At 36.1% G+C, this 144,179-nt stretch overlaps 2 protein-coding genes across 8 annotated transcripts; one reads left to right on the top strand and one right to left on the bottom strand.

The window, feature by feature from the left end:
* The first annotated feature begins 73,752 nt into the window (after positions 1-73,752).
* Positions 73,753-115,649, top strand: LOC149801825 (uncharacterized). 7 transcript variants are annotated; one of them, XM_089956191.1, is made up of 10 exons: positions 73,753-73,807; positions 82,861-82,925; positions 83,923-84,599; positions 85,882-85,917; positions 91,586-92,677; positions 93,478-93,562; positions 100,767-100,818; positions 103,109-103,237; positions 109,656-109,825; positions 111,822-115,649. In XM_089956191.1, exons 3-10 carry the CDS (start codon positions 84,089-84,091, stop codon positions 111,976-111,978), a joined length of 2,232 nt encoding a protein of 743 aa, XP_089812317.1. In that variant the 5' UTR covers positions 73,753-73,807; positions 82,861-82,925; positions 83,923-84,088; the 3' UTR covers positions 111,979-115,649. The 7 variants fall into 7 exon arrangements, with proteins under 7 accessions (XP_089812317.1, XP_089812320.1, XP_089812319.1 ...); XM_089956194.1 differs by lacking the exon at positions 73,753-73,807 and adding an exon at positions 74,044-74,530; XM_089956193.1 differs by lacking the exon at positions 73,753-73,807 and adding an exon at positions 81,162-81,238.
* Positions 115,650-132,378: 16,729 nt separating this feature from the next.
* Positions 132,379-133,359, bottom strand: LOC149801824 (uncharacterized). Its single transcript, XM_089956850.1, has one exon. The coding sequence runs from the start codon at positions 133,357-133,359 to the stop codon at positions 132,379-132,381; it is 981 nt and encodes a 326-aa protein (XP_089812976.1).
* Positions 133,360-144,179: the final 10,820 nt, after the last annotated feature.

The following is a 144,179-nucleotide window of genomic DNA, read 5'->3' as shown; positions in this document are numbered from 1 at the left end:
CGGACAGTTGCATTTACATCCATCACCCGATTCAACAGCACCCTGACATCGAAGGAGACCGTTTAGGAGCCTGGACAGACGAGCATCCCGACGACAAGATTCTAAGTTTCGTCAGTGGTGGTCCCAAAAATTACGGCTACGAATACCGGGACAAACAAGGAGAAGTGCACACGACGTGCAAAGTGAAAGGACTGACTCTGAATCATCGTACCAGTCGAGTGGTCAACTTTGGGATATTGAAAGAAGCCTTGCAATCGGGAGAGGATGGAAACTTTAAAGTGACCACCTATCAACCGAACAAGATTGTACGTTTACCCACTCACCACATCGTCAGTCGACCCTTGGAAAAAGTCTATCAAATTGTATACCAGAAGCGATTGCGACTTCCCAATCACTTTACGTTGCCGTACGGTCACGTCGGTATTGGTCTGTATATGAAAAGGAACCCTAGGCAAGATCGACAGTTCATTGTTCATTGAAGTAACTTACCATGTCGTTGACGAAGAAGAAACCAGATTGGTTAGGAGTCAAATGTTGGACATCACCGAGACCAGGGTTTTGAGGCTTGGACACAAGAGGTGGCCCAGTATGCACGAGAGTTATTCAAGGAAAAAAGTTACTTTTCAACCTGTGTTAGTGACGGTGCCAGAAGAACCCGTCACCCAGGACAGGACTGTCGTGGACAGGCCTGAAAGACCCTTTCGGGAGGACACTTGTGTGACCTTACCCCTACTATAGAACTGGTTAGAACTTTACCCAAAACATGTTGTACAGACACTTGTGTTTATTCCACGTTCATGGTTATCATGTGCCTTTTATTCTTGTACTTAAGCCTTTGGCTTTTATGCATTTTTGTCTTTCGTATTCATGTTTGAAACATTCAATAAACGTGTTCTGAAAAAGTATATAAACTCTTGTCTTGTTTGTTTTTCGTGTCACAAGTGACATTTCTCACACCATGGCTACCTCTGATGTCTCTGCTCCCTCTTCCTCTACTGTCAAAGTCATCGACGAACACTTAGATCGTGCCAGTTGGGAGGCTTTGTATCTTCTCCATCCCTTTAACATGCTCATTGCTGGACCTAGCGGTTCAGGCAAAACCGAATTCGTCAAACGTTTGATCGAACATAAACATCATTTGATCGATCGACCCCCTCAACGAATCGTGTGGTGTTACAAAGAGTGGCAATCGGCGTACAACCTCTTGCGAGAAAGTCAAGGCAATTCCATCGTGTTTGTGGAAGGCATTCCTAAAGAAGACGACGGCATCGTCTCTGACTCCCGTCTAACCCATTTGGTCATTTTCGACGACATGTTAGGAGAAGACGAAGAAGAAATTAAACTGTGGTTCACGCGCAAAGGGCATCATCGTAATGCCAGTGTCGTTTACATCACCCAAAATTTGTTTCAACAAAGTAAAGCCCATCGCACCATCAGTCTCAATGCGCATTACGTGGTCTTGTTTAAAAGCCCTCGAGATAAATCGCAAGTGCAAGTCTTAGCCAAACAGTTAGGAACGCCTTGGCTGACTCAGGCGTACGACGATGCCACTCAAACTCCACACGCCTATTTACTCGTCGATTTGAAACCTACGACTCCCGAGGATTTGCGATTTCGTACCCACTTGTTTCACCACTGGTGCCAAGACGGAGGGCCTGTCCTGTACACGTCTCCGTCCTCGACTTCATTTCACTCCCCATAAAAAAATCTATAAAAACCTCAGACCCTTTTTCGTCTGTCTCACACAGTGTGAACATGACGTCCCTTCAGTCGCATCTTCCCGTCAAATTGATTCGTGCCTTGTATGGCATCAGTCGAGAAAAAGATCCACAAACACGAGCTCGTGTCTTAGAAGCTAGTCTCAAAGAAGTCTTACGATGGTTCACGGTGACGGCACGTCAATTACTCCAAGGAATCATTCAGATTCCTCATCAAACCAAACGCTTTTTCGATCGAAACAAAGTCGCTTTGGTCCAACTGGCCGATCCCCGCATCGACACTCAAACCAAAAAAACAAATCATTTTGAAACCTGGAGGGAGCGGTACTCTAGGAGGGGTCATCATTCGCTCACTCTTAAGATGGGATCCTAATGCCCCCAAAGTTATACCCAAGACAAAAGTCCAACGAAGCCCCAAGAAGGAAAAGACCAGGTCCCCAAGGAGAACTTCTCCAGTGGCAGGACCCTCCTCTGACCAGACACCACCACCCCGGAAAAAGAAAAGAAGCCCCCAGAAAAAGAAACAGAGAAAAAGTCCCCAGAAAAAGAAAAGCCCACAGAAGAAAACTAGTCGCAAGAGAGGCACTTCGGCCAGGACGCAACCTTACACTCGCAAACCACGATCTGCCACGGCAGTGACTGCGTCTCCGGCATCCTCACGTTTATCCACTTCTCCGTTGATGACACCAGGAACTGAAGAGTACTTGGAGACGTTGATCACACCAAGAACTTCTCCGTTAATGACCCCCAAAAGAACTTCCCCAGTGGCAGGACCCTCCAATTTAGTGGCAGTGGCTGCTGCTCACAAAGTACCTTCTCCCAAAATCAAAGTTCAAGAAAGATCGGGCATGTTACAAAGTTTACTGGATTTGTCCAAGCAAGAACTGGCTCGATTTAGTCCGTTTCGTACCCCTGCACGACGTGTCATGCCTGTCCTCAAACTGATACGACGTAAAGACAATCAGTGGCGACGCGTTCCAGTATAAAAAAGGCCTGTGACCAAGTCGGGTATCAGTGTTTTTTCGGTGCTCCTGAAGACTCAAAGATGTCACCCTCCAGAAAACCCCAAGGAAAGAAAAGGAAAGGACTGCCACCACGTTTAGCCAAACATGGGGACATGTTATCTGTCCTGTCCAAAGCTTCTCCACCCCTACGAGAAAAACTCATTCAAACGGCCTCCAAAGAGGTCATCGATACCGTGTGCGAATGTTGTTTGAACGTTTTCAAAGGCACGATCCCTTTGTCCAAACACCAGAAACAATGCTTAAGCAAACATCGTCACGTTCTTCGCCAAATGGTTCGAAAGAAAATTCCCATTCGTCAAAAAAAGAAGATGTTAGTGCAACGTGGAGGTATTTTACCTCTCTTGTTAGGCCCCTTACTGAAAGGAGTCTTGGGAACCATGTTGGGAGGACTGGTGGGAGCAAGATAAAAAGGCCTTCGGAAGTCCCAAGATCTCAGAATCGACCCCTGACAACCCCATGGAAGGACGAAAACTAGCTTTAGTGCCTTACAAACGATGGATGGAATACCATCGGTGGCAAGAACAACGCACCCCGCATTTACCTCCCAATCCCCATTTGAGCGAGATGTCCCAGTTACAACACGAATTGCAGTCCTTGATGGATCGCCAAGATTTGTCCGAAACAGAAAAATCGCAAAAGTACGGTCAACTCTTGCAACGACTGCAACTCTTTCACCAGAAAGCTTTAGACGAAACAGATGTACCCACTCTGAAAGATTTTAAGATCTTGATGAAAAGTCCAGCACCATCACCAGTACCAGTACCAGTACCAGTACCACCAGTACCCGTGACCAAGACAGAAAAAGGAGAAGAAGAGGAAGGGTTTCAAACTCCACCAGAAAAAGTACGCAAGTTAACAACACCACCTACCTCCAGAATTGGATGGATTAAAAAGATGATGGCCACCCCTTCTTCCTCACAAGAGAAAAAGAAAGTGAAGACAGAAGTGAAGACAGAAATGAAACAAGAAGCGATATCCCCCGCTCAGACATCCTTCTCCTCTTCGACGCCTATTGCTGGCCGCACACGCAAAGCATTGCAATCCAAGAAAATACCCCAAGAGAAAAAGAGTAGCATCCTCCAAGAGTGGGTGTCTTATTAACACACCAACCAACACAAAAAAATGGAAAAAGTCTTAGCCAGCATTTACTACGATCCCTCGCATCCTGCAGGTTACGCAGGAGTTCAAAAATTGTATCGTGCTGCCAAAACTCGACTGAAAAGTCTCCGTTTACCTCAAGTGCAACGATGGTTACAAGAACAAGCTACCTACACTTTACACAAACCCATTCGACGCAAGTTTGCCAGAAGTCGCACCCGAGTGGAAGGTATCGATCATCAATGGCAAGCCGATTTAGCCGATATCTCTCATTTGGCCAGCTACAATCGTGGCTACAAATATTTGTTTTGTGTCATCGACGTCTTTTCCAAATTTGCCTGGGTCGTGCCCTTGACTTCCAAATCGAGCAGCGAGTTAGTGCGAGCCCTGCAACGGGTGTTAAAACAAAGCGGTCGTCACCCTCTTCGATGGCATAGGGACAAAGGTACCGAATTTCTGAACCAAGCTTTCCAAAAAGAATTAAAGAAACGTGACATTCATTTTTTTACCACCGAGAATCCCGAAACCAAAGCCAGCATCGTGGAACGTTTTCAACGCACTTTGAAAGAACGCATGTGGAAATATTTTACGCATCACCACACTCTGAAGTACATCGACATCTTACCGCACCTGGTGCAAGCGTACAACCAATCTTACCATCGAAGCATTGGACGTGCCCCGCAAGACGTGACTCCCGACAACGAAGTGTTGGTGTTGCAGCGCCTGTTTGGTACGTCCCCGACGAGGGCTGTCCCCAAGAAAAGTGGAGACTTGGCCGTAGGAGATTGGGTGCGCATTGGCAAAACCAAACGCACTTTCGACAAAGGTTACTTACCTAACTGGACGACCGAATTGTTTCGCTTCACTGGACGAGTGCATGGCCGTCATCCTGCCGTCTATAAATTGGAAGACATGAACGGAGAAGTGCTCAAAGGAACGTTTTATTTGCCCGAGTTACAACGTGTCACCAAAAAAGAAGACGACGTGTACGACATCGAAAGCATTCTCGAACGCAGAACCCGTAAAGTGGGCAAACGACGTGTCAAAGAAGTCAAAGTACATTGGAAAGGATATCCGCCCAGTTTTGATTCTTGGATCGACGCTTCGCAAGTCATCGACTATAAAAAGAAGTGACCATCATGCCTTTTCACACAGCAGACGCAGCTACGTCGACCACTCCTCCTTCCCCTAGTTCTTCTGTGCAAGATTTACAAAAACAACCCTTGTGGGTGTGGTGTGGAGAACGTGTGCCTAAAACGCAAATCGTCTTTTTCTGCCAAATCTTCGTGGTGTATTGTGTCATCGGGGCAGCCATCGCCAATTTGAGTTTGCAACAAGGAGACAAACAATTGTGGACCATTTTATTGAGCAGTTGCATCGGTTACCTGCTTCCTAATCCCTCCCTGAAATTCACCTCGAACGGGAACCCCGGGAACCTTGTGTCCAGTGCCAGTGCCAGTCACCACTTCAATCACAACCAGAACCCCATTTTAGACGGAGACACGCCTCTGACGTCCAGTAACCCCTCGGACAGCCACAGAACTCTGGAATTATGAGTCACCAAAACCAATTTTACTTAACTTTACCCAGTGACAGTTCCATGGAGGTGTTTCCCAAGAACACGTTGTGCTGTTACACGGCCAAATTACCTCAGGCCATCTAGTTAGATCACGAAGCCCATTGGGAAGTGACTTTAGTAGAAATGATTCACCCGACCCAAGTCCTCAATGTCCTTCCCAATCAAAATTTTTTTGATGTGGAAGTTCATGACGAGCAAATGCAACAGTGGATGGATAGCAATGTCAAATATGACAAGAAAACCCGTACACAAAAGTACACCACCTATCACTTGTTCATTCCCCCAGGCTATTATTTTAGTGGTCAACATTTGGTCAGCACCATAACCTCCAGGTTTAATGTCGTGTTTCTGAAAGCTTTGGAGCATGTCAACAAAAATGTCACCATGGAGTACCACAAAGCAGCTCGTCGCTTCTTGATGAAATTTGAACGAAGTAAAATCGTGTCCATTTTATTTTGTCCTGAATTGTTTGACATGTTGGGCGGAGACATGGACATGAGAAAGGCCATGCTCAAGAAAAACGAATTACCCATCGTTTACGACAACGAGTCTTTTAGCAAGTTATTTCGTGCCCCGGTAGAACTGAACCAAGGACTGAATTTGATGTTCGTGTATTCCGATGTGGTGGAGTACAACGTGGTGGGACACACCTCCGTACCGTTACTGCGTGTCATTCCTTTCAAAGTGGATTCTGCCACGAACGCTGACGAGGAAGGTGGAAACACTTACCACGTCCACCGCGAATTTGTCCATCCTCACTATTTGCCTGTCAGTAAGTCGTATTTGGACACGGTCAACATTGCTATAAAAGGAGATCTGGGACAAAATATTCCATTCACCAAAGGAAAAGTCACGGTGAAACTCCATTTTCGAAAACGGTTCTCTCACGACTCGTAAGTAAGTCATGTATCCAGTGTACCGAGGGGTTGCTCGACAGCGAGGACACGGTTTAGGAGACATGTTAAAATCGGCCTTTCGTTCGGTGGCCCCTTTGTTGAAACCGATGGTGACACGCGGATTGCACGCCTTGAAAGATGCGGCACTGACGCAAGGCAAAGAATTTCTCCAAAATGTCATCATCGACAAACAAAACCCTAAAGAAGCCTTCATGAGGGCAGGCAAAAATGTCTTGCTGCAAACGGGCAAAGACATTTTAGGCCAACGAGAAACACCTATAAATGCCCTGCACGCTACCGAGTCAGGCATTCAGCAAGGACAAGGCAGAAAGAGACGACGAAGAAAACACCCTTTCACCAGACTTCAAGCGAGAAAGGCCAAGAAAAGAAGAACCGTTCGAGACTTAGACGTTTTCGATTATTGAGAAAAGAGACAAAAAAATGATGCACCGAGAATCTTGCGCTTGTTCCAAGACGGAACTGGATCTGTTTGCCATGCCCCCTACCATGATGACCATGCAAGAATCCCAGTGGGTGGAATTTCACCCCGTCTCCTCACTGACCGATTCCGCTCCCATCGAGTTTGAAATCAAAGGACAGCCCGAAGATTACATCGATCTGAATAGCAGTTACTTGTACCTGAAAGTCAAAATTCTAGATAAGACTGGAGGTGCTATAGACGATGAAGCAGTAGCTCCCGTCAACAATTTCATGCATTCCTTGTTCAGTGGAGTGGACTTGTACTTGAATAACAAACTGGTCAGTAGCAGCATGGATACTTACCCTTATCGTGCCTACCTGGAAAATCTCTTGACGTACGGAATAGATGCCAAGAACACTCATCTCAATGCCTGTGTGGTATGGGAAGCTGACGAACCTACCAAGTTTGAAATATTGGAAACTGATGAAAAGAAAGACAACAATGATGGATTTGTAGAACGAAGAAAGAGAATCACGGGAGCCGACACAAGTTTAGAACTGATGGATCGTTTGCATTTGGACATGTGGTTGCAAGAAAAGTATTTGCTGAACGGGGTGGATGTCCGCCTGAGACTGAATCGTAGCAGTGCCGCTTTCCATTTGATGGCTGATAGTGACGGTTACAAAACCAAAATCCTAGAAGCCAGACTCTACGTACGCTGTGTGGAAGTGTTACCTAAAGTGGGAAACGACATCAGTCAGACGTTGAGTAGAACGACCGCCAAGTATCCCATACGACGCGTGGAAGTGAAAACCTTCACCATTCCCAAGGGACAGCGATCCATGATCGAAGATCATCTGTTCCAAGGACAGTTACCCAAACGTTTGATCGTTGGTATCGTCGAGAATACAGCCTTCAACGGAGCTGCCGAAAAAAATCCTTTCTACTTTCAACACTTTGGCGTGTCCAAAATCGAAGTCAGTCGCGATGGCAAGACCTTGTGTACCCGACCTTTCGAACCTGACTTTACCAAGAAGAATTACTTGAGATCGTACTTGTCCCTGTACGAAGCCACCGGACAGTTAGGAACCAATACCAGTCACGGTATTACGTACGAGGATTATGCAGGAGGCTACGCTTTGTGGGCTTTCGATTTCACTCCAGACCAAGGCAGCGACGAGGGACATTTCCACCCTATAAAATCCGGCCAGATTCGTGTGGAAATTCAGTTTAAAGACCGAGACCCTGATGAAACGGTGAACGTCATCCTGTATGCAGAATTCGATAATACCATAGAAATCAACAGTTTGAGAGAAGTCATCCTAGATTACTAGAAACCATGGAAGACTGTTATCCCTCTTTACCTAGTGGAGAAACTTTTAGTGTTGGATTATTGTTAAAAAATGTTAGAGTTGTTGTTGTTTAGTGTTAAGTGATTTTTGAATAAAAAATGTTGTGTTTTGAAAAAAATTGTTTGATGTTATATTGTTGGATTATTGTTAAAAATGTTAGAGTTGTTGTTTAGTGTTAAGTGATTTTTGAATAAAAAATGTTGTGTTTTGAAAAAAATGCCTTTGTCTTTTGTTTAGCTATAAGAATGTTGGATTGATGCTCTTTCATTTCTTACTATCCCTCTCATGACACTCACTAAACGTTGCGACTCAAAAACCGTGTGGGGGATGTTTTCCTTCACGTCTGCGCTTTAACTTTAAGAACCGGGTTGTTTCCAGTCTAACCATCCATTGTCGACTCATCCTCCTAAGAAGATGTGCTCCAAACTAGCTAAACTCAACGAAGCCTACGTGAATTTGCATAGGGTCAGACACAGTCTGATACCGAAGCCAGAAGAAATAGAGAATGTGAGAATGTTAAAAATCACTGAAGACCTGATAGAAGAGCTCTTCAGAGAAGAAATGAACAGGGAAAAAGAAGAATGGACAGAGAAGTACAGACTTCAGAGACAGCAGCAACAACAACAACAAGAGCAGCAGCAGCAGCAACCTGAACCTGACAGAGGCTTTGTCGATTGCCGTATCGACACCAAAGAGTTCTTCTTTTCTTTCCGAAGAAGCAGACCTATCGCCAGAAAGTCTATCCTCAGAGGACATCGCATTCTTAGAAACTAAAAAAAGAATGCCATAGCAAACAAAAAAAAACAGCCCTTTTCAGGGCTACCCCAATACTCTAGAAAAGAAATAACGATCGATTTGCCAATGTGTGTAGGTAGAGTAGTGTGAAAATAAACACTAACTCTTTTTTCAAAAATGTGAGGGTATGTGTTTGTGTGTTAGTAAGTGCTTAAGTAAGTTGGTATGAATAGTAGATTAAAATCATGGTTTTTTTTGGTGTTTGAGGTGTATATTTGGAGTTAGATTGGATTGCTTTGCGTATGTGGATAGTCTAATGAAGTGATTTATAAAAAATTTTAAAATAGTGATGGGTAGCATAAAAAAGTGAGTGAGTGTTTCTTTTAGGTCCGCGCGTTGTTGTTTTTGGTCATGATGTAGGTAACATCAATTTTATGTTTTTTAGGGGGATGTTTTCCTTCACGTCCGCGCTTTCACTATAAATTGAAACTCGCTGGGCAGTCTAGCTACCCTTGTTGATTGATCAACACCAAAAATGAACACGAGACTGTCTAAACTGTTGGAACTTCATGTGCATCTGGAATATGCCAGGTGCCTGTTGAATGAACTGGCCGCGGAAGCCATTGTGGAGGAGGGAAGGATAAGAGAGGAGGAGGAAAGAAGAAAAAAAGAAGAGGAGGAGAGAAGATATAAAGAAGAAGAAGAAGAGGAAAGAAGATACAAAGAGGAGGAGACAAGAAACAAAGAAGAGGAGGAGGAGAAGGAAAAGAAGAGAAGAAGAATAAATTTCAGAATCCCAGAGAGCGAAAATTGGGATTCTGAAGCGACATATCCTGCCTCTGCTCTCTCCCCCAAAAAAGTAAAAAGTAACTGGGGGATAAGATGTGTATGTGGCGCCAGGCCTGGAAGGTGCCACCATTAACCAGGTGTCCATGAAGTTCCAAAAAAACAGCCCTTTTCAGGGCTACCCAATACTCTAGAAAAGAAATAACCATCAATTTGCCAATGTGTAGGTAGAGTAGTGTGAATATAAACACTAACTCTTTTCTAAGATAGTGTGAGGGTATGTGTTTGTGTGTTGGTGCTTGTAAGAGCTAAGGTATGTTTGTGTGAATAGTAGATTATGGGTTTCTTTATTGTTTCTTAGCGTATGTGGAGAGTATAGTTTGGGTTTTGTAACCGCTCACGTACGATTGTGTGGATAGCAGATTATGGATTTTGTTTATTGTTTCTTAGCGTATGTGGAGAGTATAGTTTGGGTTTTGTAACCGCTCACGTACGATTGTGTGGATAGTAGATTATGGATTTGTTTATTGTTTCTTAGCGTATGTGTTTGTGTGTTTGTGTTTGTGTGTTTGTGTTTGTACCCGCTCACGTACGATTGTGTGGATAGTAGATTATGGATTTGTTTATTGTTGTGAGGATAGTAGATTATGGATTTTGTTTATTGTTTCTTAGCGTATGTGTTTGTGTGTTTGTGTTTATGTGTTTGTGTTTGTACCCGCTCACGTACGATTGTGTGGATAGTAGATTATGGATTTGTTTATTGTTTTTTAGCGTATGTGGAGAGTATAGTTTGGGTTTTGTAAGCGCTCACGTACGATTGTGAGGATAGTAGATTATGGATTTTGTTTATTGTTTCTTAGCGTATGTGTTTGTGTGTTTGTGTTTGTGTGTTTGTGTTTGTACCCGCTCACGTACGATTGTGTGGATAGTAGATTATGGATTTGTTTATTGTTTCTTAGCGTATGTGGAGAGTATAGTTTGGGTTTTATTATATGAAATGAAAAAGTAGGGGATGTTTTCCTTCACGTCCGCGCGTTGTTTGGTCATGATCTAGGTAAGATCAATTTTACGTTTTAGGGGGATGTTTTCCTTCACGTACGCGCTTTAAGTATAAGAACCCACAGTATTCGTCGTTCAAACCATTCTGCAAAGAATAAAAAAGAAGATGGCTTCTAACCAAATGGACAAAATACAAATATTACAAGACGTTTTAGACAACTTAGGAATGATGGAGCAGATGTTGATAAGACTGGTTGAAGACCATTATTCCTATAGTCCCCATCGTGTAAAGATGGAAATTAATAACTTAAAAAAGGTAAAGGACAATATTAGTGGTGTCATGAAAGAGATAAAGGAGGAGAAGGAGGATGAAGAGGAAAGAATAAGAATAAGCAAATGGAACGAAAAGATTGAAAAAGAAGAAGAAAATGAGAAGAGGAAGAAAGAAGAGGAGGAAGAGAAGAAGAAAGAAGAGCAGGAGAAAAAAAAGAAAGAAAAGAAGAGAAAGAGTGTTGGAGATAAAATAAGAACTTGGTGGAGAAAAAGAAGAAACTAGAAGCAGAAGAAAACTCAAAGGCCCTTTTCAGGGCCAGCCATATTTCTCGAAAAGAGATAGCCTTTCCATTGCCTACCCCTTTTTTTAAATTTAAATTTAAATTTAAATTTAAATTTAAAAAAACTTTTTTAAAAAAAAAAAAAAAAATCCCAAAAGCCCAAACTCTATTCCCCATGTTAATTTCCCTTGTCCCTAGACAGACCCAAACTCTATGTTAAATTCCCATTGTCCCTAAAGTGGCCCAGCGTTTTTCTCCATGTTAAATTTCCATTGTACGTATATTGTCCCACGATTTTTCTCCATGTTAAATCCCCTTGTACGTATATTGACCCACGATTTTTCGCCATGTTAAATTTCCATTGTACGTATATTGTCCCAGGGGTCTCCGTAATGCTAATTCCCATTGTATGTATAGTATCCCACTTAACTACTGACGCGTACGTTTTTTAATATCCATTGCTTTGGATGAGGGATGGCATCGTGTATACTTCGAGCATAGGCACAGACTAGTTCCCCTATTCTCGCGAGCTCTCACGCGTATTCCATCGAGCTCAGCAAGATGTCATTCAGATGTTTAACATCATTGCTTGTTGCATTAGAAAGTGATCACCAGATTAAAACGGCGTGCACTAAGAATGATTAGCGAAGAAAATGAAAGAAGCAGAACACAAAAGTGTAACTGTAGATCTAACTTTAATGAAAAATGGAGAAAATAATTCCCTTGACTAGAATACGGCACATCCATTAGCCTAGGAGTACCGGTGTGACTTCTGATCACGTGATTGCGAAGACTGCACAAGTGAATAATCCTTTCGTGACAGGGTTTAAGAAATTTAAAAATCTGCCCTCGTTCGCCACAAGATATTTGGATGTGATGTGATGTGATTTTGATTTTTAACGTAGCTTTAACAATTTTTAAGTCATATCGCTACGATGTCTGCAATGTGGCAGTTTATAGTGATGTCTAGCAGTGGGGCATCATGCCGCAGACATGTAGCATGATGTCCCACCCAATCACATTATCCTGACACCAGGCTGACCAGTCCTAACATTAACCTCTTAATACTGAACGCCAAGCGAGGCAGCTGTTAGTACCATTTTTGTAAGTCTCTGGTATGACTCGGCCGTGGATCTAACCCACGACCTCCCGCATCCGAGGCGGACGCTCTAACCACTAGGCCACCGGAGCGGTTCAAGATGTCTGAAGAACACATTATCACCCATGACACTCTTTCACAACAAACAAATCAGTACACTTGCTGAGACAAATGCGTTATTTGGATTACAAAGTGGGGGACCAATGCAGAGTTTGCTGCAATAAAAGAAAGATCTTAAAGTTCAAGTGTAACTTTTTAGAAAGAAGATGAATCATTAGCCTCTTTGATTTTTGGATCAATGTGTTCTCGGAAGAAGTGCAATGAAACCGATGATAGTACATATGTTATGGTTAAAAAGATTTATTTGGCTTTTTGTATTGGCTTTTATGTAATGTGTTGGTCTATAATATTGCGACAAAAAGTTGTACGACTTTAAACAAAAAGAAAAATTAACTAACAAATTTATTCTTTGAATGGTCAATGCATTTGTTTGTTAATTGTTCATGCTGGTCTTTTATCGTATGTTTCGAGAGAAACATTGTATGTTGTACAAGTTGCAATATCCAATTTCAAGCTGAAAAAGTACGGGTCAGATGAAAATGTGTCAGTAAATTTTTGACCCCCACATTTTATATTTTTATATTCTGACACCTAGTGGGTTTTTTACCCTCAATTATACTACCCTGGGGGATGCACTGACTTTCATATTACTTTAATCTGCAGTATTTGTGGAAACAAAAATCCCACTTTTGGATGTACTTATTCTCTAGGCATATGATGGCGATTAATATACATACTGCGAGCTAATGTGTTTTGTATCGATAACCAGTTCACTGCGTGAATTCTTTTATATTTGACTTTCTCTGTCTGTAAATCCGCGTTGTTTCTTCATTATAATCTGAAATTTCTGTCATTCTCCATTTCCGCCAGCACAGTTCAAACTCGGCCTCACTAATTATTTTATCCCGATTTTTACCGAGTACAGTGTACTGATCGTATTAAAACTGCTTTGTGCAGCCCAAATAACTCGGAATAGACCCGTTTTCGTGAATGCAGTCGCATCGAATAAATTTTCTAGCACCACCAGAGAAACCGTTTGCTATTGATATGGCTCATACAATAATACCGATTTTTGCACCTACTATGTTTGTTTTTGCTGTGATTTCAATCACATTAAGACCAACAATAGTTGCCGCAGGAAGATCACAAATAGCATCTAACACGAAGCACAGTTCCCTTGGGAATTTCATTTCGCAGCTGTTGTTCCACTTTGATAACGTATTTACGCCGATAAAACTGATTGTACATCATAGACCTTCAACCAATAATACAATCGCGTAGTTTAATGTCACGACAGGCAGACCTTGTCCGGTCTCATCAATACGAGCAGGCGCAATACGCACAATTTCTTCTTGAAAACTATCCTTTTTTACTGGTTTAACTTTCGTACAATTATAGAAAAATACTAGCTCTGAAATATCTACATTTCCTGCGATACATTCAAACACACCCATTACGACAGCACATTTCACATCTAACGGTAGCCTTTGCCCAACAACTGTTACCCGAACATGTACGTCTTTGTTGAATTTCAGTCAACCAGATCAATGTTGGCTTAACATAATTAACAGGAAATGTAAATGGGATGGATACATCAGTGAATGCTACGTCATAGTTGAAGAAACAATCCCGGAGAGGCTTAGCATTTTTGCTGCTCAAATTAATATCTGAGCGTTTTCATGTGCACGTGCGATAATTCCTAGCTAACCTTGAGTTGGTAGTGGTACATTAGGGTATTTCCAGTGAGCAATTATTAGTTGGCCCTAGTTAATTTTACAGTGTTTTTACCAGAATCGGGTATGATCATGCGCTTTGGTATTTCATTAATACCACTACAGTAAAACTCAAGACTGGTTAGGAGTTCTTGAATGTTAAATACATGCATGTAACGTCTTCATGGATATTTATTTCCCTTGTTTTTGCCGTGTTTCTTAAGTAACCGAGCACGATTATTTATTCATATTGGCCATTTTAATAAGAGAACGGTGGAAAATGCGACTTACAATCTCTTGGTTTGTTGGGTGTATGCCATGTAAAGGACAGTGATGAATCTGTCCTGATTGCAATACCATTTTCATTTGTGAAGTAACGTTTTAAACAATATGAGTCTCCTCAGTCAGCTATTAAGGAACTTCATGCGGCGAGATATCTTTTCGTTCACCCTTATTTTCATTTTCCTTCTGAATTGTAACGAGGGAACATTTTTTTAAATTCATTAAGATTTACACTTTCGGTAATGACTGAAAACATTTAGCTACCCAAGTAGGGCGTGATTGAAATTCCCAAGGACTCAAATATCGTCTCGAAATAATATTTCTTAATTTTAATGAACAATACTGAACCATGTAAACTTTCATTATAAATAATACCCTCTTAACATACAAATCAGTTTTATATATCGGTCAAGTCAAAATTTCATTGATTAATGTATCATGTACGGCAAAAACGTAGCAAACCTTAATGATGTATAATTTTAGTCTCTGACTAATGCTTATGTCTTACTTACATCCATATGCATAATACATTAAAAACACATTCGGCCACGCAAACTGACACCATATATCCTTAATCTGAATGAGCAGCTAACATATTTGACCAAAAAAGGGGCAGATAATATTTTGTAATCCTTACTTACTTGGGCCAGAAACTCTTTTGTGGTTATAGTCCAATTGTTTACACAAATTGAATGAAAAATTCTCCATGAAACACATTAACCCGTTACCGTGGCCACTTTATTTCCGTTGTGGAGAAACATGCACCATCGTTACCAAAATTCGGCTATTTCAGATGATATTTCTTATTATCCACTCAATGAAACTTTCTTTTTCTCCTGCCGGTACTAAGGAATTTGTTCACTTGTGCTGAGTAATCATCTGTCAGAGAACAAAAACAATCCACGTTCAGCATAGTACCTGATAAAAATAAAAATGAAATGTATATCGTTCATAATGTATGTGTTACTTGAACTTTCACCTTTACGTTTTACCTATTAAAATACATTGGAAAACTGAATATTGAAAAAGAGTTGTCTTGTTTAAATATTTTCTTTCTTTTAAATTAAAGTTCTATTTTTCGTTGTACATACAACTGATTAATTAATATTAAATATGGGATATATTGACAAAATATTTACTCTAAAGTAATACCAACAAACCCTCTGCAGGCTCAGTAGTTGTCAATAACTTATGTAGCTTCGCTTAAAGCAAACGAAACTTACGCAGGCCTCAAAGAAAGTTATTGCCAAATTCATTGTATTGTACACGTCTTGTAGAAATTCTACACGTGTAATTTGCTTTCAGGCGATACTAACATACTATATTTTGCCGTAATATATTTCAATTACAGGTGGTTAAAAAATATTCACAAACAATAAACTCAATAAGATATGAAAATCAAGTTACAAATATAAGATTGAGAGCAATAGAAATGGTTTTTTCTTTAATATGGTATAAATAAAAAAGAAGTATAATTTACAGACTTTGATTTTTTCGACAGTTCCTTATTAAATTTGACGTGAAAATACAAATTTTGGCGGAAGAACTGTTACTTCTGACGAAATCTACCAACATACGACAATACTTTAATTTGTTAATTTTCGTCTGTCCGAATATCAGGAAGTCTTGCCACTGTTCATAGATAAATTCTTCACATGGATGCAGCTTTCACATCCATTATCTTTACGTGTCAGAACCTATTTCCTTCCTTCAGTGTTTGATTATGGTATGTCAGTGAACTGTCATGACCTATTTCTAAAACCTTCGAAATGGTTTGAGCATGTGTTATATACAAATCTGGCAGAAATTTAAATAACAGAAAAGGGTAATCAACATGTTATTATCATGTTCCAGATATACTCTGAAACCATTTGTATTTGACTTTATAAAGTGACATTAAGATTTTGAAGTAATGTTGCGAATCTATATGAACTATCAAGAAATGGTGTGAAGAATTGCACAGACGAACGTCTTACTGCTGATTAACATTTTTGTTCCATGCACTAATTTTCAGAACTTTTTATATACCCCTCGTTTTTATAGTACAAATTAAAGATCTTGCAAACTTATTCAGTCTGCAACAAGACCACAAACAGATTTGAGATTCAAATCAGCACATGAAAATTTGTGCTTTTTCAAGGATTGAAATTAAACGAACATAAAAGTGTACGTCATAGATGAAAGCCATGTTTGCTTGGGGATCAGGCATCAAGTATTTTAGAGAGATGTCCCGAAGAGAGATTAGCAAGCGTTGTTAAAGACACGGTAGACTTCAAATGAAAAAGAACAAAAAAGTCAGACCAGGAAAAAGACTGGCCCTTGTGGTGATGTGTAATATATTACTACAAACTGGTTCATTATGCGTAACGTCGTTAACATAGGAAATACATTTAGAAAGATTGAAAAGTTCTTCCATAGGTAAGACAATTTTGATAACTATTCACTAACATTGGACACTTGTGACCTTTTTGAAAACATACGGACCAACATTGTACATATGAATTTGACAGGTCCAACCAGGATGTGCAGTGTCGATGGCAACATTTGGTTGCGGCATTTGCCAAGGCATTTATTACAGAAACTAACTATCAGTAGCCAAATCATTGTATCAATTTCAAGTTTATTTCCGGATATGAGGAATGCTGTCTGAAGGTAAAATGACATCACCTCATGATAATATACGCCAATCAAATGCTAAGTTTACTTTACATTTCAATAGTTTTTTTTTTAAAATTACACCATGCCACGACTGGAGACCATTTGAGGGAAACAAATTACTAGATCGATAATGGGTTATTAGGAAATAAGACTGTATATAATCTATAAGCTACATCTTCTGTTGTTAGTTGCCTACAAACGTAAATAAAAATGCGAAGCTACAACGGCTGAATACTGAAAAACAGTAGGATGGTGAAAGAAATTATCATGCAGATAGATGGTAGAGATGAACATATTGGCTGTACTTCCCTCTTTCTCCAAGATAAAACGTACATCATCTTATATAATCTATATACAGGTACATATGTATCAGGATATTACACAACGATACAAGTCACAATTTAATGATAATCGAGCTTACAATTTTAGGACATAAAATGTATAATTCAGATGATGGGGTAAAATTTCCCCAATTCTACCAGACTCACAAATGAGATTAAGCTATTAGTGGTGAAGATATCATTCAGTTACTATTAGTCTCATCGATTACATCAATACTATTCCGATATCCTTTGTATCGTATGAGCTTGGATTAAATATACCACGATTTCGAAGCTGTAGTGCATGACATGCCAACAGTTCAGAAACAATATGTTACTAGATGACAAGAAATTGTTATGGAGATAGGAAAGCTGAAATATTACTCACATTATGTCGATAAAATTGATGCTGGTGACAATACACCTCTGGCACTTCTAGCTGTCATTTAGTGTCATGTTTTTCAGATTATCTCATTCACAACTACTATCATTTCTTTGTCATGTGCTTCAGAACATCTCTGGCATTCTATTCGTTCTGATTATAAATGCACTGCTAAGGCCGAGGATATTTCCTCAAATAGCACGTTAATAAAATGTGGTAAAGGAGGAGCTGCAATCTTCTGCAAAATTTCTCTCATGATATATGCTAACTTTATAGATGAAGTTAATAGTGACAGAGTTGTTGGCATAGAATTCAAATTTCCAGATATGCAAAATGTATATATTTTTTATGTATATATGCCGACCCTATTGTATGGCATAGATTGTTACAAAGCGCAAATTGAGTTGATTCATAATCTGTATGATCAGTACTCACATCTGGGGAACGTGTATTTTACTGGTGATTTCATTGCAGTAGATGAACCAGACACTTTCAGAGATTACAAAGATAGGGTATTTCATGAGTTCTTGCTATATAATAATTTAGTGAGTGCTGGACATTTAATAATATGCAATGGTTCCCGTTATACATTCACCCCAGCAAGAACGATGATTGATCATTTTGTACTGTCGGATCAATGCATAGGTAGATTACGGAGTGTGCACATTGTTTCAGATCACGAAGAGCACGTGATATCTGACCACCTCCCTATCCTTACTTCCCTTCGTACAGTGACGTGTGGGAGAGACTTCAGACAGTCTAAGAAGAGAAATAACATAGCTTGGAATAAATTATACGCTGATACCTTGAAAAACTATCAATCTAAGCTGGAACATCTCCTGAAAACTTTAGATATAGATACTATTTCGGACAATTTTGATAGATTTTACAGGCACATTGTTAATGCAATACAGCAGTCAAGCGACATCGCGATTCCAAAGTCTAAATTCAATTATTATGCCAAACCATACTGGTCAAATGAACTCAAACAAGCACATAAACTTCAAAGACAAGCTAGGTATACTTGGATAAATGAGGGAAGACCGAGGGGTAGTCAATATAATTCTTACAGAGAATATAAAGATAAGAAGATAGACTTTAGAAACGTTCAAAAACTGGCTGTGGAAAAAGAAGAAATTGAAAAAGAACATGAATGCGATGTAAGACACTTTTGGAAAATGATCAACGTTAAGAGAGGGAACAATATAAATTTTTGTCAGTAACTATCAACTGATGGAGTTTGTGTCCGTGATGATGATTCCATCGCAAATGGCTTTGCCAGATACTATGAGGACATTCACACGCCAAATTTTAGCCATAGTTTTGACGAAAACTTGTATGAATTTATAGAGAGAGAATTAAATCGGGGTCTACATGACGGAGTAAGCCATATCGAGGCCATACATACCAGTATCAGTTTAAGAGAAATCATTAAAAGTCTAAAGAAATCAAAAGCATCGGGCCATAAATTAAATTTGCAATGAACATTTGATTTATGGCAGCGACTACCTCATCGAGTGTATGACATTTGTATTTACTCGGATGATTGATCAATTTTACATACCTGTAGATTGCAAAAAAGGGTTAGTAATACCACTGTACACAGGTAACAGAAAATCAAAGAACTCCCTCGAAAGTTACAGGTCTGTTACTTTCCTGCCTGTTATCTACAAAACCTTTGAGAAAATTATTCATGAACGTTAGGTAACTTGGCTCACAGATACCAATTCTAGTATACCCAGTTCACAACAACATGGTTACCAAAAAGGTTTAGGCTGCATAACAGCAAGTTGTGTGCTGTTGCAATCAGTACACTATAATGTAAACATGGGTTCACGGATTTTTGCTGCTTTTCTTGATACAAAAAAGGCATTTGATACCGTGTGGCACAAAGGACTACTTTTTAAATTATTCATGTTGGGAATTACGGGTAAATCCCTTTTGATATTTTTTAAAATGTATACAAATTTACAGAGTAAAGTTTTTGTCAATGGGAAATTTTCAGATTGGTACTTAATTGGCCAAGAAGTGAGACAAGGGGGTGTTTTGTCAACCTTGATGTACACAATATTTATAAATGACTTGCTGCTACAGTTAGAAAATAGTGGATTTAGAGCAAAGGTTTGATCCTTAGCTGTGGGAAATCCAACCCTAGCTGATGATATTTCACTTTTGGCTATATATCCTAGCAATCTACAAAAGCTGTTAGATATAGCATACGACTACAGTAATAAGTGGCGATTCGAGCTTAGTGTCACAAATTCATGCATTATCATTTTCGGTCCCCAATACAAGAATTATATCAAATTGAAATGGTATCTTGGCCCGTCATGTTTGCTGGTAACTGATTCGGCAACACACCTGGGTCACCGGATTAACTCAAAGCTGACGTCGCATGACGCAATACTCGATGCATGCAAGAAAGGAAAAGAAATCTTTTCACGGTCTGCTTGATATTGACATCAAACCGAATGGTTTAAATCCTTTGCTTGCTGCAAATGTAATTAAAAAGGTAATTTTCCCTTCAATGTTTTATGGAAGTGAATTATGGTGTAACATTTCAAAAAGTGACTTCTCTTTATTGGATAAAACTCTGAGGTATTTTGCCAAACATTCACAAGGTTTTCCAACACATACAAGATCAGACATCGTCCTGGGAATGCTAGGATGGACATCAGCGCAGTCCGAAATTGATAGAAGAAAATTGATGTTTTTACACAGATTGTGTTTGATGCCTAACAACGTACATACTAAACGTGTGTTTAACGTTGCGTTATTTCACTTTATTTTGAGCGGATGCATGTCAAGCTACGGGTTAATTTCAAATTTATATTATACGTCAAAGAAGTTTGACTTGCTCGGGTATCTAAGTGATTATTTGCATCATTCTGAAATTCCAGATAAACAAAACTGGAAAGAAATTGTAAGGTCAAAAATTGTTGGCGTTGAAAATAGCCTCTGGAGAGTTCGAATGTCTGTCTGATCAAGCAGATTTTGATAGATTCTCTTCGATACACGAATACTTATTACCTGCCTCAGTGTGGCAGTCGGCTAAAACCAGACAACACACTAAGGTATTTACATATGTAGCTAAACTATGGGCTGCTGTTCCTCAAACACAACTCGATATGTGTATTAGATGTGGGAATGTTTATACAGACTTGATACTTCATTGTTGTGTTAGTTGTCCTTATATGTCGAATTTTAGAAACTCTTTCTGGGATTTCCTTACTGATAAATTTCCGCTGAGCCTGCACATTACATTATTTAATGCAGAAGATGAGCTGCAACTACAATATCTTCTAGGTAAAAGGTTACCATCAGGTGTAATCGACAAAGAAAACTCCAAGCTATTCGTCCTGTATGCAGCATACTTTGTCATGCAATGTGCAGCTATCTTCTGCAAATAAAGTACTGAAACTTGCAACTTATGTAGTTGAGGAACACTTTGTTGACTGATATAGTGTAAGAATTTGTATTATAATATTAATTTTTTTAAAAATACTTATCTATGGATTGTATTCAGATGATTTATTCTTATATCATGTAATCTTCCATGGAAGGAAATAAAGACGACGATGATGAAGTAGATTACGCCAAAAATATGAATTGAACATAATATATGAAAGTAGATTGCACCAAAAATATGAATTGAACATAGTATATGCAAGTAGATTACACCAAAAATATGAATGGAACATAGCATATGCAAGTAGATTACACCAAAAATATGAATTGAATATAGCATATGCAAGTAGATTACACCAGAAATATGAATTGAACATAGTATATGCAAGTAGATACATAATAAAATGGGAAAGAGTAATCTTCATCAATGCTGGGAATGATGAATATTCAATTATAAATCATTGTAACATGTCGTACGTTACACTGTGACATTACCGATTAGCAGTGCCAATCCACAACTTCAACCGTTTACAGAATGAAATGAAAAATAATTTATTTTGTCAGTATGTTTTGTTGCTGTTCTTCTCCTATAAAGAGTTTCCATCTGTTTACCAGACACGGTATAGTTCGTCGTTTTGAAAAGGTCTTTCTCGATATTATTTTGTTGTTTTTTTGTGTCTAAAATTTGTATTCAGTTTAATACAAGATTTAAATAACTGTGTTTGTTTAACAAGACCACCCTGTGCATTGTTTTTAATTTTAGACATATGTGTATGAAAACCTGTAAGTTTAAAAAGTGAATTACGTATCTATCTTGAACCATGTTATGAGCGATAGATTAGATATAACATTATTCTAATAGATTAATCTTATATTTTGAAACTTCCTATGTTGAAAACCTGCAAAGTGTTCCTCTCGCGTATCTAATGATTACTACCATACAAATATATCCACTCTCAAGGAATGATTATTTGTAAGTCTTTAAACAACCTTTATCAAACTTGTTTATCTAGTCCAGATCTACTAAGATCATTAAATACCGAAAGCAGTTTTAGAGCTAACACTGAAAATGAACTACAGATTCCGATTTCAAGTACTATCCACTTAAAAAACACATCACTGTAAAAGCACATACCTCTTCCAATTTCCTGATTTACTTTACAAAATGCTACATTAAACAAATGCACATTAAAGTTTCGCAGTTGTACGTGTTAACATTACATCCAGTGATAATGTGAGAGTGTGTTAGCCTTTTGCAAGTGAACGGAAGACATGAGTGTTTCTATACATTGTGTGTATGCATGTTTGTGTATTACATATCATAAATATATGTAAGCTATTTTGTATATGTCTGTATGACTGTCGGCATGGTGAAATAGGTATACATGTGTGTTGCATATGTGTATAAGCTGCTCTATTAAGGAAGCTAATGAGTGTGTGAGATCCCGTGAGTGTATACCTGAATGTATATGAGTGGTTTTATTGCGATCTAACCTGTAAATGTGTTAACAGTAATGTTGTAAATGTGTTGACTCTAATGTTGTAAATATGTTGACACTAATGTGGTAAATGTGTTGACACTAATGTAGTAAATGTGTTGACAGTAATATTGTAAATTGGTTAACACTAATGTGATTAATAGGTTTTGAATTACCAAATGTGCTATAAACTTATCATTATTAGTATTAGTAGTAGTAGTAGTAGTAGTAATTTCCTGTAACAAATGTGTTCAGTATCTTCCAATGTAAATTTCTTTATATGTAATTAATTAAAGACTTTACAACAATTTTCACTGAATTGTTCAACTTGTAACTCTGCATTCCATATCACTGAATCGATTTATCACTCAGAGCAATCATTATCTTGAAACGTCATACAGTTTATATTTACTCATAAGCCGAGATAATTGCACACAAAAAATGTACTGATAGCCAGCAATATCTACATAAAATTGGTCTTAGTCAAAACAGTGTTCTTTCAAACTAAGTGTATAATAGGCAAATACTTTACCTCTGCCAAACCCTGCCAACCTAATTATAATGATAGTTATTGAATATCAGTGGAATAGGTTAGCGATCAAAAATTTCAAGGATGGTTGCATAAAGTATTACGGACAAGTTAAAAACTTTCCATTTTACATTGATTGGAAATATTTGCTAATCTTCATCAGATACTAAATTCTTCAACTTAGTTAACATTTTCATATTTTTGCTTTGAATTCAGCAACATATTCTTCGGTGCCTCATTTATTAGTTAACGCTGTTTGGGAATAAGGGCGTATAAAACTGTGATACTGCCCATAAATATAGTGACATGTAATGACCTTTACATGGCATCAAACTTACGATTGTCTGAAAAATGAAGATCTCAAACTACATTATTACGAATTATTGTTGAGTGTAAGAAAATAGGTACGAAACTACTATTAAATCAAGTCGTCTGTTTGGAACCGATGTTTCTTGACGGTTCTGAATCAGTATTCCATTAGTATGCTCACTTCGATGTATGACTAACGTAAAGGTAATATATGATCTTGATCAAACCAGCAAATCATTGAACTCTGTAGACGCATGGAAACAATATAAATGTCAGACACGTAAATGAGATGTTGTTCTGAGGCCCTCAAAAAAGAGTTTTATATTGAAACACACCGCTACAGTCATATTTGCACACCTTTGTGTATATAGTATTATAGTATCTTACAACGTGTCGATTTAGAATAATCAATTAAATATGATATGAATGAAAATATTTTTTAATATATCACTTACTAGAAAAGTCTTATTTCCACTTCTTCAAGTTTATTGCAGAAATATTGGTATCACGTTGCATAGTCTGTCAGAATAGAAACTTTTCAAATATTAGTCGAGGGGAAAACGGACCCCTTTACGGATGTTTTAGATCTCCCATCAGATACTATTGATCCCATACCTGAAAGAACATGTGATGCAATCGTATTTATGACGTCATAATAATATACACAATGCAGAAAAGAGGTTATGCCAATATACAGCTAAGTCATTCTAGCAAGAAATTTTCTCCATTAATTCATGTTTTGTTTATGTTTACCTTTAAGGTGCGAGCTGGATTGATTTGTGTTGCTTATGTAACTTGATTTAATTTATGCAACGATGACATCGCCGTCTCGCTCCCCAAAACTGAGAGCAAATCTGAAACAAAGCGTTTAATATTCATTGATTTAATTTGTTCTACCTTCAAGATGTATAAGACAAATGTATTATTTAATTAGTTTATAGTTATTCAGTTCAACGCCTTATTTCATCATTTGTGACAATCCACAAAAAAGGTTCAAGTTTCCTTCGTAGGCAGTTATGTAGCTGGGCTTAGTACTGTAAGCAGCGCTAGTTTCGGTTTTTGTGAAGCTTTTAGCTTTTTTCACATATCATTGTAGGACCCTTACTTGGTGATTGTGTGTCCTTTAAACCAGAATGAACATATATTACTACTTCATTAACAAATTCATTGTTTCATTACATACTTTGGCACATTATTGTTGACCCAACGTGACCCCCTCAAAAGTATGTATTCTATATATATTATTTCAGATATGGATATTTTAATAGGTGTGATGTCCATAGAAAAAGAGTTATGGAATATCATATCAATTACATATTAGTTACGAGTCACATACCGTCATAATTTATCAACTGACTTTGTGTCTTGCATCTAACATTTCTTGAAAGAAGTAAATATATATTCTAACATATAACATTCATGCTATTACTTTGAGTAACATATGCAATGTCGTTTAGCCTGTTTTATCTAATTTTATTGAAACACATCATTTACATTACCTGTTGATTGAGAATCTTCATATTTTACCCTCACCACCTCATCGTTTTGCTTTTAATTGTTGGATTTTATTACTGCTTGTCATTAATGAATCTTTGATCATAACCTCATATATCACCACCATACTGTTGTTGTGTTTAGTTTTTATCATACCTTCAAAATCAGACTTTTCGAGTAATAGTTTACGTAACTTTTTATGGTGCTATACAGCCTTATAGTGCTGGTGAGCGGTAAATCCAGCCAATCACAGTCAATCAACTGACTTTGGGATCTCTTTTACGAATACCGGTTATTGACGTGCTTATTTTCCATTTCTGATGAACAGATCTGTCGGATCGATATACTGCTTATACACTTTAGTAAATATCTTTGAAAAAAGCCATGTCATAATTCAGTTAGGCACAACCCTCAATATATCATAAATCAGGTACACGGTATACGTTAAGGTAAGAACCTCACTGGAGTTGATGTAAGAGGATAACACCTCATACAATTTGCTACACGTTAAATGTTCCATATCCAATTTCTTTGTATCATCTTTTTAACCTACAGACCTACATAATTAAGTCCTTATTTGTTTTAATATTTGAAGGATATTTTTTTTATCAGATGGCTACAATATAGGTTCCAGGATACAAATTGTGTCTATGTCTTGCACACATGCAAATCTGAATTCACCAGGTAATATCGCAGTTGTCAAATACACATCCGATAAGCAGAAAAGCAATATGCTGTAAAACATTGCGACGCGATTGATCATTTAGAAAAAGGGTCAATTTTGTATCGGGTGTTGTGATTTGTAATAGGATGTGTCCTCTATGATTAATGTAAATTAAGAACTTGGTGTAATCCATTAAAGGAACGCAAAAACGAAGAAAGAAGAAAAGATGTACTTATACTGGGCTTCACCCACAACCTTAACTCCTCCATGATGTGGTATCATAGTCTGTTAGCGAGAATCATCGTCTTTGGTAAGTAAATATTTCTCAGCATATAATACGTATCCTTTATAAAGTTGATATTGCATAAGACATGGTTATTTATTGATATTGTTATTATAAGCAGCCCAGGAAAATTTACACACATGGAGTCTCATACAAAATGTCACGTAGCTTAATTGATGATAATTATAGACCGACCTTTTATATTGTCTTTAAGATTGGTCTCACGTTTTGCCGTATATATACAAACCGATAAAATTATGTTGATGAATGCTATGTTAAATCTATTTACATATCCGTTGTTGATAAACAAGAACTAAGTTTAAATAAGTGTCTGAATAATTTTAATAATAAGATTGACCATTAAAATATATGCAATGTGTCTTTATTTATGCAACATTATAATATATATGAATGATACTGAATGTTGATACTGGTACAGATTTGATTGGCCATACTAAAACATTGATTTTCAAATGAGTCTGCATTTCATGAAATCAGTAATACATTAATCATGTTTGTAATCTGCCATTGTCATGTTGTCTCTCTAGATAACACCACATTTCCAACACTCCCAACGAATGCACATAAGTTCCAACTTAAGCGACATTATCACCGAAGACTTAAAGGTGGTGAATAAAATAGAAGATAATAAACAGCTCAGACGAAACAAGACACACAAACTAGTACATCAAGATCAAGCAGGACACAAATAAGACAAATGTACTCATGTTCTGAACGTTGGCTACGAAACAAGTGTTTTAGACATTTACAACGAAACCAGTTTAACTGTAGTTCTTATAAGATGTTCTGCGACCTGTAATGTCTGCACTAACACTGTATCGCTGTATTCTTTATTGAAACTGACTATCGATTAGAATTATTATCTGCTGTTCGTCCTTGCTTGCATTCTAAGAGACTTCAGACGGAAGCGACAACATTTGTAAGGTTACGTAACGGTGATATATTGGTCAGCTATGGTCCCTGTTGGTACAATCGAAGTAGTATGATGAAAATATTTAGAAAATGTATGATTGATAGAAATCCTTTATCTGAAAGAGACTAATATATTCTGTGAAACATTTTCAACGTATTTTCAGTTATTTTTGTGAATTAATTTACCAAACAAAAACAACAAAATAAAATGACATAAATGCCAATATAGAAAATATATTGCACAGCATGTCTTTCTCGCTTTCTTGTGTAACTTTGTATTACAACATATGTTGTCGTCTTCTATTGTCTAGACTGATCAAATAAATAAGCAGCTTTAAAGAATGCAAAACTTCTTTTGGCTTATTCGAAATAAATTGAATATGATTGTTGAAAAGGTTTCATTATGTATTTGATCACCTCGTTTGCTGTCTTTAGAGTCTTTGGTGATACCAAATTAATGTCAAGGGCATCATGTGTGTTTCTGCTTTTCTATACATGGAAACTCACTTGGCTTGATTTCCGGCACTTGGAATGATACCGACAATAAAATGCAACCATCGAAAGAAAAAATGACTTCGATTTGATTTTGGGACTCTGGATGAATCATATAAGATATATTCAAATATATATTCAACAATAAACATATTTTTAATCGAAATCGTTTTTGTTTATTCCTTCAGTATAATGATAATGTTCCAAAAAACGAAATACGATGAATTGCATCATTTTTGCGCTATTTAAATCAAGAAAAGTGGTCAACATTTGATTATTTTTAATGAAATGAATAACACCAGATATATATTTAATACAGATATATCCGATAACAAGTCTGCATACAAAGATATCGTATTGATTTACATATGGATATAGGTTTAATGTGTACAGTTGCATCGCGCCTTACGTCTAGTTCATCTTGGAACACTCAATCTTCATGGACTTTTTGTATTTTTGCCGAGTTGAACATGTTGCAAACTTTACAATAGTACTGTACAAACTTCATATGGTTTTGTTTTGTTTCACCCGTGTCATAGGATATATGGGCAAGCGACCACATAGCTGGTATGCAGTAACGTTTCATGTGAGAAGAGTCCTGAAAATATTTTGTTTCTCATGTGTACAAAAGGTGTGTGGATGTTTCGAGGAAACTTGCTCCAAGGGAAACTTCCATTGTAACACGTTGCATCATTGCTCATGAAGACTTACTAGTACATGTCATGCCGGGCAATAATTATTTGTTTAAAACCAATACCATTCTGGCTAAAAAGAAAAGGAAAAATAATGAAGCTATTCGTATCAATTGATGGAAAATTGCACATAATTTATACATGGTCAGTAGCTTTCGGATCGCAAAAAACCTCCAGATCATAATCTGTTATTGTGTGAAAATACCTACACTCGCAATGATCGTTTCCCGCATTACAAAAGAGGCCATTTGTTAGATAATTGTCGATTCCCTGGAACGCATATTAAATATCACGTTAATTATATTTGCAGGAATGATTTTTCAAGCTTATTTTGATAAAACAGTTTACAGATATTTGAGAGATATTTAAACGGTAGTTAGAAAATGATAGCGTTCACCTTCGCTGGTACCACCTTTTTCAATCGAATGTCAGTTCTGTGTGATCATGATAGTATTTAGTAATTACACATCTGTTGGCCAGGTATAGTTCACGTCACTTTAATTTTTATAATCATCGTATAAGTGAGCGAACTATTCCATCTTTTTCTCCCCCAGCATCATATCTTTTTAACCATTTTGAGTAATTATCAAACTGTGGATATACGCTGTTTAGAAAGCGCATTATTATGTACAATGTCTGCGCTGGACTTAAATATTTTCCAGAAAATTATATGCGAAAACTGAAGATAACATAGACAAAACATACAAGTACAACAATTACAGCATTAGTACGTACAATTTCTGCGCTGGACGCAAACTATTTTTAGAAAATTCTATGCGAAAATAGAAGATAACATAAACAAAACATACACATACAACAATTACGACCTTTCTTTAAGGTTCAGCCGAAATCGATATTAGTATATTTGTCAAAAATGTATTGGTAAAGATTTCTGTCATAACAAAATACTTCTTTGTGTGCATTTAATTGGTATCCTATGCATGGTTCTTTGCTTTCTATGGTTTAAAGGAAGACAAATATAACCAGAGAATGGTATAAAAAGATCCTTAAAAGCACAACTTTACTTTATAATATGGACAGAAATATACGATTCGACCAAGAGTGGAATAATGACATACTGTTAAAGTGTGTTCGCCTTGTAATGAGGGAAATAAAAGATGTTTTCTTATTATAAACCGATTTATCATCAAACTTGGCATCCAACCTTTACCTTTACACCCTAATCGAATCCCAGACCTGTCAGTGACTTGTATATCCCATGCAATTAACGTCCGCATAGAAAATCTTTTCAACGCTTTGGGAAAGAAATATAGTCCGAATAAAAATAATCCAATTGAATCGAGTTCCGATGCTTGTTATATGGCTATATAAGATAAATTTGCTAAATTTGACATGTGCCTGCGTGTGAAAATGTCAGGTCCAGTAAGTGTCGATCAATCTTAATTTAATTTGTACGGAAATGTTGACACTCTCCAACATTGATTTTCGGGCTGCCATGTGTAACTCGCGTTTTGTCCTTAATTCACAAAGCAACTAAATCAATTGCTTCAACAAACCTGAGGTCAGAATTATACCTTTCTTCTCTGGAAAACATTCTGTTAGTTGGATAAATTATGCAAGATACTGACATAGCCAATGCTACTTTTGATGAAAAATATGGCTTAAAATAATGATTAATTTGATCGAGATGAGGAAAAATACTTTTTAATTAAAATTTCGAAGGGCACATGCCTCCTTCAATCAAGATCTTTTTTAACTGAGGAAAGGGTAGAATCTGAGATAGATTATAACACAGAGACTCTATATACTTTTCCACAATTGAATATAAGTAATTTTCGATGCGCATTATAAACTGTTTCCGAACCTATAGCTCTGTGAGGCTACTTCACAATGAACAGCCAAACAATAGTGCAAGTACTTCGCAAGCTGTGCTTGTCTCATTGACTGAGAGCATATATGTACATTAATCCAGTTTCTAATCCTTTGTTGTTAGGATATCTCAATGCTAGGAGTGTATTCAACAAACTAGATAATGTCTCCGCTCTTATTTTCTATTAGATGCATTCAGTACGTGTCACGGAAACAATGTTACAGGAGGCGTATTCATCCATGAACTTGCAGGGAGATCAAATAAATCTGAAAGGCAGGTGTTGTTTATAAGCTGTGAAAACATTTGAAAGACTCAACTGGTTTCCAATATAACATAAATGATTTTAATCGCATGAAATGGCATTTTCATTGCATAAATTGGTCTTTAAATTCGTTTATCGATGTAAATGACGCTTTTTGATATTTTGCAAGGAAACTTAAATTAAGTCATAATTGAATGTTTACCAACTCTATAACTTAAATGTAGACATTTTTCAGTTTGGTATTTTAAATACCTAATTGCAGCAGTGAGAAAAAAGAGTAAGCGAGTATGTGAGATGTGAAATCTTAAGACTCAGAACAGTGCCATGTTTTGTTCTGTGCAAGATAATATCTTTAAGTGGCTTCAAAGGAGTAAACACAATGATTATATCATAAGTACGTTTCTTTGTAATAAAGGCAAACGTTTTTTGAGTTTTGTAGAATGCAAGACTCAGGAAAATTCAATGAATTAAGCAATTATAGATGGCGTTTCCTCTACTATAGGCGTTTCAGAAGTTACAAATGTAACACACTGCGTTTAAACTCCAATATGTTGTTTTCCGCATCAAACGGTTGAATTCCACCAATTAACACATTCAGCAACATCGACATTATATACAAGGTCATAAGTGGAGAAGCCACGGGGTTTCATCTTAATTTTGGTATTGTGCTATAACATTAGCTGATGAATTATGTGTACCTGTAGGCAAAAGGTTTAGGTTTTCGTTAAAGTGCGTAACTGATTTCGATGTATTAAAAAAGCAAATATTATTCCAATTTCGAAATTAGGTGAACGATTTTCTTTCCAATTGTGGACTTCTGTCAATATCACCAACCCGATCAAATGTGTCTGAACAAATTTTAAGAACATCATTGGTTTATGTCAAATTGTTCATCAGTAACCAATGTAGGAGGTTTTACTGATTTCATTTCAAACGGAATTGATAACAAGTTCATGCTGTTCATACTTAACTGGTATTCCTTTTATTTGTGTGACGTATATCAAGGAGTAGCTGTACATAGTCATGGTGAAGATTATATGAGGTCATTTTTAAGGCTCCTTAGTGGTCTAATTGGGGCCTAAAGTATTTGTGTTGTATATATTTACATTTCACCTCCCACCTGTTTTAGCGCACTCAAAGTGTTTTCTATTCGTTGATGACGGAAATGGTTTTAAATCTATAACACCGGTTAGATAAAGAGAGATAAACACAGATTATTTGAGTGGTGTGGGACCTGGCAGTTCTAAATGAATGTGAAAAAAGTACTGTTATATCAGTGTTACAAACGATGTTAAAACCTATTTGCTTTAGCTCTTCGGGGAGATATAAAGCGAAAGTATAAAACATACGTGTGTAAGGCTGAACGTACCTTCAGTTTAAATGTCATTGATAAGTCAAATACATGCCAATACATTCAAAGCAATTCAAATTTTTTCTGTCTCTTGTTTCTTTTTTTTCTTCAGACATTAATTGCAAACAGTTATTAAATATACCCGATATATTTATCTATATTTTGTACCGTTTATTCTTGAATAATGTCTTGAATACTGTCGTACATTGTGGTTCCTCAGATCCGTTCTTGAACGTACAAATTGAAAGGGTTCAAAAACCATTTGTGCAATTACGTGTTTTAAATCGGTCATTGATTCTACCATTAGGTCTTTAAGCAAACAGCATCTGAGTAGGATTAAGAAAACTAAATTTTTTTTTTAAATGCATACTTATTCTGCCTGGCCCTAATTGGTACGTTAAAAAGCCTACAATGATAGAAGATAAGTGTCCGATATCAGTTCTTCTTCGTTACACAAAACAATTGTTTGAACATCAGAAAACAGTCGTTTAAACAAAGCAGAAAGCATGTATTGCTACTTTTGAATCTATAGACATAATATATTTTATCAATGATAGAGTAGCAGCGTTTCGACATGTCAATGAAATAAAAATAATTTGTTCCTGCACTCATATACAGGTCTTTTTTGTTGATATCGATGTAGATCTATATTATGCTGCGCTTTTTGTCTTATCATTTGGTCTGTAAAATGCATTAAATAAATAAATAACACATACATACATACATACATACATACATACATACATACATACATGCATGCATAGAAAAAGCATCAGGAAAAGTGTAATGGTAGGCGTTACACAGAAAGAGAAACATTTATTACTCCCAAGAAACATGCGCGAGGCATGGCAAATAACTAACATTTCTTTAACTTTGTGAATTAAAATCATTTGCGAACGTAAGCGGATGTGATGTATCTATTCATTACCTATAAAAATAAATCTTCTATTTAACAAAAGATGTCGGTAAAAAATTCAATCAGAGGCATACGGGAAGTCGATTATGGATTCTAGTGGTCATATCTGTCAGAAGAAGTCACTTTGCATCCTAAAATATTGTGGCATTCACTGTATCCGTAAGTTAGACCGATAGCTATGTTGCTGTCATGGTAAGACTAATGAACGAAGTTAGACTTTATAATCACGGAAGAGTTAAAACAAAAGTGGTATTGTGACGGTAAACTAATGGGAAAGTAAAATCACACAAATTAATTTCATTAAAATGAAAAATAAATATAATAAATAATACAAAGTGGAAATCGTGCCATATGTCCAATTATGTCAGGAACAGTGAAATCTTGCAAGCATTACTTTCTCTACCTTTTCTGCAAAGTATTGAATACCATTCAAATCCATTTTGGGCGAAACGAGGATTAGGCTCGTTAAGTCTGTATCTTGTGATCTGCCGTCGATTCCGTCTCTGCCCCCCCCCCCCCCCGCCTTACTCTCTCTCTCTCTCTCTCTCTCTCTCTCTCTCTCTAACACACGCACGTTATCTAATCATAAAAGAAAGCAGCTTTATTTATGCACCTAATATCAACCGACTGAGGAAATTATTTGGAGGTATCGTACCTCAGAGAAATATTTCCAGCTTGTAATCAATACTGTTACCGCCTATCATTTCACCTGGTTTTTGCAAGCAGTCTTAAATCTGAAATCCCGAGGCGGTGCACAAGGACATAGTGGACAATGATTTACAAGTATCTGGAAGCTGAATGGTATTCTATTATTTTATTTCATGTACGACACTACTATTCAGGCTATGTATCAGTGTTTTGCTCACTCTGCTCATGGACGTCTTATTTTCAATTTATAATTAATTATATCTTGTTCTTTGATATTTGTTCTAACTGATAGAGGAAGCGACATATCTTTGAAGGTCACAAAACTGCTGTAGTCATGTACTCTCTGCATAATATGGAAATGCCTTTTCAATCATGTTATTATCATCTTATGTCACATTCAAATCAATCGACGCAAAGAAACTAAATCTTTGTATCATAATAGTGCAGTATTTCTCCATACCGCATTACTTTTTAATGCACGACACGTGTGTCTAAAATATTTGATTTATTAGATAAAACTGTAGATAAAATAACTGTCCCATTTAGAAGTAGAAATGATAAAGTCGACGATGTGGATGAATTCACAGTCACAATCGAAACTTTCAAACAAGCAAATGAATGAACATGCTATCCGCTATGTCCACAAAAAACATGAGATACGAAGTTTTGAAAATATCACTGATAATTTGAACAGTTATTTAGGAGACATGTTCATAACTATTCGCAGATCGAATAGTTCAAAGAACGACAATTTTTTTCTCTAAGGTTATCTACAATTAGCACAGAAAGACATATGAAGTCCAGGGGCTATCGAGTAACCATCTTAGACGTGACATTTGACACGCTAGTCCAAATACTAAATTCGAAAACAAATGCAACTGAAGAAGGCCGGTTTTGGTACAAAACCAAGAGACTCATGGCCAATAAGACAAGATAACGGAAAAGTCTTATTTACACGGAAGAAATGTGCTGTCAAGCTGCTGCTGCTTTGCCATTTTCCCTTCTCTAATTTTTTAAGACAATGTTTGAATTCATAGAATCAAAAGAAGACATGCAGGTCATGTAAATAGTTAGGGTCTCTAAAGCAAATAGCATACAAATGACAGAGCATAAACATATATTGTCATTAGCTGGTTATAACAATAACCATAAATATACTTAAATTTTGCACTTTGAATTTCCTCATAATAATCTTTGTTAGTAATGGCAGCTAATCAGTATTACATGAGTTCCATTAATTGATCCATACTGCGAAATTGTTCTGCAATTTCGACTACATTTCCAACACAAATCACATTTTCCTTATTGCACTCAAAAAATATGAATGTGATATTCGGCAACAAACCACATTGAATCTTGCTTTTCATTTGAGAATTGCAATTAAAAGAATTCACATTTGTTCCATATTATGATTCAAAACAATTAATGACAGAACAGTGTAGTTGTATCAAGACCAGTCACGTGTACATCGTACGGAATTTTGTCCCAGCTACTAATGAAGTCCATCAACATTTAGTTCCAACCATGACAAGTGGAAACGTTGCTTCAATGAGCATTCATTCACAATATGACTTCAAATTTCAATTTTAAGTAGAACAAAAATAGATTTATTTTTAAACGAATGACTGAGCGCGAGACCAGGTTTAAAAGGTCGTTGGGAGTGATGCGTACGCGTTAATATTGTTACAGTGTATTATTGAACATTTTGAATTTACTTTAGAATCCAGCATAAATTCAGTAAATTTGTTTCTTGCAGTGTGTTAATTTTATTATTCAGTCTTAGGCATAAAAACTTCTGAGTGTATAATAAAACGGTTACTACATTTGAATCAGAAAATATTACCTCTTTTTGTCTGACTAACGTGTACAGTATTGCTCAAAAAAAAACTTCGTTTGTATGTTCCCATACAAATGCAGTAAACCATAAATTTGTACTTACACTTTGTACACAAACATTTACACATTGCATTTGCTTTTATGCTACTAGGGATATTTGTAATACAACGCGGTTCTGGGTTGATTATCTTAACCCTTTGTGCTACCTTTTCCTGTTTGTCAGGAGTTATGTATTTTTTGTCGTATAATGACATACTTGTCCAACAAAAACTAACCGCGAATGCAGTATTTTACAAACATCACCTTTAAAAACGCGTCTTTGTCTGGACTGGACAAAACTTTTTGTATTTTACCTTTTGTGCACCTTGTTGGCTATGCCAAAGACGAAGCAACAATATTACAGAATGATAACAGTGTAGCCTTTCAAAGCATTTACAAATAGCATACACGTTATCACCCATCACATTTTTGTGTGATCGTTACCAGGTTGACATAAATCATCTAGATTATTTTGCGTTTATTTTAGCAAATTTTATGTCGTCAACATCATTAGTGGATGCTAAAACACAACAAAGTGCATGGTCCAGGTTGTTTAGAAAGGTGTCACCAAATCTTGTTCTCTGAAACCTTTATTGAAGAAGTCAATTATTTTGTATCTGTTTTTATTGAAATCAAATGTGTTCCTCTTATACTCTTCAACTATATGTTGTATATAATTCTTACTTTATTAGATCTAGCTGGGTAAAATAAACTGAATATAACTAGCTTTTATAAATACTTGGTTGTTAACTATTGCTTTTCCTATCATGTATGAATGCTGCAATACTTTGAATGATAATTTGGAAGACGTTTAAATGTCCGCACGATCGTATCATTATCTATATGGTCTTTACTAACCGAGTTTATTGTTTTAAAATTCTCCTTGACCAGTTTATCGTCTTGTACAGCGTGGGGTATGTCATCTCCGTTTGTCATTGCTACTCGTTCTTGGCACACGAGTATTATAATATTGCATCAGTTTCAAAGTGTGTTATTATCCGCAGTTGTATTTGTCGTCTTCATGTATGTCAACATTGTATGCTGCCACTATTCATCCTTGAGACTAGCAAAGATCTTTCCATATGGAACTATTAGTCTGAGCATGCAATTTGCAGACAGATGTTTCAGTTAACCATTATTTCAGATCAGCATATTTGTGTTTCTTTCCTTGCTATTTGCTTCCACAAGTAATTGATGTTCTTGTAAGCATCCAAAAGTTTAGAACTTAGTTGAGATATCTTATACGCAGTTCTTATTGAACTATTAACGATATAGAAACAACCAGAGAATACATGACCTATTGTCTTCAGCCACTATCAGCAATCCAACCGAACATACGTTGACGATGGTAACTATTTGCCTCTAGAAATTTGCAACGTTATTCTAAATTGTTATAAACACTTTATTAACCCTTTTCATCGACTTATATCTGTGCATCAAACGAAGACATTATAGGACTCATTTTGAATACTTACAGACTCATGAGCACCATTTTTTACTTTAGCCTCAGAAACCATAATGTCAGAAAGCTGTACGTAAGCGTTAGATCATAATGTGACCATCATTACCATTATATAAATTGCCCATCTGAATGTTAAACAGAGTCTAGAACTACACAGTGGGTCTTTTTGCTGTAGATTTTCTGTGTGGTACATCAATTAGACTATTTTCTTTTTCTGTTACACATTCAAGCACAACGGAACTCCGTTACTGATGTATCAAAATGCAGAAGCATTTTGTCTACCATTGCCATTATCGCGATGGTACATTTAAAGTGCGTCTTACATGTAATAGATTTAATCGAAATGTAGGGTCATTTTTCAATAGATTTGTATCTCCTTCATTTATTCTCTACCAGAAGTCATCCCTAACCCAAAGTAATGCAATACATGCATTTCTTTATTTTTCAGGAAATGGAGCAATACTGATAATAAGCTAAGCTACTTAAATGGTCTACAATATTTTGATATGATTAGAGATGATGGACAAAAAAAAATGATAAAAACGGTTTTGGTGAGACCTTGAAAATGGTGGAGGTTGACATACTGACGACAAAGGTATCTGGGGAATTTTTTAAAAAAGTATTAAACATAGAAATACAACACTGCCTTTTAACATATTTTGAACAATCTGCCTGCCACATGGTGCGATATTGTTTCTGTAACTTTTAAAAGCCGGTTTAGAAAGATTGATTCAGCTAGAATCACCCGAATCCAACTACTGCTGCTTTTCCCCACAGGTTTAATTTCTTGCATTTTTATTTCATTTTTGAATTATGCAGTCTTTTCTATTTGGTACTTTTGCTTTTGAATGAAACATGTAGCTATGATCGTGAAGTGGAACTTATAATGTATGCAACTAGTTTCCAATCCGATTGTGGCATCAAAATATGTTTAAAGTACTGATTAAGTGATTTTCTAGATACACTGACAAAAGTAATTTAATGGATGCTCATGACATTATTAACTAAACAAATCATGTAGAAATACCTTGAAGTTGTGTTTCCTGCGTTTTGTTGTCACAATTGACGTTTCTATTTTCAGTACACATCCAGAAAGAATTACCTGGTTTCTGTACAATAATACGTTGTGAATTCCAAATACTTTTACCTGGTTCTATGCAATCAATCTCCATTACATAATGGATTTCTTTTTTCAAACAATCCTGCTAGGGAGGGTTCATCCTTTAAGGATGGTGATTCACAGGTATTTAAGTTACAATGTGGTTGTAATTATAGATTTTATTTGGTCGTTTTAGAACATCAGGGTACAAATGTTCTTATTCATTTAATTGCTGTTTTAGTTCACTCTTTTCTTGTGGATGTAGGTGTGAAAGTTTCTGGTAGAGATTGTTTAATATCTCTAAACTGCGAAGATTGGTCATACCAAGCTCACATGGGTCACATTGCGTTCTATCGTTTATATCCTAATTGTGTGCGACAGGTACAACTAAATTGATTGTTACTGTGTTATGTTTAATATACAATATTATTATATGCTCATTTTTTCCCCGTTAACTTTACATTGTCAGAATCGTTCAGTATTACCCGATACTGAACTAGCGCGACAATACACATATAGCATTCACGTGCATAAAGGAACTACTTTCTATTGTAGACAAACAATGGACGCAGACGCCAGCACTTTTGATTTGTACACAAATCATGTACACTCGCGTAAGAGGCTCTTTACGTTTCTGAATGAACTAAAACAGATGTTTCGTAGACTGTCACATACCAGCTGCTTTGGCACAATCCGGGTTGATACAGTGTTACGGATTTAGGCTAGCTACATTATATAAGATACGCAAGATAAGGTCCTTACAAATAACATACAAGTGACAAGTCATATACTCTCTTCTTTAGCTGGTGATAAGAATGGCAAAATAAAATATACTTACAGTTTTACATCCTGAATTTCCTCAAAATGTATTTTCTTAATTCTACAAATCCGAATTACATGAGCCATCTCATAGGTTTTCAATCTGGATTACACATTTCGAAATTGTGCTGTAATTTCGATGATAAGTGCAATTGCATCCTCCTTACTGCACTCAAAATGAAATAACCATTAAATTCCATAGAGTCTTTTTGATAATTGCAATTGAAAGATTTCATATTTTTCCCAAATTATGATTTCAAACATTCAATGAAAGAAACAGAAACACATTTGCAGATGTAAACACGCTTCTCCCGCGCCGCTTCAATCTAATGTATTTCATGTATAATTTGCACAGATGAATCCAGTCCAAAATCACAAACTTTCGTCGAATCGAAACAAAATACCAAAATATATTCATTCCAGATCGAATGGAAAAGTTGTTGCAATGCGCATTCATTCACAATATGAATCCAAATTTCAGTTTTAACTAGACACGCCATTTTGTTTCGAAAGTTATGTCGACCACGCGACTAAGTTCACATTTATCTGGGCGGAGTTATGTGCGCATTAATAATGATGTTATTGTGTAATGACAAATCTGCGCTAGTGTATTTAGTTTGGAATACCGCATTCATTCATTTATGTTGTTTCTTGTAGTGTATTTTGTTTATATAATTAAACCTTAGGTAGAATTTTAAAAAGTGAGCATATAATAAAAAGGTTACTGCATTTGTATGGGAAAATATGAATTCGTTTTGTCGGAAGAATATACTGCACTCCCAAGGTCGTGCAGTATTCCATCCCAAAACTCGTTCATATTTTCCCATACAAATGCAGTAACCTATAACTCGTTTAACGTATTTATATGATAATGTTGTTTCTGTTTCCGTTCCCAGGAGTATCAATGATATATTATAAATCATTTACTAATTTTTCCATTGAATAATTACCATACCCTTTATCCCGAAGAGCATTTTGAGGAATGAGCATGGGAGCCAGAAGTATAAAAAAACGGACTGAAAACTCCTTTCGTGTGTATTTCTATCATAAATTAATTTCATTTTGATGGAGTATATTGAGGAGTAGTTATTGCTACTTCAAATGACGTTGACAACTTTATATTTGAAATCCGAGACAGGAGAAGCCTGATCTTGAAATCTTTACTTCCAAGAAGTTTCTCTTTTAATAACTTTAATGGCCCACACACAGTATATGCACAAAAAAAACTCCTTTGATTCTTAAACTGAAACGTTTGCAGCAAACAACAGCAAATGAACACCCTCATTCCAATCATTTCCTTTATCGAAATAATATGACCGAATCATATTTGTAAAACTTGTAATAAATTTTCCAAAGCCTCTTGACTTTCAGTACGTTAGGCAGACGATTTAAAATATTGGTTATTTAATTCAGGCATAACTTGCTGGAAACTTCCAACCATAAAATTCGAACATTATGGTCAACGACTGTTATGTGTTTGCCTCAGTATTAGGTTAGGGACCAACACAGTTTACCGCTTTTCTGCTAAATATCTCGTCAAATATAGGAATAGGATGCAGATGAGACTTGAGTATCTTTTGATTGGATTTTCCTACCATTTGACACGTGTGAAACAGTCTACACTATTTAGAAGCATCACTGTATGTATGTTTCGGCCACTAAATAGGATTCAATACCTTGTAAAAAGTCTTACTGACTTCTAAATGACCAGTAAAGGGAGTTTCATAGACAGGGCAAAGAATTTCCTTTTGATATGATCTCGGAAAAAATCTTGATAGTTCACTGAGCACTCATCACAGATACCTGAGGTGATCTCCGTTTTCTCATCAGGACCCCATTGTTAACAAAGTAACAAAGTGGAACTTGTGTGGCTTCGGTTTCACTAATAGTTCTCTAAAAAGACTTAGATCTCTGTAATCTCTCTATCTTCTTCTTGTTCGACAATGAGTGTTGGTATTTTTCTAACATGATTAAAAATAGAGAGACTGTGTAGTAAAACGAGGTTCACTGTGATCCATACATATTTATTAATGAATACTAGGAGCAAATGCGACCTCATCAAAAGACTTACAAATAATTGTATCAGCTAAAGGAATAATTTCCTTATCAGCATGACTCTCAAGATCTTTCTTTGCTATAGTCCTGGTAACTGCATAAGCTGGATACAAATCAGGGATTTCAATCTCAATAGAATCAACATTTTGATACAAGTATGGGTTGTCGGTTATATTTAGATTAATAACGAACTTTTTCCGGCTAGGTTATTGCCTAGTAATAAATGAATACTTTCGATAGGTAAGGAATGTTCCAACTGCCACGGGTCCTGCGACTAAGTTTGATGACAAATCTATACAGTGGAGAGGAACATTAAGAAAGCAGAAACTCCCTGAGTAAGAACATTTTCACTAGATGAAAACTTATCGGATAAAGACACATTACCTGATAATATAAGACTCTGAGAAGTTCCTGTATCCCTTAATATTTTAATAGGGATAGGATTGGCAGAATGAACATTAAATTACAAGGAATCTTGAGAAATGAATGGATGATAAGTCTTTAAAACAGATTCGGCCTGACCTCTTAAATACTCGATTTCATTTGCCATAGCTCTGTATTTATTATGTTGCTTATTTTTCATCCTGTAGCAATTCTAAATGATGCACCTTTAATTTAAAATAAGTGCACGTAGGAAGAGATAAGGATTACTGAATATTTGATTTATGAAAGTCGTACTAGTTTGTGATTTGAATGTACTAGTATGAGATTTATATGAATTTTTAAAAAAACAAACTATAGAGAGGAAAGCCTAGTGACAAATTAAACCTTCTGAATAAATAAATAACCATCAGCTGAGCGAGCAGCATCTTCCAGAATATCCAGCTTTGTGACATAAAGATAGGTCTTTACATTACTACGAATTAATGTCTTTAACAATAGCTGTTTGCATTTATCGTAATCTTTATCAACCTTCTTGACTAAGCATCACGCATTAAATTGTTATTCCTTTCCCGTGCATATTTGACAAAGGTTTATTCAGTTTTGTTTTTTGAATTCCAATATCTTCTTGATGTGCCTGTCGTCTGAACGTTCTAATATACAATGACTTAAAGTGTGATGATGTAGTACCATTGTTTCAATTAATCACAATAAGATAATTCAAGATGTCCTTGTCTGAATTCACTATAACTCCAAGTTTCTGTCCAAGAATATTATTAAAGAGCACACTGAATTCCCAGAGAATAATAATCGGAATAAATAATTCCACCCAAGTGAAATAATGAACACAACAGTAACACTAATTTTGCCTACAGGTGTTTAATCAAGAATAACAACTTATCAAGTAAGCAGGATTATAGAAAAAATAAGGCATAGAAGAAGAGCCTGGATGTAAGACAAGATCCCATTTTAGAGCTTTCTAAAATGGCCAACAAGATATAATTGGTTACTAAAATTATAATAAAGAACATGGTAAACATAATGTCCTTGACTAAGACTGATATATACTGATCCTGATCCTGATATTCAACTGACATTCTTTTACAAATATTAATTATTTATTATTTGTTTGCAAAATAAAAACAATATCAGTGTCTGTAATTAGGAACAACGTGAATTTGATTTTGGACAGGGTCAAGTCAAAAATACAATTATAGATAATCATGGACAAAAAACTGACAAATACATATTAAATGTACGTAACAACTTAACAACATCTTAATCAGCACATTATTGTACCGACAGTGAAGTGTAGACTTCGCGAGATTTGTCAAAAGGTACACTTTGTAATTACAAAGTCCAATGCTCTCTTTGCTGTTTCAATTTAATTTTTAAGCGATTTCTCAAAGTGAAGATATTTTTCGACTTATTGTACCTTAAATAAATGGGGTACTAAACTTAACATTTCTGGCGGCCGAGTGATCGGCCTAAAAATTCTAATTCTAGTAGTTTAACTTGCAATTACCACGCCCCTAGCTTCCGAAAAATCACAGTGTTTGGCAACCTCAATAGACTTGTCTTTTTCTCTAGACTCTAACCGTCCCTAGATAGGACTTGCAGCAATGTTCACTACATCAAATAACATTATGAATTTGTTCTGGTTTCACAAAAGATTTCTAAAATGTATGAAAGCCACGCCTTTATCTGAGAAGAATTAACTATCATAGCAAATTCAATTTAAAATTTAAAGACAAATTTTCATATCTCCAGAATGTTTTAGTTGAATTCAGATCCCATATGAGCCCTCAATTTTATTACGACTCCACGTCATAAGCTCTGTAACAGAAAGAACCAACAAATTTTAGAAAATCAATAAATAATGTAGTTATCAAGTTACAAGGTAAAAATGTAAGAAACGCTTACAATATTGTGAATTAAATCCCAAATAGTCCTAAATGCCTACTCACATATCCAAAACTATAAAATGTTCCGAATGACTGTCAATAGCCTTGAATATCCTAAAGTACCAATTGTCTTGAATGTTCTGATGTACCGATCATGTTGAATGTCATGATATACCAATATTTTTGAATGAGTTAAACGATTTATTTGCTTTCGTTTACATAGTAGTCAAGTATTCGTCTGGTGCAATATATATATATATATATATATATATATATATATATATATATATATATATATATATATATATATATATATATATATATATATAAAGATACATAATAGCATTATCACAACAGAATATAAGACCTCAAAAACAATTCGCCTTTATTTTTTCTAAAGAATGGTTGCTCTTTCATGTATCTGTTCTCTTGTCGTTGTTGTAATATTTGTGTTTTTGGCTTTAAAACCCAACTCGTGCATTTTCGAAGTGTTTGAGCGAACCTGACTTCTTAATTATACTTTATTATTTGATGAAAAACTGAGGGAAGAAACAATGACAAATTAACTCCTAAGCTTGAACAAATTTGTAAAATTTTGCACAGAAAACAAGGGAACAAATATTCCTTGTAAAAGAAGCGATAACCCTACTAGAGGGTTCTGCCATGGTTAAATTAAATATTGTGATTGAAACAGCTGATTCTGCTGTCGTCTTCGTCGTAAGTTGAGATTTAATATTCTTATATAGTTACTTACAACTTATCACATATTCACTATATTTCAAATTAAAACATTAACGTATGTTTATGAAATTACGCTCTCAAAAACATTTCTAATATACAATATGCTTGATTCTAAAAATTCGACCTATTTCCCCATTTCTGCTCTTCCATTGTTCGCTTACCTGCAGCAGACACCTGCACATGATATACCTGCATATAAATTTTGAAGTATTTATTGCACCTGTTTTTCGGTAATATCTATCAACTCAATATGGAATATGTTCAATTTTATTACGGTGTATTTTTAACGAGTTAGCTGTTTGCAGTTTTTGCATTTGACCAGCAAAAATATACGTAGGCCTGGGTATAGCTCTCAAATAATGCTTGTTTATTTGCAACACCGATGTATGTATCCCACTCAACAAGTTACAGTTTGAGTCATACTAGTATATTAGTTTTTTTCAAGCTAGTATTGGTCACGAAGTTTCCATCAAAGCACATTTCAAATTAATTTGTATCCTGTTAAATCGAATCATCCCTTTTTCAATGAATGCATTTATCAAAACTTAATTTTCGATGAAATCAAAACCCTTAAGATTATAGGTGATACAATAGTTTCCCCTTTTGTAATTTCATGACAACAGCATATTGGCCAATGCCAATACGTAGAAGATGACTGTTAGAAGACAAACGAATCGGTACATTTGACATACGCCATCATCATTTGAATTTAAGTAAAACATGCCAATCTCCTCACAGCATGACACCATGCTTTTATATGTATTAGTTTCATGCCGAAGATCGTTTGAACAGAATTACCAAATACTGATTTTATTCGAAAACTTTCCCTTTCGAAAACACACTTTGTAGTGCTTTGTTTGCAATAATTAAAGTGTTTATTACATTGGTTATATGGTCTCGGAAATGAATCTTATCACAAGCGTCACAGTTGAAACTGGCAGAGATGTTTGGAGAATAATTATGTTTACAAGGTGAGTTCACGAAGATAGTTTTAGCGGCAGTCCGTCCTTCTAAAAGCAATTTATACGTTTCTTTGTACAATCATCATGCTAATGCACACATATAGGTTGTGAAAATGATGTTGTTAATACTAAGCGCATTTATTCTATATAAGATGTGTCTTATGAAATTGTACGAGCGAGTGTTGGAGACCGCCGTCACATTATGCAGTGAAAGATCATGTAGCAGGTTTAAACAAAAGAGTTTTATGTATATTAGATATGTATCTATCTCTTGCGATTACAACAAGATTAAACCAAGAAGCGATGCATATGTTTAAAATACAGGAGACTTTGAAAGACCGTCTTTATTCAAACCGCGAAACGGCCTAAATTCCCCATTGTTCTAGGCGGAGTCTTTTATGGAACCATGTATCAGTTATTTTCAAAGTCAACATTAGAAATACACACAGACGCATGAAGATAAAAAATACAATAATGTCAGGTTGCATAAATTTATTGCATTAAATGTTGCTAATGTATGTATTCATAAGACCAGTGTTGAAATGAAATCAAGATTTTTTTAATATCAAATATCAAATACATAACGCTAATTTCAATACAGTATATATACAAAATATGTAGCATTCTCTTATACAGTATGTAGCATGGGTCGATGCGAGCGCGGGTAGCCTGACTTAACCCCCCCCCCTCCAAACAACAACTAAAACCATAATGAGCCAGAGTGCGAAACAACCTGCCGAAACATGTCCTAGAGTAACGCTTAAAATGCAGAACTTCACCTCCTGGGACCCCACTTCGGATTCCTTACTACATAACCCTTTCCAGCCTGTTTACAATCCCCTATACAATACTTAAGTTGAATCCCAGTGCGATGGTTGAATTTCATTATTAATCGTGAGATAAACAATCAAAGCAAAGGTATGATTTTATTGCCAGGGCATATAAATTCAGCTCCATGAAACTTTAAGGTTAAAACTTTCACGATTATTTCTTTCTTTGAGAATGATATTACCAATTATAAAAGACATCGTTTTACAGATTATACATTGAACTGTCTACGCGATAGTTTCAGATTTGACGGGATCGTGCATAAGCCTGAAAGAAGTTGATGCAAGCTAGGGCATTGCGCGCTTTACACATTAATTGTGATTCTACTGAATACTCTTTATAATGGGGTAAGTCTTAAAATACGTTCGTAGTAACTGGACGTTTCGTCTGTTGGTTTTTTTTTTTTTATATGGATAATGAAATCTGAAATCTAGTCCTGCATGCACGAGTCTTTTTGAACTGTGAAATCTAGCCCTGACAGGTAGGTGTCTTTAAAATGTTGAATCAACCCTGACACGTATGAGCCTTTTCAAAATGTGAAATCTTGCCCTGACAGGTAGGAATCATTTTGAAATGTGAAATCTAGCAGTGATATGTAGTAGTCTTTGTCAGATTTGCAAGTTAATGCATATCATGATCATAGATATGTAATGTTGAAGTAATTGACGGTTATCTCCCTTGTTTTGTGTCGCTCTGCTTGATTCCGTTTTGAGAAAAATATTCTAGTCGTGTTTTTTAGACAGTTTTCATGCATGAAGTAAATAATAACCGTCTTTCGCGATAGGCATGTTAACAATGTGGCGAATATAATCTCTTGCGACTATGCTTGGATACATTTTCTCATGAATTGATCATCTGTAACAAGAATGACACTTTTGATTGGTAGTAAATGCCATACACCTGGTTGTGACTATCATACACCTGCAAGCGGGTACGCTGTATGATTTCAATCAATTAGCTGTGGAAACTGTAAGGGATGTATGATTTTCTTGCTCATTGATTGCTATGTGTACACCTTTCGAAGGAGTGATATAAAGAATAGCAAATGTCTTCATGAATTAGCTTAGACGTAACTCGAAACAATGGATATTTTCACATGCTACAATATACACAAAGAACGGAGCCGGATGAGGCCAATCCTTTTGGAACTAACCATCCCACTAACATATCCAAATTAGCTGATTTTCACCTTGGGCGTTTCATGGAAAAACTGCGTTCATATATCCAAGATACCACTGACTATCACAACAAAAAGCAAAAATTAGCCTTCCAAGTAACATTCTCCTCGTCACCATGGACGCACGTATCACAGCCTGTAAGGAAGGATCGTATAGTCGACCTAATACTTCCACTCCAACGTCCTACTTGGTCAAACTTTAAAAACGTGTTCTTAAGTTTAACAACTGAGTATTCGACAACCAACACTTTCTGGCAATTAATGGGACTGCAATTTGCCATTGCAGTCCCATTAATTAAATGTCACCTTCATATGCCAATAATTTCATTCAGGGAAGACTTGAACAAAGCTTCTCAACGACGCACCCTATAAGTCTCTAAGCTGGTGTGTATTCATTCACGACATGGTATAGTAATCGATCGAACCGGGCGACAACTCGAAAATATTTGTTAAAATTCGTGAATAACGTCCAACGATAAAATTTAGGTTCAGTATCATTTGGGAAGCCTTACTGGGAGGGGAAGTAGAAGATGACATGTTTTCTAATCCTACTGACCTACACCAGTATATGTTTGCTGCCAGCTACCACCCCTAGCACGTAATAAAATTTCTCATCCATGTGACAGAGAAATATAGCTGTTTTGCTAACCTTACTTTTTTATCTCAGTCTAGTCATCTCAGACCAGTCGTCTCAGTCAAGGTATCCACGTGCTCAGAACTACTTTTTAAAAAAAAGAAACCCTTGTTGTTTTATGTTGTACCCGACGCAGTTGTACTAAAATCAAACAACAACAACAACAGCAACAAATATATAATGAAAACATAGTAACTTAAGGTAAATCCATCTTTGGGAACTAACCATGCAAACACATTTCAAGAGAGACAAAGACACAAACGCATACGATATCGAGCTTTTTTGGTATTATGCGAGTTCGTTCCACACAGCATGGTCAATTTTATCCTATATGCAGGCCTAGCTCAGTACATTTTCAGGTCAGTGTCATTAAATGTAGCTAAAGCTACCTAACTAGTTTTAAATACTTCGTATGAAACAAAGTGTATACTGTTAGCTACATTTAATAACGCTGACTTAAAAATTGACTGTGCTACATATAGGATACAATTCTCAATGCTGTGTGAAATGAACTATAACAGAAAACACTGATCCATGCACATAGAATATAGACCTAAACACTTCATAGCCTCCCATCTCTCTTAACAACTACGGAAAACTTAGTAACAGCAAAAAAGTTTTATATAAAACATGCTTTATTCTAATTTTGTTAAGCATCTCCTTTGCGCCCCGGTTAAATCAAAAATATACCTACAATTTTTAATGACAAATAATGCACTTACCAGCCAGATAGAATCATATATCCGTCAACACATTAAACCATAAGCAAATTGCACTGTAGCACTTGCCGTATTTCCAGGACAGAAATATAAATGTTCAAAGAATCCGTGAACTTGAAAGTTTAGCACATGGTTATCCGCTAGATTCCGTTTTTGGAGGGTCTATTATACACGGGGGTAATTTTACAATCATTATTAAGGACAACACAAGTATGTCACAAACAGTTTCACCTCCTGCAAAGAAAAGAATAGTTATATACGATAGTGACACAGATCTTTAATTACTCATGAATAATATATAGCAAGATGTTACTCTTCGTTACAGCTTGTACTAAGTATAACTACAGTAGAGCTGAGTAGCCAGTATCGTTTTATTATTTACAATATAACTTTTCAAAATTTGAACTAATAAAAATAAAACAGTTTCTTGTAATAAATATTAATTATTTATTGTCATTTTCATATAACATCTATATATTAAATGTGATAATACCTCATTACTATGCGACGTTTTATGTTGTTTTTTTTTCTTTGCTTGCGCGTATAAACTGTGTACTTCGGACGCAACGGTCACAGCACAGCGCCGCAGCATATTCATGCGCCGCATTTAAACATTGGACGTGAAAACTAGTGAAGAATTCTCTTTACTTTAAAGGAAAATATTGAGCTAGAAAAATAATCTACCTTGGGGTTTGGACCGAGACAAGGAAATCCCAGTCGTGTGGTTACATTACATGTCTCCCCACTCGGGCGAGTGAGGAGACATATAATATAACCCCTTGACTAGGATTTCCTTGTCGCAGTCCAAACCCCAACGTAGATTTTATATATCTCCTTGACGCTATTGCGTTCGTACTGATCGCAAATGCTCAAATCCTCGAGCGTTTTAAACGAGACTCGGAGAGTTCAAAGGGCACCAGAGAAGGAGAGGATACAGAAGTAGCTACATTGAGCAGGCTATTAAAAACGTATTCCTCAACAGAGTAGTCATCCTGAAATATAAAACTAAGAGAATATACAAGCGTCCATGTGGTTGTAACTATCCACCTTGATAGCCAAAAGTCTATAACGGATCATTCGTAAGCATTGACACCGTATTTAACTTTGTGAATGTCTGAAGCGTAAATTTCAAGAAGTTCCTTTGGTTGCGTGCCATAGACCACAAGAGTATCAAGGATCATCTGGTACGTAAGGTTACTTCGAGCAAGAATGCAGATGAACGAATGGATAGACAAGTACATAACTATGTACCAGCCTGTTTGGAGTCAGGTCAGAATAGCAAAGAATATCAGCGGTGGGGGGGATATGCAAACAAGTGTATTATTCGTAGGATGATCCCATAAACATAATTTTATTGATATGCAGAAACATATAAATCTATATTATATTTTTGATGTCCATCCTACATAATTTGTTTAAAATGTAGATATATATTTATATACACTGTAACAATAACTTTTGAAAAACTAAATTAAACCGGATTTCTTCTTGTCACAGATATAGCTATCGTCCATGAGAATGTAAATACACCCTACCTCGAAACTAGTATTTTTGGGGTGATATTTGGTTCTTTATTTAAGCATTACAAGAAATAATATCTGATTATCTAATAAAACTTATCAAAAAATAAATATATTTCGCAACATTTATTTTGAGTCTCATGAATATTATATATTAAGAAATATAAACTTTGTACCTCCATATGAAACTTCTGGACTACATTACCAATCGCAGTCATGCCCAGTGTATTGTGCGCCAAGCTTTAAACAAAACATGTTAGTTAATGGCTACACATAACAGCATTGTACCGGTGGTTGACATTAAATTAGGTTTTCGGAAAATAAATTAAGTACTAAATTATAGTTTTGAATAATTAAATGAGAAAAAAAAATCCTTTCACAACAAAAACAAATTGGACAGATATGTCTTTAAATAAGATTATTCCAATACAAAAAGAGACGCCAAGGGTTGTAAATCTTGCTGAAATAAATGTATACATATTCTTTTTATAAAGTAAATACTGATGATGGTGGAAGTGTTCTAATAGTTTTATTTTACAGTTTCATGCATACCAGTTATAAACAGACATTTTATATCAAAGTCCATGAACATCAATCCCACATCCACGGCAAGTGAAATAAATGACAGTATCCTTTTCTCCTTTTCTGTTAAAATATATATTAATCTTACGTTCTTTAAAAGAGATCAAACTATTGGGGATATGTGGTCATATAATTGATTTCGCTTTTCGCTTACACGGGTAGGGGGAGGGGCGGGAGGGGGGTAATCCGATTGTTTTTCAAAAGTTGGATACGTCCCGAATTTCTTTCACAATATCTCAGTTGGTCACAATGTTGACATACGTGATATGAGTCAAACGAGTGATTAAAAGATTATAAAGACAATTATATTTGTAATATTCAAAATAATTTTTGACAAATACAACTGTTTAAATTATTTCGTCTCGAATAATGCAAACAGACTGTTAGTATACTTACATTCATAACAAGATTCCTCGGGAATTTCCGTATATTCACTGATGACGGGAACAACCAAAATACCGTGATACATACAACTGGAAAAAGAAAACCGTGGTAAACCGGTATATCAGTAATGCTGGGCTCCTGGAGGTAATCAACATTCGGCCAGGATAATTAAAATATTTTGGTCTGCTAATACAATAAACTGCAATTTAGGAATACGTATATAATTATGGTTTTGACTGGAGACTTTGCTTCTATATTATCTAAATCAGCGATAAAATCCCAGGCATAAGTGATATGTAGTCTACAGCTACTAAATATAAAAAAAAAACATGTTTCACAATTTCATGTTAGTTCCGTCAAGCATTCGCTTGTTCTCACTATCTCTCAGGATAAAAAAAATTGGGACATCTCCGAAGAGAGAGAGAGAGAGAGAGAGAGAGAGAGAGAGAGAGAGAGACAGATAGAATCTGAGATAAATGAAAACCTTGAACACTACGTACCATGCGGGTTATGGAGGGGGATTACCGCCATAATTATATGCGTATATTTCCTAATATGCCGCCATGCATGTAAAAGTTTGACTTGTTCTTGTGGGATTTTTAGCCCCGCTCCGGTGGCCTAGTGATTAGAGCGTCTGCCTCGTATGCGGGAGGTCGTGGATTCCATCCCCGGCCGAGTCATACCAAAGACTTACAAAAATGGTACTGACAGCTGCCTCGCTAGGCGCTCAGCATTAAGAGGTTAGTGTTAGTTACTTGTCGGCCTGGTGTCAGGATAATGTGACTGGGTGTGACATCATGCTACATGTCTGCGGCATGATGCCCCAGTGCTAGACATCACTATAAACTGCCACACTGCAGATATCGTAGCGATGTGACTGAAAAAATGTTAAAGCTACGTTAAAAATTCAAATCACACACACACACACACTTTTTAGCAATTGACAGGCTATAACTGTTTGCATGTAAATGTTTCAATAAGTTAAAATAAATTCGAAGATAGTGTGTGGGAAATTTTAATCCAATCTATATATTCATGTACAGAGTTAAGCAAATTCATTTTACATATTTGTCATAACCCTAGTAATTAGATACACATTGAAAAAAGTTACAAATGAAAATCGTACAGTTTAGAGAAGGAAAATACAAAGCTTATGATTCTGTGGTTGATAGCTTTCTTATACAAGAGCCAGGAAAATGTTTTTGATACATTTTCTAATAATATTTATGCTTGGTGTCATGTGCAATAACATTACATCGATTATGAACGAAACAATCTTCAAGTTTTTTTATTATGGAAATAAAAATCTAAAATTAAGATTTGAAACTTTTGAAGAAATTATCAGCAAAAAAAAAAAACAATTTATCATGAAATTGGCATTAATTGCAGTTATTTGGGTCACACGCAAGTTATAAAAGACCCAGCTAATAAATAATTCCTGCAGATGACAAAGAAGAATAATTGAGATCTTGAAATTAAAAACAAATCATTCATTTGCAAGACTATTATTTAATTTTAAGCAGACTAAATCCAAATTAGCAGGAATACTGCCGCTAAATAACTAAGATCTATTCGCTTCCTTGCTAGATTTTGTCACTTGCTCGATATAAATATCGAACCCGAACTCTCATGGTTGTAAAAAAAAAAAAATTCAATTCTACCACTTTTTCTCTAGAACCGCATATTATGAGCTATAACCATATGATCAATGGTCGTACCAACGGTTTGTCTTTATTGCCAGCACTACTGGAGACGTTGTCATGAGATTAAAAGAACGTATGTTGGGGTTTGCGCCTAGACAAGTAAATCCCAGTCAAGAAGTTACTTTAATGGTTATCTCACGTAGCTCTCGAGTGTATTTGTGTGTGGAGGGAGGGGACAAATAATGTAACCTCGTGAATGGGATTTATTTTTCCCACCCATGCGACAGAGAAATCTGTCTGCTTTGCTAACCTTACTTTTTTTTATCTCAGTCTGGTTATCGCAGACCCGTCGTCTCAGTTATGGTGCCCACGTGCTAGGAATTATTTTAAAAAGAATCCCCTGATGTCTTCTGCTGTGCCTGACGAAGATGTTATAAAATCCAAAAACAACAACAGATATCAAACATAAGAAATTCATTCATAAAGCGACTCTGCCCAACTTTGATTACAACATACAGAACATTTGAGGTTCACATACAAACAAGCCGATCAATTTGATACTCCGGACACACAGGGCACACAAAACCAAACTCTCTGATGCGCTACGGCAAAGCCGGCAAAACCCAAAAATGTATTATGTCAGAATGGTTTCTTCGAACTTTATCGAACACCTACTATTCGCCTCAGATAAATCAAATCTAATCATGCGATTTCTAAAGTAAACTCCTGTACTTACCAAGGATAGTTGCTCATTGATCAGTCCACATGCTATTCCACAAAACATTTCCATGTAGCATGTCATCTCACTAGTGAAAGCAACACTTGCCATATTTCCAGGACAGAAAAAACAAATTTCCAAGAAATTCATGAATTAGAAATTTCGTGAGGTCACTACAAATTTCGTTAGAACTGTACCCTCTAGGCATATTGTACTGCACAGTATCGCACCGTTGCCTACCATAGAACGTTTTTCAAATTAAAACTGATCAAAGTTAAAACTTAATAGTACAAAATATGTTCATTATTTATCGTCAATTTCATATGATATCAATCAATTAAATGCGATAATATTGTAATAATATAAAATTATTTTATGCTTCTTTTTTCTGGTGTGTAGAACTTGTATACTTAGGGTCGAAAGGTCATCCCTTTGCCCTCATTAACATATTCTTCTTAATGAGAGGTACATTTGGAAAAACAAAAGCACGTGGCTTGAGACGTTCATTGCGCAATACTTTCAACACATAACAATTATATAAAAAAATCTTGATTTTCTGTCATTTTATAAGAGCGGCGTGTATAGCTAGATTCTACTTATATAATTGTTCAGATTTTAATAAAAGGGTACAAAATCTGATAACCTTTATATAGAGTGAAGAGCAATACTAGTACCTGATAAATACTGTGTATTGAATCTGCTAATTAAGCTGTAAGATTGGATGGTTATTTTAATTTAGTTGAAAACAATTGGGTGAGAAAAATAATCTATGTCGGCGTTTACACCAAGACAAGGAAATCCCAGTCGCGTGGTTACATTATGCTATGCCTCGTGGGGAGACAAATAATATAACCCCTTGACTGGGATTTCCTTTTCTCGGTCCAAATCCCAACATAGATTCTATTAGTCTTGGTATAAACACCGACATGGATTATTTTTTCTCACTCATTATTATTCCAGTTACATTAAATTAACAGATTCAAAATATAATATTCATCAGGTGCTATTGTTCTCTCTCTCTTTTTATATAAAGACCATCAGGTCTTGTACCCTTTTATGAAAATATGCATAGTTATCTAAGTAAAATCTAGCTATATATGCCGCCCTTAGTAAAGAAAAAAAAAAGAGGAAAAAAAGAAAAATAATTGTTACGTGTTGGAAGTATTGTATAATGAGCATCTTGATCAACGTGCTATTGTTTTGTAAAACTACAGCGCATTAATATGAATATGTAAATGAGGGCAATGGATAGACCTGTCGATCCTAAGTACACATGATCTACGGTGGGAAATATAAAAACATTTTATAGTATTACTGTATTATCACATTTAATTGATAGATGTCATGAAAAAATAACAATAAGTAATTAATGTCGTTTATACCGAGAACTTTTAATTTTCACCAGTTCTAATTTGGTACAAGTTTTATGATTGGCAACGATACAATACAGTACAATACGGGGTACAGTTCTAACGAAGTTTGTAGTGAGTGAGGATAATTCTAATTCATGATTTTCTTGGAAATTTCTTGTTTTCTGTCCTGGAATAATGACAAATGTTGCTATTACTAGTAGAATAAAACACTACATGGAAATCTTATTTTGGAATAACGTGTGGACTAATGACTCAACTGGGGTTGGATGTGGGTGTTCGACAAAGTTCGAGGAACGCAGGTCTGACACAATGCATTTCTGTTTGTTGAGGGCTATGTTGTAGCTCTTGAGAGAATTTGGATATTTGTAGCCAGTGATGTGTATAGCATGTGTGACTGGAGCAGCGTGTTTTGTTATTGTTCGTTCCAGACAGCATCAATTATGTTTTCCTATCTCTAAGACAGTAAATGTTCAGGTCAGCATCATTAAATGCAGCTAAAAGTGCCTATTTCTTTTCACACAAAGTATTTAGTTACTTTTAGCTACATTTAATGAAGCTGACCTGAAAATTAATTAAATTACATAAAGAGGGGCCCCGAGTGGCCGAGTGGTCTAAAGCGCTCTCCGTTACGGATCACTGCCATCTCACCTCTGTCTGCGCCGGTTCGAGTCTCGGATTCAGCCAATGTGGGTATGTGAGAAAGCTTGCCAGTAGCTTCTCGTGGGTCGGTGGTTCTTTTCGGGTCTTCGCGGGTTCTTCCTCCTCCAATAATACTGGCCGCCATGTATAGCCTATCGTGTGCTGAAAAATGGCGTTAAACCCTACAACAACAACAACAAATTACATAAAGGATAAAAATCGACATATTGTGTGGAGTGAACTTAGTTTCCAGCATAATACCAAAAAGCTCGACTTTATCTGCGTGTATGCATCTGTTTCTTTCTAAATGTTTTGTATCGTATGCTATCAAAGCTGGAGAGATCTTAAGTTACTTTATGAATAAATTTCTTTTTGTTACATATCTTTCGTTGCTGTTGTTGTTGTTTGGTTTTAGAACAACTTCGTCAGGCACAGCAGAAAACAGGTTTCTTCTTTTAAAAGTAACTCCTAGGGCGTGGACACCATGATTGAGACGACCAGACTGAGACAACCAGACTGAGACGACCAGACCGAGACAACCAGACTGAAACGACCAGACAGAGACAACCAGACTGAGACGACCAGACTGAGACAAGCAGGCTAAGATAAAAAAAAGTAAGGTTAGCAATAGAGCTAGATTTCTCTGTCGCATGTGTGAGAAAGTACAATATATGATGATGAGCAGAAATCTTGTTGAAAACTGTTTGAAAACTGTCTTTCCTATTATAAACAGCATGTTCACCTCTACTTTATAGTGTTCAGTATCGGCGGTGAAGCAGTTGCTCAAGCCAATCGTTCGCGGGATCTCAGCTTCCATAGCTTTCGTTTCTAGCATATTAAAACAGCGTTTTATTTATTGTGCACGTTTTAGCTGATTCTAATGTCATACAAGGGATATATGCGCGGAGAAATAATTAGATATTTACGAATGCCAATCTCTTTGTATATGGATCATAATTCGCATGCAATAATATTAAGCCAAACGCATGTGGGTTCTAGACTGGGTGATCTTTATTGTTAATTTGCTATTTCACATCAGGCATGAAACATTAATGTGCCAGTCTGAGAAGTATGAGGGAGCTAATTTCAGCTATAAACCATATAAATTACTCTTATAAAATTACTTTTAGAGCCATAGCTAGTACTTTATTAGTGGAAAAACAATCGACACATAATTATACCCCTATATGAAAGCATATTGTGAAGCACAAATTACTTTCTTGAATCTTCATTATAAGAAATCAAACGCCTCAAACATGAATAGAAAAGGTCACTTCACCTATGTACACACATGTGAGTCACACGCTAGTCATTCCCGACAAATAGCTCAATCTTCTGAATATTGACACAGAAGAACTAACTCTCTTTCTCTCTCTCTCTCTCTCTCTCTCCGTTATTTTTAAATTTATGTTTAAATGATAATATTGTGCACTTCCTTATACAGGCTTGCAATTGTACAAAAGAGAGGATATGTTAAGCGTAGGTTGAAAAACATATTTTTAATCTTTTTGACATATATCTAATTGCTATTTGTGACAATAGAATGTATTTCAATGTAAAGAAGATCATTTTTCCATCTGTCAAGTTTTCTTCCAGTGCAATTACTTTATTTAAACTATGTTTCAGGCAATCGTTTAATTAGCAGCAGTGTACATGGCATCAACAGGTCAAATGCTGAAAGTAAATAGAAAGTGTGTTAGTCAGCTATAAGAAAACATTTGTCACTCAGCTGTAAGAGAAAACTTGTCACTCAGCTTTAAAGAAAACTTGTCGCTCAACTATAAGAGAAAACTTGTCACTCAGCTATCAAGGAACACTTGTTACTCAGGTATAAGAGAAAACTTGACTCTCAGCTATAAGAGAAAACTTGTCACTCAGCTATATAGAACACTTGTTACTCAGCTATAAGAGAAAACTTGTCACTCAGCTGTAAGAGAAAACTTGTCACTCAGCTATAAGAGAAAACTTGTCACTCAGCTATAAAGGAATACTTGTTACTCAGCTATAAGAGAAAACTTGTCACTCAGCTATAAAGGAACACTTGTTACTCAGCTGTAAGAGAAAATCTGTCCCTCAACTATTAGCAAACATTTGTCACTCACAGTTAATACGAGTAAGTTTTATTTTTTTCGTTGAGTACCAAGCTAAATTTAAATAGGTTATATTACACAAAAAACAAGACGTGTAGTTTCAAAATAGATACAGTTTATGATTAGGAATATATAGTAATATAGTCTGTTTTGTTAGCTGTACAAAAGTTAATGTTTCCATTCAATTTGTGTAACATTGTCTTATTTCACAAATTCTTGAACAGCTTATCATCTTTCGCGTATGATTCATTGAAAATACCCAGTCGTGCGTTACCCTTTAATTAAAAGCGCATCTAATCTAAATTATTGTGTTAAGCAAAAAAAAAAAATGACCCAGGGTAATGTATGTGTTAAGAAAACGTGTTACTGTAGGAGTGTAAGCTAATAACGATTTTGCACATAACTATATACTTGCACTGGAGGGCAGCAGATTAATTCAAGGACAGATTTCACTTATGTAACATTATATCCCGAGATGATCAGACCGCTACTTTTTCTATGACATGGGCGAAAGGTTGGATCGAATAGGAATGAAACTTCGCTCTTCCATAGTTAACACACACACACACACACACACACATTCATACTGCATTTTCTATGATTTTTTCGCCACAACAGCTTTTGTGCAGAAGAGTTTACATGAAATATTTGAGGAACATTTCATGTATTCTCTTTTTGCAAAGGTGGGGCACAGGACATACTATTTTACAAGGCAACTCACGGCAGACGTCACAATGAACCGCATCTGATCCGTCATGCAGAATCTGTTGTTATGTTGTTGTTTTTCCTTTTTTGTGCGGGGGGCGGGAGTGTTTGTGGGTTTATTGTGGGATTATTTTTGGAGTATCGCTCATTTTTAAACCAAAAATTAATATGTGATATGAAAAAGAAGGTGGGATCCAGTCAGTGTGCACCAATGCGATTCTCTAAAGTTTACAGCTCTAGGGTCAAAACAGTCTTATGGTAGCAATAAATTCTAAACGAAAATGAGATGAGAAGAATGTGGAAATTCGTCTGATTATTTGACGGATTCATTTCCCGATTTTGTGGGAAAACAAAAAGCAAGCAGATACATAAATATATAGATAGATATATAGATGGATGGATGGATGGATGGATAATAGATAGATAGATAGATAGATAGATAGATAGATAGATAGATAGATAGATAGATAGATAGATAGATAGATAGATAGATAAATGATAGTTCGCTATGTGATCCAAATCACCTGATAGGTTCGTGTTTATAAACCAAACTCAAAATGCCTCCAATTCTACACACACGAGAGTTTTGAAGTATTTGTGTTGCTCTTGTTGGTTTAGTTTTGTTTTGTTTTTCTTTTAACGCGAAAGGTTCAGGATACTCTGATTGTAGCCTTTTCTCTACCTGACATGGACTGGATACTTTGATCGTGACTTTTCTCTACCTGACATGGACTGGATACTTTGATCGTGACTTTTCGCTACCTGACATGGATTGGATACTTTGATCGTGACTTTTCTCTATCTGACATGGACTGGATACTTTGATCACGACTTTTCTCTACCTGACATGGACTGGATACTTTGGTCGTCACTCTTCGCTACCTTACATGGACTGGTGCTCTGTTTGGGACGGTTCTGCTACATTACATAGATACTCTAATTGAGGTCGTCTTGGTAGTTTACATGGACTGGGTACTCTAATTAGGACCGTTTCGATACCTTACATTGACTGGATATTCTGACTGAGACCCGTTCATTACTATGGACTATATACTCTGATTGTTGTTTTCATCTACCTTACATGGACTGGATGTTTTGACTGAGACCAATTCGTTATCTTACATGGACTATATACTCTGATTGTGGCTTTCGTTACATTACATGGACTGGATACTCTGATTGGGACCGTTTCGCTACCTTACATGGACATGAACTGGATACACTGAATGGGATCGTTGCGCTACCCTATATGGATTGGATACTCTTCTTGGGACCGTTTCGCTGCCATAGATGGACTAGATATTCTGACTAGAACCTTTGCGCTCCCATACATGGACTCAGCTCACAATTATTTATTCCGACTCAGTAAACACGAGTGCAGTCTCAATGAATTTTAGACAAGAACATCACTGCGAGATCATCCTTCAATATACTTTAAGTTATGATATGATTTATGAGGAATGGGGCACACTGAAATGTTATGTAAAATCAACATGCAAAGAAGTACTAGGCCCCATGAAGCACCAGCAGAAAGAATGGATTTCATCAGCCGAAACATTGTGCAAAATCCAGGAGCGGAAACAGAAGAAAGCAGCAGTAAATATCAGCAGGACAAGAACTAAAAAAATAAAGGTACAAATAGAGTACACTGACGCCCACAGAGAAGTGAAAAGAAGCGTCAAGATAGACAAGAGAAACTACGTCGAAGGACTGGCAGCAGAAGCCCAATAAGCGGCTGGAAGTGGAAACATGAAGAAGCTGTACGATATCACCAAGAAGCCGTCCGGCAAGTACAGCAAAACAGAGAGACCCGTAAAGGACAGGCAGAGAAAGACCATAGCAAGTACAGAACACCAAATGAATATATGGACAGAACATTTTGAAGAACTGTTGAACAGACCAGCACCACTAAATGCCCCAAAAATCCACCCAGCCAACGCATATCTCCTCATAAGCTATGACAATCCCACCAGAGACGAGATCATGAAAGCCATCACCCAGTTTTAGAACGGCAAGACAGCTGGACCTGGTGACATCCCAGCAGAAGCCCTCAGAGCAGACCTAGAGACTTCAGTTGAAATGCTAAACCCTCTCTTTCAGAAGATCTGGAAGGAATAAGAAATACCGACTGACTGACAGGAGGGACACCTCATCAAGATCCCAAAGAAAGGTGACCACAGCAACTGCTCCAACTACAGAGGAATCCCACTCTTGTCAGTACCAGGGAAAGTCTTCAACCGGGTCATCTTGGATAGGATGAAGGAAGCCGTCGATACACAGTTACGAGATGAGAAATCGGACTTCCGGCAGAACATATAGTGTACGGACCAAATAGCTACTAGTCGCATCACAGTCGAGCAATCGTTGGAGTGGAATTCTTCGCTCTACATCAACGTTGTCGATTATGAGAAGGAATTCGACAGCGTGGACCGACATACACTCTGGAATCTTCTTCGCCACTACGGCATCCTAACCAAACTGGTGACCTGATCAAGAACACTTATAAAGGAATGTCCTGCAGTGTCATTCATGCAAGGAAGCACAGAGACAGCTTCCTAGTGCGGACTTGCGTAAGCCAAAGCTGCTTGCTGTCGATGTATCTCTTCCTTCTCGTCATCGACTGGATTATGAAGACGTCCACCAATGTGTGGAGCAACGGGATCCAGTGGAGACTGTGGAGTCAACTTGAATACCTGGACTTTGTCGATGACCTAGCGCTCTTGTCCCATAGTCAGCAGCAGATGCAGGACAAGACCGACCTACTGGCAGCCACATCAGCACAGGTTGGCCTCAACATCAAAAAAGAAAAGACCAAGGGCCTCAAGATCAATTATGTCAGTAACAACCCAGTAACACTGCAGGGAAGTCCCCTGGAAGAGATGGAGTCCTTCACGTACCTGGGCAGCATTATCAACCAGCAGGGTGGCACAGACGCAGACGTTAAGGCAAGGATCGGAGAGGCGAGAGCAGCTTTCATACAGGTCAAGACCATCTGGAGCTCCAAAGAAATTTCCTTGACTACCAAGATCAAACTGTTCAAATGCAACGTGAAGTCTGTCCTACTGTATGGAGCACATACCTGGAGAACCACCAAGTCAACCGTAAATAGAGTTCAGACCTTCATCAACAGCTGTCTAAGAAGAGTTCTCCAGATCCGCTGGCCAGACACCATCAGCAACACCAACCTGTGGCAGAGAACCTCCCAGCTTCCGGTAGAGAACGAGGTCAAGAAGAGAAGGTGGTGGTGGATAGAACACACCCTACGTAAGCCGCCAACCAACATTACCAGACAGGTATTGAGGTGGACCCTCAAGGCAAGCGGAGAAGGGTCCGACCAAGAAACACCTGGCGACGTGACCTCGAGGCGGACATCATTAAGATGGCTCACACCTGGAGTCAGCTCGACGGGATGGCATAGGACAGAAGCCTCTGGCGATCTTTTGTGGGCGGGCTATACCCCGACAGGGGTGACGGGTAAAACTGAACTGAACTGAACTGAACTGAAATGTTATGTTTTGAGAAATGAAGACAGGGATGGATCCTGAAAAAGCATTGGGGTGTGGGTCGTTTCGCGCCTAACCACCTTACATTGTCCTAAAACAGCTTTCGAAATCAAACATTTTTTCTTCCTTTGTTATCAATAAACTCATAAAGGATATGATTGATATAATTTAATCTATCGGTCAGGCTAATTTCTTCAACTGTTTTACTTTTCCAAAGTATGTTTATCTATCTATCTATCTATTTATCTATCTATCTATCTATCTATCTATCTATCTATCTGTCTGTCTGTCTCTCTGTCTATCTATCTATCTATCTATCTATCTATCTATCTATCTGTCTGTCTGTCTGTCTGTTTATCTGTCTTTCATATTGTGTTGTACTTTTAATATTTCTGATGCTTTTGAAACGGCGTAGGGTGCAAAGCAACAGAATCGGATAAAGTAAGAGTATTACGGGGTACAAAAGTTGCAAACAATAACATCCAACACAAAGTATATTCCCAGCCAATTTTTAATGTTCACCCAAGCTAGGGCTCAAGACGACTGCCTTCACAGAGAACAATTCTTTAGTTTTACACCAGGGCAATAGTTTATCAAAACAACAGTGATGACAAATGCAGACTCCAACTCCAATGGGTCAGAATCTTTATCAGTATCAGATGTGAACTAGGTAGAATTTGTTTCTAACATTACCATATCTGACCGCTTAAAATACATTAAACTAAAACTATCATGTACACCACTGTCTCTTGTCTTAATGATAATCAATATTTATACAATAAATTGGAGGGAAATGTTAAGCATTAATATGACGGCAACACCTTCCCCCTTAAGAGAAAACTAGTTTTCGAACAAAATTATAAAGGATGGACAAGCAAGATCGAAGGGTTAATATTTGGCTGTATACAGTTCTGTGCAATTACCTTACTTCAAGAAATTTAAAAGTTCTAGCATCTCCCTGGCAGTTAGAGTTCTATCAAATAGTATATAGTGCAAGCATTCAATGACTCGCTAAATATTTCCATATTCCGAATACAACATTTAGCATAACATCTAAAACAAACATTTTGGATTCACTTAAAATCAAACTGATCTGTATTACGAAAGTACTTCAGTAGTACACAAGCTATAATACACATCATCATATGGGTCTTAATTCAGATAAGTCCTACAAGAATGAACACTAAAACACATGGTCTTAGACTCCAGCACGTGACAATCCATCAGCATTTGCATTCTCTGCTCCCCGACGGTGTTTGATCGTGAACTCATATGGTTGCAGACACAGGGACCATCTCAGAAGCCGTTGGTTTTTTCCTTTGTTTTGGCTTAGCCAAGTTAGTGGGTTATGGTCAGTTTCAACACTGAATGGAGCACCACACAAGCAGTAGTGAAGATATTCTATCGCCCATACTATCGCAAGGCATTCTTTCTCAATTGTAGAATAATTCTGCTCCCTGGGCAATAGTTTGCGGCTGAGATACGCTATCGGATGTTTGTCCTTATTGTCATTGTACTGACTCAAAACAGCTCCAATGCTCACATCACTTACATCCGTTTTCAGTACAAATGGGCGTTCAAAAAGAGGATTGATCAAGATAGGTGCCTTTACAAGTGCATTCTTCAAGTCACTGAATGACTTAACAGCTGTCTCATCCCATGTAACACGATTTGGCTGTCCCTTCCTTGTCAAAATACAAAGCGGAGCCGAGAGCTCAGCGAAATTCCTGATGAATTTTCTATAATAGCCCAACATTCCTAGAAAGGATCGAACCTCTTTCTTTGTTGTCCGGAGTGGGAAGTCAACCATAGCTTTGACTTTGCAGTGGTCTGGTTTAATTTGCCCTCCACCAACAACGTGACCAAGGCAAACAATAGTATCCTTTCCAATGTCACACTTGGAAGGTCTAACTGTCAGATTATTTTCTCGCAATCTCTCCAAGACTGCTTGTAGATCCTGAAGGTGGTCATCCCAGGTCTCACTATAAATAATGATGTCATCAAAGTAAGATGCAACATTATGTAATTTGGCCAGCAACAGGTCCATCATGCGTGAAAATGTAGCAGGTGATGTTTTCATCCCGAAAGGCATAACGGTAAATTCATAAAGTCCAAAGGGTGTCACAAAAGCAGATTTCTCCTGCGCTTCTTTTGACAGAGGTACCTGCCAGTAACCTTTGGTCATATCGAGTTTGCTAATATATTTTGCATTTCCCAACTTCTCATAAAGTTCGTCTATCCTTGGTGTAGGATAGGCATCAAAGAGTGTGACGTTGTTCAATTTTCGGTAATCAACACAAAGTCGCAGACTTCCATCTTTCTTTTGAACAAGTACAATTGGTGAACTCCATGGGCTTGTAGATGGTTTTATCAATTCTTGCTGTAACATTTCGTCTACTATAGCTCTGACTTCAGCCCTTTTTGCATGGGGAATACGATAGGGTTTCTGCGTGATTGGAATGTCTGTTGTTGTTTGAATGTTGTGGGTGATCAAGTTGGTTTTGCCTGGTTTTGAAGTTAGCACGTCTTCAAACTCAGAGCATAATTTTCGCACCTGTTCTCGCTGTTCTTTCATCAGTCTACCATTCAGACTGATTTTGTCCAAACTCTCTATGTCGGCCAGTGGGAAGTCATTCCGTCCTCCTCCATCAAATTCATCACACACAGTTGCTGATAACAGTACAGCTCTCTTGTACTGACGTAACAGGTTACTATGGTAGGTTACTTGTCCTCGCCTACCACCAATGTTAATCTTGTAATTAACGTCATTAACCTTACTAATGACACGATAAGGTCCCTTCCAGTGAACTTTCATCTTCGATGCATCAGATGGCAACAAAACTAGGACCTCATCTCCCGGCCTAAATTCCCGTTTGGTAGCATTTTTGTCGGACCATGATTTAACTTTCTTGTGACACTCAGTCAGATTTTCTTTCACTAACTCACTTACATCAACCAATCTCTGGCGAATCGAAAGCACATATTCAACAACTGACTTATGTGTCTCACCCTCACCGCTGAATACATCCTTAAGAATCTCCATCGGCCCTCTTACTGGCCAACCATACAGCAGCTCAAACGGCGAAAACCCAGTTGCTTCATGTGGTACCTCCCTATAGCAAAACAGTGCATAAGGCAGCATCACATCCCAGTCTTCACCGTTCGTGGAACACAGTTTCTTCAAGACAGCTTTGAGTGTGCCATTCAATCTTTCAACCTTTCCATTAGATTGTGGCCTGTAAGGAGAAGTTGTGATCCCTTTGATGTTCAACATGTTGTAGAGTTCTTTCAGAAGTGTACTTGTGAAATTGGTACCTTGGTCTGTAAGGATAATCCTGGGTATACCAACTCGACTAAATAGTCCAATTAAGGCATTGGCCACTGTTTTTGGCATCAATGTCCTTCAAAGGAAATGCTTCCGGATACCTGGTAGCTTCATCTACTATGGTTAGTATATATTTGTTCCCCGCCTTTGTGCGCTGTAGTAGGCCAATGATATCCATCGCAATCTTGACAAAAGGGTCAGACAAAATTGTTGGACACACCATTGGAGCCTTCTCCTTCCCTGTTCTCCTTGCTGTCTTTTGACAGATATCACAGGCCTGACAGTGCCTCTGAATATCCCCAAACATTCTTGGCCAATAAAATGATGTTGTTATTCTTGATTTCGTTTTCTCCCTTCCTAGATGACCAGCAAGCGGTCTATCATGTGTCAACTCCATCACTGCTTGACGTAACTGCTTTGGCAAAACTAATTGGATTCCATATTTTCTCCATCCGACGACTTCCACTTCCGTTTTAAAATTCCATGCTCCCAGAAAAATGCATTGTCCATGCCTTCTACTTCATCTGCAGATGACAGGGCCTTTTCTCTCACTCCAGCCAACGAGCTGTCATTCTTTTGATACTGAGAAATTAATTCCACATTAACATCGTGCAGCTGATCAAGCGACAAGTTCTTGTCATCAGCCTCATCTTCACGATGGATGTCATCATCATCCTCATCAGGACCATGCTCACTATCTTCGTCCGAAAATAGCCTATCTAGATGCACGTCATCCAATTCATGGGATCGGACCCCACATTCTTTTATTTTCCTTTTACTTTCTTCAGCTTCCTCTTTCTGCGCTCTTGCCTGGTTCCTCGTTACTACCATAGTCCTTTTTTCCTATGTAGAATGTCCATACCCAGCAGCGCTTGTGCTGCCAAGTCAGATACCAGTCCAACCTGGACATGACCCTTGTAGTATGGCGTGTCTAATTCTACTATGGCTAATTTCGCCTCAAAAGGCTGTCCAATGGCAGTGTAGAGTGTCAGGTTCTGTCCTTCAAGGATACATGACATATCGACAAGGTCCTCACGTATCAAGGTCATTTCTGCGCCTGTATCTTTAACAAATAATACTTCCTTGTTGTTCACTGTTCCCGGTACATTTATTAACCGTTCACCAATGGTATTCTGGACAAAGTAGTTTGCTTGATTTTGTTGTTTTCTGCTGGGACAGTCACGCAAAACATGACCCTTCTGGTGACATTTATAGCACTTTTTGTCTCCATAGGATTTTTCTATCAAACCAGTTTTCTTGGACTGAGGTGAACTTCATGCTTGGCTATTTACTTGTTGTCGGCTGTGCTTATGGTCGAACTTGCTGTTACTGATGGGCAAAACATAATCCTCAGCAGCATCGACAACAGAGCCATTGCCTTTATTGCGCTTTATCCACTGGGCCTGAACTGGTGGGAGAGCCTTCAAGAAGTATTCATCTGCTAAACATCTATGTGGATCACGACTATCAATGAACCGTGTTAAGTACTGCTCTATACGTGCCATCAGACCTCTGTATGTTTCATTAGCATCCCTTCTTATGCTAACTAACTGGCTAAAATATTCATGAGGTCTTTTCCCAAACATATTTATCAGGGCCTTTTTTTAGCTCAACATAGCTTTTACTTGTTTGCTGTGCTACCTCTCTTGCCTCCCCTGTTAGTAGCGTTCTCAGTTGCAGGGTTTTCATTTCTTCACCCCATTTGGCGTGATCAGCCACGGCGTCAAATTCTGAGAGAAATGTAAGAATGTCTTCATTCGCTTGATGATTGTAAGTTTGAAGCTTGACTTTGAATGGGAGGCTGTCATTCTTTTTATCTATGTCTTTCTGATGTTTCACCCTTTCTATCTCTAACTCCAGCTCTTTAAGTTTAAGACTGTGCTCCATTCGCAATTTTTCCCTTTCAAAGTCTAATTTTTGTCTCTCAATTGCACATTCCCTCTCTAACTGTAACCGGTCACGTTCAGTTTGCTTGTTGGTGTCCTTGGATCTTTTTAGTTTGCTCTGTGTTTTTTTTCTTTTTTAGTTTTCTTACAGGCTGCTCTTCCTCTATTTCCATGTCATATGGTTCTTCACCACTGAAGTCTCCCTCAATATCTGTGCATTGCATCAAATTTGTTTGCTGTTTCCATCTGGTTCTATACCTTGCAATGCTATGCTCTTCAACAATCGTTCCTACTTCCTCATCTATAACGCTACCTTGGGTCGTCATTTCAATCCTTATTTTGTTTATCCTTGGCTTGACAGGAATCTCACCCACACAAAGTTACAGAGTATATCCAATAGCAATTTGCAGCTACTCTACTTAGACAAAACTTTGGTACTTGTGCTGTTTCAATGTTACTGTCAAATTTCCAACAACTTTGCTATCCCACCGCTGCCACCAAAATTGTTACGGGTACAAAAGTTGCAAACAATAACATCCAACACAAAGTATATTCCCAGCCAATTTTTAATGTTCACCCAAGCTAGGGCTCAAGACGACTGCCTTCACAGAGAACAATTCTTTAGTTTTACACCAGGGCAATAGTTTATCAAAACAACAGTGATGACAACTGCAGACTCCAACTCCAATGGGTCAGAATCTTTATCAGTATCAGATGTGAACTAGGTAGAATTTGTTTCTAACATTACCATATCTGACCGCTTAAAATCCATTAAACTAAAACTATCATGTACACCACTGTCTCTTGTCTTAATGATAATCAATATTTATACAATAAATTGGAGGGAAATGTTAAGCATTAATATGAAGGCAACAAAGAGCAACATTACATGGACTTTATACTTTGATTGATACCGTTTCGCTACCTTACATGGACATGGAAATTGGTTGCCAAACGGTCACGTGCCGTTGCAAGACCGGTCAAGGTCGGAAACAGCACGATACATTTTTAGTATCAGAAAAAGTAAGAGACAAATTGTTGTCCAAGTAAATGGCACAAAGATTTTTCAATGGCTAGTTGCATCGCACCTTTTCCCGTGTCAGAACCAGTTATGTTTCTTGCGGTCCCTCAAAATGAATAACTTGGAGACAAACACCATCAACCTACCCCCTACACCCAACGACAATCCTTTCCAAGAAAAAGAGAAATAAACAGCCTACGATCTGTTTCCAGAACATATATGGACAAATAGATAAATTAAACTTATTATAGCTATGAAATAGGTTTTACTGAAAATTGTATTTTGTAATATTGTTCCTTTTAAAATTATGTAATTCTTTAGGTTTTCCGATTCGCAGAGATGTAGGTTTTTGGTCAAGTGATGCCTTCGCGTGATAAATCCGTATTCATGAATTCGACACGGCATTTGCGTTTTACTAAATTGGAAACGAATAATTCCTCATCAGATTTCACAGATTTCATAATTTAATAACTTAAATTGGTCGTATTATTTTCATATGGCAATTCTGATGTGCAGTTCATATGGCAATTCTGATGTGCAATTATGTATTCATGGTATTAATATAAACAAAAACGTGGATATGGACGTAGAGAGTTTTACATATAAAGACAGATCCTGCTGGAGAACGTCCCGTTTATGCAGATGTTCTCATTAGGTCCTTGTTATCCACGCGCTGCCACAAAACGCGGGTACATTGTGAAACAGTTCGTCCATCCGACCATGCGTACGTGCTGGAGGACGAATAGTTGTGAGTAATGTTAATTAATTCTTCCTATACTGGTAAAGCAAGAATAAGGAACTTAGTCAACGATAGTCTGATGAGAAGAACTTAAGTCAATGATAGTCTAATGAGATCAATTTGTGCCAACACTTTTACAATCTTTATCCAGCATATGGGGATGGGCTTGGGCTACGATGTGGTAAGGCTGATTTTACATAAATTTAATATAACGCAGGAGTTGTACTACTCAAACGTCAGAGAAATAACGTGTGCTCATTGATCGATGTTTCAACACATGTTCGAATGGGCCGTCCTGGATGCTGCAGGGGTTTCTGTTTCTACCCTTACGGACTTTTACTCTTATTAAATAGATCTCCACTGTTGTACATGAATATGTAACAGCAACCGCTTAGACGTCGTGTTCTGTTAACCTATGTTATTAACCATAATCTCTAATTTTATCAACCAATCAGATCAAGCCTTTATATCTTCGCATTGGGAGACTGATCAGTGTGGATGAAGAGCGTGAATGTGTACCGAACGATTTTATTCACTTTCAGATTTTTTAAAGTTGCATTGCCTTTGGCTAATTCAAAGGTCACCAGAACATGACCCTTAAGCTTTCGTCGTCAGATCGTCACGTAGAACACGTAGACTGACGGACTTAGACCGTTGGTCATAACATATAAACCATTAAGATGTTAAGATCTTCACTTTTCCATGGGATCCGTCCATCCCTACCGGCAGGAACTTAGCAACTGAGTCATACCTTGGAAACAACTGAGATCCCCATTGGTATAACCACACAAACACTTAACCTGGCATGAAACTGATACATTTATACAGGCAACTGACATTGAACCTGGGACCGATCCTTACATTACCGTGGACGTATCCCCCAGTCATAGTTTGAAATCTACTGAGATATCCACCCTATAGTCATGTATATACTTATTAAGCAATAATACAATATGCACATACCTTACTGGCATTTGCCCTTGAGAAAAGTCTTACCACCAGAGAACTACGAAAAAAGATCCAACATTCGGAGAAGACGTGAAAACGAGGAAGCACTTGGACATGTGTTTTAGAAACACAGGATTCTCGTATAAACATAATTTTTGTCATGGTCTTGCAGAAACATTTAAAATTTGTTATTAAAGTCTTATTCATGAACTAATTTATATAAATCAATCTTCTGTAAAAACTGTGAGGATAAATCTTCAGGGAAAAGAAATTTATTGTATTTTACACGAACTTTAAGGAGTCGCCGTTCTCAGTTCTTACTGAGCAAGCGCCCATTCCGTCTTCACAAAATTACTTGAAAAGAAGACAATACCCCCCCCATATAATTAACATCAAAATATTGGGGACTCGAACCTTTTAAAATAATAGATGTTACAGGTTACTTAATTTATTACCTTAAATGTGTAATCAGTACCATCGCTTGAAAGAAATGCGTGGAAACAAAAGGAAGTTAATATTCGCTTAAGACATAAAAACATAATATCTTTCTTTCTGTTAACTAAGCCAAGGTCAGGCACATACACCAATTACTTGTTTACAGAGTATTAAGTCCAATTTGGGATAAGCCTGCAACATTTACCAAAATTCCTAAACGTCATTACGACATACATTAATCGAAATTATGCTGTTTAATCGAAGCGATTCAGAAATCTAACCTTCCTCCGTCAGCACGTTATAAGCTTACAGATCACGACTATTTATTCGAAAGTCATTGACAAGTTGACATGAACAATCCTTGCCACAATGGACTTGTGTTTGTATAAATTTCTGTTGGGACTTCATCTTTAACCCCTTACTGTGACTGGATTCAGTTTGCTAGACATGTCTATTTTGAATGTTTGACAATTTAGATAAAACAATTTATGATCGCCATGATATTGCTTCGTGCTGCTACGTGGTAAATAATGCAACCATGCATACCCCTAGACATGACATGGAATGTTGTTGAGAATAAATGTGCAATGGCTTGCAAATGTGAAAAAAGAAAATTAAATTCTGCCCATCAAGGGTTCCGTTAATGAAATTTAAATAAAATATAAATAATACAGTTGAAAGTAAGTATTGTTTGCTTTATCAATATATCACTCTGATGTGCAACGTGTGAAACAAACAATTCTCGTCACCTTCGGCTTTGCCTATCGATACCATTAATTCAGTTTGAATACCAAACGCACTTTAAGAAATTATGATCTAAAAATGCTTCTAAACAGTCCTCTGAAGCAGAGATGTTGGAATTGTTTGTAATTGCGACACTAACAGCCAAAAACATTTCCGTTTGTATTGTTACTGTTTTGTATACGTTAACAAGCAGTAAACGAAACTGAGTAGTTTACACATGTTAACGTTGCAGCCTTAATTGGCGTATCGACATCCCCACCCCACCCCATAACTTTTAAAGAGGCATTGTTAGTGCCTTGTAACATATATTTATTTATTTATTTATATTTATATTTTTATTTATTTATTTATTTATCGCAAATTAGTTTTCCATATGGCATTACACCCTTATTTGAATACATTTTTTATATTTTTATGAACTTTTATGTCATCATATATTATTATATAAGTTTTAAAACTCAGACACGTGATATGAGCCACGTTGTCGAAATAGTTGAATGTCAACAAATCAATGTAACTGCTCCGGTGGCCTAGTGGTTAGAGCGTCCGCTTCGGATGCGGGAGGGCGTGGGTTCGATCCCCGGCCGAGTCATACCAAAGACTTTTAAAAAGTGGTACTAACAGCTGCCTTGCTTGGCACTCAGCATTAAGAGCCTGGTTTCAGGATAATGTGACTGGGTGGGACATCATGCTACATCTTTGCGGCATGATGCCCCAGTGCTATACATCACTATAAACTGCCACACTGCAGACATCGTAGCAATATGACTGAAAAATTGTTAAAGCTACGTTACAAAATCATAATCACACACACGCACATCACACAAATCAATGTACTCTGTACCTGTTGTCTAATACCAAGTACAAAGTCGTTCGATATGGGTAATGTTTGTACAGCATGGGTTGATTCCGCATGTACAGTCAGTCATACTTGAAAGCAGATTATTTCTTCTTTGAAGAAGGTATTACCCAGTGATAAAGCTATCCACAGCGGTCAGACATCGTCTGAATTAAAACTGATTATCATATATCAGATTGAAAACTCGGAATCCTGCTTTTTCATGATGCGTGCGGTAATATAAGGGAAGTAATGTAAGCAAAACTTGTATTTAGAAGGACTATATAGAGTACAGTCCCTTACAACGGCAACTCTTAGATAGTCGAATACAAAAGAGACAAAAAAGAAAAAGACATTAAAAGTCAAGTAGCATGCGTACTTAAGATTATGTTCAAGGACTGGAAGAGATGCTGGAAACAAAAATATATTATTGGTGATATTTGAAATTTTCATGATTAAGAGCACATGTATTAGTTTCTGTCAGTAAAGCAAAACTGTCGATAACACCAAGTACCCCTCTCCCAATCAACAAAATATGGCTAACCCGTACGGTTCGAAATATAACCAATATTCTTATACCGTCGGCGCATTCAGTCATTTATAACTTAACTCAAAATTATACACAGACAGGATTAGATAAGAAAATAAACCAACGAAGATTTGACCATAATAGAGCCATCCATACACGAAAAAGGGGACACAGTACAACAGAACACATATAAGCACACAACACATTGTGCTAAAATGACTCTGGCAGACTCACTACTCAATATTAAAACAAGAGGGAAAAGAGAAGGAAAACTACCCTGGGACTTAAATAGTCCCCAAAATAATTATTTTGAATTATATCAAGCTATTAAAGTGCACAATGTGCTTCAAAATTACAACCAATGGGCTGGCGTTTGCACTGTGAGCATCACGTGCGATCAAAAATGTCCTTCGGACGTGAACAAAAAAGGCATGTATAAATTTAGGATTGGTCTGCATAAACTCTTTGCTCGATAAACTTCCACTGACTTGTCAGGTCAAGTGAATGACATTCCTGTGTTTTGCTTTTTAGTTCATATACAAAATTATGTACTCTTTTGACCTGACTCGTGTAATTTATTTCTTTATGAATTTTTGTATTAGGTTGGTGTATACGGCATTAGATTTGTTCATAAAAATTGTACCTTGCACCCGAGGCGATCTTCATCCTATTTGTCAGAAACGAATAGCCAGGTATAGCCAAAATTCAGGTACTCGTCGAGATGATGCATTTAGAGATGGTATTCTTGAACGTTTGAAGGTTGGTCGCATTTAAATACTGTTTATCGAGTCCTTACTTAAAGTTACTGACGTACCAAAAAAATCCAAATAATTATACCTTGTTGTAAATGTGAGTTTTTTTTAAAAAAATAAATATTCTAACACATATAAGCCCGTTTCGGAACCACAATTTTATATATGCCATCATCAGCAGCAAACAAGCTGAATTTCTTTCTGCAAACTTTTTGACCGTTTCAGTAAGTTGTCACATTTTTTCATGGATCAATGCATTTCGAGGAACAATGTATGATTAAAAAAAAATAGTTGCAACACAAAAATAAAAAAATGAAGAGAATCATAATAAACGAGGAAACCAACAACCAGCTCTAATGCATCTTCAGATACCTTTTCTTTCATTTATCGTTGGAAATCTTTTGAAGAACTTCTTTCAGTTCTGACAGGAAATCTGATTCATATAAATAATAATTATAATTAATATTGTGTTTTTCTTGGAATCTCCAAGGGCGAAATTAAAGACCCATTAATAAGAAAATTTGCAGCTTATATTTGGAAAGCGCGATGTATTGTATCGATGTATATATGTGTGTATTCCCACGTATGCCACATGAAATCGAAGGTTATTTCCATTTTCAAATTTTCCAGTATATATGCATCCGTTTCAAAAGATGTTAAAAAAGAACATAGAAGACAAAACCAGAAAAGAAAACAAATTTCGTCATATGCCAATAGATACAGTTCTAAAGTACGCGGTGATTAGAGATGGGTAGTAAGTTTATTATCTGTATATGAAAATTCGCCTCGATGTGCATGAGCCATTTGTTAAAAATCTCGTAGTTCATTCGTTTGACCATATGCATCTAGTTCTATGTAAACATGCTTTTGCTTAGCTATTGCTGTGTACGTATATTAACAACGTGATTCATCTCAGTATATTAAAACTATTTCTTCATGCATTTCACGTACGGCGAACGGAAGCTGTATTGAAGGCATATGTTGTATTGGTGGTATTTTTTAAAAAATTGTTATATATATATATATATATATATATATATATATATATATATATATATATATATATATATATATATATATATATATATATATATATATATATATATATATATATATATATATATATATATATATATATACATACATACATACATACATCAGTACGTGGGTATGTGGGCGTGTACAAATTTAGCAAAATATAAACAAAAGACATAAACTATAATAATTTTCGAGAAAAGGAAATAAAGTATTTCTTAAGCTGTTTCCTTGAAAAGGAAGGAAAGGCAGTCTAATATATTGAGAGACTTTTAAATTCTGCCGTACAATAATCAAACAATTTGAAAGACACCAAGAGAAACAATTTCTATTTCAATTTGAAGTTCTGATGTGCTAAACAGAAATACAATAACCTTTACAGCAGTAGTACAGGATGTTTATCTTGTAAAATCATAAAGTAGTTTATTTAGTGTCTAGTGTTTAGAGAAATCCGAAAACTATTGATCGTTGTGTTTTCAAATAAAAGAGCACTGATTTACACGAAACACAAAGACAAAGCTCTTTAGCCATGAGAGAAATTAACGCATTTTGTTTCATATTTGATTCGTATATAGTTTGGAGTAGTTTTTCTTCTAAAATAGATGATTGAGGTTATAGGAAATCAGATGTAAATGTTCAGAAGTTTTTCAGTTGCCGAGATATCATAGAGACCGTATAAAGTCCGGAACAACGTGTCTCTTGCATATTAGTAAGCTCAAACCGGAAATTGTATCCACGGAAGAAGAAAAGCGCTTTGTATGAAACGAAGTTGACAGGTACGCTCTTTTTTAAATTTATTCCTCTCCTCTCAACTCACCATACCGCAAAATTGGAAACATTGACATTTATTTAGTTTTGTCATAACAGATGATACTGTGCACACCGATATCGCTAAGTTTGTGAGTAGTGACATGGTATTTGGCAGACGATGTTTGATTGTCGTGTTTTGACCTGTCTCCAGCTTTTGTTAAAGTTTGTCAGAGTGAGAGAAAAATCGATGTGGCTTGTTTTAGGTCATGGTTTTACATCGATCTCCCACTGAACCTATGTGGAATCCTTTGTTATCGTGCTTTCAGTATACGGAATGCGAGATTTTAATAGAAAATATACACATATATGAATATACATTATTGTGTAACCCGTTTCTGTGGGTCACTAGTTTCTGAAGTTGAGACGGCAGTTAATTTAACCAATAAGGTCATATCATTTCGTTAGTAATCTTTACAAATTTTAATATTCATTAACCCTTTGCTGCATATTGACGCCTTTTGACACCAATCCGAGTCATACCAACAACTTATAAAAATGGTAATGCTGCTGTCACGCTTGGTGCTCAGCATTAAGAGATCAGTGATTGGACTGGTCGGCCTGGTGTCAGAATAATGTGACTGGGTGGGACATCATGCTATATGCCTGCAGCACGATGCCCCAGTGCTAGACATAACTATAAACTGCCATTCTGAAGACATCATAGCATTATGACTGAAAAATTGTTAAAGGTACGTTAAAAATCCAAATCACACATATACTTGATATCAGTCCCTTTATGTGTGTTACGAAACACCCAAATCCACATCCACACCCAAATCCGGGATATTCCACCAAAATCCACACCAAATCGCATTGTGTCTACCGTCTCATCAATAAATTACAACGCTCCCACTCTCCAAGTTTTTTCTTTAAAACTTCATGTTCTTTTGTTGGGCCGACCAATAATAAATACAAATGCAATTTACTAGTCTTATATCTTTTGACTTTAATCTCTACTCAGTTAATAAATAAATGTTAAATCACTCCATCACAGAACTTCATAGCTCCATCGCCCGGCCAAATACTACACGATGGAGAGATGGAGCGATTGGCCTAACAGGATTCCCATATAAATGACCTATAAAATAAATAAATGACCAAAAAATAAATGTTACAAATATTTTATTGTCATACAAAAGTGGTTTATAAAATCTAAAGAAACTCAAATGTTCCGAATACCATTGCCTCATAAAAATGGCCTATCAAATCTAAAGACGAACAATAACTCAAATGTTCCAAATATGTGATTACCCAATAGATGTGACTAAAAACATCTACGAAAGTACAAAGTATTATGACTAAGACTACTACTTGCACAAAGTTGTCCTTAATGGCAGCTTAAACAAGAAATAACATTGTTAAAAAATGTCACTAATCGAATGCTCACTTCACATCCCTTGTATGATGTAAGTGACAAACATAAATACAAGTTTAAACAGAGGAAGATAACTCTAAAAGTACTAATCGGACCAAGACAGCATGTATAGTGGACATGAACATTTGTCATGATGCAAATATATACCAAGCTTCATTAAGATATTTCATACGTGTTTATATGCATTACCTTCAAAAAAGTATAACAGATGGATATACACAATTTGTAAGAAGAATGGAGATAACTCCTAAGTTACATATCAGACAGATTCAATTCTTTTAAAGCCATTTATTTATAAATTCTATTTAAAGAACTTTGTTAAGCATATCATGGCTTATGCGATTCAAGATACAAAGCATTATTGATAAAACTAGTGTCATATAAATTACAGGGATCATAAAATGTTATTAAACAAGAACAAAAATCCAACACGTGTAATATTTTACTATTATTTACATTCACATAATGTCAGTATGGAATAAGAACTAATTGGTACTTACTACAAAAACATTCTCTCTCTCTCTCTGTCTGTCTCTCACTCACACACACACACACACACTTACACACACACCGACTGCTGATTTTGTATAGAAATAGAACAGTGAAGAATTAAAGCACAGAATTAAAGCTATACAACAGTATATAATATGTGTATGTATCTTATTAAGTAGGTCTTCATTTGTCTCTGTCCGCGCACCTAATGCATGCCTATACGAACATTTTCCACATAGGCAAATAAGTCATACCAATCGTAAACAACCACCAATTTTGACAAATTTGATATAAATTTATAGGTTTCTTATCAGTCTAGATTGATAAAACCCAATAGAACTGTGTAAAAATGCAACAAAAATAAAGTTGATATGTTTTGTTCATTATCGCTTGTGACTTTACCAGTATTCACATCCTTGCTATGTGCCTCTATCCTTGCCTATTTTCGATAGTGTCACATATTTCGAAGCTAACGCTATAGATTTGAAGCATAAAATTAAAACTATACAACAGTATATAATATGTGTATGCATCTTATTGAATACGTCTTCATTTGTCTCTGTCCATACACCTAATGCCTTCATATAAGAATGTATTCATTAAGTCAGATAACTCATATTAATCTTAAACCTTTACTAAATTTGGTGACTGCTCTGGTGGCCTAGTGGTTAGAGTGTCCACCTTGGAAGCAGGAGGTCATGGGTCCGATCACTGGTCGAGTCATACCAAAGACTTACAAAAATGGTACTAACAGCTGCCTTGCTTGGCGCTCAACATTAAGAGGTTAGTGTTAGGACTGGTCAGCCTGGTTTCAGGATAATGTGACTGGGTGGGACATCATGCTACAAGTCTGCAGCATGATGCCTCAGTGCTTGACATCACTATAAACTGCCACGCTCCAGACATTGTAGCAATATGACTGAAAAATTGTTAAAGCTACATTAAAAATCCTAATCACACACACTAAATTTGGTAAGTAAGATATCTGTTGATTGTTTTTTATTTTGAAAAAAATCTGTTTTTGGAAAAAGATTTGTTTAAAAATATACAAAAAATGTTTTAACCTTATGTATAATCCCACTTGACTCATTACATATCAATAAATCACAGGTTTACTACATATCGGGGCAGGGGAGGGGTAGCATTGCAATTTAGAGATGAGACAGTAGACACAATGCGATTTGGTGTGGATGTGGGTGGGTTTGAATGGATTTGGGTGTTTTGTAACACTGTTCCTTTACTGTGTAATGGCGCCTTTCATCACAGGGACTTTTTACAAAGAAAATTAAGTATCCATCAATGAATTGAGGGCTGGGGGGTATAACCTGTAACAATATGCAATTGTTAATAATTATATACTGTTACAGGTTAAGCTTTTCAGCCTTTGATTCACTGATGGATACTCCTAATTCTCTTTGTAACAAGCCTTGTGCCTTTCATGACAACTCCAATCAAATTACCAAAATGCAACCAAAATTAAATCTTTGTACCCCTATAGTCACTTCTACAGTTGAGAGAGTAAACCTGGAAAATAAATATGAAGAAAATCATTAGTTTCATTGCAGGTTTGAAACAACTGTACAGTTTCATCTCTACTCAGCTGTTGTATGTAATAGTCTATCTGCCATTTTTAAACATGTGCTTTGCATATTGTGGTTGTGATGTGAAGTCATTTGAAATTGTGAATAGCACATTTGATATATTTTTGATATTATCAATGAGAATATGCCATAATTTGAATTAGTTCAGTGTATTGTTATCAAGGTTTCAACAAAAGAGAGGAATATTGAATGAAACTTCAAAATTTGGAAAAAAGGCTTATGTGAAAAGTAGGTTGCTGCTATGTGTTCACTTCTGTGTTCACTTCTCAAATTGATATACATCATTTCAGTAGAAAGATACAACCAAGAATCACCAGTTACTCAAAACTATTTATTTTTGATGTTATAAAGCATTTGCTTGCTAATTGTAAAACTAATCAGCATGAAAACTATACAAATGAAGTCCTCAGATATTCATCCATTTTTAGAAAAAAGGAAAAAATATTCCATTAATCGATAATGCCATTTTATCATGGTAAGATTTAGGATTTGCCCTTAAAAAATGTGTTTCAATACTTTTAAGTCATTAGTTAATGATTTGTACCATTTTGAAAACCAATCAGATGGTTAAATATGCTCAATATTGCTCATCAGTTGTGAACTCCAGCTTGACTGCGACCACACACATTCACATACACACACACACCAGGTTTGAAAGATCTGTTAGAACCTTAGGTTTTAATTAGTAGCAATATATACGTATTTAAAGTTGCCTCTGCATTTATAATGAGGGTGGGATGATGGGTTTTACAATTTGAAAATTCACAACCTTTTTCAGCATTGAAAATTCACAGAAGGATAACACTAAGCTAATATTATACTTTTTCATTAATAAGTAATCATTAATGGATACAGGAAGATATAAATTAATTTCACATTGATCTCTGAAAAACCGATTCAGCAACAACAGTGTTCATAGTACATGGAGATAAATATAGTGAGGTAGATTTGACACATTATCATTTAAGTTTCAGTTTCATGTAAATTTTTTGCTTAACAGAAAATGCATCTGGATTTGGATCTACATTATAGAGTTTGTACAGTATAATAAAATATATAATACAAAATATAATACATTAAAAATAATTTTAAATAATCCAGTTAGGAAACTTGCGAATTGAAATTGCACTAGATTTCTCTGCATTTTTTCTTTGTTTTCACTTCTCCCTGTTGTGCTTTCACTTCTCCCTGTTCTGCCTAAAAGGGGAAGTCACTTCTTCCTAAAATTCAAGTCCATCTTGACCCATGGGTCTTTGTCTATTAAACCGGCAAGTGAAAATTGTTTATGGGATTAGATTGATAGTGTTAAAGTTTTGTGATGTTTGTTGTTTTTCTCTGATGTTACAGAGATTACATCCCAATCACCAAGCTGTCGTCTATATAAGTTTGTGCAACTGGATTACACATTTGAAATTACTAAAACCCAAGACTGAACAATTTCAATATAGTCTTACATATTTTGGAACAAAGATATGGAATTCATTTGCCCACATCAGTTAGATCAGCCACTTCTGCTAAAAGTTTTTATTTTAAAAAGAACTCAAATACTTGAAACTTGATTTAAATTGATTTCTACATGTCATTATATCTTGCAAAATCTCCTGTTTATGTTCTAACTGTCTTGTCAGTGTGCATGCTAATCTGTCTTTTGCTTCAGTGTTCCATAAATGATATGTCCAAATTAATGTTAACTTGTATTATCAGATCATTTTGTCTGTTTTAAATATTGTGACTTTACTTATCCACACATTTTGTTAATAAGATTTCATTCCTATACTGAGACTACATACATCAGTATTCTAATTGAGCTACCTTCATTTAAATAAAGAATTATCATTATTTGTAGTCAATGTATTCCCTGTTTAATTATTAATCATCCCAGGAGAATATTGGCCACAATGACGTCCTTTTCTTACATTTATGACTTTGTTATTTACATGCTAACCCCAATTTAAAATTTATACCATCCTAGCATATCAGCAGCTGTAGGTAGGATTTGTTAATGGAACTTGGTCATGATGTTCTTCATATCATTCTGAACCACCCCTGGTAAAACTTTGTCCCTGGTTATTTGGGTTTTTTTTATAATACTAATGACTATTGTTTACAGGTTAACCCCAGTGTACAATTTTGCTCCCTGGTATATCTCCAGCTGTAGGCATGGTACCGACATTAACCTGGATGGGATGGGATATTCCTTGCATGATTGTGCTCATTATTATAGGGCTAAATTAAGTTATTTCAGGTGCTGTGGTATTTATATAAGCTTTAGAAGAGAAGATATATTTGTGTATAAATTTTCTAAATTCTCTACATAAATTTAACAACAGTATGTCTATGATAGACCAGTAACTTTTCAGTCTGCTGTTAGATTTAGAGGCAGAGATTTGGGGTCAGTACTATGTTATCAGCAGCTATTCAAATGCTTTGGTGTCAAGTTACAGTCCTGAGAAATTGAAACAAAGGAGTCAGTAGTACAGCTGGGAGATGTGTTTGTAAAGCTAATTAAAATCAATTATAGCAAGTTTGCCTTAATACTTAAACATTAAAATTAGTGACCAGTTGAAGGGAAATTTGAATCTCTTTTAGTAAGTATAAAGTGCTTAAAATAGAGTTGGATAGTTATAGTTTAATTTTGAATTAATTTGCTCAAAAAGGATAAAGTTTACAAGTAATTTCATGCTCAAAATAATATTTTTGTAAATTCTAACACACAGCATCAGTGGGAACAGAGTGTGTATGGAAAGTACATATATGGCTTTATTTTCGATTACATAATTTAGATTCTGTGCATTTTGGTATGTAGATTAGAGTTAGATACTAGGGTCTGCACCTAACACAATCAAACCAGAAGTTTAGTTTAGAATAGGTCTTCAGGGAATGTTTTTTCTGAAGTCTGCTAGGATTGTTTAAAAAGCCAGGTCAAACGTAGTGCAGGGAGTCAGCATGAAGAACTAGAGGTAACATAATTCCATTAAATGTAGAAAAGAAGAAACCCTCTTGTTTATGACTAATTCCCCATAGCGCAGTTATGTCAATAAGGTGCTACAACATCATCCCCAGAAAGGAAAATCTGTCATGGTGATTTGCTTTTCTTACATAAATTTTTGTGTGCAGGTTATATGCAGCATAAAATCCATACCAGTGTATGGGCTAACATGGTTATCTCTCTGTTAAGTTTCATTCCACTCAGCATCACAAATGATAATCAAGTATTTTTCTCATCAGATTTTTCTCATCATCTCAAAGTGTACCTAAAATTACTGATACAGTGTATGTGTAATTTTGAACGTTTTATGTCCCCTCCTACTGTGAAGCAAAACTTTAAACTTTCCAATATATATATATATATATATATATATATATATATATATATATAATGACCTTTGTTAAGTAATTTGTTGGTGTATTTTGGCCTATGCTTAATGAAGCCACTCAATAGGTATTAGTATTATCAGTCAGAAAGATAAAAACATTGGGGAAGCATCATACTTCTTGGATAATTTATCAGTTTTACTGGAAATAACTTGTCAAGAAATACAAAAGATCTCTTAGAAAGTTGATATAAATCTGCGTGATCTGCTCTGATTGCAGAAAAGACATTTATTTAATTGAGCAGACTCTGACTTACCTGTTATCAGAATTGTCTCATATTCAGCAAGTGGGTATTTTTGCAGGAACCTATGATGCTGTTATGTTGTATGCATGTCCAATATCATTTCCTTTTCAGCATGACAATGATGTGGTGGGTGGGTGGGTGTCAAAATATGAAAGTTCAATCGAAATGACTTAATGAAAATAAATGGTTTCTGCACAGAAACATTGCTTGTACATCACCTGCCTGGACCAATCTTTGTGGATAGTTTGCAGTTGGGGTAGTAAAGAAGTCTCAGTGAAGGAAGAAAAATGGTTTCCACACAAACAATTCTGTGAGTTCTCCACCTTGTACCTTCATCAAATTTTATGACTGTTTATCAGTCTTTAGATACAAAAGAATTGTATTGATTTGGATGTCAACTTGTCAGGTCCAGGTCACTGATTGAAAGACAAGAAACATAGTGCTTGCATAAAAACTTTACTTCTAGACAACATACTTTGACCAAAGTTTCTGGAGGGCTTGCATTAAAGATATGGAAAGACCCACGAGTTTGGGAGTCAGCAGGTAAAAGGTCAAAGGTCAGTGTGACTCAAAGAAAACAATGTTTTTTTTTAGAATAACTTTTATTGTGGAATAAGTTCCTTGACCAAACTTTGTGGATGGTTTACACCTTATGTAACAATAAAAATCATTAGATTTATGGGTCTCGAGGCTAACAACATTGTAAGGTCAGCTAGAAGTAATGGTTTCTGCACATTACATATAAGTTTAGTTCAAGAAAAGAGGCTTTGGCCAAAATTACCATTATTGATGGAATATTATTCAGACTTTCATATTTACAGTATTTCTCTCATGATAGGCCCTGGGGTCATCCTAATATAGTTCTTAAATACAAAGGGGTGAGCTTACTATCAGACAAAGATATCCTTTGTAAATAGTTGCCAAACTTTTGTAAAAATGGAAATGAGGAAGTGCTTATCATTTAACATGGATTTATCATATATGTGTATGTCTGTGTAAAAATACTGACAATAAAAAGTGCAAAAGCATCACTTTTGTGTTTATTATTGTTTGCCTTATTTTTTGGCTAATTGCAAAGACTCTTTGATAGTCAGAAGCTAGTAAAAACATGGCTTGGCACTGTTCTAGTCTATTTTTAATATTTATGTTAGTCTGTGACACAAGCGATTGCATGATGGATCCAGTACACTTAAAAGGCCTGTTATTCGTCATATGAGTTGCATTCTTTACATGTACCTTATTATAATGGTTTTGGTAATATAAAATGGATCTCTTGATAACCTTACAGGTAACTTTTAGCCAAGACAATAGCCCACACAGTTAGACAGGTAGTTATCAAACATAACATTAATGCAGAGGATCAGGAATTCAGTATCAAGTGCATCCAGGTAAACACACACACCACTGAAGTAGTTTTATTCATAAATACTTCATTTTAAACAGGTATGGCTGGCCATGAAAGCCCAGGTTTACTCAAGGATTAAGCATGGTCAAAGGGGTACACACTCCAGGAAAACTCTTGATATATTCTTATCAACTGTTGAAGGTTGGAAGACATGGGGAATTCACTTGTAGCACAAAAAGTTCTTGTACAGGACTAATGGCTCAGTTTTAGGATTTAGATATCAGGACATGTTATGATTTATTGCCAGACTGAAGTGTCAGGGTATATTTGTGCAGAGTAAGTAAGTTCATGTATATTCTTGGATCAGCATTTTGATACATAGCCAAATGTTCATGCTGTTCATTATGTCAGTGCAGTTTTTGTTAGAATTTTCACCTGTAGGTCTTTATAGTTTCATGCATTTTTATTACCATGAAATGTAACTGTGTTTTATATGAAGATAATATATTGCTGCATTTCTGTGGATGTCCCTGTTCAGTAGATTTTACCTAATTCACCATGTACTTTCATTTTTTCTTGTCTTTCAGTTGGCCAAAAAGATACATCGGAGGTTTTACTGTATGTCATCCCAGCATTTCAGCCACATTTTAAGGTCAGTTTTGGAGCTTTGTATTCATACTGTTTCCAGTGAATGGAACAGTCTGCTCGAATCATTATCTCCATTCTCATTCATACTTGTTTCAATGGCAACATGTATATACATGTATATGTGGGCTACAAAACAGCTTTGATAAAAACAGGGATCAAAGCAATTCAGAGAGTGAGAAGGTACTAAATTCAATGACTATCACTTTGTATGACTTTTAGCTCACCCTAACTTTTGAATACCAATTTTAGTAGTGAATGAATAAAATGAAAGTTGAGTGTATATTCACAGCAGGTGTTTGGTTCAGACCTTTAGATGGACCATATTTTACTCATTCCTTGACAATTTTATTTACTTCAAATAATCAAGATACTAGCAAAAAGTGCCTTATTTATTATATCACTTGAGTTTCAACAGCTTTGATGTAAATCCAATATTGAAGCTTGTTAAGTAGTTTTTACCATGGCAGATAATCTAGGTAAACAGAGACATGTTTGAGGACTCTGTTAAAGGTGGGATTATGTGGATAGATAGTTGATGCCATTGCATTAGGTAACTTTATTTACCTGAAGAATTTTTGACCCCACATAGAAAGTACAGATTGTTAGGCAAAACTGTCTTGTGGTTTTACATGTGCAAGGTGTAATGAAATTTACAGTGGTTAAATTGCCTTTTATTAATTCTGTTGATAACACTTGATTAAGTTTTTTACAGTCGCTAAATTATATTAGTGCATGAGCATGTCTATTTTGATGCTCCACCATGGCAGTGGTATGCTATAGTGTTTTATCCTTTTCTATCCATCCATCCATATATGTATATCCATCTGTCTCTCCATCCATCAAGCAATGGATACATTATTAATTTAACAACGTCTTCAGGGAGGGGCATGTATGTTAGAACATTACATTTTTAGTTCTTGTAGCCTTTGCACAGATTTAAGCGGTGAATTTAACAGTTAGTAGAAATAAACATTTTATATGATATGCTTTTCTCGTTTCAGGACCAAGACTAATTAGAAATATGCTGAATTGAAGTGCTTGCATCTGTATCAGATTTTCTTGCAGTATGTAGATCTGAGTCCACCATGTAAATTGCAAAAAAATAATTTATGTGTGACTGTGACTTGTACTGTCTTCCCAGGTAAAACTTGTCCTTGGCAGGAAAATATGGCCAGAACAGATTCCTTTTCCCAGTCATTCAGCATGCCTAGCCCACAGTATCGGATTCGTTGTGAGGGAAAAAGGATCCTCATAGGTGATAAAGAGTACTTGTCAGCCAGTGAAGCTCTTCAGGCATATATTGGTGCTTATGAAGAACGAGGACTCTTATCCAAGACGGGTCATTTATGCCTAGGTGCTTCTACTGTGGACTTATTCAAACCTACCAGTACAGCTGCATCACAAGAGTATCCTTCAAGGTTATTATTGCACCCTGAAGGTCAGAGGTCAACTGTTCAGCAGGCATTACTTGATTTTCACAGCTCCCCATCAAGACAGACATATAAACAGACACCCTCAGATTTGATAAATCCAAAGTCTGCACTTCATCTTACAGCTGAGAGATCTCTTGAGACTGGAGTAAGAGATACAGATATAGAGTTAAAACTTGCAGACACAAAAGATGCTCTGAACCAGTCATTTGAAAAGATGAAGAAATCAGTCAAATTCCGAGCTGAAGGTCTGTAGATATATAAAATATGCAGTTAACTTAATTATTTGGGGGATTAATCATCTACAAACACAAATACAAATTTAAAAGTAAGTTGTTTATGTTTTACCTCACATGATCTCAAATTTCATGATTGAGACTGACCTTGTAAAAATTAACATGCTCCTTCAGTATTCATTAAATTTCTTAGTTTTTATGCCGATACTGCTAGCTGTAGGGACATCTTAACTTGCTAAACTCCATTCATATATCCATTCATCTCTGCAGCCTAAGAAGTTTCGTATCAAGACTACAAATACCAATCAGCATAGAAAAGTGAAATTTTAGCTGGCTTATTTGTATCCTAATATTATAACCTAATTAGATTTTCAGGTTAATATGTCTTTATTTCAGTTTGTCAACACATTTGAACTTTGTGAAATTGGACCTTTTTTGTTTTCCATTACCAGTCTTGTTAGGATGATCAGGCAAAAAAACCACTTAAGTAAAGAAATGTATTGTGGTAGCATTTATATGCAGATGAAGTCATTATGTTTTCAGGAATTTGGTTATTGTTTTAAATATTTTTTAACTTTATGGACCTTTTAAATAGCACTGTTCAACAACAAAAAAAACAACAAACACTTGAGGTAGATAAATGAAATATTAAAAGCCATATATGTATGGATACACTAAAATGGCCCAATTAAGAGTTTCATACCATTATGTAAATTTTTCACACGTTTATCAATATTTGAACTTTTGGGACAGACCTTTTGGCATGATTTATCAATAGGCATCCAATCTAAAGATTTTTTATCTGGAATCAAATATCTGTGAATATTCAGTCAAAAAGATTGATAGTGTCTCAGTATTAAATTTGCATGTTTAGAAATATTCACTCTCTCCATGTGTTCATATTTAATCTATACTCAATTTAGCCATGCTAGGTCACAGACTGTTGAAAAAGAAAATATGTTCAGCACTAATAAGAATAACTTGTTAATGCTCTATTTTACTTTTTCCTTACATTTCCAGTGTGCAAGATTTACACTTTGTGATTTTATGAATGTAAATTTTTTACACTTTATGCTATCCCTTATAACAGTGGTTCCCAAACTTTTTCGGGCCACCGCCCCCTTGGTTATCCTCAGCACCCCGTACCTTACCATGTAAAAAGTGTTATTCAGCATTAGCGCCCTCCTCGGTAATTCCCCCCCCCCCCCCCCCGTGGAGGGCAGTACTGCTCACTTTTGGAACCACTGCCTTATAATGATATCAGTTTTTATATACACTAATATTTCCTTTATAGTTAGGAAAAGCCATTTGAAGAAAACAAAAAAGGAGGGTAAGAGTGTTGCACATGTATGCATTGAACTGTTGAGGTGTAGCTTTTTTATATTTTGTTTATATTTTCTGTATGATATATTGAGCATGTATGTAATACATGTTGCATGGTATGTACTTCATACTAACATTTGTGGCTGTCATGATAAATGTAGTCATCCAAAACAATTGACGTAGAATAATATTTGCTGTGTTTATGTCTAAGAGCCCATGCCAGATCATCCACATCATGCCACATGCTCACCAGTCTGTTGCACTGTGCGATGCTGTGTGGATAAAACCTTGAGAGGATCTTTCAGGTTATGTGAAAAAGGGTTCAAAAATGCAGATAAAATTGCAATTTGCTATGTATCATTTATTATCATGGGTCTCAATTTTTGTGATTTTGTAAAAGAAGACATTTTTGTGGGTACTTAAATTCATGGTTTTGCCTGTCAAAGTTTGCATATTTGTAGGTATTTAATTTCATGGATTAACCTTTACGAGTACCCAAAATAAAGAATACATTGGAACAAAACTATGTTGACAACAACTGGTGGTTGCTTCAGTGGTTAAAACAGTGCTACCACATGTATGAGCCAGAATCAAATACCAGTCAAGATCAACCACTTACACTGTGCTCAGCATCAAAGGTAGTCGACACAACAAACAACACTGATTAATCAGTTGTTAAGGTATATGTGTATGATCTCTTCCTTAGAACATTGTCTATAAAGTTGCACCGTCAGTACCTTCTAATGAGTATGGCATTAACACAGTGACTTAAGAGTGCTTAAAAAAAATCAAATTTAATCCCCATTGGTTTAGATGTCATCATTCCACAAGTAAACAAAAAACGTGAGCATCAGCCCATTACTCAATGTAATTAGCAATCATTGTCAACAACAGACATGTTCAGAGCCCATCAATGTGTGAAGATGCTATCAAGATTGAAAAACAATTGTAATAAAATTGAATATAGGGTACCTGTTTAGTTCACGTAAAAGAAAGAAAAAAAACCATCAAAACAACATGTTTCCAAGTTCAGATGAAAGATTATATCTGGTGACGTTAAGATTGAGACACAGAACAATGCGTGCAGTTCAAGGCTCATGTCACTTGATATTTATCCATTATAGACATCTGTCTACTGATCTTATATTTCTGTGTGTGCTACCATTTGGCTATGTATGTCAAACAGTTTCCTTATTTTCTGTTTATAGTAACTGTACAAGACACATTTCCAAGAAACAATTAAAACAACATGTCACAGATTCATTATAGGTTGATACACACTTACATAGCACACCAGTCTATATTTAAAAAAAAACATGGCACCAAATATTAAGTGAAAGAGGCCTTATTTGACTCATGAATGTTATGTGACAAAAAAATATGAGAGGGATTTTGTTAAACTGAAGAAACATGTTGCATCAGGAAAAATACAAAGAAACAGCACTTTACAAATTTTGAATGAGGAATTTGACAATGATATAATACGGTATTCAGAATTTGTGGACTTTATGATCTTTCATTGAAAGCTAAACATGTGATGTAGACTAAAGTAAATGTTGTGTATAAATAACATATCATTTTATTTTGTGTCTGTATTCTCCTACTAATGTACGCGATTGAGCCAATTTGTGACAAGAATTTTAACTAACTGCAGATGCAGGTAAGTAGCAAAAGAGCAAAAGCAAATGTATGTTTTTCATACGGTTTCTTGTAAATACGGCATGTAATATATAGATTACTCTTTTTATGTTCAGATTGCACTCTTTTGCCACTCATATTAGTAATAATTATGCTTATACCTCTCAAGGAGTTGGCATTGCATTGATGAACTTACAACAAAGCAATTCAGATTGACATTTAATATTTTCCCTTTGATTGGGTACCCGGGTCACCGATCATTAGGATCGATGGGTACCTGGGTGACTTTTCCTAAAAGTTTGACATGTTTAATTTTGTTCCCCAATACAGAAACCAGTGGTGACCAGTCTGCTGGGGACTGAAAATGTTATAACAGTGCATTGATGTAATTTGCTTAATAGGCTAACATGTACACAACAAGCTGTTAATTGATTACCTTATTGTCTTAATGTGGAGAGTTTAATTAAGGCCAAATGTGGAATGTTTTATAAGGTATTAAATAGATCCAAGTTAGTCCATGATGCCTTTTGGGTCTTTGAATAAAAATCAGCTGAAATCGGTAGCAGAGAAATAAGAAGGAGATATGGACCCAAAGATTATTTAAGCAGAAACAAAAACTGATATTTTGAGTTGTTGGATTGTTAATTGATCTTAGATGGTTCAAAATGTTTTCAGAGGAAATGTGCATAGGCAGCTTATATATAAATGAAAAGTGTGGTAACCCATGAGAATTAGTGATATTACAGTATTCAAAAAAAAGCAAAGTTTGTAACTTTTACATCTTATTTCATATGCATTTTGTGATCTTACTTCTGTATAGCATATAGGTCTCTCAGATTTTTATCACCACAGACTCACACACTTCATAAGATAACAAAATACAGGCTATGTGTGACCATATTTACACAGATATTTAAACCCTGAACATCTCATTCCACAGCTTGGAATACTGTATCTGTATTGTGTCAGATTTATTTCTCATACTGTCAGACTTGGAAAAAGTTCCAGAACCTTTCCTGCAAATTGGGTTCCATTGAAAACTATTTACTTTGTATATGTATATGTATATTGGAAAAAGATATATTGCACTCAATCCTTTCTTAACTGTATATCAGATACATCAAGTATTTAGAGTCTATTCAGGGTCTTTGAATTGCATTATTGATTTAACTTTTGCAAAAAACACACCCCATAAAGATCAACTGAATGCGTGAAACTTCTGCATCTTATTTTCAAGGCCTACCTTTATTTCTTCATGGAATCCAACCTATTTTCCAAAAATACCTTGTATTTTATTAAAATCAGGAGGGAATATTACCCTAAATGTTCAATTCTAGACTAGACCCTGTATAGTTGCTGGATTTAAGATAGTTGGATTTAACTGCACTTTTAACACATTGACTATACCATGGCTTAAGTACTTTCCTAAGGACACGCCAATGCAGCCGACCTGGTCAGGCCTGGATGAATATTAACCCATAACCTTTGGATTTTACTGATCAACTTGCATCATACATAAACAAACTAATGTTAAAAGCTTTATTTTACATACCACCCTATCATCTTTAACATCTTTTTCATGTAAACACTGCAGCTACTTGTACAGTACTAGAACCATTATTTCTTTCTTTGTCTTATACTTTTATGATATTATTAAATCTTGTGCACTTCTGAAAATCCCTCATTCCAAGTAAATTTGAAATTCTTGTTTAATCAGATCTCTGCTGTATAGTTGAAAAAGTATTTTGCAGTGGATTCTTATCTTACGTATAGCTGATATTAACATTTAATGTATATAATTTCTGTGGTGTAATTGGTGGTGGATTTTCATTTTAATGTCTTACGATGAAAGGATTTTGGAAATGTAGAGAAGACATTATTTCTTAATCACAGTGTATCTATTTATTTTCTCTCAGGAAAGGTAAAGGGAACAGTTTTTAGGAATTATAAGCTCATTTGTTTCCTTGGTTACTTTACCTGTAATAAAATATATACAGCAAATAAGTAAAGCTGTACCGATTAATCGGCCATACTCATAATCGGTATCAACAGAAATAATCGGTGCCGATGTAAACAAATTTCCAAAATATGAAATCAGTCATAACATTCATCTTGACATGGCTTGAATTTTAAATCATAATTAAATAGTGGAAATTAAGGAATAAATATTTGATTTGGGGGTTAATTGAAAGACAGTATATTCTTAAAAGTAAATACTTTTTAACATGCTTGCTATAAACTACCACTGATTGTTTGGTCACAACAAATTATCATTACCATGCATGCACTGATCCCAATCACAGCAGCCAACCAGCCAAATGAGGCCTTGTGTGGCTGCTGAACTTCCAGCATACACATAACTTTTAAAAAGTTGTCGCAAAAAAAAAATTGCCAATCTCAATATTTTGTTGTCAATTTTCAAAAAATGTCGCCAGAATAAGTAGTGAATATTTTTCCAAGACTATTAATGTAATAGGCAATGAAAATTGAAAAAGATGGGATATTACTTTATTGACAACAAGCAATGCAGCCATAATATTACAAAATAAATCATTACATGACTGTTTTGCACTACTTCATGGTCTTTGCATTGTGCATCACCATTAGTGCATAGGTCTAACTGTTGTCACCTGAAATAAATGCATTATCAAATGTAAAATATTTACTTTCCTACAGTCTCTTTTTTAATAGAAACATCAGGTATTAAGCAAGTCTATATTATGTATATTATTTTCCAAATAATAGTTTTGTAAGAAACCTTATTTAGATAATGACATTTTAATACTTAAACCCTATGATCGTACTCTGCAATGTAAGATAAGTGACACATGATGCGACCATCAATTTCACGCATTCAGGAATTAAATCCCCCCCCCCATTTTTATGACTAGCTTCACAAATTACATCTCCATCAACTAGGAGTTCAGAAATTTATTTTTGCTGCACTTTGCATGCTTTGTTTGTTAGTGAACTGCTTCCTAAATCCCAGGAATAATCACTGAATGCTGTAGATTTTTTTCTCGACAAGCAAATAATGATCTCCATTCTCACCAATGAAACTTACATGAGTCAACTTGACCTGGCATTACTCTACCGTATATATATAAGCATTGATTACCATCATTAAATTAAAAGAAGGAATGAAGAAACATATCACAGAGCATATGTGTTGCCAAAAAACTAATTCGGAATAAATATGTTATCTAGTAAAGAGTTTTATTTGCATATATGAATTAACAATAAGAAATAAGGTGGGATATAAAATGTGGAAAAGAGTTATCACATGTATGGTAGCTTGAGACCATATTTGAACTGTTAACATAAATCCACACCCATTTTAGGCATTGTTAGTTATAACAAAAATAGGGCATGGTTTACTTGTCAATCAAATGCTAGACGGTTTCTTGAAATAATCAGTATCGGCAATTTTAATAATTGGCTATACGCGGTATCGGCATAATCGGCAAAAATTGACATTGGTGCAGCTTTACAAATAAGAGGCAGTATAGTTGCAGTAGGTTGTCTTGAACTACCATGATGAGACTTTTTGGTTGTAGTAATTGGCAACCAGATGAGATTTTTTGGTTGTAGTAATTGGCAACCAGAGAGATTTTTCGGTTGTAGTTATTGGTAACCAGATGAGATTTTTTTCAGTTGTAGTAATTGGCAACCAGATGAGGTTTTTCTGTTGTGGTAATTGGCAACCAGATGAGATTTTTCAGTTTTTGTAATTGGCAGCCAGTGCATATATACTACGAAACAGCCTTGCATCAGGCTTTGAAGTAAGTTACCATTTAATAAGATAAAGTAGATGCCACTTAAAATATAGTATACTGTAAGAATTTAATAAACACTTCATACATTCAAAGGTGAATTTGTCCAAAATAACTAGCACTTTTATAAAGATGCAAAATAGGTTCATCTTTAATGAGTCAAAAGATGGACTAATTTTATTAGCCCAGAAAATAATCTTTTACAGCTGTTTGAGACCTATAGAACTTCCTTTGGTGTTCTGTCATTTTTGTTTTTCGTTACAGTGGAAGATGCTCTTAATAAATCCCAAGAATTACTGGATAAGATTGGCCAGGATGGCTTGAATCCTGTGCAGACTGAATGCCCCAGTGATGTTGGAAGTTTTAATACTGAAACCTTGTTGTCCATGAATCCAGTTCAGGGCTACAAAGGTTCTGGCACTGGCGAGAAAAGATCAAGCAATCATGTCTATTCCTATCGTACAGCCCGCACACGACGAGCCAAAACTATGAGCAGTATTCAGCTTAGTCATGACCTACTGGGTCACAATCTGGAAAGTCAGGTCAGCACAGGGGTAGCAGAGAGCAAGACAACTCCTCGTGTTACTTTCCATGATCATGGAGCAACTGTTGTGAGAAGCAACTTAGATGATAGTGATGATGTATCAGACCTTCTTACAGACACAACAGGTGTTAGAACAACTGTCAGATCACCTGATAGAAAAGCACGTGAAAGGAGCCGCTCTGTGTCACCATCGATTTTGCAAAGAGAGCGGAGTTTGTATGAGTCAGGCTACAGAATGAGACCATTTCCTAGCTGGATGGATTCAGACACATCATCCAGTAAAGCGCCCAGCTGGGTGGATGCAATGGATGTGTCCAGCACCAATGACTCCTTATGGAATCATGGAAATTATACAAGCACGCGGCCTCCTCCAAGCTGGATAAATGACATTGACAACTCCGATATTACAAGCGTTATATCGACCAAACCTGTGAAAAAGCTGATATTTGAAGATCTACTTCGACCTCTCCCAGTTATCACAAATACTCAAGATTCATTTAATAGTAACTCAAGTGCATCACCTCCTGGTCTGAGTTTCCGAGACCTAGTTGGTGATGGACAGAGTGTTCTTTTGTCACCATTAAAAGGAAAAAGCAAGTCAAGGTCACCAGCAAGACGGAAAGCTACAGTATCAAACATGCTACAGGAGCTTCAGGCACAAACATCCGCTTTGTTGTCTCCTATGAAGGGAGATGATCACTTCGATGGTAAAAATGGGCCTAGATGTTCTAGCATGGACACTGATGCCCTAACTAATGGTATTTCCCCTCCTGTGAAAAGTGACATCACAGGTGCGAGCCCAATTACACCAGGTAATGTTCTCATTTTTCAATAATTTTGTGGATATTAATAACTGCATATTACATGTACATTGTATAAAATCACCAACTTCCATTTTCATATTATCCAGATTTTTTCTTCTTATTTCTTGGTGAAAATAGATATCTTTGACATGAATTTGCATTACAAATCTCCAGGAATTGTCCATCATTTTGTTCAGAATTTTTCTTGCATCTTCTTTTCTCTGGGGCTAGGATTGGTTTTCATGTCAGTTTGCACACAAGTGTAATATCTTTAGGCCTGTGATGTCATGTCAGATGTTGAAGGACAAGGTCACAAATTTAATTCTTAAAAACTGTTCATTGAAATTTTAGAAATGTTTGGAAGGGATTATAAATGAAGCAATAATTTGGATATGGAGATCAAGGTCAAAGTAGCAGGGTATCATCAAGCTTATATTATCATTTGTCTTAGGTGAGACAATAAATTGACATATTTTGATTGTTATTTGGTCTATTGTAATCACGCTGGCTTGTATCCCAATCCGTGCTTGAGTTCCATCTACAGAGGACTTATGTGTCACACATATCAAAATTATGCATAAGGGGGTGATGATTCCATGTTTGGCCTACTAGTCCATCAAGGTAACATAGGAAAAATGACATGTAAACTGTTGTTGTTTCACCCATTATGTAGCGAATTTTCACTTGCCCAACGATTCTTTGCTGTCTAAGCTATGTAGCTTGGGAATTGTTGTCCCCTGGTGTACAATTTAATTACTTTCATTGTATCTGGTATTCTGAAACAGTGTACATTTAGCTTTTAATTTCAGGGGATTTGGCTCGACCTCACAGTCCTGACACAGATGTGGTACTTGAGGGAGACAGACCTTGGGAGAAATCTACTGTGCCGCCTTTGTAAGAACTTTTGAATCACTTTAAAAGATTGACCAAAGCAAAGTAATCTTGTCACTACTATTGTCTGTTATTTGTTTACCCATCATAATGCTAAATAAACACCTTATTAAATTAAATTCATGAGTCTCTAGTTCTCATTGTCGGCATTTTGCTGGCAAAGCTTAATTCAGGGTGATTACTTTTAATTTGTATCTTTGTTGGACAATCAATATATATGGCTCTGACTATGCATATTTAGTCATTATGTTTTCCCAATTTTATACAACTGTAAGACACAAATGAGGTGTGAATGCTGGACTTAAAAAAAAAGCCTTGTAATTGAACAATTGCCCTAGGGTCGGTACTAGAGAAATTACATCCGTCCCCCACACCACTTGGTTTGTGTCATGGTATGTAAGTACAGTCAAATATGGTTATCTCGATTATATTGGGGGTGTCAAAAAATTGTTGACATAACCGGGTCCTGAGATATCAGGGTTTAGTTGACAAATCTACTGCAGAACAATGGTTATGCATCTGAAGTACCAAAATGAGAAGTTTTGTTTCTAAAACAAATGGCATTTGTAATGCACAATAAAAATATTAATTCAGTCATGCGGGGTTGCAGAAAAAGAAGATTGGAGGTCTTTTAAATGAGATTAAGAAACAAGTCAAATATTTTTACAACACATAAGTTACTGCAACAATGTCAGTAGTTTAAAGTTGTTTCTATTTCCCTGTGAATAGCCACATCCATTTGGTAGCCTCAGCAAAACAATGATTTTTCATGCTGTTCAAAACTGTGACCAATTTAAGTACATGTACATGTAGTACCATACTATTTTTAAAAGTGCATGTATTTCTTTTGTTAGAGTTGACTTGTGACTAGTAGCAAAATGTAACAGACCAATATTGTGTGTGAAAAATTAATCATTTTTGTTGAACATCTGAGGTTCCTTTACACTGGTATATGCCGGTTTTTACCGATGAAATTTGTCTCTGTACCAGAAAAAGACGAGACTGTCAGTAATCATATACTGACAAACTGTAAATTGTATTTCAAGTCTTTAAAGTTAACTGTCTCAACATCAAATTCTGTAAGAAGCCAACTTATTCCATTCATACAGTTGTAGTCCCATATCCCTGTCGATTTTGGTCAATGACCGTGGGCAAGAACACATTACCAGAAGGATAGTCGGCTAATCTCTTTGATGCATTGCAAGACTTTGATATTCAAGATAAAAACAATACAAATGAAAGCACTCCAATTTCAGTTTCATAGATGTTAATCTTATCAGTTGCTTTCTTCTTCATTCCGTTTGTGTTGAAGAATATGTAATTGTGGCATAGCGATCGATAACTTCATTAAAAAGATACTGGGTGCTATGGATTTTTTTTAACAATACCATTGGTGCTTTTATTTACTCTTGTTCAAAACAAATTAATAACCAATTGTTTGGGGTTCTTTTCGAAGGGGAGGCCCCAGCTTGGTTTTGAATTTTGAGGGTTTCTATTTATAGATTATTGTGTCATGTGATCTACCCATGCTGAAGTTGAAGACTTGCACTCGCACCAAGCATGAAACACATTACCTATTACTGAATTCATTTTAAGTATAATGTATAAAACAAATTAGGTAATTCTAGCTACATTTAATGATGTTAAACTGATAATTTTCTGTGTTACAGATAAGGGTTGAACTTTATTGTTGATGTTGACATATGATAATGTCTATTTTGAATGCAGCTTCTGTAAAGGTCAGAAATTCAGTTTCCTTACTCTTAAGTATTGTTTACAATATAATTTTCTTCACACTGTGCAAGTGATAAACCATGCATTGATGAGATTGATTGATTAATATTTGTACCAGTAAAATTTATTCTTGTACAGACTTTTTCCATCCTTGCCAGTATGAGGTACCTGTAAAGCAGAAATGCCAGATTATTTCTTGTAAAATTTCTTTGAGATGGACATTAAAAGTTGCATTTTGTCGAATTAAGCAGGTCTATATGTTACTTCGGACTGAAACTTATGCCCAGTATAATGGGGTTATCAACTTAACAGGGTTGAGATAAGCGGGGAAAAATTAGCTTAACAAGGAACTATTTTTTTCGGGACTGTACTAAAATGCTCAACATATATGGGTTCTCAAGATAAACAAGGTTGAGATAAGTGGGTTTGACTGTACATAATAACTCAAGAATACAAAATATGATGCCTTAGCCCATATTAAGATACAAGAACTAACTTCTGGTATAATCCTCCAAGACTTGTTTGGGAACCTGATTGGCATCTTACTTTACAAGGAAATGCATGTTCATTAAGTGTTATGTATTTTTGAGGTAGCTTTTGTCAGCTTAAAGTTAAAATTCAGAGTTAAAGTTTTTGCAAGTGAAATATAAGGTTGGATACATCAACACACAGATGAAGGCAGGACACCATCTTCCATGAAACACATGTTTCAGAAGATTATATACAGCAACTGTATATTGCTACATGGCCTTTCAATGAAAGTAGTTTATAGATTACATTTATTAATTTATTCACATTCTTGCAAAGGCCAGGATATTTATTAATGTGCTACCATCTATTTCATTGGACCTCACTATACTGCTGCTCAAGGGAGTTATTAAAGAGTACCATGTATTACAATGGACCCCCATTATACTGCTGTTGAAGGGAGCTATAAAAGTGTACATGTATTACAATTCGCTTCTCCCCCACTATACTTCTGTTGAAGAGAGCCATAGATGAGTACCATATTTTACAATGGACCCCACACTATACTGCTGTTGAAGGGAACTATGAAAGTGTACATGTATTACAATGGGCTCCACCCACACTATACTGCTGCTGAAGAGAGCTATTAAAGTGTACATGTACAGTCAAACCCACTTATCTCGACCTCGGTTATCTCGACAACCCGCTTATGTCGAGCGTTTTGGTCCGGTCCCGAAAAAATTCTTCTTTGTTATGCTATTTTTTACCCGCTTATCTCGACCTCTGTTAAGTCGATAACCCGGTTATGTCGGGCATAAGTTTCGGTCCGAAGTAACATGTGGACCCGCTTAATTCGACGAAATGCAACTTTTTAACGTCAATCTCACAGAAATTGTACAAGAAATAGTCAGCAAAAGCGATCGATTTTCAGGCACAATTTTGGTCCGTTACGGCAGTAGTCACATGTTTATTTCATATTCTTTCTATTTTTGGTTCGTAAGAGTAGCTTAATCGATTAGTTTATTAAGAATATATCATGTTCACTACATAAAATATTCAAGGATTCACAAAGACAAGAGTGTGTACAAATTACAATGTAACTTTATTTTACGAAAACGCAGAATCTTAGATGTCAGCTACATGTGTATTTTATCATTTCCCTTTTATTTCTTAAGGTACATTTCAGATATGAATTATGTTCCGAAGTACATGTATACAAGAAACAACAATCAAGGAGATACAAGTAATGAAATATTATGTACATGTACACATTAATAATTAATGTGCAGACGGAAAAGTGCTGATCGGCTGAATATTCAGGTCATGAAATTGCTCCATATGCACGTAATATCATGACGATTTATTGTATAGCATTTTATGACAAAATAGCCAAACATGTCAGCAATATTTTCAAAATATCTAGGAATTATAAACTGAACATAATGTAGTGGAAATACAAAAATATACGGTAAAATTACCTACACGTACATGTACAATAAACGCATACTATATATGAATAAAAAAAATGAATACTTTTTTCATTTTGAATCTATACATCTATAAAACACACAAGTACATAAACATATCATAATGTGCACTACATTATTTTTGTAGAAAATATGAAGTAATATCAGTCTGCTTTTGTTTACTCCGGTGCTGATTTGTAACGAACGATTCAAAAGCACTTACGTTTTCATACATATGCTCGGCACCGTCGACACTTGCCACAAACAATTTCATTTTTTTAATGCATTCAGCCATTTCACTGTAGCTTGGGATAGTGATAGGCTGATCATCATCATCATCATCATCATCTTGCTTGCATGATTGTATCTGCTTCGTTGTCACCGATTGGATTATTTCCTCATCAGTAAGTTCACCATAGGCATTGGCATCATCATCCACGTGAACATAATTAGAAAATTCATCCCGAGCAATGCCTATGGAGTCCGCAATCTCATCAGCCATCGTTTCAAGACCTATTTCTGATTGAGGCTCCTTAACAGCCACATCTGAAACAGATGCACTCTCTCCACACACGGTTTTAAAACATATATTATTGCGCTGTTTGAAACGATCTAACCAGCCATGTGATGCTTTCCATGTTTGGTGTCCCAAGTCTTTTGCAAATTTCTCAGCCTGTTGCTGGATACGAGGGCCATCTACTGGGATATTTTCGGCACGGACGTTTTTAAACCATTTTAGTGTTGCCTCGTCGACATCATCAAACTTTGCGGAACGCATTTTCTTTCTATCGGGACCAAATTGTCCAAGTTCATAAGTAGTTTTGATTTTATCAGCATTTTTCTTCCAGCCTGAAATAGTGTTTGATGGAATGTTGTACTTGTTTGCCAAATCAGCACACTTTTCGCCTTTTTCAAGTTGTAACAAAATTTCATACTTCAGTTCAATGTTTTGGTTTGAAAGCTTTCTCTTTTGGAACATTTTTTTCTCTCTCATGAAACAGCATATACTGTACATGTACTTGTCAACAGAAAATAAACAGAACAGATATATTTCTAGGCAGAATATCACCCTATATATATGCTCGTATATATGCACGCGAATGGATAATCTCAGGCACTTGGCTTCTATACAATGGCAGTCGAGGCCCCATAATTTAGTTCTCATGTTTGAGGTCTTCTTAATTTTGTTTTGTTTTCTTATTTGTAATATATCTTATTTATGTCTGGCAGAAAAATTGGCTTCCATTGTTTTAATTTATTTTCAAAATTCCTGTGAATACCAGTAAAGGGGAACCCAAGTCGGCAAAAAGAAAAACAGAAAAGAAAATAAGAATCGGCACACTTGAAAGAATCAAAAGTCAGTTTCCAGTTTCCGGTTTGCTTTGCAATAAAATAACCTTTGTATTTGATATCCTGCCGGTAAGTTCAAAGAATTAGTTTACTGCTCGCTACCGGATGTGTTTATTCACCACCCGCGCATCTATTTATTTGCCATCTGGAATCATAATTGATACAAACTCGCATTGATGGCTGCGGGGTAAGTAGTCTACTCAACATTAACTTGCTTTAATAAATACTCTTTGTAACCCATGCTAGCGAAAGGAGTGTCATTTGCACTCACAGTCAATGTACATGTACATGTACATGTATTTTCAAAAACATTTATTGATCTTTATCTGCGAGATACTGTCATATATTAACCTGGATATAATACAATCTTGGTTATTTTGCACCTAACACCGCATTATGCGTGAATGGCGGGTGCCTGAAAGCAATCGGTGGATGTTTCTCTCTCACTCTCTCGTTTGTGATTTTCTTTGATCCATTTTTCAATCTGATAACATATTCAAACCTCGGAGTACAACCAAACATGATTTGTTTTTCAATATTCACATCAATTATAAAAATGCGTCGTGTGTTATCTGACATAAGTGATGCACACTACAGTAATGAATGCATACGCTACATGTGATATAAGGAGTTCATAGATATATTTTTTCTTTAATAAATTACTTATGATGATAAAAAAGGAATAAATGATAACAACACCAGGTTAGTTCATTTCATTTTATTATCAATTAAGCGTTTTGTTTATTTTATTGTAACATGCAGTGGGAGGGGATTCCAGTAAACACCAGCAAGAGACAGGAGTAATGCTCAAGGACATTTTTAAAATTACCGGTTTTTATGAACCCGGATATCTCGGGACCCGGTTATGTCGACGATTTTTTTACACCCCCGACGTAATCGAGATAACCGGGTTTGACTGTATTACAATGGACCCATACTATACTGCTGTTGAAGGGAGCTGTGAAAGTGTACATGTATTACAATGGGCTCCACCCCCACTATACTGCTGCTCAAGGGAGTTATTAAAGAGTACCATATTTTACAATGGACCCCCACTATACTGCTGTTGAAGGGAACTATAAAAGTGTACATGTATTACAATGGGCTCCACCCCCACTATGCTGCTGTTGAAGAGAGCTATAGATGAGTACCATAGTTTACAATGAACCCCACACTATACTGCTGTTGAAGGGAACTATAAAAGTGCACATGTATTACAATGGGCTCCACCCACACTATACTGCTGTTGAAGAGAGCTATAAAAGAGTGCCATATGTTACAATGGACTCCCACTATACTGCTGTTGAAGAGAGCAATAAAAGAGTGCCATGTATTACAGTGGACTCCCACTACCTCTGTTTAAGGAAGCCATAAAAGAGTGCCATGTATTACAATGGACTCCCACTATGCTGCTTTTGAAGAGAGCTATACAAGAGTACCATGTATTACAGTGGACTCCCACTACTGCTGTTTAAGGAAGCCATACAAGAGTGCCACATATTACAATGGACTCCCACTATGCTGCTGTTGAATAGAGCTATAAAAGAGTGCCATGTATTACAGTGGACTCCCACTACTGCTGTTTAAGGAAGCAATAAAAGAGTGCCATGTATTACAGTGGACCCCCACTACTGCTGTTTAAGGAAGCCATAACAGAGTGCCATGTATTACAATGGACCCCCACTATACTGCTGTTGAAGAGAGCTATAAAAGGGTACCATGGATTACAATGGACTCCACTATACTGCTGTTTAAGTAAGCATAAAAGAGTGCCATGTATTACAATGGACTCCCACTATACTGCTGATGAAAGGAGCCATAATAAAGTACCATGTATTATAATCACACACCCCACCTTCCCTTTACTGCTGTTAAAGGGAGCCATAAAATAATGCCTTAATATAACAAGCTTGTCTTATACTGATGTAGATTAAATGTGAAAAAATATAGTTATCTCAGTCATAGGATCCATGGCTGTCCTCAAGTTTTATGAAAGACTATGATGTACTGAAGTGCTTTATTATGATGGTTTACTGTACTTATGTTGTCTTTTAATACAGAAACATTTAAATCCATAAAGTCTGAGATGTCATTTCAATTTTTAATTTATTTTGGAGATGATTGAAAAAATTACAAATTTGTTTATTTAGTGGCTTAATTCAAAACATTTCATATGATTTCTTTTTCAGCAAACAACCAGTGAAGGTAGACAATGGAAATCAGAATCCCCTAAATGATGGAGTAAGTTGTATACTCATTGTTGTAGAGGTTTAAACTTTCCATTGATGGTACTGATGATGTAGGTCAATAGGTACCCAATATTCTAAACATGTACACATTATACATTAACCAAAACAATATAGTTTGATCAAACCTATTGTAAACTCAATGCATTTTCCAGTCTGAACATTAGACTTAAAGCTGACAGATATTTATGCATTAATCAAGCTGTGAATTATTTTATTTGATGCACATTGTAAGATTTGTCCATGTTGAATAATTTAGGTAAAAACATCTTTGGATCATCATGATGCTGTTTTGTATTAGTACTATTATCCTTAGAGTGGTTTCCTATTTGCTCCAGATTCAAACACAAAATTTCTTCTCATACAACATTTTGTTCACTGCCAACAGTACAAATATCAGTCTTACCTCACATTGTGTACACCCCTTCTAGAAACTTGTGCACTTCTTCTGACACCTATGTTCTTGTTATTCCCACAGTTAAAGCCAATTCCAATGGATACTGTTCTTTGCATATCAGGTCCCAGCTACCTGGAATGAACTGCCTTTTGTGCTTAGATGCAGTGATAACTGATACCATGATATCTTCGAAGAGTGCTCTAAAACCTCGCACCTAGCACCTGACAGAAGAGACTTTTTAATATTTAAAGTTTATTACCATTAATTTTTTCATCCTGCTTTTTTTTGTAATTCCACAGTGTCATGTTTTTTGTACATAATTATTAAAAAAACCAGCCTGGACATGCACATTGGTTAGCACAAGATGTACGAATAAGTTATATCTAAAACTAAGAATTTAATTTATTTCCCAGCCTGGGAATAGATTTAAAGAAACCTCTATGATGATATGGTTTGTCTGTATTTTTTTTTTTTTAAGGTAGTTTTGCATTTATGGTGAACATTGATTTTAACATATTATTACTGCTATAAAACATTAAAAAGCATGTTGTTTTTGCTGTGGGTTTAACATATTTTCTCAGCATATGATAGGCCAGTATAAGTGTTGGAGGAAGAACCCAGGAAAACCCAGGAAGAACTACCATTGGGAATCTACTGGCAAGCTTTCTTATATACCCACCTTGGTTGCAAAAAGCATGTAAATGAAATAATATGCTGGAAGTAATTTGGATGTTTGTTTACACAGATACTGATTTTATAGATGTTTACATGTGTAAAAATTACAACCTTTTTGTAGGATGATGAGTATTGCATAAATTTCCAATGACTATCCAAACTACTTATTTGTATAACTCATTTATTAACTCTGTTTTTAGTGTTTTTAATAATCATTGCTTAAGCAGCAAGACAGAGCAAGGATAACACAAGACATGTATACATGGGCTGAGAAAGAAACAGTTCACTATATTAAAATTGCTATGTATACATTTGGATAAGACTTGACCAGGAAATATGTAGATAAATCAAAAAGTCAAGTATTTCTTTCTCTAGCTTTGTAGAGTGTCAGCCCTGCCGAGTTATACCAAAGACTTCTAAAAATGGTATTAACAGCTTGCTAGGCACTCAGCATTAAGAGGTCTGTGTTAGGACTGGTCGGCCTGGTGTCAGGATAATGTGACCAGGTGGGACATAATGCTACAAGTCTGCGGCATGATATCTGCGAGCTACACATCACTTTAAACTGCTACACTGCAGACATTGTAGCAATATAACTGGAAAATTGTTAAAGCTATGTTAAAAATCTAAATCACACACACACACTCTCTATCTTTGAAATTGGCTTGGATGCTGGAACAGTTATATCAGCTAGTTAGCAGGGTTGATTGTTATGACAGGTTATGCCAATATGAAGCCTGTTGAATAGTCATGGAAGATTTAAGTACAGTTCATTGTCCTACCTCGATAATATCATGAGAGGTTTGTTTGAGTATTTATTGCCATGAATATGTACAGTTTTCTGTGAACTCAAATTTGAAGAAAAAGATTCCTCAAAAAGGGATTCCTTTTTAATAGATAATCAAGGACATACATGTAATTAGTTTTTGACTCTTCGTTCCATGTCATATTTGAGACAGTTACAGGCATAGATTTATACAAATTAAGAAATTTTACTTGTAATGAACACTCATGTATAAGTAATGTTATCATTAGCAGCTAGCAGGCAGCTTAAAAACCTGCTTTTGCAAACTGTAACATTGCAGTTCTATTCTTTTACAACATTTTTTGTTAACAATGTGACATTGACCCTGTCATATACTTTTATATTTTGGCTGGGTACTTCGAAAGATAATGAGAAGGCTGGTAATTTTCTATTTCCTCTACCTTTCAGACCCTTTCCCTGACGGGTGGAGCCCAGCCTGGGTCCCTGGAGGCCCTCAAGAACATGATATTCAGACTCCAGAAAGAGGTCTCCGAAAAAGATGAGGATGAGGCTAAAACTCAGTACATATCAGAGCAGGTTGGTTTTAAGCACTGCTTCCACTATTGAATAAAATTTGAGTAGGCAATGTCCTTCAAAAAAGAGAGTGTTTGGATAGAAATTATTTTGTGGGAAAATAATTGGCTTGCTTAATGCAGTGTGTACTGTGTAATTCTCAAAGAAGACAAATATGTATCACTTTAAATGGGATCAAGAACCAATATTTACAAAAGATTATTGTCATATTTAATATCACTTTGCGATAATGATATTGGTTATTGTATTATTATTGTATTTTAATTCATACCATACTGTAACTATGTTTACAAGAATCAACATTTACTCTATTTTCATCCTAAAAGAGCTGACAATAGATGCAGATTTTAACTGTAGTTAGATTTATGTAATCATTTGTTTGACTGAGATGAAAACTTGGTCCTTTTATTGCTTGCTCAGTAATTTTAAATGATGCATGCACCAAAAAAATGGCATTGAGTGGTCTAATAAAAGCAGATGCAGAAGTTGTTCTGTTGTTTAAATGTTACTCTTCAAAGAATGAAAAGTCATTGTTGTTTGTCCTTAGGAAATGTGTGTTTAGTCCATCGTGTTCTGTAAACAGGTCTAAATTCACATGAGGCATACATTATTGACAGTAATTTAACCAAGTCCAGTTTGATCATACTGTAACATGATGGTCTGGTTCCACAAAATGTGACCGTGTTATGTATCAAACTGTGCTATAACCAACCAAGTCAGTTAGCTTTAGAAAATGATGCATGTACCCAAAAAATGGCAGGGAAGGGGTCTAATAAAAGCAGTATGCAATGAATTCATAATACATGTAATTCCCTCAAATATTTGCACACAGATTTTAAGTATTCAATTATTTTGTGAAAGAATTTTATGTGCCTGAATTCAATATAATAAAATAACAGCAACTTGCTTAAGGAAAGATGAAGCACATGTACAGTTCAGTAAGTTCCAAGGTGAATAAATGGTAGCTGTATAAATTTCATACTACTAGTTTCTCATCTCAGAATCAGTGTACTTTATTGTTTTTCAAAAAACTGATTGACTTTCAGCTGCTTTCTGTTACTGTCATGTTTGCTGTCCTCAGATGGTCAATTTGTTTACACCTAAATCTCTTGCTAATTGTGATTGTTTAACACCAGACTTAATCCTATTCAAGGATTCAAGGTTCTCTTTAACAGTAAAAGCTTTACACTTTTGTTTACCACTATCCATTGTAAATTCCCACTAATTAACACTTTTACACCTATTCGTTTGAATGACTACAGCAAGAATAATTGTCGGTCAACACTGGTGTGATGTTTGTTTGTAGGGAGTGGATGACATTAGTTACTTATCAACTGATTGAATCAAATAATAGTGCCAAGCCACACACATTTTTTGGCAGCTTTAGTTTTGTTGGGGATGTTTTATAAATTGTTGTCCCATAATTTGAAGATGTTTTAGCTCTGTGATTGACTTTGATAATTAGCAATGTACCTTAATTGATTAAGAAATTCAGATGAGAATCTTTTATCAACCACTGCATGTTTTGTGCTTGATTTGTTATGCAGTTTATAGACCCAACCTGTTGGATATTGTTTGAGCAACAATTGTATACAGAATGCATTGAAGACCAACACAAAGAAGACTTAATGTTATTATTGTTCATAGATCAGTAATAATAAGGTTAATTCTTATGAGCTGACATCTTTCTTCATTAAACTAAGATCAGTGTTCACAGAAGGCCCATCCATTGATTCAGATACTCATATTTCTGAGAATGTTTGGCACAAAACCTCAAGACATTGGTGAAATTGTAAAGTTTCAGGAGCACGTCTGATCATGTTATATTCGAATTCATAAGTGATCTCTTCCCCAGAATGATAATAAATATAAACTTTTTATTCATTGTTCTTCATACTTTTAAGAATTTTTTTGTGTACATGAAAAATACATTTGAATGAAATTTCAGGAGCCACTCCACAATCATGTTATATTTAATTCATATGCGATCTCTTCCCCCAAAATGCTAATTTACTTTTTATACTTTATCTCTTGTACTTTGAAAACAAAAATGTTCATATTATTTCTGAATCCATGTTATAATAGTGCATGCTATAGCAGGGTCACACTGTATCTGTGTTTTCCAACTCCAAGCACTTCTCTGAGTGAAACAAGATTTCAGTACATTGTTCAAAATGACAGAAATGCAGCTGTGGTGGTTGATTGCATGAATCTTGCAAACTTTGTATGAATTCGCACACTTGTAGAGCAGTGATGTGTAAGACCTCCCACAAATTAGTTTTAAAGCTGCACATATAAAAATGTACATTATACAATTTTTCTTTAACTGTTAACCCGTAAAAGTGCTTGTTGTGACGTAAGTCACACTGCATTTTCATAGTACTGTCTTTCAGGTAGACATCTGCTTACATATCTGGGAACTTAAGCTTAACATGAATGGTTGTTAAACTAAATTTGATTGGCATATTGGGCCCAGGTATGAGCTTTCTGTTAAAGTTTGAACCTTTATCAAGGAAGTTTTACAACTGATTGTGCAAAATACAAGCTACTTAGAGAACCAGAAATAGCTGACTCCCAGCATGATTGATCTACAGATGACAGTTTTTTTCGGCAAACACTGGCTGATGATAATGATTGTGATAGTGATTTTTAAAGTTTTGATGTTTATCAGATCAGTTGAGCTGGGAAAGTGTTATTGGAAATGCATGTAATTTTAAACCCAAAAATGATAATCAGTACAAGCCTTATGTACATGTTAGATAGATAAAAACATGGTATGCCAGTCAACCCCTATTCATTGGTATCAAAATTAAATGAAGAAAAGGCAGAATACCAAGCTTAATTAAAATACAGGCATTTAAAAACTTGATTACAATTTTCATTTTTCTGAAACAATTTAGTCCTGAGGGATCTTATGCTACAAAACTGTATAGCACTTTTAAGTGTCTGATAAAGTCAATAATTAATAATATAAAAGAAATTAAAATGTGAGGATATTTGTTTCATCAAAATACCTCCGTTTGATTCAGCTGAGTCAAATACAGCATTATGGAACAGATATGAAATCTGGCATAGTAGTCAGCAAGGCACTGATTCAAGAAAGTGAAACTTTGGCAGATCATATCCAAGAGACAATAGATACGAGTTGCAGAAAATTGCACATAGCAACCATAAAGAAAAGTTTCCCAACTTGTTTAATATAGCCAAGCTATTTTTGGTCATTCAGACAGCAGACTGAAAGGGGATTCCCAGCACAGAACAATATTCATACACACATTAGGAGCAGAGTCACCTCAGAAACAACATATTAATGCTGATACAGAACTATAACATTTCCTCACACACACACTCTAATTTTTCCTACTGCTCACTTATTTGCATTTCTGTAATGTAACCACAAACATACAGCTGTTAGTTCATCTGGTGAAATCAGCCCACTACACCCCTAAGATCATGGAAAGTTCCAGCTGCAAAGAGCTCTTCGAGATTGCTAACAAGCTAATGTCAAGGAATGAATCTACACCACTTCCAACTACCTTCTCTCCAGTCGACCTTCTGGGCATGTTTGCAAATTTCTTCCGTGACAAAGTACAAATAGAGATAAGCTTGACACCACAATTTCAATTGACTCGTTGTCACCATACAGTTGGGATACAGAATTTGAGCGGCAACCATTAGCAGCATTTAAACCTGTCTCTATGGATTTCGTACGTACAATCCTGATGAAGAGTGCACCAAAGTCATGTGAACTTGATCCAATTCCAACATCACTGATGCTTGAGTGCTTAGATCCAGTATTACCTTCACTAACTGATGTTATTAATACCTCTCTCTCATCCGGGGAATTCCCATCATTTTTCAAAACTGCCATTGTAAAGCCTCTGCTGAAGAAACTAACACTAGACCATAACGATTTAAAGAACTACCGCTCAGTTTCTAATCTCCCATTCATATAAAAAATCTTAGGAAAGGTTGTTCTATCCCAGCTTGTATCTCATCTAAATTCAAACAGTCTTTTTAGCAATGTAGAATCTGCATATCGCCCTTGCCACAGTACTGAAACTACTCTTCTAAAAGTAGTTAATGACATTCACTCTGCGTTGGATAGCGGAAAGATTACAGTCCTCACCCTCCTTGATTTGTCTGCAGCATTTGACACAGTAGACCATGATATATTACTTCACCGTCTCCAGCATGTATTTGGCATTCATGATACAGCCTTACTGTGGTTCAAGTCCTACTTGGTCAACAGGACACAAATTGTATCTGCAAATTGAATACACTCCAGCCCAGTTGAACTATGTTGTGGTGTTCCACAGGGGTCTGTTCTTGGACCTGTTCTCTTCATTCTGTACACTCAGTCGCTCTCAAGTGTCATAGATCATCATCCAGTGTCTCACCAATTTTACGCTGATGACACCCAGATATACAAATCTAACCACCCAACCGATGTTGATGCTACCATCCAGGGTGTAGAGAGGTGCATTTCTGATGTGAAATCATGGATGACATGTAACAAGCTGCAGATGAATGATGATAAAACTGAGGCCATTCTGATCCAACACAAAGACTTTCTCATTCACATCCATTACCTCAAACAATAAATATCAGCAACACCAACATTAAATTCACACAATCAATACGAAACCTAGGTGTTACTCTGGACAGTACTCTCACATTGCACCAACATGTCATGAACATATGCAGGGCTGCATATCTTGAGCTGAGACGCATCAGCTCAGTTTGCAAATATCTTTCAGTTGATTTCCACTAAAACACTTGTGTGTTCATTAGTACTTTCAAGACTGGACTATTGTAACTCAATTCTGTCTTGTTCATCTCAATATCTGCTCCAGAAACTTCAAAAAGTTCAAAACACAGCTGCTCGGATCATACTTAGAGTACCACGATCAGAGCACACCTCCCCGCTGCTCTGTACCTTACACTGGCTATCCATTCGATCCAGAATCAAACACAAAATTTGTTCTGTGTGCTACGTTTCACTGTTGGACTCTAGTCCAACATACCTATCCGACCTCACCCATGTGTACACACCAGCAAGATGCTTACACTCCTCTTCTGACAATCGTATACTCATTATTCCCACTATGAAAACAAAGTCATATGGACAGCGTTCTTTTGCATACCAGGGCCCAGCAACATGGAATGAATTGCCCACTGAACTTAGACACAAAGACACAGTGATCACATTCAAGAGTGCTCTCAAAACTCACTTATTCCGACTGCAAGAACAAACTTAAAGACCTAATAATGTTTCCTACCTTAAATATTTTCAGCATGCTTTTTTATGTTTTCTAATTTCATGAATTTTGTTTTTGTAATCATATCATTATATGTTTTTTATGTTATAGGTGTTGTCTAATGTTGTAAAGCGCTTAGAGCTTCTAAAGATTAGGCGCTATACAAAGTCCTCATTATTATTATTATTATTATTATTTTTATTATTATTATTATTATTATTTTTATTATTATTATTATTATTATTTTTATTATTATTATTATTATTATTATTATTTTGAAGTACCAATGACTGGCAGCCCATACTCGTAAATTATATTCATCTAGCATTTGTCTGATGTTAACCAACACTGGTCTTACTGAATGCAGCTCAGGTTAAGCTTGTTATTTCCTCCCCAGCATTAAGATATAGCAAGACATATGTATCACTCTCTGGCTGAAATGGCAGTAAGGTCAATAATGTGGTATTTTGAACTAGTAGATATTTGTTAAAAGCAATGGAAAGCGATAATGTAATAGTCTGATGGTGAAACAAAAACTTGCAGTGGCAGCAAAAGTTATATACTATACAACAAAGCACATTTTGCAGGCAAAATGCAGCATTCTCTGGAACCTTTATATTGTTCTCCCTCATAATGATGTTTATGGAAGGTATAAATGTGTAATGCTTTATAAGTAAAGTCACATTATACAAAGATATGTTAGAAGCAAAGTTTGGTATGTAAGAAATAAAACTATATATAAAACATTGTGTTAACTCATTTGAAGCAACACTTTTGGGTTTAATATAATTGGTTCTCATTGGGAAAAGATTAAAGTCAAGTGAAATAAGACAAGTAGCAGTGATGGAACTAAATTGTTCTGTTTAATATGACCTGTCACCATGCCAGTGTGACCAGCCAGACAGCATTGTACTGGGAGTGTTTTCAGTGAGGGGCCACTCTACTGCCTGTCTAATTAATTGTCAGGCAGGCTTAAATTGCAGTTAGGAACATTTTGTACATTTCAGGCATAACACTGAATTTTGTCAATTCTCAGATGTGAAGCTTCCGTTGTAAAGCTGTATTTGCCATAGATTTGATTTGAAATGGTATATGCAAGGAGTAAATGCAAGAAATGAAGGAAAGATTTCAGTCTAATTTTTCTCTTATAATATGAACAGGTTCGAAGAATTCGAGAAGAGGCAGCAAGTCTTGGTATTAGGATCCCAACATCAGATGACAAAGTGATGGATGATTTGACACCAGGTGATAAGGTGGAAGGAGCAAGAGAAATTCCAGCTCTACAAGGTTATGATTTTAAGGGCGAACCTGGGGGTCAGTCCCTGGAAAAGTAAGCAATTCAATCGGTTATTCTTCATTTTATGGTTTTAAATACTTGCTTTGTTGTACCTGATTTGGACAGTGACAGTACATTGTTACCATTGTTCTGTGATGGTGACAGCAGTGTCATCAATATCATCAATACAGACCTGCCAACTGTTACAATTTTGCTCTAAGTCTGATGAAAATGTTCTTAGAATACAAACTTACAGAATAAAAGCAAAAACTACGGAAAAATGATTGTTGCCAAAAATCCAGTTAATTGGTTCATCTGTGATTTATTTGGATCTGGGTTTGACATTAGAATTAGTGGAGTTAATCAGGGAAACAGACTAACTTTACAGCAGTATCTCAGATACTTTAAACTGCACATATTTTTTCATGTGATGCAGGTGCATGATCAAACTGTAGATTATAGAATTTTTAAAGAATGACATCCAGCAAGAGATGCATTTGAAAACAAAATGAAATTAATCCTCTTAAAAAGTGTAAATAATCAGCAAGGAAGAACAACAATGAAGATTCAGATTCTTGTGAATAAAAACAGGAAGGGACACAATTACGTTTATTGGACATCACGTATCAGTTTGAGTATGTCTCATGGCCGGAGATATGATTGCTGTCAAGATGTGAAATAGAAAAAATTCCAAGAATTATGTCAACTTGAGAGATAGTAACAAGCCATTGAGCTGCATAGGGTTTGGAACTGACGTTTGTGCTAGTGGTAGATAAGGTCAACATGTACTTTACAAACTTGAAAGTTCACTGCATGTTTTGAATACCAAACTTCAAGATACGTTTTCCAGCTTACAATAGCAGTTTCTGATATTTTGTTGCACCTTACTGAAAACTGGTCAAACATATGGAAACAAATCAACTGCCGTACTTAGATGGTCTTGTAAGGGTTGGCAGTTCTGTTAATGGATCATTCTCATTTAAAATATTTTAAAAGCTACAGCTCAAAACAGTTTGGATTTTCTGGGTTTCAAGTTTTCTTGCCAAACAGTGTTTTCTAAGCTTATGCCTGTGCTACCAAGTGTAATGCCATAAATTTCTCCTGATACCATTTCAGATAGTAATTTTAGAAAACATTTGTGGATATTTTGCATATGGTAATGAGTGTCTTAGAATGTTAACCAGTCCCTTTATGGTGAAAGTACATTGAGAGTTTTGAAGGAATGAAAAATTATTAAAGCATATCTGGTTGATACCAATGAGATGTTGGCATTTGTTCATTTGAATAATTGATTTGTTCAGTAATTATCTCTATAGCTGCTTACCCTTCAGTGATAAAATGCTGTGGGGGTTGTTTTTAGAAAAATAAATTAGTTTCATTACAAAATTGTGGAACTAAATTTAGTTATGTCTTTTGTGACTGACAACATGGGGATTTAACTTGGTGTGACCATATTATTTATTTGCTCCGGCCCTTACTTAGCCGCTTAAAATGTTCCACTTACTGTCTGGTGCAGACGTCGACAGTTATTACTGGCCTACAAGTTTGTTCACTAATATGGCAGATATGTGACACCTGGTCATTTTAACATTGCCTCTAATAGAGATCTAAGTGCTTTGTATGCTTTAGCTAGAAACTAATATAAATCATATTAAAAACATTCAAAATTATCATCTTTTCATTTTTCTTCAAAACTTTTATCAGATAATGTGGAACAATATCATATATTTTCTGAATTATTTTTTAACTGTAATATTCCCTAAAATCCACTGGTATAGTTCTGATGTTTATGACTGATGATATTTAAATCCACTGGTATAGTTCTGATGTTTATGACTGATGATATTTAAATCCACTGGTATAGTTCTGAATGTTTATGACTGATGATATTTAGGAAATAGGTGGAAATTCAGATTCACATTATTTATTGCAAATACAAGTATTTACTTTTGTTTTGAAAGAATAACCAGCGTATTGAAAGATGTTGCTCACTTTTTGACTCATATCTGTAAGATGCTGCTATTTTAGCAATGTTATTTTCCTACTGCAGGGCTCTAATCCACCTTTCAAGGTTGAAAAGCCTGGTGAATAGTTCACAGAAACAAAAAGATGGTACCAGTGGTGGACCTCTTGACCAGGCTGTTTCCAGTCAGTTCCCTGTTAGACCATTGTGTAGTGATGTCATGGGCAGTAACTTGCCTTCATGATCATAATACAGTACCTTATCACAAGACTAGCTCAGTGTAGTTGAACTTAGACAGAATAGATAAAATTACAACCAAAAGTTGGGTTGGATTTGAAGTGAGCTAGAATACTCATTGTTGACTAAAACATTAAATACTTTTCATAAATTGACAATACTCAGTGTACATATTACATATGGTCTTCTGTAGTCATCTGTTAGTTGCAGAAGCTGACTTGTTTGGATTGGAAGAGGGATTTCAGATCTTATATGTCTGTAGTATTTGTTTTCTTATACCAGATATAGTTTATATTACTATAATAGTAACAAGTTGTATGGTGTAACTAATATTTGCAACGATCTATAAAAGCACTGGTCTTTCAGTGCAGAATTCTATATCAAGGGTAGCAACTCAAATTTATGCAAAAGCCTTTATGCTGTAGTAATCTCCCTTTGATATGAAAGGTCCATGTATAAAAATATCACTGGAATGATGTTCTTCCTTATATTATTTAAATTAGTATCATTTCAGCCCTTAAAGGTGTTGGTATTTATTTACTATACTTCAATTTTTCTTTATCAGTCAAGTTTAATTCTTAGCATGCGTAGTTAGTGTCTAGTTGGTAAGCATCAAAGATATCATTGTTGGATTAATTCTTTAATATGCACGGTCAAATTAACGATAATATTTCTACTAGACAGGTGTATATTCATAATGTAAAAATCAGCAAAGCTATAATGATTAATTTTTGCATACCCTTACATAAATGATCAGAAAACAAAGTATACCTTTCTTCATAACAAAAATGAAAATGTATAATAGAGTTAATTTTATACTCCAAGGGAATTGCTTTTGCCTTAGCAAACGCTAAAAACAAGAGTAAACAAATACACTGAACTTAGCAGACACAGGCTACTGAAACTATGAAGTAGCAATTTATGCTTTTGCAAACATAAAAATAAATGATCATAAGTGAATTTTACATAACAAAATATGTTCATGATTGTAAAAAATCTGCATTATGTTGTAATTAAAACGTTTTGGAAATTTCATTTCTACATGTTTGACATTCCATTCATTATATATTAAACTTAAAAGATGGTATTTGTTGAATGATTTTGTTATGACATTGTTTCAGAATTTCATTTTTAAGTTGCAAATGATGTCAATGACAATTGTTGCCATTATATTAACACTTATAAATACTTTTGATGACACAATAAAGGTTTATAAGGATTTAGAAATTGGTGTTGTATTAGATTTAATTAAAGTTTGCTGGTGTATTAATATTGAAAACATGCATCTTTAAAAGCTTTATGAAATCTTTCTTTATTTGTCTTGTACCTAGCATGAAAGACCAGACGAAGTTGATATACCCAGGGAAATAATTTAGTAAGTCAAGCGTAGCAATTTGAAGCGTACTCGTGTCTCTAGCTAGGAAATAGAGATTTCATATGTGGACTCCTTGAGTTGGTTTATATAATAATGCATTTCATAGAATTGTAGTATTTTGAACTTGTATGGAGAAAAGAAAACAAAGACAAGAATATGGTGGTAAAAAAAAAACTGTACTTCATGATCAGATATACTAATAATCGTGATTTATTCCTAATGCTGAACCCCTTTTCCTTTGGCAAAGATATTTCTTTGTGAGACTTAAGTTACTGGGCAAATTGCTTATTTTTAATGGCATTCGAAAAAGTGGGAATGCATTATTGTATTACAAAAAAACAAGGGTTTTGGTTAGTTTTTCATTTGCTTACATTTCCTTAACTCCATGATGAGTATTCTTCATATATGTCATGAACCATTATGAAGCTCTATTAATCAATTCTAGAACATGGTTGTTTTCCCCAGTAAAATTAGAGTCAACGCCACAGTCATAAAATTTGCATAAAGAACTTTGGTTGAAAATTTTCATTTGTTAATGTTCCTAAACCCTGTGATGGATTTTCTTTATACTTTGAATTAATCATAATAAAGCTAAGATGATTCATTTGATAGCATGCTGTTGTCCCTGTAGGCAAGGTGGATGTCAGCAAATTTGCATTATGGCTTTGGTTACAATAAATTTAGTTGCTTATATTTCCTTAGCCTGTTCATGGATTTTTGTCATCTTTGGAATTAATTATTATCAAACTAAGGCAGTTCATTTGGTGATATGCATGGTACCACTTTGACCTTGCACTCAATTGTAGAACATTTGTATTAACCTTTTGGTTAAAGTTATTTTTATTTGCAGATGCTTCCCCATCCCCTTGATGGATTTTCTTCATACTTGATGTGAATTTTTATGAGGCTAAAACATTTCATTTTGTGACATGCTTTTTTCCCCACCTTGGATCTTCAGGTCAAAGTCACAGTTATGGAAAATTTGAAATAAGGTTTCATTTAAAGCTTTTTCAGTTGCTTACGGTTCCTAAATCCATGACAGATACTGTTCATATGTTGGATGAAGCATTGTGATAAGACAAATGATTCTGCAATATTTTAACTCAACCTATGAATCTGGGGTCAAGGTTACATATTTTATGGCAATGTATCAATTGTTTACTTGACATGCAGGCCCTGGCATTCTTGTCTTGAAAGAAGAACATTTGTATGCATTAATTTGGAACATAAAACTATGACCAAACCCAAACACTTGTATATCTAGCATATTTTATGTTTTCATTATTGGTAGAGAAATAAAAAATTGTGAGGAAAAAATAATTTCGTTACAAAATGCTTCAGATCGATATTTGTATAATTGCATCAAATAATTTCTTCAAAATGAGGTCACAGCTTCAGTCTTGCAAGCATTCCATTTTGCAACTTGTAGTTTGTATTAATTAGAAATATTTAATGTTGTTTGACGATTTAAAAGGTTCTACTTTGTTAATTATCTATTGATTGTTGTGTTGAAATTTTTATTTTTGTGCTGTTGGTAGATTTTTTCTTTGTTTGGATTAGTGTAATTTAATATCAAGTACATTTATTTTTCTCAGTTCTGATATTTGAGAAATATGGCATTTATGTATGATGAATAGCAATCTTTTGTAATTATTAAAATTCTTATGAAGTGTAAATGAAGTTTTATAAAGATTAAATAAAGCAGTGGATGCATTAAATGTTGATATTTCTTTAATAAAATATAACATAGTTTGGCATTGCTGCATGATTTGATCTTCAGGGGCAAAACAATCATTTCTTTAGTCTTCAGCATATAGTTATTTTCCTACTATGGAGAAAAATGATTTCTGTTGCATATTCAATAATCACCACCTAAGCAAAATTATGGGAATATGATTGGTTGATTATCAGGATGTAAAACCCAGTATTTCTGTTAAAAATTATTCTGGTGGGGTGCAAATACTCCAGCATGGTGGTAACTGAAGTAAACGACATACAGGTTGTGTGTGCATTAAGTACTGGCTGTTTCAGTAATGGATGTTTTTAAAAAAAAATTTGATTACACATACCTTTAAATGGGGATTATTCACCTTTTTGTTCATCCATATTTCTTTGGAAGGTCATTATTTACACACACCAACAAACACATGCAGCAAAACTCAATGTTCAAGTATGTGGACATTTTTGGACAAGGTCAACTTATAGGTGTGATCCAGTACAAACAGGATTGAATGTTGCACACTGTTATGTCACAATGCAATATACTCATGTTGAAAATAAATTTGTAGTATTCTATATTGTCATGATTAGTCTTGCTCTTTCCTTGACCCAGTTTAGTACCTGGTCACCACTGTTCAAGTCCATAGCAATACAAAATGTTCATCTTGAAGTTTCTTGATGACAGTTAAAGTGCAGAACATCAAATAATTAGGATTGAATTGACTTTGTTTAAACTATATTAGTATTAAAGCTTTGAAGGACAATTAACATTTAATTTAAGATGAGTAAATGCACCTTGATGACCACATCAACATACACATTGATCTTGTGACTTAACAGTAAGGTTTACTTAATTAAGTGCCAATACACAACTGGATATAACAAATGGTTCTGCCCAAGTAAAAACTGCTACAGTGAGCATGCTGTTTTATAAACAATTGTTTGCATTTTCAATAAAGACAGCTACAAGATTCTTGTCTTCAACAAATAAGTTTTCAGGAGGTTAATAAATTCATTACATGTTTGATTTTTGTCATGGTGTTAAGGGTTCAGGATGGTCGGAATTTCCTGTACACCTTTGTAATTTAGCAAGTAATAATGCTTCCACAATGAGTCTTTTTTTATACCCACATCTATTGATTGCCATGAAATTTGGTAAATATTATGGTCATCACTGAGTTGCATATATCGGCAGATCACTGTACTCCCACAATAATTTTACAAGCGTTATTGCCCTTTTAAATTATGCCTGAATATAGTGTAATTACTGATTTTTGTAAACAGAATAACTTCTGAAATTTCAGTTAATCACCATGTAACTTGGGAAGTGTTATGATTATGTTCAAAAGATGTGGATATCAATAGACCAATGTTCTCTCATGTTTTTTTAAAGAGTTATTGCCCTTTTGTCATGCAGCTGAGTGTAGTACAAGACAAAGTCATGTAAGTACAATGTGTCTTGCAGTTATTTTTACGATTAGCTGTTAAATTGGTATATATTTTGGTCATCATCAAAACACAGTCATATGCTGATAAATGTTTCTGCTCACTTGATCTTTTTAAAGAGTTGTTGCAATTTTTGACTTGCATGTAATGTATATGAAAGAATTTTGTGAATGCAACTCCTTGCAGTTTTCATCCATTGCTGTTGAACATATATTTACTATTGTCATCACCAAATGATTTGCCTTTTGACCAGTTATTGTACTTGTCTATTTCAAAAGAGATATGTTCCATTGTTTACTCTGGACAAATCTCTATAAAGAGAGTAGGGCTAGGTGAGGCAGTATTTACATAAGCAAACTGTACACAGTTCTTCTAGTTTTAACTCAAAACTGGTCTCCATCAAGAATGTTGGGGTAGGAGTGGTGTTGATATATTTACTTGAGCAAATTTCTAACCAACGTGCTTTAGTTGTTTGTTTCATTAATTTGCTATGCAAATCAAAACTGTGAATTTTAGTTTCTGTCATTGCGATTATTACTACCCAATCCTGCCACCACCTTATCATCATCATCATCTTAGATTTCAACATCATAATTGTCATCATCATAATTAGCTCCATAATCATCATTATTCATCAGTTAACTTCATATTCACCAACAACAAGAATTATAAAAGCAGCAGCAACTTGATAATAACTTTCATTACTTGTGTCAATCCTAATCCATCTATCAGATCCACAACCCCAGTTCCCCCAAATCTAATCACTTCTATAAAATGGTTTCAGTGATTTTAGTCACACAGGGCTTCCTTTTTTTTTTAGGGAATCATTTTAGAAACCACATTGTGTGATCTAATGATCCTTATTATTATATACCCCTTGTGGGCTCAGGGATGTAGAATATAATGGACATGCCCTACTGCTTAAAGGCAACTAATCAAGAAGGGAGTTGCAGTGGTTAGGACACTGGGCATGTGATCAAAAGGGTGCAGGTTTGAATCACAATCAAACTGCTATGGCACTTAATAATATATGCATATATATATATATATATATATATATATATATATATATATATATATATATATATATATATATATATATATATATTATGGCACTTGAAAACTTAAATACAGAATGGTATATACTATTCCATGGTAGCAAATAAAAACGACATAGAAAAATTAATAGGAATAAAATGATGCATCTGTTTTTTTCTTATCTGCATGAAAATGCTGGAGAGCACCTGCTGTACTTTCATATTGTTCTTGTAGTCATCATTGGCATAATCAGCTGTATTTGAGGTCCATCTCTTGTATTGACATGAAACTACACACAGTATCAGACTGTAATAAAGCAAAAGGTAGGTCACCATTATCTACATTAATTGTCCTGTTCCAATGACCCTGTAAACCTTTCATATTTTGATCTCTTTCTCATGGACACAGTTGTTGTTACAGTCACAAATGAACATGCATAGAGAAGAATCTCTGACTTGAGCATGCACAGAAATATTTTAATTCTTGTCTGTCCTTTATCATATTAGAAGTCCTCTCTCTCTCTCCCCAAAGGATATTCCATGGCAGATTGGAATTCCAATTTACACTGATCGGAAGTCTAATCTACCACGTTTGGTAAGGTTGGGGAATAATGGAAATCCAGGGTACCTGTAATTCCAAATCACCCTGTGGTAAATTGGAAGTCCAATTTTGATAGTATTTAACTGGATGCATAGTATTTTTAAAATGTTTAAAAAATGGTCCAGAACTGACATTAAGTATTTATCCGTTTTGATTAATATAAATTTGTATGAGACAGTGAATCACATTCCATATTTATTTGATAATAAGCCTATGCACTTATTTTATATGCCAGCCTTTGCCAGAGTAAATTAGCTAATGAATGTACCCTGTCAATTTTGAGGTCACGGTCAAGTTATTTGTAGCTCAGTGAAAATTGGGTTTTGGAGAATAACTTTTGTACTATAGTAAGTTCCTTGACCAGATTTTTGGTTGGCTTGATCTAAGGGTGATAATGTAGCCTTGAGATTCTGACCTCAAGGTCAGAGGTAACAATTATGGTTAGTCTAATAAGAAAATAGTAGTTTGAGTACTGTAAAGTTGAAGTTAAAGTAAAGTTTGCTACTGACAAGCTTATTAATACATCCACATTGGCTGAGCCCGAGACTTGAGCCCATGCATCAATGAAATGGCTGCGATCCATAATGGTGAGTGCTTTAGACCACTTGGTTACTAAAATACATTAATGTAAAAGAAATTAAAGAATGGAGTAAACTTGAAATACAATTTTGGTACGATTTGTTGATGTTGCTTATCCAGTGACATTAATATGAAAATTTATGGCTCTGGTGTATAATAATGGAACTCCAACTTGAATATACAATTAGGTTTACTATACTGTGATATATATATATATATATATATATATATATATATATATATATATATATATATATATATGGCACTTATATACAGTACAGGAAAACTAATATACAGAGTAGTATATACTATTCTATGGTAGCAGATTAAAATGACATATAGCTTTATAACCATGGAACTTAATATATTTATATTTTATATTTGTTCCCTATTTAGAGCCCATTATAAGTTATCATTTTTTATATTCTCATCAAAAATGGTTAATTGATTTATAATTTAGCACCAATCGCTACTTTGTCATCAATAATTATATAGCTGTTGATGTTTCATTTTATAAAATATCAATAATTGACAAGACTAACTTAAATTGCATAATGAATTAAATCTAATAGATTTTGCTTTCATCAAATGCCTCATATTCACACCAGTTGCACATGCCTTTGATGTTCACATTAATTTCCCAGATAATCTAATAAGTCATCATGTATGTCCAACATAATTATCATCTAACAGAATACTTTGAGATGTAACATTCAAACAACATGAAAGCAGTTGGTTGAATAGATGTATGAACAATATTACAGCATGTGACCTTCCCAAATTTTTAAATTGATCTTAAATGTAAATAATTGGATTCAATATGAGTTGGCTTGCATATATATATATATATATATATATATATATATATATATATATATATATATATATATATATAAGGAAGTTAAATCAAAATAAAATTTGCTTTGCACTGGGTTAAAATTATTGGATATTATCAGACTGGTTAAAAGAAGGAGCAAGAAACAGCTTCCTTGCAGTTACTGTAAGAAAGTTTGTGAGTCTGACTTTTTTGTAAGGTATGTCTCCAGTTTTGCCTACTTATATATTTGTAAGGTTCTATTTTGTATTCATTTTTTTTTTTTTACTTTAACAGTTTCATGTCCATTGTATTCTACCTGCAATTTCTTTCAGCTGCCAGTATGACCTTTCATTTGAATGTTCAAGAATCTATTTCTCATTCGAATACATTCCCCGATCACATTAAATTTAGGAATGCAAGCCCTACTACCTCCTGAATCCAGCCCTCCCACGACGAAAAACCATTTTCATGTCTAATCATATAGACAAAGGGAAATAACTATTGCCCTTTACCTCCACTTGCCACCTGCAGGTGGCGGTAGTTTAAAGCATTTGCTGTGAACTTGACATAAGTGGTTTACTTCTATTGAAAACCGTTTGGATTTTGTGTTATATGTATCGATATATTGAGAACTACATTTTATGACTTGTTAGATCTTTTTCTGCAGGTGGTATGCTTTTTTTCCTTCAAATTTAGACTATATTTATGTGAAATTTTGTCACCTACGTGGAATTAGTCTTTGCATTTTTGACACATTGTTCTCATGGCTTCATTGTAATAGAATAACGTATCCTTAGTTCGTGTTCGTGCACGCTATTTAATGTCTCTTACATTGTTAACTTTGTTAACTATTAGTATTATTTTTCTTTTTCTATTCCTTTGTCATTTCAAATAACTATGGCGATGAAGTGTACGAAATGCAAAACTATTCAAGGCCAGCGAGGATTCACATGACCCATGCATCGCCTGTACCAAGTTTCAAGCGTCAGCTACATGCAGCACATGTGCTAATTGGTCAGATACTACATGGTCGATACTACAAAAGAAAATTTCAAAGAACAAGGAGCAATGGGGAAAACTTTTTCCCGTCCTTCTGTCTCCTGTCCTTGCCGACAGCGTCAACACTATGGGGAAGAATTTCCACCCAATTCTAGACAGCCTAGTGGACCTAAATCCATCATCATGTCCGAACATGGCCTAGTGGCTGTAAATTCAGACTCATTGGGGTTTATCAATGAATTGAATGAGTGAATACCGTCTAGCCGCAACTTAGTCTGATGCCATAACGGTTACCAACCATACCGTTCATCCCACGAACCATACCTTTCAATGACTGTATGGCTCCCGTGGTATACCTACCACGCCTCATCAAGCAGAACTGTGAAATGTCAGATTTGCTAGGGTGTCTTACTAACAGACCCATACATTCACCTGTAATTACCATTTCATCAGTAATGCCGCTGTTTACACTACTGGCCGTACAACGGACTCTGGCTGCTTTTGATTTCGACAAGCCTTCAGTACCAGTCTGACAACTATATCCAACAGATATGGATAGCGATTTACTCATGGCTTACCCTCAGGAATAATATCGTGACAGCATTAGAAAAGACGGCCACGCCTCGTCTATGTCTCCGGATATGCATTATATGGATGTAGATCTTGATTACGACCAGGATAACTCAAGCACTGAGTGTGGGGATAAATCGGATGATAGATCACTCTCAGGTTCCCCATGGAGCGAAGTGAGTATAGTTTTAAAGCGGATATAGAGGAAATATATCGGGTGTTGTTGAACTCTGAATGTTTACCACCCCTCTTCTACGCCGGCATAAAGGGTCAAGGACTCGGTCAATATTAATGATGATGAAGTCAACCGCTCCTTTTGTCTTCTATCGCAGTCTGGCAAAGTCAAGGAAATTGCCCAGAATCTTTCTGATTAGATCAGTGATTCAGGCGATTCCAAAGCCGTTTCTTTTTATGAGAGTCAAATATCGGCGTCCATTAAGTGCCGCTGTTATAGAACTCATTCGGACGCCTTTTCTGTAGATCTTCAGCCGTTAGACAAAATCTATGCTGTGATGAATGTAACTTTGCTTACTTATTACGAGGGATAAAGGAATTATGCATACCACTTCCAAGCTCGTTTGTAACATCGTGAACACGTCTTCGTTGTTGGATTTGGTGTCTATGGCGATTTCTTGCTTGTGGATTAGGCTGGTAACGACCACGCCTGGGATTCTACAGCTATAATATCCAAGGTGATGAACCGTGTGGCCCACAATGCAATGGCGAATGCTTTGATGGCATCTGCTTACATGGATATTGTGCAACGGGACGAATGCTTACGATTTACCTCGATCAAGCCTCTTCACGCTCTGACGCTGCGATCCACTCCCTTTAATTCTACTGTTTGCTGGCAAGAGGAAGTACAGAGACAGGCATTGAAATAATTGACCCTCCATATCTCCACACAGCAATCAGACTAAAAGTCATCTAATCTCCCTCAAAGACGGGAAGACTGGAGACGATGAGACGCGGAATCTTTCGCTTCTAAATCCAAGAAACAGCCACGATCACAATCTCATCAACGGAGACAGTCTGCTGATCAGCCTCAGAGAGTCATCTCTTGGGGTATCAATCCAAGTTTCTCTATTTTCTCTATCCATAGCTTCCACTCTCTCGCCTTTGACTCATGTGATCGCCTGCCCATACAAAACTACCCAGTAGGTTTCATTCCCTTATATTTTGAAACAACATTGGATCGATCTCTTCCCACGAGACGAGTGGGCGATCCAAACTGTATCAGGTGGACTTAGGATCTCGTTTTGCCATTGCCCCTCTCCAGTCTCCTCAACGTTCCTGAAAAAGTAACGTCGACTTGGTAACGGATTCGTTTTTACAACAAGAGATCATGGCGCTTATCGAAATCTACAATCTCCGTGGTTTTACCCCGGGCTTTTATGATCAGGAAGACCACTGGCAAACTCCGACCAATCATCAATCTCAGTCACTTAAATCAATTTCTCATTCCACCAAAATTCATGCTTGGTGGCCAGATCAGTCAGTCTCGATCTGACAGGCGCATATTCTCACGTTCCCATACATTCTCACTGAAATTCGTAAGGTTTGCGTACCGAGAGACTTGTTATTGGTTTCTCTCTCTCTCCCTCTCAGCACATGTCATTGGGGCTTTACGAAACTACTCAACTTCGTCGTATCACTGTTCCGTACGAAAGTATCAACCTCTACGGTGGCGTATTTGGACGACATTCTCCAAAACATATGACAAGTTCAATTCTAGTCGAAGAAAAGAACTATATCATTTCCCTTTTACGTCATCTAGGTTCTTTTTTATCAATTGGGAAAAGTCAAACCTTAATCCATCTCCACAGTTCGTTCATCTGGGTAATGAATTTCTCACCAACCTGGACTTGTTACCGTCTTCCCCTCGTTGAACTGGTCCCCATCGTAGATCTTGCAGACTCCATTTCCATCATTAAATAGAAAACAGCCAGGGAGTTTCTGCGACTCGAATTATTCACTGCAGTAGCGGATCGTATCCCGGTGGGTTGCCTTCTGCCGATAGCCTTGCTGTCCCAATGGCACCCGTATTCAACGCCGCTAGATTACCGGACCAACGAGATTGTATCATTTCTGGACCAGTGACACAACTGTGTATGACCCGCGAAAGGAATACCACTGAAACATCCATCTCCAGATCTAACGGTATGAACAAATGCAACATCTCGGTGTTGTGAAACCTATATATCCCCGGAAATCTATACCAATTGAGTCCGGAAGACATAGGTCTCCACGTTAGTCTCTTAGAGATGAAAGCTATCATCAAAACTTTTTAATTTTCGAGCTACCATCTTCATAACAATGTGTTCATCATGTCAGACAAGCTGGTGGTAGTGTCGTATCTTCTCAAATAGGACAGTACCAAATCACCCCAACTCTGCATTCTGGTCTGTGAATTTCGCCGTTTAGGAGCAGAACGCAATATCGAAATCCAGATCAGACCTAATCCGGCAGACTCAGTCTCTTGGCCGATTGGATATCAAGGACCGGACAGATTCTCCATACAGAATGATCCTTATATCCTTCTATCCGTCGGTCTTTCATCAGATTTGCCAGTTACAGGGGCGTCCGATGATAACACTGTTTGCAACCGGGTGGAATCACTACGTGCCCACCTTCGTTTGACCGGTGCTGAGGCTTGGGACGTTGATACTCTTTCTCTGAGTTGTGAGGGTCTGTGAGACTTTGTCTACCTCCACCTTCGCAACAATCTTAGTTCCTAAGGTGTTACAGAAATTGAAGAGCCTGACGTTCAAAATGATTTGTATTGCTCCTTTTCGCTGGGACAAATCCTGCATCAACTACCTGCTTGATCTAGCGATCGTTTTACCCAGGAAGATCCCTACCAAGCTGAATCTTCTAAAACAACCTCTGACCCACGTGTTCCATCCGAACGCCTTCTCCTTCAAGCTTGGCACTTCTTTGCAGAAAAATCAATTCAATCCTTCAGTCGTGGAAAGATTTCGCAAGCTAGAAATCACTCCACTCTAAAGGCCTACGAAGGGAATTTGCGCATTTTCTGGAATGGTGTAAAATAAAAACATTGTCCATTTGAGCGCCTCTTTACCACAAATAGTGTAACAAGATAACCGGGTGGGATTTTCTGATTCACAACAGAACACTTTTGACGATGATATAAATACAATGTTTAATAATGGATGACTTGAATGAGCAACTAATTATGAAAATGTGCGTATATATATAATCCAAATATTGGATTTGATTAACATAAGAACGCACAGACTTAATGATGAAAAATACAAATAAATTAATTTAGCAAATATAAAGACAAGGGGTAAATGGTTCACAACGATTTGACAATGAAACGATGGAAATAGTTTTCTCGGGTAGTAAACGATGTAAAATTTTACTCGTGTAGTAAAATGCATTCACTCAGCGAAATTATGGTGATAAAAAGAGGGACAGATATACAACTTATCTTTACAGTCCCGAAAGATACACTGGGTTTTATGAACCCCAAAATTAGCCCACGGCTAACAAATTGCATGTACGGAGATACACTCCGTCATCAGTACACTGTTTCAGCTCCATGGCTGCTACAGCTCAGCTTCACAGCTGCTACAGACCCCGGACACTCGGAACACTCCGAACATTAGACCCTCCGGACATTAGACACTTCGGAACACTCCGGACATCACGGACATTAGACACTCCGGACATTCGACAATAGACAGAGACACTCTGGTCACAGACAGCTGAAAATATATCCAATACCGTGTACTATACATGACACGGGCATAATAACGTAATGACGTTATACACGGTAAGTTACATAGATTACATTATCAGCACAATAATTCCAAAATGACAGGTTCAAAAATAAACCTAATCCTGCTCGATAAGAATCCTACTATATTAAACAGTTCTTTAAAAAAATGTGTAGCTTTACATTACTAATATAAATCCCTTGCTAAGTCGAAAACGAGAATAGAAATATATGCATTATACTGCGTAAACCAAAGCTACATAGCAAACGTACAAAAATAAACGTGGTAATACAGGGCTAAAGCAGTAAGGTAAGACTGCTAGCTGAAGCGCACACCCATGGTTGTTGTTGTGTGTGCTGTTTTTTTTTGTTGGGGGGGGGGTCTTTCTTTTTTTTTCTTTCCCTCATGTAGGCATGCAGCTAACACAATACTAACCATCATGGTCTGAGAAAAATAACACATATATTCTTATAACTATGTATATATATTATAAAGGTGATATTATAAAGGTGGCAAACCCCCGTCATCAGGCCCAGATACACACGACAACAAGAGTGGTAAGATATAAATGAACACAACAATTCTTAGGTCCCAACCATCTTAAAGGAGACTAGAAATCAAAGTTTTCCTTTTACGTATGTAATTCTCTACAGATTTTAATTCGACTGCAATGTTTATAAATTAAATATCGTAAGCGGATAGTGATTATATTGTGTAGAAGATACCACGATTCCGTAAATTGCCGAGTTTTGATGAGACAACAGATCACGTGGTACCGTGACGCTATACCAGCCAATCCTCGAATACAAATATAAACATTGGCGAGCGAGGCAGACAGGAGACCACATTTGGGTTGCACATTCAAAAGTTGAATCTGCAATCTGATATAATAGTTTATGTACTGTACTGGTAAGTGCTAATAGAAATTTGTTAGGCACAAGCCCCGGGCTGGTGACTTAAATAAACTAAAGTCCTGAATGAAATTCCACAAGCCCGGACAGTTCATACCTGTCAACTCTCAAGCCGGGAGAAAAACCTCCCGATTTTGGGGGTATTTCCTCTTCTACCTCCCGATCTCGTAATATCTCTCAATTTTGCGCAGCGAAGTCCCGATTATTACATTATGTCTGTCAATTTTCATTTGTCAGAAGAAAAAACCCCAACCCCAAACCATTTTTAAATATAACGTATGCAATCCACAATCTAAACTGCCACACTGCAGACATCGTAGCGATATGACTGAAAAATTGTTAAAGCTACGTTAAAAATTCAAATCACACGCACACACGTCTAAACCGGCACTGGACGAAATAATTAATATCATACAACAGTTTTTTTTTCTTCTCTTTTTCTTCTTCAGTAAATAGAACGTGAATATTAAACACTATTCAAGTAAATTTCAGATTTTAAAAACAACTACAACAGTACTATAGTGTTAAAAAAATTAAAAGAATAAAATTGTCACCAATTAGCTTAAATGAATGATCACTTTGAAATTTTCTCTGCAAACAAAATCGCGTCTCCATTTCCGCCAAAGAAACTCGGCCAGTTAACACCTGACATTCCTCTACCGTATATGAAAAGTTTAATTATCATGATTAAATTGCAAGGAATAAAACAAAATATACCATGCAGTATATGTGGCCCTAAAGAACTAATTCTGAATAAATATTTTATTCAGCAAACAGTGTTACATGCATTAAGACTTAAACCTAAGGAAATAAGGTAGGGCATAAAACGTGAGAAAAACAGTTGCCACAAGTACGGTAACTTGTGACTGCAGATTTGAACTGTTAAAATTAAGTCCATGGCATCGTAAGTAACAACAAAATAGGCATCGTTTATTTGGTAATCAGTTGCTGGTGCTTACGCACACACTGTCGAACATGGTTTCTTTGAAGTATGTCCGAAGGGCATTCTTTTTCACAAGATCAATGCAAGGATGAGGATTATGTTCATTAGTCACACCGGCTTTATCGTTTGCGTACTTAAATCAAAACTTTAGCTATTTTGCAATTTAGCCAGAACTGACCAGAATATGCAAAAGGGGCTTGTCATGGGGGAATAATAAGGCGTATCACAGGGAGAAAAGGCACGTCAAATGGGCGGTCGCACATTGGGGCAAGGGGAGGGGGGTCAATAGTCCCCACCCCGTTCTATTGTCAGACAGTTAATGTGAAACCTTGACCTATTTTTTTTAATCGCTGCTTTTTAAACTGCCTAAGGAATAGTCTTATATCAGTTCCAATTATTACAGATTACCGTTTATGCATACTACATGTATATAATGCATTTTTTTTTAAAATTTTTTAATTTTTATAAGATTACTGAAAATTGTGTTTTCTCGAAACACGACAGGTTTAGAATCTTATTTTTAGAAAAGTTTCCATTTGATTAAAATCAAATCTAAATTTCACCTAGGACAGTGGTGATTTGATTTAGATGGTGCCGTGTTAAGGCATGATTGTCAACATCTTGAAAATACATTTACTCATTTCACCAGCGCAATCAAAGTTTCCTCAGGCAAACAATTTTTGTTTCGACAAGCCTGACGGGCACCTCACTCTGAATACAGGATGGGCCGGAACTAAAACCAGAAGGGGCCCACTGTGTCGGGCTATCAGATTTGTTTTTAGCACTGCTGTTTTTAGATAAAAGATGTGTGGATTGATTGTTGCATTTTGTGGTCACTTACTCGTCCTTCTGCCTGTTTTCGTAACTCACACATTTAACACTTTTCCCAGGATTTAAAATGTCCAAAGGTATGTCTGGAACAGCGCCAACTTTTAGTCTAGGCCTAGCATTTGCGTATCTTTGAGCTGCTATTTTTTCATGATCCCTCTTGTAACATGCCTTTGAGAAATGTAACGAGCACATAGTGCTGTATGGTGTTGCTTTGAAATCGACTCGTTTGTAATAACGTACCCATTCTTTCATTATGCTTTTATCTTTCGGAAAAGAATTTTTTTTTTATGTCAACAGGCTTTTCTTAATGTTCTATGACACCCGTTAGCAACGCAAAACGGTATTGTCTTTTACTCTGGCAACTCCCACTTGGGCTGCTGGAGTCGCTACTATGACGTCACATCCCGAAAGTAACCGAACAGGCGCGGAAATTTTGCATACGAGTTCACGGAAATTCAGCTCCTAGAAGATAGGCCAATATTTAAATATTGGCATTACGGTCGCAGATGATACTTCAGAATAAGGTTTTCTGCTATAGTACTTTTATTATTATTCTATATTTCCATTGGTTTCTGGTCTCCTTTAAGACTATAAGGTGACCTAAGCCAAGTCAAAAGGACCCACACACACAATGCGAAACTAAATAAGCAACAACACAATCCCAAATTATTAACACATGTAAATCCAACACTGACACTCAGGCCAAACATACTAATTTATACAACAAAAAGGGGCACAATATACCTTCCAAATTCAATATAGCTATTAAACAAGGAATCGTGTCGATAAAAGACCAGTCGCAAAATCAAGATCTAAGGCAATGGAAGTCGAGTCGAAGCAGAACAGCAAAACAGCAAAACACTACAACAGCACGAACAAGAAAGAAAGAGGGTATCACAGAATGAAGAAGAAGTAAAGAAGAAAACGGACATCGACTTTCAAATTGCCAATGTAAATGAGGTTCTTCCTTCGGCTATTGAAGACCTCTTTCGATACAAGCTCTATACCCACAACCCTAATTCTATCCTTTGTATATCACCATAAAAAATGAAAACCGAAAGTAAACACAGCGTGACCCAAACATTTATAGGGTGCCTGACACCCAGCTGATCGACAACATTTCGGAAAATCAAAAGTACACCATGTACACTAAATTCCAACTTTAATTTTAAAAAATAGCAATGAAATTACACAACTCAAAGGATTAGGAAAACTACACGAGCGGCTTACACACCACTGGAATAGATTTCTCTCCACTAGTACAACTGGACTTGATTTGATCTTACGCGCTTTGCCGTTTTTGGGCGTACAGCTTTCCTGTGGCATTTCGCGTTCCGCGGGCCCCTTGCCTCCTTTCCTCGGCCGGATATGTTCATGAATTAAAAAATGCGACATTCGCACATAAAAGCGGGACTGTAGTCGCTCCATTCCTACAGTCTCGATCAATTGAAAATCTCGACCTTTGAGACTTAACCAGTCGCGAAAGCACTAGTTGCGTAGGCGACTTAAATCCTTTAATTGATTAGTAATACAGTAGTTATAACTTATCGACTAGACATTAACAAACATACATACCTCTACAGCTGAAGATGTGCAAGTCCTTGAAGCTTTGTTGACACCTCTAAGCCTCATCCGAACACATCTGGTTGGTTAAGACTTAGAAGTGACACCCTGTTTTCCAGAAAGTGTTGTGTGTTATGGGTTTCCTTGTTCACCCATTATTGTGTTATAAATGTTGTTGTCTCCAAATATAATAAATATAAATAGTAGAATTTTGCAGGGTTGCTCTTTGTTTTGTTCATCATGTTATTGAGTTTTGGTTATTCCATAGAAGTGTGTGTGTGTGTGGGATATACTCTCTTCCCTCTGCTTGGGCTGGCTGTGGGCCTGATTTATATCCCTCCATACTTAAAACTTTGGAGAGTACTAGCCCCTTCAAGGACTATTTAAGTCCAGAGGTAGTTTTCTTCTCCTTATCCCCATAATGTTCTGTTTAAAATAGTGACTCTGCCAGAGTCTACTTGTCCAGTGTGTGTTGTTGATAGTGTGTGTGTTGCTTCATGTCCCCGTTTCTATGTTTGGACGGCACTATCTAGGTCAAATTGTTTTCCAGTTTCTTCCTTATTTAATTCTATATATTTTGGAAAATAATTTTTATATCCAAAATTTAAATACATAAGAGGACTAAATGCACTGTTTTTGCTTGTGAGTGCGTGTTTGTATTTTTCTTTGTTGTTTAATTTCTTTTATGCCTTAGCGTAAATTCGTATGCATTTTTTTGTGACGATTCTTCAGTTTGTGCTTAACGTGCCTTAGCACGCAGTGTATTAAGGTATGATTGAAATTCTCCATCACGCGGACGTGATGGAAAACATCTAGATACAAGTTTGTTTTGATTGATTAGTTGGATTATAGCGGTGTGCGCACGTTGTGCATGTACCACTGTTAATGGTCGCACAGCGACCTGATAAATGATCCTGGGGGAAGGAAAAAGAGCCTCATCCCCCAGGCGTTTGTGTGTACAAGGTACACTGGTAATTATAGCCTTCAGCCGCGGATCCTTTTGGTTCCCATTGCGGTCTGATTGGAGGGCTGTTTCATGACTGGGAATGGACCCACGCACTCATGATACTAAAATAACTTTTCTGTTAACCAATCAATGTGGTGTCGACCAATGCAGTTGTAACGTCAGTCGCGATTGGTTGGTGACAATGACGTCACAGTGGGACACCAATTTTAGGCGGGTGGAAATCGTTCCACATCTCCGCCCTTTGTACGAATGTCCAGACGTGGGAAGTGTAGGGGAGTTCCGGCATCAGACAACCCGCCCGTACTTAGCCAAATTATATCCAGTTGTTTATAAATGGACCCTAACAACCAATATTGTGTGAGCCACCTGTGCAACTGAGTCAAATTCAAATGAGTCTGATAATGTTCCTAACTCCTAACAATTGAAATAGTACTAGTACATAGTGTACATAGTGAGATGCCCTAACAATTTTGCTTTTCTAATTGTCTAAGCGACATATAAAAGTTTAGTCACTGTTAGGTAATTGGGTTTAAATTTTGATGCAGGCAACCAAAACGATCAAGTCAGTTTTGTGTGGTTTTATCGAATTGGGAAACCAAGCCAAACTGGTCCCCTTAGATAAATGGCAATTTGTAGCCCTAAGAAGGGCCGTTATTTCTCCCCAGGCGGGAAGGTGCCTTGGCTAACTTCTTCCTCGCATATTGCTTCCGCTGTCCGTGTTCGCTTTCTGGCTGGAAAACCTTCGAATCTATGGAACCCGCTTTAACTTTCGGCTGCTTCTATCAGTGTATTCACGGGATATTGAGTGTAGGCAACGTTGAACCTTTTCTTGAGGATGTGACGTCTTGTGTGCCATTGCTGTGATGTGGCTTTTCTGTCCTTAATTGACCTCCAGCCTATAAATATAGGTGCTTTCATAAAATCGTGCGCTAACCTGATGTCAGCTGGAGCCATTTGAAGTCCCAGTGCATTTAGTCGCTTTATGTTTGGGTCGCTTTCATCCTGTGTTGTTGCTACCTCTGCTTCCTGTACGGTGACTTTGAAGGTTTTGTCTGGTGGTGGGTCTAATGTGACCTGTGATGATAGCAGGATTTCTCTGATATCAGCTAGAATTTGTTCTTGTAGCACCTGTTGCATTCTAGAAACTGCAATTTGAGTGCTTGTTCTAAGAGTGATCCTGCTCTTCACTGGCAGAGGTGGTTGTGGTTGTGGTGGTGGAGGTTTAGAGACAATGTTGGCAAATGTCTCTTTTCATTTTATTTTATTTTTATTTATTTTTTGCGGGGCTGGAGCGTGGTCCTTCTTCGCCTGGGCAGCCTTAGATTTAGTCCTATCCTTTGTTGCTGGTAGTGGTGGTCTATCCGGCTGCTGTAGTTTATTCACTTTAGTGAGTTTAGTGGGTTGGGTGCTAGCTGGCTGGGTCTGCATATATGTATTACGCTTTCTATGCTGCTGAGTTCTTCTTCGGAGACCTGATAATTGATCATGGGAGAAGGAATGAGAGCCTCATCCCTCAGGCGTTTATGTGCACACGGTGCACTGATAATTTTAGCCTTCAGCCGCGGGACCTTTTTTGGACCCATTGCGGTCTGACTGGAGGGCTGATTCATGAGGGGGAATTGACCCACGCACTCATGATACTACTAAAATATTTCTGCTTACCTGTTTGGTTGAGTGGGAATTTAACTGCACACACTCAGTTTTATGTTAATATATCGGAAATTCATTTTTGGTGTCCGGACATGGCAAGGGAGGAAAAGCGTAGGGAGGCTATCATCTGCTGTCCTTGGCGGTGTCCACTGGATCCAGGTTGATGATTGCGTCGAATTTTGAATTTAGATAATTATTGTTGCCAGAGATGGAAAGGATAATATCCTGTGCTTTTTTATTATTAATAATTAGGAGAGATATATAATCGGGTTAAAAGAGTGTGAATTAGAGAATTTTTTATTATTATTTTTATAATTTTTTTTATTATTTATTCTTATTTATTTTCATTTATTTATTTATTTATTTATTTATCTATTTATTTATTTATTTTCTTCTTCCTAAATTTGAATTTTGTTTTATTATGTTTTTTATATACTTCTTTACTAGATTGTTTTGAGTGGGTGATTTCAGTGAACCCATGTGAAGTGGAGTGCTCTTCAGTGAACCCATGTGAAGAGCAGTGTCCGTGTGATGTGAACGGCTGTGCTGGTCTGTGAACCTACGAGACCTAGCCGGCCGTCATAATTATTTACCTGAGCTTGATATGGGTTTTAATTGATTATTTAATTAAGCTGCTGATTATTGATTATATCTTATTATTTTAGTCCTGTCATTCCTAGAAATCTTAATATATTTTGAGTAGTTAAGTGCTTTTTTGGATTAGATGTATATAGGAAGTCTGGATATTTATGGGGTGATCTGATTTCCTTTTGAGCTTTCTGGAAGTTGTTCCTTGCTTTCCTGTATTTTGTGCAATCATTGAATATATGGTTTAGGTTTTCTACAGTGTGACAGATATAACAGTTTATGTTAGCTGGTTTGGGTCCGATAAATCTGCCAAAGCTTTCTGCTAACCTAGTTTTTCCTGTCATAATTCTGTTAATGAGTTTTTGATCTACACTGGAGCCCTTAGGTGGTCTGATGGATCGGTCAGCTTCTGGTAGGAGAGTATATAGTTTCCTTCCTTTGGTGGCGGTATTCCAATGTTCCTGCCATTTTTGGTTTATATAGTTTACAGCAAAGCTCTGTGCTTCGGTTGTGCTATATTTTAATGGGATAGAGTTGGGGTCTCCTAATTTGGTTTTTGCGATTTTGTCGGCTTGTTCGTTTCCAAGGATTCCTATATGAGATGGTATCCACATGAAGTCAACTATCTGATTTCTTGTGGATAGTTCTTTGTGCATACAGAAGGCCCTGTCAAGGAAATGTTCTCTGGTCCTAGTGTGTCGATTTTTGATTGATGTGATTACACTAAGAGAATAGCTTATTATGACCGTATTTGGTATGTTATTCTCTTTTATCCATTTAAGCGCTTCAGTGATTGTCCAGAATTCAGTGGTGAAGATTGAGCAATAATCTGGTAATCGGGATCCCATTTGAATGTTCAATTCTGGGATAACTATTGCAGCCGCCGTTTTTGGTGGTTCAGCTGTTTTGGATCCATCTGTATAGACTTTAGTGAATCCTTCATGTGACTGTCGGATGTCATTTGCTATTATTGTTTTAAGTTTGTTTTCTTGTTCGTGTTTGTTCCCGTATTCAGTGGCCTTGGTGTTAACCCTCGTGGTAGTTTGCATCCAGGTGGTTAGGTTGGGTGGCTTTACGTATTTCTTGTTGCTTAAGGATAGGTAAATTCTTCCTGAACTCCATGGCGAGTTTTCCGCCTGGGATATTTGGTACTAGTTTGTTTTTAAATGTGATGTTACATTTATTAATTGCGATTTTGGTAGGATGAGTGTTGGTGTGGTTATTTAGCCTAATGGTGTACCTGAGTGTCATTTCTTGCCTTCTCAGGCATAATGGTAATTCCCCGGTTAGGATCTGTAGCCCGTCAAGGGAAGTTGACGGGAGTGCTCCGGTGCACACAAGTAGTAATTTACGTTGTATTGCGTCTAGCTTTTTTAACCATGTTAGTTTAGCAGAGTTATAGACTTGGCGTCCATAGCCCAGTTTTGATCTAATTAATGACTTATATATCTTGAGTAGAGTGTCATGGTTTGTTCCCCAAGATGTTCCTTTTAGGTTTCGTAATACGTTTAGATCATTATTACAGTTTTTAATTATGTATTCTATGTGTTGTTTCCAAGTTAGGTGATTATCAAAACACATGCCTAGGAATTTGGCCATTTTAACATATTTAATTAATTTTCCCTGGATATATAAGTTTGGGTATACTAGTTTATAGTTGCGTTTTGGGGAGAATATTATTGCTACTGTTTTTTTTATGCGAGATTTTGAACCCCCAATTGTCAGCCCATTTTCCTATGTTGTCTAGGCTAAGTTGTAATTCTTTTATAACTGGTTTACTAGCCGGGTTTCCGGCTCTCCAGATACCGCTATCGTCGGCAAATTGAGATAGATTGACCTTGTTGGAGGCCAGGTTATGGTCTAGGTCGTTTATCATTAAGTTGAAGAGTATTGGGCTGAGTACACTCCCTTGAGGGGTGCCGTTTTCTAAGGCAAATTCGTCTGAGAGGGGGTTTCCTATTCTTGCTATAATTTTGCGACCTGTTAGGAAGTTATTTATGCAGTTAAAAAGTCTCCCCGTTATTTCGAATCGGTTAAGTTTAGCAATCATACCTTTGTCCCAGATCATGTCAAAGGCTTTTTCAAAGTCGAGAAAAACTGCTATAAGGTTTCTATTTTCCTTGTTGAGTTGAATGCTATTTTTATATCCGCTTCTAGCTGGAATAATTGGTCAATGGTGAAGCGTTTGTTTCGAAAGCCACATTGGTTTTCAGATAGTAAGGAGTTGCTTTCGAGGTGGTGTTTCAGTCTGTTTGATATTATGGTTTCCATTAGTTTACATACATTGTTTCTGAGGGAAATTGGTCTGTATGAGTTTTTATCATTGGGGTCTTTGCCTGGTTTGGGGATGGGTATTACTATGGCTTGCTTACAACTTTGTGGTAGTTGTCCTGTGTCCCAGATTCTATTTAGTAATTTGAGGATTGCTTTGGTAATATTATTGGGTAAATTTTTGTATATTATATAACCTATTTGATCCTTGCCTGGAGATGTTTCTTTTTTGGAAGCAAGTTGCCTTGTTCCATTCGCTCAGTGTAATCTCACAGTTTAAGTCCGAATCGGGATTTCCTAGGTCTTGGAAAATATGAGTATGTGTTAGCTCTATCTCTTGCCTATGGTCTTGGACATTTTTGGAATAGTTGATATTGCTACTCATATCTGAGAATTGTTTTGCTAACATGTTTGCCTTATCTTTATTGCTGTTAGAGCCTTTAAGTTTGGGGGTTGTATATGTTGTTTTTCCTCTAATTGCTTTAATTTTGTCCCAGACTTGCTTTGAATTAATATTTAGGTTGAGTTTAGAGCAGAAGGCTTGCCATGTGTTATTATTTGCTGTTTTGATTGTATTCTTTAGTAACCTTTCTTTTTCTTTACAGTTAAGATAGTCTAATGTGGTTTTAGTTTTTTGGAACTTATTTAAAACTTTATTTTTGACCTTATGCGCTGTTGTGCATAGTTGATCCCACCATGGTACTTTTGGCTTTTGTTGGTTTTTGTTTGTTACTTTTGGGATACTCTGATTAGCTGCTTTTAAAATGGTAGTTATTATATTGCCATGATGGTTGTCAATATTTGGATGTTCTAGGTTGTCAATATCTATTTGCTCTAGCAGGATTTGGAATTGATTACTGTTAGCTTGACTATACTTCCATCTGGGTGGGGTTTCAATGGGTATGTGTTGGGTTTTAGTTTGAATAGTGATAATGATCGGGAAGTGATCGCTTCCTAGTGAATCTTCTTGATCTACACCCCAGTCAGTGATATGCACTAATTTGGGGGTGTTTATGGTAAGATCTATGGCCGAGAGGGACCCATTCTCAGGATTTAGTCTAGTTTTGGATCCGTCGTTGAGGATGACTATATTGTGATTGGTTATCCACTCTTCGATGTTTTCCCCCTTATAACATTATTATTCTCTCCTCATAGTTCATTATGGGCATTAAAGTCTCCACAGATGATTAAGTTGTTGGTTTTGGATTTGGTAATTTGATGGTAGATGTTTGGGTTAATTGTAGGATTATTGCCCCTGGGTCATATAGATTAATAAATTTGGATATTGGTGTTACCTGTGCTAACCATTATTGTTTGATGTTCAATGCTGTTTATATTGTTTGTGGTAATTGGAGTTGGTAATGTTTCGACATACGTTATTGTGTCGATAGTAAAGATTGCTAGACCTCCTCCCTTTTGTCCATTGTGTCGGTGTTTAAAAATTCCAGGTGAGTATCCTATTATTTTGGGTAATTTGTTTTGTTTGTTGGTAAGGTGTGTTTCCTGGATACATATTATATCTGGTTTATTGGTTGCCTGGTTGATTTTTTGTTGCAATTCGGGGAGGTTTTTGAATAATCCTGTACTATTCCATTGCCAGATGGTTAGTTTGTCATTAGTTGTATTATCCATGGTTGTTGTTAAACTTTTCAGAGAAAGTAGTTGACCATTGTTCTATGTGGGTTAGACTGTCCTTGAGTGACCTAATGATGTCATTTAGTGTATATGTCATGTAGCCGTTGTTCCCTTCTGAAGGGTTATTTAATAATTGGGTATTTACTTGAGTTGTATGCTTTGATTTTTCTTCCCCCTCGGGTGTTTTAGGGTTTATGATATTTCTTTGTGTGACTTCTGTTTGTATGGCTATTGATTTCTTAACTGAGGTGTTTATTTTAATAGGATAAGTGGGTTTCGGTTGGTTAATTTTTTTTTTGTTGATAAATTTACATTAGGTTGTTTGAGTGGTTGATTTGTTTTATTTGCAATTGTTTTTTTTCTCGGTAGGGTAGGTGTTTTGTGTCCATAATCTCAATGGCTAGGGTTTTTTTCATGTTATATCTGCATTCTGCTGATCTTGAGTGGTGTTCTTCCCTGCAATTTGGGCATTTTTTGTTTATGTGCGTGGCACTTGCCCTGATGTTTACCACCACGTCGGTGGCATCTATGGTCAAATCTACATCTGAGGGCGAAGTGTCCCCAGTGTTGGCATTTCGTGCAGAAACGAGTTTTGTTTCTGAAGGGTTCTAAACGGTGTCTAGTTCCTGATCAGCCAAGTTTGATTAAAGTGGGTAGTGGCTCCGTTGATTCAATAACAGCTTTGGTTGTTTCCTGTCCTTTATAGTTTTTAATTCTATACGTTTTGGTGATTTGGGTGCCGTTTACCAGGATTTTTTGGAATAAGGTTTCATTTGGGATGTCTTTATTATGTCCCTTGAGTGTTAAAACTTTTTTGTATGTTGTAGTTGAGTTTGTTATTGGTTGTCCTGCATTTGTGCCTAACTGTATTTGTTTTTTGATTGTTTCTACCTTTGGTGGGGTTGAGTTTTTGTTCATGTTTAGGGTTTGATAATGTGTGTCCATTTTGACTTGAGTGGTCCAATGTTTTCAATTTCGAGATATTTTTGTGTTTGTTCCAGAGTGCTACATTGGATTACTATGTAGTTTGTTTTGGGTCTAATTATTCTACATTGACCCTGGTGTGTTCTGGTGAGAGTTGACATGATGGTAGATGTACTAAGGTTGAGTATTTATTTATTTTTACTGCTGAGATAGGTTGTGTGGTCAAGTTTGTTATATATTATATTGGTATTAGCGTTATTTGCTATTAACTTTACTCTTATTATTTATCTGTTAAATTGCTCTAATCTAATATTATTCCATGTTATTTCCATTTGTTCGTATAAAGAGATTGTTTTGTCGGATGGTATGTATGGTTATAAGGATTAGTGTTGTTGGATTTAGATCATTTCTCTGCGTAGTTGTCAGGGATGCATTTACACATTATCGGACACAGTTTAATTGCTCAGCTCAGTGGGATGCCGTGGTTGATACGTCTACGTGTTCCTGAGAATATGGCAGTTAGTTCTGAAGGGCGTTCAAGTGCCCATGTTAACATTTTCTTGTTAAATTCGCCAGAATTATTTCTTCAGTACGACAGAGGGTAGCCGCAACAGAAGAAAACTGATATTTTGTTGTACGCGTCCTTATTAAAGTTTTGTCTAATTCGAAATATATTCAAAGAGAAAAGATTAAAATATCAGAAAAGTTGTATAATCGTTGAGTTGTTGCATGGTACCTTAGTATCCACACTTGTATTAAAGGGGTTTTATTGTTTCAGTGTGTTTCTTTTTGTATATGATGCTTTTTAGTGTTTTAGTCACAAGGTCCTCCTTGGACCCCCTCCTTAGAGTGCCTACATATTGTGGCCTGAATCCTGGATTGCCCTGTGACTATATATGTTTAAACAAAGATCATACTGCAAGCATAATTCGTAAGGCGGCGGCCAAAGTAATACTAGTTTATAAATAAAGTAGACCCTCTCAATGGGTTCTCTTACGATAACTCACTGTGTGGCTTTTCCCATGAGATGGTCTTTACGTGCTGGTGCTATTAAGCTAGCATAATGCTTTCCAGCTGCAAGGGATTGAAATTTCCAATCACGTGGACGGGATAGAAAACATGAGGGATTGGTGCTCTCTAGCTAGCTCATCTCTCGATGGCTTTACCAATTAGTTGTCCTCTATCCATACATTTTGTCTTCTTATTTCTATCGCGTGTAATATAAAGTTAATTATTTTGTTATATAGTATTTTATATGTTATCATGTGTGCATATAAGTTAGATTCATCAAAATAACCTAGTTTTGTTTTGTTATTTCTCTAATTGTTTCAGTTCTTTGGTTTTTAAGTCTTTCACATGAAACGATTATATGTTATTTACTGTCAAACATTTTCTTACAGAGTGGACATTTAGGGTTTTCTTTAATAATTTTCCTTTCAAAGGCTTTTTCGCCAGTCCACCACGCGTCATGCAAATAGTTATATATATTACCTTGTGTTTTTTTTTTTTTTTTGGGGGGGGGGTCTTTAGATTTAGCCCATCTTTTCCATATTTCATCCTGCTATCAATAATGTTATCTTTTAGCTCATTGCCTACATATATGTGATATTCTCGACGCTGAATTTTTCTTATACATGTAAATTCTTTTTCTGTTGGATGCAGTTTTCTGTATGCATCAGTTAACTTGTTATTTGTAATTAGTCCTTTAAGGATCAGGGGTCCTATTTTTCCCATGTTCTTATACCATTTATTTTGTCCCTATCTTCTAAACAGGTATTGAAATCATCTGTTATGATTAAGTTATCTTGATTGTAAGGTAGTAAATAATCCGATAATCTGTATAGAAATGTATGTTTTTGGTTCTTCCTTGCTGGTATACAAGTATTTATAATGTGCATTTTATCTGTGTAGATATGTAGCATTATTCCTTTAAATATCCCAGGGGTTGTATAGTTTTTCCAGTCAGTTTGAAGAGTTGTGTTGCTTATTATTATTCCAACCCCAGATCTTGTATTTCCTGTAAACATATAATATCATAATTCCTTGCATGTTTGATAAGATTTTTTGCTTTTATGATATCTAGTCCGTTTACATTACATGAGAGGATATTCAAAATTTCCTTTCACATAATTCAAAAAAAAAAATTTTGTTTGTTTTCCATTTCCTTTCTTTTTTTCGGGTTATACTTTAAGTAATGCATTGGTTTAAATCTTCATTTGTGTTGTTGTTCTTGTTGTTGTTACTGTTTTTGTTGCTGTTGTTGTTAGTGTTGTTTTGGGTTCTGTTCTGTGCATTTTGTTTTGTGTTTTTTGTGTTTGTATTTGGGATCGATTTCCTGGGTCCTTCCGGTATTTTTTGATCATTCGATTGTGGTGTTGTTGCTGTTGTTTTTGTTGGTACTTGTGATTTCATGTTTGTGTCCTTGTTTGATTTTTGAATCGGTGTGATTATTGTTGTACTTGTTGTAATCTCTTTCAGCATGGTCATTATTTTCTTTGTTCCCGGTGAGTGTGGTGTTTCTGTTGCTTGTGTTGTCGTGATTGGTGTTGATGTCTCTTGTTCTGTGGTATTTCTTTTTTTGCATTTTGTTTAGGAGAGTTGGCTTTCCTTTTATTCTTCCTTTTCTTTGTCAGTTTGGGTGGCGTTTGTATGCTTGTGTCAGTCTCCATGTCACTACTGGTTTTGTTTGTTCTTTTGGTGTGGTGATTGCTTGTTCTTTCGGTTCTTTGTCTTCTTGTGGGTTTGTTGTTTCCTGTTATTGTTCTGGATCTTTGTCTTTTGGGAGTGTTGTGTGAGATTTTATGTGGCTTGTGCTAGCTGTAGCTTGTGCATATGATGTATCTGCTTTGTCTTTTGTTTCTTCATTTAGATCTAGATCAAGATCTAACTCCAATTCTTCAAGGTCTTGCTGCATTTTGTTTTTGTTAGCGCGACGCCATCTATTGTGGCCTAATTTCCCACAACATGGACGTATCATGTGGCAGTTGCAGAACCACGTTTGTTTTGGGAGACCAACAATTTTGCAAAATTCTGGGATTTTGGGTGCATCTTGTATGACATTTTTGTCTATTTTGACAATTATTTTTCTTGTGCCAAAGCCTGGCATCGTTTTATAGTGTCATATCTTGCATTATGTACTTTGACGCCTGTGCTCCTTTCAAATTCTTTTTGGAAGATGTTTAAAGGTATTTCTTGGGGAACCTGGGCACATATATGTCCATAAATTTTTTCTGAATTAATTTGGTGACTGGGTGGGGGGGGGAGGTGTTACTTTGATCGCCCTCTCACATAGGACAATATTGCCCTGTGGGAGCCAAAACTCCTTTTTGGGGGGTATGTAATAATTATCCCTCTCCCTAGATTGGAGAGAGTATCCATATTCTGGGCATTAATGGCCCTAGCAGCTAGTGTTCTATTATTTCCATCGTACTGGGTCTGTCTTGTGCAGGAATTTCGGAAAAGTCTATGGCCTGTGACCAAGGGTCACGGTAGGCCTTGAACAAACGTCCCTGCTTTATTTCTTCCTCTCCAGTTTTGAATTATTGTTTTAAAAAGGCTTCACCGTTAATGTTGGACGAAGCGTTGGTTGCCATTTTTCTATTCAGGTTCATAGCTCTTATAAGGGCTTCTATAATAGAAAAATTGGGCTAAATTATGGTTGCAGTTGATCAAATTTGTATGTTTCGTCAGGTGTGAAATACAAATTGTTGTTTGCGTGATTGCAAGAGGAGAAGAGAAATACCTCTTCTTGGGTGTATAGTAATCTTGCGATCTTCAAATCTTCACAAGTCCATGAAGCAGACTGCCCGGTGACAAGACTATTTCGTATTGTAAAGAAATGTACATACGGTGAGGTATTTATACACAGACAGTCTGTGTATTGTAGGCATTCGGTTCGTCCCATCGAGAGCACTTCGCACGTGCGGCATGGGATGAACCGCACTCACTATTTCGAAATACGACACAATATACATAAATCACCATCGGGTATCGTTGTACACGAGAAACGAAACCCGAGTACATGTATTCAATAAATAAAAGAATTTAATACCGTGACAAATAGCTAACATTTTCTTTGCTTGTTCGGAGAGAAAAAGTTGGCTCATATTACTACTAAGGGCCACCGTTCTATGATATAGGATATTTTCGTCATCATGACAGGGAAGACCTTGGTCATGACAAAGACCTCTCTGATTTGTTGTCCAATTTTTACATTCTTAGACCTAAGTCACTTATTTTGTTTCCTAAGTGGAATTTTTCCTGGATTCTGATTAGACGAATTCAAACAAGCTCGAGCCTTTAACCTGGACCTCACTGAAGCTCTTTTATACAAGACCTGTTTCCTGATAGTGTTAGCTTCGGCATGCAGGGTCAGTGACTTACATGCCCTCTCTGTTGACCACGTCTACCTTTAGTTTAGGTGGCTGCGCGGTCCTTATGTCGCAACTTGTTATCGCTGCTAAGTACAGGTTGCCGTCCGCGGACAATCCCAAAACCTGCGTACTCTGGCATATCGCTGTTATACCTTCGACTCTACAGTGACACACTCAGGATGTGGTAGATCCATTTGACATCAGCGCAACCTCCCAATGAACACCATGCGCAGCTTTCGCTGGATTTGCCCGAAATTTTTATATGGTAAAAGATCTCACTATTTCTTCTTCCAGACGTAATCCACATCAGCTCCGCATGTGCTGCTCGAAGTTAGGAGAGCAGGTTAACTCTCATCTGGGGAATCACATATTCGCCTCTTAGAGGTTACCTGGTGTAACGGCCAGATGCTCAACATTCCCTCCGCTTATTATCTATTCTCCTAAAGTTAATTTGATCGGGGAACGTATTCAAAGGAGAAAGCAAACTTTTTTTTAAGGAATTTATGTTTCTCATAAAATTACTTACCCGATCACATAACTTTAATACGCCCTAAACCTGCCCGCAATGCGAATATTCATTTAAGTGATGTTCCGCCCAGCTTTAAACTAGCGCCACATCTCGGAGGCAACGGAGGTATTGGACAAGAGTTATTGAGCTTTGTCTATATTTCATAGACAGAATGACGAATTGTCGTCTTTGGGAGTGCTGGTTTCGGGAGGTATTAGGTCTTATATTCCTAACATTAATGTAATCGGGTAAATATTCTGGGAGATAGACGATTTACTAAAAAACATTGCCTTAGCTGTGTAACATTATTATAAATTATCTACATAAAATTCCAAATTGCTGATAACTTATCGATTGTAGCCATTTATAATAAGTCTATTACTTCTTTAATATGCTTATCAAATGTGAAATTCTAAGATAAAATAAATCGGACCAGCCAGTGTTTAATGGCTTTTTATATGTGTTCAGGGAACTAAATTAAATAACATCGAAAATCAAAAACTTGTAGGTGTAATTCGACAGGCATTTTTTGTGGGAAAAGCAAATAAAGCACGTGTTAAGCATCCTCCTCCATAATAACCTTGTTGAAGAGTCATCGTATGTACCAGAATCTGTGCTAAAATGTTTAAGTATATAAGCAATAGACTAACAACGAATACTGCAAAACTAGTTTCTAGCTTGCATGAGCATTTTCGACTCTAAATGAGTCTTTTCAAAGGCTAATACAAAACAGAGACAAACAAAGGAAACCCCAGAAAAATCGTTGTAGTTACAGCACTTTACATAGCTATATCTACGTGAATAAAAGCTTGAAATTTCTTAGGTCAACTTAATGCTGATGTTGAAAAATATTTTTATTTTATTGACCTAGAATTCGACCAGCCGTATCGCCATCTGTTATTTTATGTAAATTTATCTGACCGCAGACTATATCCAGTATATTTCATTGTGACAGTATTAACTTAAGTTTTTGTGTGACTAATAAGCAAATTTAGAGACATATTAAGAAGAAAATATGCCGGCTACAAAAAGATGATTTTATTTGTGCGTGGCTGTTTTTTCCTGGTGTTTTTAGTTTAAACCGCTTGGTATCAATGTTCTAAGGAATGTGACTGAATACTCCGCTTTATAATATTGAAACCATGCCACGACACACGTGATCCCTTGATGTATGCAGCGCACTTGAAAGGACAGTTATTCGATATATATATCCTTTGAGTATGGTTACTCAATATGGGCGAATTGGAATGCTAGTAATCAGATATCTAATTCCAAAAATAAATTATTACCAAAAAAGGCTATCCATCCTCTGACGTATTCGTTAATTCGTATCAAGCATCTCCTAACTGCAGCTTTTTTAAATATTCATTCCATAATTTGCTTTCTAATTCGTACTCTAATCTTCCTTACCTAAATTCTAAACGTGTCCGTACATATGCTGCAGCAGAATTGTGGAATATCATTCTCAATGATACTAAACAAACACCGACCACTCCATCTTTTAAGAGCGTGCTTTATAGATTTCTTCTTTCTAATTATGTCAAACCGCAAACAATCTGAGATACCTTACTTGGATAACCCCACCACTTTCCTCGAACAAAAAAATATGCTCAGAACATATTTTTCTTTGTCTACATTAAAATTATAATTTTTATTATTATTACATAAGATACATCGAAATATTCATTTTTCCTGTTTGAGTCTGGGACTGTTGGAAATTTTCATCTCATGAGAACTAGATCCGTCACTGTAGACTGTATACATTTTGATTAAGTTGGGTGAATCTTGGTTCCATTCTACATGTGCACATATATCAAGCAAAGACTTTTAAGACCTGCTCTTCGATTGATTGAGGGATATATCTGTCGACGGTGTCCTTCGTTAGTAGACAAATGTGATTACTTGATGGATATAACGCGACTTCGAAATGTAATATATTGTTTTATGTTTATAATTTGTTCTTCTCAGTGTTGGTAGATAATTTTGAGAACATTTTTAATTAGCAGATTTTTTAAGTTGTATAATCTCGAATTTAATTTCTTGCAAATTTTTCAGGAGACCAAATGTATTTTTATCGAAATGAACTTTAATTTGGGAAATTAGGAACATTGCTGAGATATACTGCAATTTAGTTTTAATATATATATATATATATATA

The sequence above is a fragment of the Sinohyriopsis cumingii genome, chromosome 4, assembly GCF_028554795.1.
Source record: "Sinohyriopsis cumingii isolate HCF-2022 chromosome 4, ASM2855479v2, whole genome shotgun sequence".
Taxonomy (NCBI): domain Eukaryota; kingdom Metazoa; phylum Mollusca; class Bivalvia; order Unionida; family Unionidae; genus Sinohyriopsis; species Sinohyriopsis cumingii.
The sequence above is the reverse complement of the archived record's forward strand: the minus strand, read 5'-3'. Positions and strand labels throughout refer to the sequence as shown.

Bases quoted from the DNA above. Each gene is read 5' to 3' on its own strand.
- LOC149801825 (XM_089956191.1), top strand. From the start codon at position 84,089: ATGGCCAGAACAGATTCCTTTTCCCAGTCATTCAGCATGCCTAGCCCA. The intron at 85,918-91,585 runs GTAAGAGTGTTG...TTTTCGTTACAG, and splicing joins GAAGAAAACAAAAAAGGAGG to TGGAAGATGCTCTTAATAAA. The intron at 100,819-103,108 runs GTAAGTTGTATA...TCTACCTTTCAG, and splicing joins AGAATCCCCTAAATGATGGA to ACCCTTTCCCTGACGGGTGG.
- LOC149801824 (XM_089956850.1), bottom strand. From the start codon at position 133,359: ATGCAAACTACCACGAGGGTTAACACCAAGGCCACTGAATACGGGAAC.